This window comes from Panthera onca, chromosome E1, assembly GCF_046562875.1.
Source record: "Panthera onca isolate mPanOnc1 chromosome E1, mPanOnc1 haplotype 2, whole genome shotgun sequence".
NCBI lineage: Eukaryota > Metazoa > Chordata > Mammalia > Carnivora > Felidae > Panthera > Panthera onca.
Window position 1 is genome coordinate 34,740,881 of NC_138352.1, and position 121,896 is coordinate 34,862,776.

General features: G+C 53.1%; 1 protein-coding gene and 3 long non-coding RNA genes across 26 annotated transcripts; 1 reads left to right on the top strand and 3 right to left on the bottom strand.

Moving 5' to 3' along the window:
• Positions 1–15,398: 15,398 nt before the first annotated feature.
• On the bottom strand, positions 15,399–19,511 carry LOC145713119 (uncharacterized). Its single transcript, XR_014136058.1, has 3 exons — positions 19,391–19,511; positions 17,885–17,980; positions 15,399–15,682 (listed from the first exon to the last, which is right to left on the bottom strand). It is a non-coding gene; the product is annotated as an uncharacterized LOC145713119 (long non-coding RNA).
• MYO18A (myosin XVIIIA) lies at positions 18,593–121,467 on the top strand. 23 transcript variants are annotated; one of them, XM_081791201.1, is made up of 47 exons: positions 55,699–55,813; positions 61,638–61,794; positions 63,969–64,019; positions 66,430–67,098; positions 69,232–69,309; positions 70,695–70,730; positions 72,495–72,582; positions 72,786–72,892; positions 73,002–73,178; positions 73,533–73,746; positions 74,075–74,217; positions 74,829–74,929; positions 75,788–75,851; positions 76,076–76,220; positions 76,543–76,563; positions 78,422–78,598; positions 78,823–78,913; positions 79,212–79,404; positions 80,142–80,228; positions 82,189–82,330; positions 82,486–82,645; positions 83,641–83,827; positions 84,126–84,369; positions 88,894–89,003; positions 92,113–92,178; positions 95,147–95,275; positions 95,968–96,111; positions 96,496–96,585; positions 96,733–96,852; positions 97,055–97,166; positions 97,581–97,708; positions 97,990–98,144; positions 99,919–100,042; positions 100,129–100,329; positions 100,895–101,005; positions 101,729–101,833; positions 102,156–102,302; positions 102,679–102,792; positions 104,144–104,260; positions 104,432–104,515; positions 104,929–105,066; positions 107,943–108,128; positions 108,427–108,566; positions 109,393–109,437; positions 112,735–112,857; positions 114,227–115,479; positions 120,045–120,160. In XM_081791201.1, exons 2-46 carry the CDS (start codon positions 61,747–61,749, stop codon positions 115,473–115,475), a joined length of 7,161 nt encoding a protein of 2,386 aa, XP_081647327.1. In that variant the 5' UTR covers positions 55,699–55,813; positions 61,638–61,746; the 3' UTR covers positions 115,476–115,479; positions 120,045–120,160. The 23 variants fall into 23 exon arrangements, with proteins under 23 accessions (XP_060502814.3, XP_060502820.3, XP_060502832.2 ...); XM_081791202.1 differs by having other exon boundaries at positions 55,709–55,813; positions 61,653–61,794; XM_060646831.3 differs by lacking the exons at positions 55,699–55,813; positions 61,638–61,794; positions 63,969–64,019; positions 66,430–67,098 and adding exons at positions 18,593–18,708; positions 31,602–32,680.
• Positions 48,011–55,657, bottom strand: LOC132688084 (uncharacterized). Its single transcript, XR_013552049.2, has 3 exons — positions 55,608–55,657; positions 51,013–51,166; positions 48,011–48,363 (listed from the first exon to the last, which is right to left on the bottom strand). It is a non-coding gene; the product is annotated as an uncharacterized LOC132688084 (long non-coding RNA).
• Positions 61,048–62,992, bottom strand: LOC132688086 (uncharacterized). Its single transcript, XR_009614408.3, has 2 exons — positions 62,094–62,992; positions 61,048–61,397 (listed from the first exon to the last, which is right to left on the bottom strand). It is a non-coding gene; the product is annotated as an uncharacterized LOC132688086 (long non-coding RNA).
• Positions 121,468–121,896: the final 429 nt, after the last annotated feature.

Below are 121,896 nucleotides of genomic sequence, written 5' to 3' on the forward strand. Positions count from 1 at the left end.
TAGGAAATTGGGGGTGCAGCTGGGTGGCTCGGTTGAGCATCCAATTTCAGCTCAGGCCATGATCTCATGATTCAGGACTTTGAGCCCCAAGTTGGGCTCTGTGCTGACAGCTGGGAGCCTGGATCCTACTTCAGATGCTGTCTCCCTCTCTCTCTGCCCCACCCACCCCTGCCTCCCACTCTCACTCTCTCTCTCTCTCTCTCTCTCTCAAAAGTAAATAAATATTAAAAGAAAATAATTAGGAAATTGGGAGTTTTGTTTTGGATATAATCTATTTAATTATTTTAAAAAAAATTTTTTAAAGCGGGGGGGGGGGGGGGGGCGGGGGTGCCTGGGTGGCTCAGTTGGTTAAGTGTCAGATGTCGGCTCAGGTCATGATATCGCGGTCCGTGAGTTCAAGCCCCGCGTCGGGCTCTGTGCTGACAGCTCAGAGCCTGGAGCCTGTTTCGGATTCTGTGTCTCCCTCTCTCTCTGACCCTCCCCCGTTCATGCTCTCTCTCTCTGTCTCAAAAATAAATAAATGTTAAAAAAAAATTGGCAACAAATCAAGACACTTTAAAAAATACAGAGCTAGCCAAACAAAACACATTTAGGTGAAAATTCAGCCTATGGGCTTTCATTTGTGACCTGTACCTTCACAATGTGCCTCATGGGCTGTCCTTTTGGGAACCCCGTGAGCAGGGCCAGGAAGGGAGAGTGAGGTGAGTGAGGCACTAGCCCCAGGCACAAAATTTAAGAGATGATGAAACAGCCAGTAATCAAGCTAAAGAATATCTTAATGCAATGTTTTAAAAATTAAAACTAATGCCAAAAAAAGTCTATGTTGAACAAAATAACGTGTTCTGTAAAGGCAGGTAAGTAACAGTGTTGTGCCCGGCCACCTTGGAGCCTGAGACAAAAGAAAAAGTCCGTAATATTGATGTGGGACCGGAGGAACTTAAGGAAGCTTCTATTGGTTCCTCTCTCTGGCTCTGTGTTCTGGGGCTCTAGGGAGGGTGGGGATACTCTGGGATTTGGAGCTGAAAGTATTTCCAGGCCTTGGCTTTTCTTGCAGGTTTCTATGATCTGTGTGGCTTCAAGGAAGGCCCAGAGAAGTCTCCCTAACGGTCTACCTCAACCCCAGAAGATCTGAGCTCAATGGAGGAGCAGGACCTGATTGGCATAAGGCCTGTGGCTGCTGAAAACCTGAGGATGCACTACTCCTGCCCCTGCAAGGTCTTTGCTGCATGACCTTGGTGCCTGGCTGGAGCGCATCTCAATTTCCTATGATACAGGGGGTCTACGGTCTTCTCCCTGACTGCTAGCCAGTCACAGCACCTTGTTTATCCCTTTTGGAGTTTTTCCTTTTTGGATCCTAGAATCTCCATGTCAACTCCTTCATCCTCTGCCTCCAAGCAGGCAAATACTCTGCTTACCTTAGACCAGTGGTTCTCAACAGGGTGGGGGGGGGGCAGTTTTGTCCTCCAGAGGACATTTGGCAATGGAGACATCTTTTTAAATGTTTGTTTACTTACTATTTATTTATTTATTTATTTACTGGGAAGCGGGGCGGAGAGAGGGGGAAAGAATCCTAAGCAGGCTCCATTTAGGAGCTCTGTCGGTGCAGAGCCCGATGCGGGGCTCGATCCCACAACCTGTGAGATTGTGACCTGAGCCGAAATCAAGAGTCAGACACCCAATCAACTGAGCCACCAAGGCACCAACCCTCCCAAATTTTTTAAATGTTTGTTTATTTATTTTTTAGAGAGAGGGAGAGAGAGTGTGCGACAATGGAGACATTTTTGATTGTCATGACTAGGGCGGTTGGATGCCTATGGCATCTAGTGAATAGAGGCCAGAGAGGTTGCTAAACCTCCTACAATGCACAGCACGGTCCCCGATAATGTAGAATTATCCTGTCCAAAATGTCATTGCTGAGGTTGAGAAATCCTGGCCTGCACAGAGAGATCTCTGCTCCATTTTCAAGCTCTCCCGAGAGACTACATTTTCATCCATTGCCTAAAAGCCCTGGCAACCAGAAACATCTCACTTCATTCACCCGTATTGTTATTGGGAAACTATTTCCCCCCTCTAGCTTTTAAGGGAGATAGAAAATAAGTTTCTCAGTCCCCACACTCTTCTTGGGCTGGCTGGCATTCCCCACCCCCCCTCATTATTTCTATGTCTCATTGATTTCTTTCTCTTCCACCCTTCTCCCGCCAGGGATCAAACCAAAGGGATGGAGCTCAGTTCTCATCTCTTGGATTTGAAGATGGGAGGACAGATGGTTTCCTCTTGCTACCAAATCCTGACTATGCTGTCAACAGAAGACACTTTCCAGACACTTCTGTCTCCCAGGTGCCTCCTCCTGACTGAGGAGGCAGACATTTGCCAGTTGCATGGCAGCACCTACTTCCTGGAGGGAGTTTGAATAGCCTGACTGGGAGTTTCCAGTATCTTCTTCTATTTTTTTTTTTTTACATTTATTTATTTTTTAAACTTTTTTTTTTTAACGTTTATTTATTTTTGAGACAGAGAGAGACAGAGCATGAACAGGGGATGGTCAGAGAGAGAGACACACAGAATCCGAAACAGTCTCCAGGCTCTGAGCTGTCAGCACAGAGCCCGACGCGGGGCTCGAACTCACAGACCGCGAGATCATGACCTGAGCTGAAGTCGGCCGCTTAACCGACTGAGCCACCCAGGCGCCCCTATATTTATTTATTTTTGAGACACAGAGAGAGACACAGCATGAGCAGGGGAGGGGCAGAGAGAGAGGGAGACACAGAATCCGAAGTAGGCTCCAGGCTCTGAGCTGTCAGCACAGAGCCCGACTCGGGGCTCGAACCCATGAACCGTGAGATCATGACCTGAGCCAAACTCGGTCACTCAACTGACTGAGCCACCCAGGTGCCCTGTATCTTCTTCTATTTATACTGAGTACCTACCAGGTGACAGGTACTAAGTAAGGGTGTTTTAGCTCCCTTTGTTTATGTAATTTTTTTAAGTTTATTTATTTATTTTGAGAGAGAGAGAGAGTGAGCATGAGCAGGGGAAGGGCAGAGAGAGAGAGAGAGAGATAGAATCCCAAGCAGGCTCTGCATTGACAGCTTGGAGCCCGATGAGGGGCTTAAACTCACCAACTACTAAATCATGACCTGAGTTAAAACCAAGAGTCAGATGCTTAACCGACTGAGTCACCCAGGCGTCCAGAGATCTAAATATTTTTGTGGTAAAATATAACATACAGTTTACCATTTTAACCATTTTGAAGTTTACACTTCAGTGGCATTAAGTATATTCACAATGTTGTGCAACCAGCACGGCTGTCCGTTTCCAGAACATTTTCTTGATCCCACACAGTAACTCTGTACCCATTAAACAATAATTCCCCATTCATCCCCCACCCTCGGCCCTGGAATCCATTCTGATTTCTGCCTCTGGGAATTTTGGGCAAGCAGCTTTTTATTTTTATTTGTTTATATTGAAAATTTTTATTTATTTTGAGAGAGAGAGAGAGAGCATGAGTGGAGGGGCAGAGAGATAGAGAGAGACAGAAAATCCCAAGCAGACTCTGAGCTGTCAGCACAGATTCCGCTTTGGGGCTCATATTCACAACCCATGAATTCATGACCTGAGCTGAAAGCAAGAGTCAGACGCTTAACCGACTGAGCCAGCCAGGTGCCCCATGCAGCTTTTTGAATATATAATCTACCAAGCATCACTATGTCTCTGCAATTCCGTAATCTGCAATCTCTACTTCACAGATGGGAGGACTGCCCCCGAAGGTAAGTAAACTGCATCACACTCGCGTAATTAGCAAACGACAGAGACAGGATTTAAACCCAGACCTCGCTCTCATTCATCCAATAAACGTATATCAAGCACCTAATTCGTGTTGAGCATAGGAGCAGTGACAAATAAGATATTGTCCCTGCCACCAAATGATTCCCATCTAGTAATTGAGGTAAGTTTTTATGTAAATAAATGTGATTTTATGTAAATAAATGGAAATGACAGACATTATGTACAGCAGTCAATGCACTGAGTATGAGACCAGAGTGTAGTCAGTCCTTCCCGGGATAAGGTCAGGTAAATTTCTTAGTGAAGGTACTGCTTGAGCTGAATGTTGAAAGATAAGAATTAGCTGGAAGGGCAGTGGGGCTGGAGAGGCAGAAGGAACACGGTGAGTAATTGCTCAGAAGCATGAAGCTGCCTGGATGTGTTAGATTTCCAGGAATTCTGAGGGCTGAAGGGTAGGAAGGGCCCAGATGGGGTTGGAGGTGTAGACAAAGGCCTTATCAGGGAGGGTCTATGCCATCCCAGGGGGGGCGGGCTTTATCCTGAGGGCAATGGGTGGCTTGGAGGGTTTTAAGCAGGGAAATGAAATGACCATTTAGAAATGCAGCCATTGAGTGGGTAGACCAGAGGGCCAAAACTGGAGGCAGAGAGGATTCCCTAGGACTATAACAATTCTGGGGAGAGAAAAAGTCCAGATAAAGTCTGGACTAAGGCTATGCCATGGACTAATGAGAAGGCAATGGATGTGGGAGATATTAAGGAGGTAGCTTTTAGGGGATTCAGTCAGCAGTTAGAAGTGGATAGGAGGGGTGCCTGGGTGGCTCAGTTGGTTGAGAATTTGACTCCTGATTTCAGCTCAGGTCATGATCCCAGACTTGTGGGATTGAGCCCACCTCAGGCTCCACGCTCAGCGCAGGGCCTGCTTGAGATTCTCTCTCCCTTTCCCTCTGCCCCTCCCTAACTCGTGTCCTCTCTCTCTCTCTCAAGTTAAAAAAAAAAGAAAAGAAAAAAAATTAAGTGGATAGGAAGCAAAAGGGAGGAATTATGGGTAACAACCAGGATTCTGACTTGGGTAATGGTGCTATTCACCAAGACAGGAAGAAGAGTAGGTTTGGGAGAAAGATAAAGATACCTAACATTCCCGGCACCTGGCCGGCTCAGTCCATAGAGCATGAAGCTATTGATCTCAGAGTTGTGAGTTTGAGCCCCACGTTGGGTGTAGAGATTATTCAAAAATAAAATCTTAAACACACACACACACACACACACACACACACACACAATGTAATACTCATGAAACAATATGCACCAAACACTTCTCTTAGTCCTTTGCATGTATTAACTCAGATAACCCATACTACTCCATGAGGTAAATACTGTTACTGTCTCCATTATGCAAAAGAGGAAACAGAAGCAGAGAGACATTAAGCAACTTGCCCAAGATCACACAGTTCTGGGGACATCTAAATCCAAAACAGTGCTGTGGCCACAATACCACTCCTTCCCAAGGGAACAAGTTGAATCCAGACATGCTGAGTTGGAGATGCTTGTGGCTATTCTAAGAGACCACTTCCTCCAGGATCAGCAAGAGGTTGAACTTACCTCCAGGAGAGTTGAGGAACAGGCAAGTTGACCAGCCAGGGAGATAAGAATCAAGAGGGTCTGGTTCTTTGAAAGTTAAGGGGAGGCGGGGGCGGGGGGAGGGGGTGTTCCAGTGGCAGCTCCAGGAATCTGTTTAGGAGGAGATTAGGGAAGTCAATCAAGTCAGTGGCAAAGGCTGGGGTCCTGTCTTGACCCTGGGTTTACACCATAAGCATGCCACTGCTCTATTTAGGTTGTATATGTATTTGGGAGGCTGAAAGAGGGTGCTGACGGAGGTAGTGGGTGTAAATGCCCCCCAAACTATGCCTTGGAAATATTTGCAGTAATTCCTGAGATCAGAAGCAACAGAAATATAGGGGCGCTTGGGTGGTTCAGTATTTTAAGCGTCCAATTCTTGATTTCGGCTCAGGTCATGATCTCACAGTTCATGGGTTTGCGCCCTGCTTCGGGCTCTTCGGGGAGCCTGCTTGGGATTCTTGCTCTCTCCTCCTCTCTGTTCCTCCCCACTTGTGCTCTCTCTCTCTCAAAATAAAGAAATAAACTTTAAAAAGAAATTAAAAGAAAAAAAAGAAGTAACAGAAATGTAAACTGAGATGAGATATTTGCAACACGATGCCTTTAAGGAACATCCATTGGGCAAGGCCAGGGGCTGTAAGACCTCTCTCTTCCAAACCCTGGCATGGTGACCAAAAGTCATAGGTCACCCTGGAACCTGGAGAAAAAGCAACCTAAGCCAAGAATAGTCTGCTGTAGCACCTTGGGGGAAACATGCCTCGTGCTACGTAGGTCTGAAAAAAATGTCCTGGAAGGTTCAAAAGCCCATTTAGTTAGGAACCTTTCAGCGGAAGCCCGATTGCAGCGTAAGCGTGCAGATGGTCTTGGTTAATGTGGGGTTGCATCAGGGCTCCTTGTGAGAGTCGCTGCTTCCGTCCCTTCTTCCTCAGTGTCCTTTTCTCTGCCAGCTCGTCTTCTTGTCCTTGTCAGGCAGCGAGTGGCACGCCTGGGCGGCAGGCACAGATGGAACCGGAGCTCTCTGCTGTGATCCAGAAATAGTCATGCAAATGTCTGGCTGCTGGGGCTCTATGTCTTCACCCCTTTCCTTCCCTATTCCTAGCCCGACATCAATTAATTGTCTAAGGTGGCTCATTGGCCCCCTGGCCACAGGGACCCAGGCTGTGGCTCCTGGGGTGTTCTCACTTCCTAGAGGGACAGTTCTTGGTGGCAGAGAGGAATCTCCCCAAATGCCTTGGGGCTGCAGCCCAGACTCCAACGCTGAGGTCAGACAGGGTTATCTCCATCTTCGTTGTCACAATGTGCTGAGGACCTTTTGTGGGGCTGGCCCTCCTGGTGGGGCCATACCGTCTGTTTAGGTTTGATGTTCCTTAGTTTCACTGACATTCCTACCCCTGGCCCACTAGCACTGACCGCGGTGTTTCCAGGGCCAGGGAGAAGATGATGTACTTGAACTTCAAGTTCAGGGTGGGGGTGGGATACTTCCTCCTGAACCCGGTGGAGCTGCACCACTTGGGCTCCTTCCCCTGTTTGTGGCCCAGCAGCTGCCACTCCTGGGGGTGGCCTGCCTGTCCTCCCCTGCTCTACTCTGATGAGGACAGGACTGGGCTCCATGTTTCCTCCAGCTGGTCGGTGCCTGGACAGTTCAGGCCCCAGCACAGACCTCTGCCCAACAGTGAGTGACACCTGGCTCAAGGTAGCAGCAGAGACCTGAGATCTTACTGGGAAGGGCCACCTGGTGAAAAATCCTGCCATTGACGTACCTCTCCTGCTTGATCCTTGAGGGTGGGGAATGTGGAGGGAAGTGGGGAACTGTGCTTCCTCCTGAAGGCATTACCTCAATAGACACAGTATAATGAAGGGATCAGGAGCAAGGTGACTGGAGGCAGGCTGCCCAAGTTCGAATCCCAGCTCTGCCATTGCCGTGTAATTTTGGATGAGTTGCTTAACCCCTCTGTGCCTCAGTTCCTTTACCTGGAAAATGGGAATAATAATAGATCCTGCCTCGTAAGAACGCTGTGAGGATGAGATGAATTTATACATGTAAAGGGCTTAGTAGTAGTAGAGAGTCATAGGGAACATCGGCTGCCATGTTAACCTTAGCTGTCTAGGGCATTGCTTGCTGCCCGGTCCACCCAGAACTGGATGAATGGGCAACTCCTCCCTCACCTGCTCCTACAGCTGTTGGTAGCTGTGTCCCCACATGAGTCTTTTCTTCTGTGTCTCTCCTATACCTGTCCCCTCCTGCTGGTCCCGACAACATCCTTCTGGCACAGACTTGCATACTCATTGCCCTGCTACTGCTGAATGTGCCTGCGCTGCCCCCTCCCTCCATTGCAACCCGTACGTGATTACCACCTGAAGCTCCTGAGCTTGGCATCCAGCGCCTTCCATGAGCCAGCCCAGACCTCCCTTTCCAACCTTGTCATTCACCCTTTCCCAGGCCAGCCACATCAGGACCTGTGCCCCAGACCTGCACCAGATCCCTCCCACCCTCTGCCCCTCCTGGGCAGCTCCGACCTGGTAGGCTTCAGAGCCAGCTCAGCTATGTGACCTTGGGCAAGCTGCTTGGTGTTTTGAAGTTCAATTTCCTTCCGTATAAAAAAAAGGGACTAATAGGGGTGCCTGGGTGGCTCAGTTGGTTGAGCATCCGACTCTTGCTTTCGGCTCAGGTCATGATCCCAGGGCCGTGGGATGGAGCCCCGTGTTGGGCTCCTTGCTGAGCGTGGAACCTGCTTAACATTCTCTTTCTCTCTCTCTCTCTCTCAAAACAAAAGGGACTAATAATACCTACGTACTAGGTTGTTGTGAGGATTCAACGAGACAATATAAATAAAGTACTGGGCGCACAATGTCCCTCAACAAGCAGTGGATGCTGTGATTATCATAAATTCTACAATTATGGACTCAAACCCTACCTTCTTTCTATGAAGCCTTCCTCGACCCCGCCTCTGTTTTGTTTTGTTTTTTGCTCCTCTGAGCCTCCTCGAAGACTCCATCTGATACTTAGTCATGCACTGTTTTGTGACTTCCCTTTACTGCCGCCTGGAGCTGTTATTTAAATCCATCCTGCTGCAACTTTGCAAGTGTCTCCAGCTGGGCTTTGCACCTCCGTGGCAGACAGGATAGCAATGGGGTGCTTTGTATGGAATGGGGGCTCACTCATACACACTGATTTAATTTTGTTTTGATCTTTAGGACAGAATGAGGCGTGGGTCCAGACAGGGCGTGTCGGAAAACCAGGAGAGATGGGCCTTCCTCCACCTCCCTCCACAACTTGGGCCAATCTTAACAATCCTTCAATAGCTAAGTTCTTCCCAAGGTCTAATTAGAGTCCTGCTTGCTGTAGTGGAAGCTGTTTTCCTCAGGCCTCGGGCTATTGATGCCTAGGTCCTGAGAGGAGAGGTAGCCAATAGCCTTTTGGGTGATGCAGAGAAGCCTGGGTTCTATCCTATAGGCCAGGGCTCAGCAAACTATAGCCCTCGGGCCCCAATCTGGCTCACCACCTGTTTTTATAAATAAATTTGTATTGGAACACAGTCATACCTATTTGTCTTTATATCGTCTGTGGCTGCTTTTGTGCTATAGTCGTGGAGTTGAGCAGGTGAGGGTAAAGCCTAAAATATCCGCTATCAGGCCCTTCACAGAAAAAGTTTGCTGGTCCCTGTGCTAGGCCATCATTGGGAGCCTTTGAAGAATTCCAAGCCAGGGAGGGAGTGACAGGTTGGTATGTGTATTTTAGAAGGATCCTTCTGGCAGCAAGGCATATGGAAGACAGGTTGGAATGAGAAACCTGTTGCAATTGTCCAGACGACAGCTGACGAGGCCTGAACTAAGACGAAGGCAGTGGAGGTAAACAGTGCAGATTGGAAAGCTATTTGTGGAGTAGATCTGGATGCCTGAGTGGATGGGGGCAGAGGGAGGAGGAGGCAAGGAGAACGCACTGTTGGCTCCCCTACCAAGGATTAGGGTCATCAGCTGAACGGAGGAGTCATCGAGGAAGGTTGTACATCTGGCTCTGGACATGATTCATTTGGGATATTTGCACGAGATGGTGAAAGCTCCAGGCTAGCCTCTAGAGTGATGTCTGCCGTGGACATTTGAGACTTATCTGTTGTGTGGGAGTGTTTATTGTGGTAAAATATGAATAACATAACATTTACCGTTTTAACCATTATAAAAATTTTTTTCTTTAATGTTTATTTATTTTGGAGAGAGAGAGAGAGAGTCAGAGAGAGACAGAGCATGAGTGGGAGAGGGGCAGAGAGAGAGAGGGAGGCACAGAATCCGAAGCAGGTTTCAGGCTCTGAGCTGTCGGCACAGAGCCAGATGTGGGACTCGAACTCATGAGCGAGATCAAGACCTGAGCTGAAGTCGGACACTCAACCAACTGAGCTAACCAGGCACCCCCCATTTTAACCATTTTTAAGTGTACAATTCAGTGGCATTAAGTTCATTCACAATATTGTACAAATATCACCACTCTCCATTTCCAGAACTTTTTCATCATCCCCAACCAAAACACTGTACCCATTAAATAATTACTCGCCATTCCTTCCCTCCATCAGCCCCTGGTAACCTCTATTCTACTCTCTGTCTCTGTGAATTTGCATATTCTATATACCTCATATAAGTGGAATCATACATTATTTGTCCCCCGTGTCTGATTTCTTTCACTTAGCATAATGTCCTCAAAGTTCAATTACATATGGCTGAATAATATCCCACTGTATGTAAATGTCACATTTTGTTTATCCGTTCATCTATGGATGGGTGGGTTCTTTTTATATTCTTACACTTTTAGTAAAGACAATCATATTTCTGATGTCTTAAAGTGTCATTTTAGAGACAACGGGACACTATGTGCCTCCTGTGAAAAGAAGATTATACCATCTATGAAGTATTCTTGCCAAAAAAATTAAATTCAAATCTGTCCAAGCCTCTAGATGTACCTACCAATTTATAGGAAATACAGAGATCAGAGCATCATAGTAAACTATCCTATGGGGATTCAATCAGCAAAGTCCAGACTGTGAAAAATTTATAGGATAAATGACCTAGTTTCTTCAACAAATAAATTGCAGGAAGAAAAAAGAAAGAAAAAAGTTCAGATTAAAAGATACTTAAAAGTTTTCAGCTTACTGAAACATGTGGATCTTGATTCAAACAAACAAACAAGCAGTTTTTTAAAAAAGACATTAATGGAGACAATTAGAAATTTGAACACTGGGGCGCCTGGGTGGCGCAGTCGGTTGAGCGTCCGACTTCAGCCAGGTCACGATCTCGCGGTCTGTGAGTTCGAGCCCCGCGTCAGGCTCTGGGCTGATGGCTCGGAGCCTGGAGCCTGTTTCCGATTCTGTGTCTCCCTCTCTCTCTGCCCCTCCCCCGTTCATGCTCTGTCTCTCTCTGTCCCAAAAATAAATAAAAAACGTTGAAAAAAAAAAAAAATTAAAAATATAAAAAAAAAAAAAAAAAAAAAAAGAAATTTGAACACTGATTATTTGACAATACTAAGCAATTATTGTTCATTTATTTAAAAAAATTTGGGGGGGGCACCTGGGTGGCTCAGCCGGTTGAGCGTCCAGCTTCGGCTCAGGTCATAATCCCACAGTTCCTGAGTTCGAGCCCCACATCAGGCTCTGTGCTGACAGCTCAGAGCCTGGAGCCTGATTCAGATTCTTTGTCTCCCTCTCTCTCTGCTCCTCCCCTGCTTATGCTCTGTCTCTCTCTCTCTCTCCTTCAAAAATAAGTAAAAACATTAAAAAAAATTTAAAAAGGCGCCCCTTTTGGAGGGCATCCCTGGGTGGCTCAGTTGGTTGAGCGTCTGACGCTTGACTCTGGCTCAGGTCATGATCTCACGATTCATGGGTTTGAGCCCCACGTCAGGCTCTGTGCTGACAGCTCAGAGCCTGGAGCCTGCTTCGGATTCTGCGTCTCCCTCTCTCTCTGCCCCTTCCCTGCTCATGCTCTCTCTGTCGCTCTCTGTCTCGCTCTCTCTGTCGCTCTCTGTCTCTTTCTCTCAAAAATAAATAAACATTAAAAGATTAAAAAAATTAAAAAAATAATTTTTTTAACATTTATTTATTTCGAGAGTGTGCATGCACAAGTGGGGGAGGGGCAGAGAGAGGGAGACAGAGGTTCCTAAGTGGGCTCCATGCTGACAGGAGAAAGCCCGATGTGGGGCTCAAACTCACAAACTGCGAGATCATGACCTGAGCAGAAGTCAGTTTCTTAACCACTGAGCCACCCAGGCACCCTTTAGGTGATTATTGTTTAAAATCTTTAGGTGTGACAATGGTATTGTGGTTTTGTTTTTAAAATAATCCTTATCTTTTAGAGATTTATACTAAAATCTTTTCAGATGAAATGATATGATGTGTGGGAATTGCTTCAAAACTCTACTGGGTAGGGATGCCTGGGCTCAGGTTATGATCTCAAGGTTCCTGAGTTCAAGCCCCGCATAGGGCTGTCTGCTATAAGCACAGAGTCTGCTTCAGATCTTCTGTCCCCCCCCTCTGTCTGCCCCCTCCCCCTCAAAAATAAAATAAACATTAAAAAAAATCTCTACTGGGTAGGAGGGAGTATAGTTGAAACAAATTTTCCTTGAGTTGGAAGCTATTGAAGTTGTGCAATGGATACTTGGGGCGGGGGTGGGGGGGCGGGGATGGTGTGTGTTATATTATTGTTTAGTTTCGTATGTGTTTGAACTTTCCTCAAATAAAACATTTGCATGTCATATCAGAGATGTGCTCCTTTATTTTGGACTGAACTTCTGCAAGTACTGTCTTCTAAGAATTTAGATTTAAGGGGCGCCTGGGTGGCTCAGTTGTTATGCATCTGACTTTGGCTCAGGTCATGAGCTCACAGTTGGTGAGTTCAAGCCCCCTTCCGGTGAGCCCCACTTCAGGTTGAACCTGGCTTCAGGTGAGCCCCGCTTCCCTCTCTCTCCCTCTCTTTCTGTGCCCCTCTCTCAAAAAAAAAAAAAAAAAAAAAAAAGAAGGAAAAAGAATTTAGACTTAAGTTTCCTGGAGAGCATTCTCCACCCACACTCCAAGCCTCGAAGCAAAGAAATAAAGGATCTTAAGCTAATAAATGCGTTTTGAGGGAAAATATTCAAGGTGTGCCTTTGTCATCTGAATAGCACTTGTTATCAGGCAGATTTGTAATTCTGTGGGCTTTTTAAAAAAGCTGGCTTGCTTATCTGCGACCCTTTTTGGACGACCATGGTATGGTAGTTTGCCACCATAACAGTCTCATCTCACATGTCATTTGCCATTTCTCGTAAGCCTCACAATAACTCTGTGACCTACATACTATTATTAGCCCCCATTTTACAGATAAGGAACTAAAGGTTCAGAGAGATTAATAAGGGCTAACATCTGTTAACCACTTACTATGTATCAAGTACTGGGTTAATTGCTTTAAATGAGTTTGCTTGTTCTATCCTCTCATACCCTTGTGAGGCAGGCATTGTTATTATCCCCTTTTTATAGAGGAGGAAATTGAGGCGTAAGGAGGCTAAGGAATTTGCTAGCAGCTGCTAGGCCAAGTGTCCTCTCCGGCTGTGTGGCTCCAAAGCCCATGCGCTTTCCACTGCACCCGGGACACAGCCCAACAGAGTGTGATCAGAGCAAGCATTCCAGGCTCTGCTATGTATTAGTCACGTGGCCTTGGGCAGATTATTTCACCTTCCTAAGCCTGGTTTCTAATCTGTAAAATGGGGGTAATAACAGCACTGACTGCATAGTAAGGGCTCTGCTGACGTAAGCGACTGTTATCACCAGGTTTCTCTCTGAGGGGGATCCTTGATTAAAGTCAGATTGCTTTAGAAGCTCAGGAATCTTCTGGGGGGAAAAAAAACTGGCCTTTCCACGGTCATCTGGGCTATTTTATGTGGACACCCCTCTGACATTTTTCTACAAGGGGGAGAGAGGTGCTTTACTTTCACACAGAGCCCTGGCAGGGATTACTTCTTTGGGAAGTAAAAGACTAAAAACCATGAGACCATGAGCCCACCAGTCATTGTGGATGTTATCTTGGTGTTTCAAACCTACCCGGTCTCTGAAACTGCTTCCTGGGTCAGGCTAGAGGAGCTCTTAAGAATACCCAGTGCTAGGGGGTGCTTGGGTGGCTCGGTCAGTTGGGCGTCAGCCTTTGGCTCAGGTCACGATCTCACAGTTTGTGAGTTCAAGCCCTGCATCAGGCTCTGTGCTGACAGCCTGGAGCCTGCTTTGGATTCTGTGTCTCCCTCCCTCTGCCACTCCCCTGCTTGTGCTCTGTCCCTCAAAAATAAATAAACATTAAAAAAAAAAGAATACTCTATACTACCCCAACAGTGCCTAGATGTGGACACACATAAACAAAACATTTTTTTTTAAGTTTGTTTATTTATGGGGTGGGAGGGGCAGAGAGGGAGAGAGAATCCCAAGCAGGCTTTGCACTGACAGTGCAGGGTTTGAACTCACGAACCTCGAGATCATGACCTGAGAAATCAAGAGTCAATCGCTCAACCAACTGAACCACCCAGGTGCCCCCAAAAGATACATGTTAATATGCCTATTCATTCACTGTCATGTTGTAGGGGGAAGAACATGGGCTTTGGAGGCTTGGGGACCTCAGCTTGAATCCTGACTCTGTCACTTGCAGGCTGTGTACAAGTCACAAATCTGCCTGTGCTTCAGTTTCCATAGCTATGAGTTAGGACAGACGTGAATAGTAAAGCTAATAGTTATAGAATGCTTACTATGTGCTGGACACTCTTCTTTTTATATATTAGCTCATTTCATTATTTCAAACTTAAGAAATTTCATTTTTATTTTTATTTGAGAGAGAGAGAGAGAGCAGGGTGGGTAGAGGGGCAGAGAGAGAGACAGAGAGAGAGAGAGAGAGACAGAATTCTAAGCAGGCTCCACACCTAGCACGGAGCCCAGTGTGGGGCTCTATTCCATGATCCTGGGATTATGACCTGAGCCAAGATCAAGAGTTGGATGTTCAACTGATTGAGATACCCAGGCTCCCCCAAGAAACTTTATTTTTAAAAGTAATTTTAGGTTTATAGCAAAATGGGGCTGAAAGTGCAGAGTTCCCGTATACCCTCTGCCCCAACACAGGCACAGCCCCCCCCCCCCCCCCCCCGCGTGCCATCAACATCCTGCACCACGGTGGTACATTTGTTATAGCTGATGAACTGATATTGGCACACCATCATCACCCGAAGTCTATAGCTTACATTACGGTTCACTCTTGGTGTTGTACATTCCACAGGTTTGGACAAATGTGTAATGACATGTATCCATATCATATCGTTTCACTGCCTGAAAAATCCTCTGTGCTCTGCCTATTCATCTCTCCCTTCCTCCAGCCCCTGACAACCACTGATCTTATTATTGTCTCCATAGTTTTGCCTTTTCCAGAATGTCATAGAGTTGAAATCATACAGTATGTAGCCTTTTCAGATTGGTTTCTTTCACATAGTTATTTAAGGTTCCTCCTTGCCTTTTCATGGCTTGGTAGCTCATTTCTTGTTAGTGCTGAATGATATTCCACTGTCTGGATCTACCACAGTTTATCCATTCAGGTACTGAAGGATGTCTGGGTTGCTTATATACTGGCAATTATATTAAAGCTGTTCTAAACATCTGTGTGCAGGTTTTTGTGTGGATAGAAGTTTTCAGTTCCCATGTGGGCAAATAACAAACAGTGAAATCTCTGGATCATATGGTAAGAGTATATTTAATTTTGTAGGAAACTGCGAAACTGTCTTCCACAGTGATTGTACCATTTTGCACTCCTACCAGTAATGAATGAGAGTTCCTGTTGCTCCACATGCCTGTGAGCATTTCGTGTTGTCATTGTTCTAGATTTGGGCCATTCTAATAGGTGTGCAGTGATATCTCACTGTTGTTTTAATCTGCATTTCCCTATGACATATGACGTAGAGTATCTTTTCAAATGCTTATTTGCCATCTATATGTCTCCTTTGGTGAAGTGTCTGTTCGAGTCTTTGGACCATTTTTAAATAGGACTGGTTGCTTTCTTATTGTTGAGATTTAAAAGTTCTTCATATATTTCTGACAACCGTCCTTTATCAGATGTGTCTTTTGCAAATTTTCTCTCCCAGTCTGTGGCTTGTGACCTCTTAGTATTGTCTTTTGCAGAACAGATGTTTTTAATTTTTAAGAAGTCCAGCTTATCAATTTTTTCTTTCATGAATCATGCCTTTGATGTTGTATGTAAACAATCATCACCATGACATTGGTTGTAGCAACAATTTTTCTAGATCTGTTTCCTGAGGCAAGGGAAACAAAAGCAAAAATAAACTATTGGAACTACATCAAAGTAAAAGTTTTACACAGCAAAGCAAACAATCATTGAAACTAAAAGACAACCTAGTAAATGGGAGAATATATTTGCAAATGACATATCCAATAAAGGGTTAGTATCCAAAATACATAAAGAACTTATACAATTCAACACGAAAAACCCCCAAATAATCTAATTCAAACATGAGCAGAAGACAGGAACAGACATTTCTTCAAAGAAGACATCCAGATGGACAACAGACACATGAAAAGATGCTCAACATCACTCATCATCAGGGAAACGCAAATTAAAACCACAATGAGATACCACCTCATACATGTCAGAATGGCTAAAATAGAAAACACAAGTGTTGGCAAGGATGTGGAGAAAAAGGAATCTTCATGCACTGTTGGTGGGAAAGCAGACTGGTACAGTCACTCCAGAAAAACAGTATGGTGGTTCCTCAAAAAATTAAAGATAGAACTACCATATGATCCAGTAATTCCACAATTGAGTATTTATCCAAAGAATAGGAAAACATTCATTTGAAAAGATGTATGGTCCCCTATGTTTATTGCAGCATTATTGACAATAGCCAAATTATGGAAGCAGTCCCAGTATCCATCAATAGATGAAATGGATAAAGAAGAGGTGGGTACATATGTAAAATGGAATATTACTCAGCCTTAAAAAATTAAATGTTGCCATTTGCAACAACGCGGGTGGATCTAGAGGGCATAATACTAAGTGAAATAAGTCAGAGAAAGACAAATACCATATGATGTCACTGATAGGTGGAATTTAAGAAACAAAACAAACAAAGAAAAAGAAGAGAAACAAAAAACCAGACTCTTCACTACAGAGAACAAACTGACGGTTACGAGAGGGGGGGAGGGCGGTGAGGGAAGTATGTGATGGGGATTAAAAGTACACTTCTCATGAAGAGAACTGAGTAATGTACAGAATTGTTGAATCACTGTATTATATACCCAAAAGTAATATAACAGTGTATGTTAACTATGCTGGGATTAAAATTTTTTAAAAATCATTACCATACCCAAGGTCATATAGGTTTCCATCTATGTTATCGTCTATCTGTTTTATAGTTCTGTGTTTTACATCTAGGCCTATGATCCATTTCAATTTTCATAAAAGATGAGAAGTCTTTGTCTAGATTCGTTTTCTTGCCTATGGATATGCAGTTGTTCCAGCATCATTTGTTGAAAAGACAAAACTCATTTTTTGTTTTTTGTTTTTAAAGATTTTATTTGTAAGCAATCTCTGCATCCAACATGGGACTCGAACTCACAATCTCAAGATCAAAAGTTGCACACTCCACCAGCGGACCCAGACAGCCACCCCAAGACTAAACTCATTTGATTTTCAGTATAAACTTTGAGGCAGGCACTGTTATTTATCCCCATTTTTCAGATAAGCAAACTGAGGCATAGAGTGGTTTTGTAAATCGCCCAGGGTAACACAGCTAGGACTTGACAGGGATTTGAATTCAGGTAATCTGACTCCAGAGTCCATGCACTCAGTCGTTATCTATAATAATAGTCTCTTGTCATAGGTTTGTTGTGAGGAATGGAGAGTGTGTGTATCACATAGTAGGTGCTCAGGAAGAGGTAATGATAGTATTGTCCAACCCAGCCTCCAAGGTTTCACTCAATGTCATGTCCTCATCCTAGGGATGTCACTGTCTCATCCTAGGGATGACAGTGTGGTGTACCCTCCTGCAGTCACAGCTCACTTCTGTGTGAGTTCTCTGGAAAGAGGTTCTATGTCTGATTTCTCAGTGTCCCCCGGAGTGCCTGGGGCTGCACCTGGCGCTCAGCAGCCTCTCAATAAAAATTTGTTTAATCGAGTTTGGGTGGCACACTATTCCTCTATCCAAAATGTACATCCTGGGTGTGGTCCATTCCTCAGGATCTCCCAGCTCTTACTCACCTCTTTGCTCCTGAGCCCCCTTGCTCTAACCTTCCCTGATCTGTCAGCTTCCGCCCCCTCTGTCTGCAGAAATTCTTGGTTGGGCTAACTGTGGAGGCAGCTGCTCTTGTCTGCTACACCCTTCTTCCCGCACCATGCAGTCAGTTTCTTCCACATTCTGGGGTATCCCACTCCAGTATGCACACTGCCTGTAGAAGCATCCACCTCTCCATCTCCAAACTCAAGATATAGCACCTACCTTGGAAGACTGGTCTCTAAACACCTCTGACCTCTCCCAGGACACCTATAATCCTTTCCTGGGTAAACATCTCACTGGATGAGGACATGACAGGACCTGTAAACCAAGAAGCTTCTGAAAGGTGTTAATCTTATTAGCATCGTTGGACTCCTTTGGGGACTGAGTGATCACCGCTGAGGGCTGCGTCTCCTGGGCCCCGGTACACCCCTCAGGCAGCTGCACTTGAGACAGGGCTCTCTCAGACCAAGCTACCACCCTGGGGAGTACATTCCGTGAGTGCCACCCTGGACATGCGGGCAGTGTCTGCTTCGGCCTAAGCCATCTGGCACCATCGAGCAGCGCCCTATGTCTGCCCCTGCAGAGCCACCCTGGGAAGATGTGACCAGCAAGACTCGAATGCGTCCTCCGCACAGCACTGCCCTGGGCAGCACCCTCTCGGACACAGTCAGCGCGCGGAGTCCAGTGCCGGCCTTGGAAGGAACCTGTTCTATACATGCGGGCACGGTGCCTGCCCTGGGCGTGCCCAGCTGCCTCCGGCGCCCAGCGCAGACGGGAGCTCCAGGCCTCTCGGACGCGGGCAGAAGGCTCCCAGAGCAGCGCCCCGTGCCCGCATGGCCCGTTCTGGAGGCGCGCCCAGGCGCTGCCAGGAAGGCCGGGCGTTTATCCCCGGAGCCGCCAGCAGGGAGCTCCCTTTCGGCTCTGCTCGCGCGGCCGCGGGGGGCGGCGCTGCGCTGCGCCGCGCTGCGCTCCAGCCCGGACCGGGCCGGGGCCGCTGGATGCCGCGTCTCCGCTTCTGCTGCCTGCCGGGCGGGCTCCGGCGGCCGGTGAGCGCGGGGCGGCGGGGGCGGCCGCTCGGGGGCTGCCCGGGCCGGGTGGGGCGGCGGGGCGGGCTCGGGCCGGGAAGGCGGGCGGGCGGCGGGGCCCGCCGGCTCCTCCTCCCCCACTGTCCCCTGGAAGCGGCGGCCCGGACTCCCGGCTCCGGTCCCCGGGCGCGCCGCGGAGCTGGGCGCCCGGGAATGGGGGCCGACAAGGAGGGGCGGGGAGGGGAGCTCCGGCCCCTTGTGCCAGCTCGGGAGCGCGCGGAGGCAGGGCAGGGTGGCCCTCGGTTTAGGGGGATTGAGGGCTGAGGGGAGCCCAGGTGGCCCCGGGCTGCGGGGTGGAGGCTGCAGCCTCCGGGATAGGGGGCTTCTCGGGGCCAGGCCCAGGCCCCCCCCCCTCCCCCCCAGGCCGACCGACCGACCGACCGAGCGAGGCTCCGAGGAAGGCAGCGGGGAAGGCGAGCACCTCCACCGAACCCTTTATCCCTCCCAGCGGCCTTCACCCTTTCACTGCCAGGCCGACAGCGGGCTCCTCTCAAAGGAGCAGCTGCTAGACAGCTGGCAAAACAATGGAGACCCCGCTTCCCCAGGCCCCCTCCCCTTGGGACAGAAGACGGGGGTGAGTGAATGGTAGGCTTTGGAGATTAGGGAGTGCTGTCTGTCCCCTGTGACTGGCTGCTCACCTCACCTTTCCCTGCAAAGGGGTGGGGTGTGTGTGGGAAGGTCGGACAGCCTGCCCCAGGCCTCTGGGAGAGACTGCCCTGACGCCCCGCCCTGCTAACCTGTCATGCCAGTTGTCTCGCCAATGGGGAGGCGAGGTGGTAAGGTTAGCTGCTCCACACCCCTGTGGTGGGGGTGGTGGGGGGTGGGGGTGCGGCTTGGTACCAAGCATGGTGAGGAGTGGGTCATGTTCCTGGCTGAGATAAGGCCTGCAGGGACATAGCACACATTGGGGCTTTGTTGGGGGCAGGGAGGGGGGATGGGGATGTCACCCTGTTGCAAGGCACATGTGCCCTGCTGATTAGTTGGAAAGGCTCCAGCCAGAATGAACGGGGTGGGGGGGGGGCATGGGGGGGGGGGGAGGCAGACGGTGTATTTTTTAAGGGTACTGCTTTGGCCTACTCAGCCAACCGGGCATGTATTTGGCAATGTCCTCTTGGTTTGTGTTTGTGCAGAGAGGTTGGGGACAATGCTTCTTGGGAGGAGCTCTCCTGCCTGGAGCCTTCCTGCCCTCTGACAGACTCCCAAAATTATGGAATTGGGTTCCCTCCCCCCCTTCACCTGGCCAGTGATTCAGGCTGGTTTGTGTGGGCTCATTTGTCTTTTGGAGTACCTGGCATGTCTGTTGCTGAGGAGGCCTTGTAATTCCCCATAAGGAGAGTGAACTGCCCGAAGTGTGTATGCACTGGGTCCATGCTGGAAGGGAGGGAAGGTCAACCAGACAGTTAAGAGCAAGATCACCTTTCCATGTTCTTACCAGTTCTGGAGCCCTTTCTTGGGCAGGTCGGTTTCCTGTTGGCATGGCAATGGGCCAGGCCTTGTCTAACTTTCCCCACCCTTTTGGTTCAGAGGCTACTTTCTATTTGGGGATATTGAAAGTTGCTCTCCTGAGGTCTCTGGCTTCCTGACAGACCTCACTGGCTCTTTGTCAATGGCCTGCCACCTCCTCAGCTTCCCCTCTGTCCTTTTGTGATGAGGGCTTTCCAGGAAACATCCTCCTGGTTGCTGGACATGACTAATTATAGATAGCCTCGGGTGGAGGTGTGCTTGTTCCTTTGGGGTTGGGGACATTGGAGTTGGGGCCTCATATTCCAGGAAGACCATGGGGGAAGCTATTGTGTTGGAGGGTTAGGGAAATGAGAAGGATCACAGGTGGGGGTGGAGGGGGGAGTGTGGGAGGGATAGAATGAGTGCTGGTGGTCACTTCCTTTGGAAGCTTTGAACTTTGAACACTTGACCTGGTGCCTGGCAGCTCTGAGTATCTAGTTTGTTTACTCTCTGCGGGCCTGGCTCAGGTGCCAGGGTGTGTGCCTAAGGGCTTCCTCCGGTGCCCCTGGCTCTCCTCAGAAGCCCTCACGTGGATTGTGCCCCTCCTGCCTCCTGCCTGGTGCCTCCACCTCATTCCCTGGGAGTCTGGGTAGCCAGCCTGTTGCCTGGAGCCCCCCTCACCGGCCTAGCTTGAGGCTGCTCATTAAAGGGTGCGTGTGTCTTCAGAAATCGGGCCTGAAATGTGCGGGGTCCCCCAGAGGCAGGTACCTGAAGCTGGACTGGGTGGGGCAGCACTGGGGCTAGTGTGAAAGGGAGAATCCACCCTACTCGGGTGGAGCAGGGAGTTAGTTGCTGGAACTCAGGAAGCCCTGATCCGGACTTGGTGTGTCACAGGTCTCCAGAGCAGCACGGCTGCTCTTGCTCCTTCTAAACCAGACGTCTGTCCCCAGCCAGACCCCCCTCACCTGAAGTGGACGCCACAGACGGGAACTAGATCATCCATGTGAGCCGGGTCCTGTTGGTGGCTCTGGGCCCCCAGCCTTGTCCCAGGCCTCTCCCTGGTGTGGTGGGGAAAGGGGAGGGGCTCTGACCTGGTGTAGTTTAAAGTTTCAAGGGTATGGGAGGGCCCAGCCCACCCTGTGCTATGATTAACAGGTTCCCCCAGGACTCGGGCTGGGGGCTTGAAGTTCTACTTTGGGTCAGGCCCTGGGTACTTTAAGATCTGCTCACTGCACCCCATCCCCACCCCCCCCATCAGCATTTTCTGAGGTAGCCTGAATTAGAGAGTGTTGTTGGGAGCCGGATTGGGAGGGGTGGGGAGCAGAACTGGAAAGCCTCCACTCCTCTCCCCACCTCACTGTCCTTGAGGTGGGAGTGGTGCGGCTTGTCAATTATCCATATTCCCTTGATGTTTCAAAGAGCCTATAGTCAGGCAGCAGTTTAAACTGAGGGCTGAGGGTTTTACAAGGCCCTTGGCCCTTTCTCTCTGCCAGGTACTTTACCATCGCTTACAGGGGATTATTTTTATTATCCTCTGATATTCAGAGATGTTGGATGATGGGCTCAAGGTCACACAGCAGTTCAGAGGCAGAGCAGGATTTAGAACCTGCAATTTGTAGTTGAGCAGAATACCTCTCCCGGCAAAGGCGAGGGCTCCTGGCCAAGTCTGAACTCTCAGGCCCATGGAGATTTTACAGTTGAAATAGCTGAGGCCTAGAGAGGGACGGGACTTGCTGAAGGTCACACAGAAATGGGGGGGGGGGGGGGGCGGTGGTTAGCGGAGTCTAGCGCCCAGCGGACTGCGGCAAACCCCTCCTGGGGCTGAGGAGGTGCACCTGGAAGAGCAGCTGGGGACCTGGCCGCGCTCCTGGCACCTCTCCCGCGTCGTTCCTCCCGGGGCCTGCGGGATCGCTGCGTTCCAGGGGAGACGGTATCTCGGCGGGAGGCGCCGCGGGGCTGCGGCTGCACCGGCCGGCTGCCTGGAAGTGCTGAGCGCCGCGGGTTCCAAGGGAGCCGGAGCCGGCGGGCGGTTGGGCCGGCCGGCCGGCTGATGTCACGTGAGAAGCGTGCAGTCGGAGCGAGCACACCTGGAGCTAGATAAGCTCCGTGTGACCTGGTCTTGAGTCACGGGGCGCTGCGGAGCTCTAAGCAGGACCGGCTGGGAGAGAGGCTCGGGCAGTGGCGGTGGCGGCGAAGGCGACAGGCGTCCCTCTGCGCCGCTCGGCTGGGGCCCCGGCCGGGACGGGACCGGCCAGGTGCTGCTGTTCGAGTCCTGCCTGGTCGCTTTTGCAAACCTTGGTATGGACTGGCGCCGAGAAAGGCCTCTGGGCTGTAGGAAACGGCCGCTTAGGGAGGTCAGAGGCCAAGGGAGAGAGGCCGGCTCTCTTGGGAAAGTATTTCCTTTGTATTTATTTATGAGTGTGGTCTGGGAGTGGGGTGGGGAGGACTGACCCTTTTAAGTGTCCACCCACAGCAGCCAAGTCTGGGCGCCTTGTCTTGGGATTCTAACGTTATAGTTTCCATTTCCTGGGGCTTCTATTTTGCCAGCTGCAGGGTGACCCATTTAAATATGTCCCCACTTAAAGCCACAAGACACTAGTGAGATCTATTTTAACCAAGTCCCCCAAGTCACTGAAACTTTCCTAAGGCATGAGATGGCAAGCCTTGAACTTACAGTTGCAAACTTGGTTTACAGCCTAAATGCTAAGTGGATTGTCAAACCTTCCTTTTTTTTTTTCTTTCTAATCTTTTAAAATCACAAAAGTAACATATGCTGGGAAAGGCTATTAGCTAAAAAGCTAAAGTGTTACTACCCCTGTTTGCCTCTACTGCATGGAGAAAACCACAGACAAAATCTTGTAATGGATCTTTTCAGGCATTTTTTTTAAAGCTTGTTATATATATCTTATATATAACATATTTATCACATATGCACATATTATTTATATTTATATGCAATATCATGTTTCATAAATATAATTTTACATAAATATTAAAAAATTTTTTCTGTAGGAAATAAAGAGCATATAGAAAAGTAGAAGAAATATTATGCATAATCCCACTATCCAAAGCCCCTAGGCCTAGGGGCGCCTGAGTGGCTCAGTTGGTTAAGCGACCGCCTTCGGCTCAGGTCATGCTTTCATGGTTCATGAGTTCAAGCCCCCCGTCAGGCTCTGTGCTGACAGCTCAGAGCCTGGAGCCTGCTTTGGACTCTGTGTCTCCCTCTCTCTCTGCCTCTGTCTCTCTCTCTCAAAAAAGAAACATTGAAAAAAAAAATAATGAAATAAAGCCCCTAGGCCTAGATACACACACACACATACACCCCTACCAGCTAAATATTCTCATTGTAAAAAATTAAAACAATATAGATGAAACACAAAGCCATTGACTCTTCTAAAATCTGTCTCTTTCCCAGAGCATACATTTTTCTATGCATTTGCAAATATTGCACATACATAATCTCCATGAATATATATGCACACATATACATAGTTTTTAAAATTTTAGTAAAAACTATATGGCAACTTGAGTTTTTCGCTTAATGTAGAATAGAATCTTTCTAGGTTAGTATATACAAATCTTCATTCTTTAAAAAAAAATTTTTTTAATGTTTATTTTTTATTTTTGAGAGAGAGAGAGCCCAAGTAGGGGAGAGGCCGAGAGAGAAAGGGAGACAGCATCTGAAGCAGGCTCCAGGCTGTCAGCACAGATCCCTATGCGAGGCTCGAACCCATGAACCATGAGATCATGACTTGAGCTGAAGTCGGATGTTTAATCGACTGAATTACCTAGGCGCCCCTTCATTCTTTTTAACTGTCCAGTTCTATAATCTTGCTATTTCCCTAGTGATACGATCTTTGTATTGACAGAATTTTGAATTACAAACAATGGTGCAAAGATCAGCCATGTTTATTGTGTGGACATATCTGTAGATGTCCTATATGTAGAATTGCCCAGTCTAGGAATATGTACATTTAAATATTTTCATAGATACCACCAACTTGCCCTTATACCAATTTATACTCCCAACAACACATAGCAGATACCCTGCTTCCTATCTTCTATTAGATTGATGTTATTAATGATGGTAGTTTTTACTAACCTGATAAGTGGACAATAGCATGTCTCTGTTTCATTTCATGTGTCTGTGATATGACTGAGGCTGAATACCTGTTTGTGTTTGTTGGCCTTTCATATTTCTGCATCTATGAATTGCTTGCGTTTTGTCTTTGGCAGTAGCTACATGGGGCCTCTGGACTCGAGCCAGTGTGATCCAGCCTGGCCGTGTGCTCATTGGATTGCCTTCACTTCTTTGGGCTTTACTTTCCACATACAAAGATTCTGTCCAGGGGCGCGTGAGTGGCCCAGTTGGTTAAGCGTCGGACTTTGGCTTAGGTCATAATCTCCTGGTTTGTAAGGTCAAGTCCTACACTGGGCTCTGCACTGATAGCATGGAGCCTGCTTGGGATTCTCTCTCTCCCTCTCTCCCTGCCCTTACCCTGCTCATGCATGCATCCTTTCTCTTTCAAAATAAATAAATAAACTTTAAAAACTTAAAAAAAAAAAAAAAGGTTCTGTCTGGCACTAAGATTTTATGTTTAGACTTATTTTAGTCACACTTGGGCTGATAGTCATTTCTGTACTTTATTATTCTGTCTACTGTCCCATTTAGATGATAAGAATGTGCCTTGCTATGATTGGGTACCATTCTTGAGGGCTTACCCTGGGCTAGGTGTTATATGGAGGGCTTATATACCAATTTCATTTAGTCCCCAGGCCTTATGTGGTAGGTACTATTATTTAACAATTTTTTTAATGTTTATTTATTTTTGAGAGAGAGAGCGTGCGAGCGCAAGCAGGGGAGGGGGAGAGAGAGAGGGAAACACAGAATCCAAAACAGGCTCCAGGCTCTGAGCGGTCAGCACAGAGCCCAACATGGGGCTCGAGCCCACCAACCGTGAGATCATGACCTGAGCCGAAGTTGGATGCTCAACCAACTGGAGCCACCCAGGCACCCCTGTTATTGTACTCTTATTATCTCCATTTACAAATGGGAAAACAGAGGCACAGAGGCACTAAGTGACTTTCCCAGGATTGCATAGCTATTACCTCAGAATTGGTCCCACGTTTGCTGCCTGACATCTGAAGCCTAAGCTCTTTCTTAGTTTCATTTCTCTTGCATTTAGTAGGTACTTGATAGATATGGATTGTCCCCAACATTTTATCACAATTTAGAAAAGTTAAAGAATTTTACTGTGAATACCCCTCCCACTTCCTAGATTCTACAATTTACACTTTACTGTCCTCACTTTATCACATATTTATCCCTTGATCCATCCATCAAACCATCTTACATCTTGGATACATCTCAAAAAAAATTCCAGACATCAGTATACCTTGCCCCAAATACTTTAGTGTATGTATCATTAACTAGACTTCAGTATATGTTTCCAGTTCTTTTTTTGAGTGCCTGTTTCACATAATGAAATGCACAAACCTCGTGTGCACTGTTTGATAACTGCTGACACATGTATACATCTGTCAGCCCAAATCCCTATCAAGGTAATGTAACATGAACATCACTCCAGAAAGTTCCCTCATGCCCTTTCTCAGGCAATGGCCACCCCTACCCGCCTCCCCACCTTCCAGAGGTAATCACGGTTCTGATTTTTTTTCACCACAGGTTAGTTCTGTCTATACATATCTTCCTTGGCTGACAGTGGGTTTACCTCCTGATAAACCCATTGTAAATTGAAAATATCATAACTCAAAAATGCATTTAATACGCCTAACTTGCCAAACGTCATAGGTTAGCCTAGCCTACCTTAATTGTGCTCAGAACATTAATATTAGCCTACAGTGGGGCAAAATCATCTAGCACAAAGCCTATTTTATAATAAAGTGTTGAATATTTCATGTAAATGATTGCACACTGTACTGAAAGTGAAAAACAAGATGGTTGGGGCGGCTGGGTGGCTCAGTTAAGTGTCCAACTCCTGATTTTGGCTCAGGTCATGATCTCACGGTTTGTGGGTTCGAGCCCCATATCCGGCTCTGTGCTGACAGTGCAGAGCCTGCTGGGGATTCTCCCGCTCTCTCTGTCCCTCCCCTGCTTGCACGCTCACTATTTCTCTCTCAAAATAAATAAACTTAAAAAAAAAAACAAAACCCACAATGATTGCATGGGTACAGAATGGCTATAAGCACATCGGCTGTTTACCCTTGTGATTGTGTGGCCGACCAGGACCACTGCCTAGCATCACAAGAAAGCATCCTACTGCATATTGCTAGGTCAGGAGAAGACCCAAATCCAAAATTCGAAGTATAATTTTTACTGAATGCCTATCACTTTCATATGTGCATATTGTAAAGTTGAAAAATTGTAAATCGAACCATTGTGAGTCAGGGACCATCTCTATGTACTGTATGAGCCTCACCAGTATGTACTCTTATGTCAAAGCCTTCTTTTACTGTCACTTGACATAGTATTTTTGGGATTCATCCCTGTTGTATCAGTAGTTGCTTTCTCTTTTTATTGCTGAGTAGTATTCCATTGTGTGAATATGTAAACTGTTTCCCCTGTTGATGAACTGCAAGATGCATATTTGAGTTGAAGGGTCCTTGCCCTTAAAATGCTTTCTGTCTTAAAGTGATAAGGCAGCCGAGTTGAGTCAGTCGATTGTACTTTGCTTTGATCGGGTTAGTAGTAGGGTCAAGATGATATGGGCACATACCCTAATTTTTATATATACCTTTCCTCCACTTAAAATTAGGAAAGGCCTCCTGGAGTAGGATGAGGGGAGAAAGACAGAGAAGGAGGTCAGCAAACTCTAAGGTTACCTTCACTGGAGAGGGTAAGAGACCAAGGGGAGGCGGGTAGAAACTGCAGCCCAGAGTGAAGAGTGGGAAGATCCTGATGTCATTGCTGCTGGAGACTTTGAACCTGAGGGTGGAAGATGGTGAAAAGTGCAAGGTCCACAGGAAGGTGACAGAGCCCAGGTCTCTGGAGACGTGAGCTCTGAGGAGCATAGGAGCGGCTGCACTGTAGGTTTGACCCGGACAGGGAGGTTGCAGGTAGCCCCAGACAGGCTTGGAGGGATGACAGTGGGGAAGGGGTACCTTGTGAGCTGTGTGCCTAACAGTGGCAGGACAGGGATGATGAGGGAAGGGCTGAAGTGGACTCAGTCTCCAAAGGCTCCAGGGTTGGGATGAGAGGAGTAACTTTGGCAGAAGGTTAATGAACAAACTGTGTCCACAAGAGACTTAGATATTTGGAATTTTTGAGCGACAAGAGACCAAATCATCCAGTCCAACCTTGAGCAAAGTGACAGGCTCAAGGTCCCCTAGCGATTTGTTGGCGGATCCAGGCCTAGATACCAGGTCTGCTAACGTTCCTGGCCAGCGCTGTCTCCTGTGCTACTGCTGTGACGGTGTGTGTGGTTCCTGCCTGTCACAATCGCAGCGAGGAGCAGGCTTTTGCCAAGACACGGATTTACATTAAATTACTTCTCAGGGACCTTTCCAGCCCGAAGGTTCTAGAATTCTGGGACCTGTTTTCTGTTGGTACTACACAGGTGTCTGGCTCCCAGCAAAGAGCCAGGGTTGGGGAAGGATAGCAGAGTAAGAACTGAAGACCAAAAGGAGTGTCTTGAGGGGAGAGCATTGTAGGCATTGGGTTCTGCGTGGTTGGGCTGAGGCTGAGGCCAAGATACTCATTTGTGTCCTTCCAGTCCCCAGGGTGGGTTTCTTTCTTCATTTCCCACACAGGTACCCCTGGAGCCGCCTTTTTCTTCTTCTTCTTCTTCTTCTTCTTCTTCTTCTTCTTCTTCTTCTTCTTCTTTTAAGGTTTATTTTTGACAGAGACAGAGTGCGAGCAGAGGAGGGGCAGAGAGAGAGAGAGAGAGAGACGCACACAGAATCTGAAGCAGGCTCCAGGCTCCAAGCTGTCAGCACAGAGCCAGACGTGGGGCTCGAACTCATAAACTGTGAGATCATAACCTGAGCCGAAGTCAGACGCTCAACCGACTGAGCCACCCAGGCGCTCCTGGAGCCATTTTCTAAATCATCCTTTTACTTTATTTTATTTTATTTTATTTTATTTTATTTTATTTTATTTTATTTTATTTTATTTATGTTTATTTATTTCTGAGGCAGAGAGAGACAGAGCATGAGTGGGGGAGGGTCAGAGAGAGAGGGAGACACAATCAGAAGCAGGCTCCAGGCTCCGAGCTGTCAGCACAGAGTCCGACGCGGGCTCGAACTCACAAACCGTGAGATCATGACCTGACCCGAAGTTGGTCGCTCAACCGACTGAGCCACCCAGGCGCCCCTAAATCATCCTTTTAAAGGGTGCCTGGGTGGCTCAGTCGGTTAAGCATCTAACTTAGGTCATGATCTAAGGCTCAGGTAATGATCTCACGGTTCGTGAGTTCAAGCCCCACATCGGGCTCTGTGCTGACAGCTCAGAGCCTGGAGCCTGCTTCGGATTCTGTGTCTCCCTCTCTCTCTGTTCCTCCCCTGCTCACACTCTGCCTCTCTCCTTCTCAAAAATAAATAAACATTAAGAATTTTTTTAAATTTTTTAATTTTTATTAAAAAAATTTTTTTTTAATGTTTTTATTTATTTTTGAAGGAGAGAGAGAGGGAGACACAGAATTTGAAGCAGGCCCCAGGCTCTGAGCTGTCAGCACAGAGCCCGACGCGGGGCTCAAACTCACGAACCGTGAGACCATGACCTGAGCCGAAGTCGGATGCTTAACCGACTGAGCCACACAGGCGCCCCCACCCCCCCCCCAATTTTTTTTTTAATCAGCCTTTTAAGACAGTGCAGGAAGTGATGGGTGAAGGGTAAGGTGGGCAGTGACCAGCCGAAGATCCCACGTCTTGGTATATGGTATGTCTGTGCCACACTCCATCAGTGTTGAGGAGGAGAGAGAGAGACTCCCCGTGTCAAAATAGAGCCCATAAGAGAGGATGCCTGCTGTCAGGTACTCCCCCATCCCAGATCAGTCCAGACTCCGCAGGACAAGTTTGCCCCTGGCTTTGCACTTCTTGGGCCCTAGATTTCCTGTCTTCCTATTTCCAGGTACTGTGCATGGAGCATTTCGAACCAAAAGGTTCAGAAGGAGCTTTGTCTTACTAGGTAGAAACAGGTCAGAGGGGGAAACGGTGCCTGTTAGATCCACAGGGAGCTAGTAACTGGGCCAGATTCCCCATCACTTTGGATATGCTCTACAATTAAAGATTTCTGTAGAATTGTGCTGCCCAGTTCAATAGCCACTAGCTGTTGAATACTTGAAATGTAGTTAGTCTGAAGTGAGATGTGCTTTAAGTATGACATTCACACTGGATTTTGAAGACTTAATATGGAAAAAAGAATGTAAAATATCTCAATATTTTTCTTTTTAAATTTTTAAAAAATGTTTATTTTTTAGAGAGAGAGAGAGAGAGACAGAGCATGAACATGGGAGGGACAGAGAGAGGGAGACACAGAATCTGAAGCAGACACAGAATCTGAGCTGTCAGCACAGAGCCCGATGTAGGGCACAAACTCATGAACCGTGAAATCATGACCTGAGCCGAAGTTGGACACCTAACTGACTGAACCACCCAGGCGCCCCTCAATATTTTTCAGAAAGATCACATGTTGAGACGACAGTGTTTTGAATATAGCTACATTAAAGTATATCATTAAAGTTAATTTCACCTGTTTCTTTTTACCTTTTTTAATGTGGCTGCTAGACAATTTTATTTTATTTATTTATTTATTTATTTTGAGAGAGGGAGATGGAGAGGGAGAGGGAGAGGGAGAGAGAGAGAGAGAGAGAGAGAGAGAGAGAGAGAGAATCCCAAACAGGCTCCACACTGTCAGTGCAGAGCCCAATGAGGGGCCCATGAGATCATAACCTGAACTGAAACCAAGTGTTGGACACTTCACTGACTGAGCCACCCAGGCACCCGAGACCATTTTAAATTACATATATGACTTGAATTATATTTCTGTGAAGAGTACTGCTCTAGGAAGAATACGCTGATCTCGCAGGAACCTATGGGTCAGGGTGCTGGACGTTGGAGGAAGCAATTAGCCAGTGCACCAGGACCCTTGGGAGTTCCTGGCCTGAAGTCATCCTTGGCATTGTACCTGGGCTAGGGATCCCTCACCAAGGGATGGGGGAGCCTGGAGGGCCTTGCTTGATTGTGGCAGTGGGGTACACGGACAGGACGGGCCTCCCCAGGTCTTGCAGAAGGTCCCTGCTGGAAGGAGTGAGCTTGTCAGTCCCGTGTCTAGAACTCAGAGGGGGAGGCCTTCACGGAGAGAGAAAAAAATTGCATTTAATTTCTAATTAGGCGGTATGGCCTATTTCTCCTTCTTGTTCGCTGCTGGTTAGAACTTGTCCCCTGGCTTGCAACTCCACCCCCACCAGGTTTTGCTCAGTCCTGTCCCCAGTCGGGTGGGCATAGGGGCAGAAGGCTGGCATCGTAGGCACAGGTGCCCTGGAGCTGGCATTCTCTCTCAGGCTGCCACGACTTTCTTCCCCAGGCTATATTTAGTTGTTGGTCTGGGGAAAAGGATATGAGTTTTTCAGGATCCTGTTTATCCAGCAGACCCACCCCCACCTCTCAGCTGTCTGTCCTCGGCTCAGTGTGGAACTTCCCCTACCCTCCCTACTTCACTTTGGGCGCCAAGGACCTAGAGAGAAAACAATATTTGCCATGGGATCCCACCACTGCCACTCACTGGCTGTGTGACAACTAACAACATACTTAATTTTCTGAGCCCTGTTTTCTCATTTGTAAAGTAGAGATAATGATCCCTCCCGTGCAGGGATGCTGTGAGGTTCGAGTGAGGTAATGCGTATAAAGTGCCCAGCAAGTGGTAGCCATCAAATCGGGGTGGGTTCTTTGAGGTCTTCTGTCAGGCGGTGGCTAAGGCTGCTTCCGTGGGGATCACAGGCTTAGCAAAGAGCCAAATAGCATGTGATGTCTGCTGCTTTACTGGGCTATTGGCTCTGGGGAGGTGATGGCCTTTGTGTTTGATTCTTCAGTCGGGTACCAGGTTAGCTTGATGGCGCCCTCTTGCCAGGAGGTCACATCTCCCAGACGCCACCTCTGTGCACACCTATCAGGGATTAAAGGCAATGACAGACTTTGGAGTCTGGGCTTTTACAACCCTATCTGAACCTCAAGTTTCCTTATTTGTGAAATGGGGGTAATCACAGACCTTCCTGGAGCAGTGTTATGACGACTGGCTTAACAGAGACGGTATTGTATAAAACAGAGCACCTGGCGCTTAGGGAGCTAGCTCTCAGCGACCACGAGCTGTGCTCATTAGTTGGCCTGGTCTGCACTGGAGACACAGGAAGAGGCTCCTCTCGAATAACCTCTTTCTCTCTCTCTGTTTCTGTTTGCAGCAGCGAGGCGGGGTACCAGGGCCCTGTGCTAAGCACCCGTAATCCCCCAGGGGTGCCACCCCCAAAAGCTGTACCCCACCATGTTTAACCTAATGAAGAAAGACAAGGACAAAGATGGCGGGCGGAAGGAGAAGAAGGAGAAGAAGGAGAAGAAGGAGCGGATGTCGGCGGCAGAGCTGCGGAGCCTGGAGGAGATGAGCCTGCGTCGTGGCTTCTTCAATCTGAACCGTTCCTCCAAGCGTGAGTCCAAGACCCGCCTGGAAATCTCCAACCCCATCCCCATCAAGGTGGCCAGTGGCTCCGACCTGCACCTGACCGACATTGACTCTGACAGCAACAGGGGCAGCGTCATCCTGGACTCGGGCCACCTAAGCACCGCCAGCTCCAGCGATGACCTCAAGGGTGAGGAAGGCAGCTTCCGCGGCTCTGTGCTGCAGCGGGCGGCCAAGTTTGGCTCCCTGGCCAAGCAGAACTCACAGATGATTGTCAAACGCTTCTCCTTCTCCCAGCGGAGTCGGGATGAGAGTGCCTCAGAAACCTCCACCCCTTCCGAGCACTCTGCGGCCCCGTCCCCGCAGGTGGAGGCGAGGACTCTAGAGGGACAGCTGGTGCAGCATCCCAGCGCAGGCATCCCTCGGCCAGGGCCCCGGTCCCGAGTGCCTGAGCTGGTGACTAAAAGGTTCCCGGCTGACCTGCGCTTGCCCCCCGTGGTGCACCTGCCACCGCCTGCCCTCCGGGAGCTGGAGCTGCAGCGACGGCCCACTGGAGACTTCGGCTTCTCCCTGCGCCGCACAACCATGCTGGATCGGGGCCCCGAGGGCCAGGTCTACCGGAGGGTGGTTCATTTTGCTGAGCCCGGTGCGGGCACCAAGGACCTGGCCCTGGGGTTGGTGCCGGGTGATCGTCTGGTGGAGATTAATGGGCACAACGTGGAGAGCAAGTCCAGGGACGAGATCGTGGAGATGATCCGGCAGTCCGGGGACAGTGTGCGGCTCAAGGTGCAACCCATTCCGGAGCTCAGTGAGCTGAGCCGGAGCTGGCTGCGGAGTGGCGAGGGACCCCGCAGGGAGCCAGCCGATGTGAGTGTCCCCGTGGGCAGCTGCGGGGGAGCAGGGATTTGGAAGTGTGCTTGGGCGGATGACTGGGGTACTCGGGAGTTGAAGTCACGCCACTCCTTGGCCCGAGGGACAACTTACCTGGCCCGCAGGGAGGAGCGACCTTAGCAGGGGCTGGTGCACAGTGATACAAACTTCTTGATGCGAGGGTTCGGGGTTTGGGCACCATGTTTCCTGAGCCCTAAATTGGGGTGTGGAGGGTAACACGTGCCACTTCAGATGAGAAACAGTCCGGACTACTTGTCCAGCCCGGTATCTGGAGTAAAACATAGGATTTCCGTGTTATTTAGATACTAGACTTGAAAGAAAAAGACGGATTATTTCAAATCAGGGCTGTCGTGGAACTTCTGGGATGTGCAGCTGTTTTGCTAGCTCTTGGGTAAGATGATTTCAGACCTCCTCTTGCCCTTGAGTGAGGAGTTGAACAGGAGGTAATGTTGCAGCGATAAGCAGGGGCCAGATCATGGAGGACCTTGCAAGTCATGATAGGAATTTAGATTTTATCCCAGTGAAATGGGACCATTGTAGGGTTTGAAGCGGGGTTGGGGGGAGTGAATGGACCTGGATTTATAAAGATCACCTGGGCTCCAAGAGTCTTTACTACCTCTCCTGGAAGAAGAAAACACCCTGGAGATGCAACAGGTATCAAGCCTGCAGAAATAGTATGACCTGACTGTCCGTGAGACCCCACTCAAAACAGCAGTGGAAGGGGTGACATAGGAGTAGAAGAGATTTAGATTATATGTATGAACGGGTCTCCAGGGGGACAGCGATCTCTAAGCCCAGGGGTCTTTTGACTCCACCTATAGCGTGGCTACCTATCAGTTTGGAATGTTCCACTTAGAGACAGCACATGAGGACAAGCTGGCCTCTGGCCATCCCTGCCTCCCAGCTGTCAGGTTTTCGGACTGCCCAGCTCTGGCGCCTGCAGCCTGACCAGTACACAGGCTGGCCGGGACCTCTTTCGGCACTAAGTGACCAACCAGATGTGTCCAAGTCGGAAGTGGGAGGAAATGCAAAGGAAGCAGGCAGAGTCCTGGTCCTAGCTTTCTCTCAGGGAGGGGAAGTGGATGCTCAGATGGCCTGGGGGGCCTGGGAGCTGCAGGGTCAGAGTCTGGCAGGAAGCCCTGGAACTGGGTTCCGGACCTTCCTTTACTCAGGGCCTGGTGGAGGTCAGGCAGTTTTGCTAGTCAGGAAGGGGTAGTGCATGGGAGGGAGGCTGTTGTGGGATCCGCGGAAGGACCTGGCCTTGTTTATTCCGGAAACTCACAGCGAGCACCTACTGTGTGTTAGCCACCAGACTAGACTGAGCTCAGGGAACCACAGTGTAAAGGGAGTGGTCTTTATCTTAGAACCAAAGCCCATACTATGTTGCCATGCCTGTCTACTTTCTCCCAGGCTAACATTGCTTTTAACAGATGGAATTTTCTTCTTAAAGAACGAGTCCCCTAGGGGACTGTTGCCAGCTCCCTGCTGAACCACAGCACAGGCCTTTGTGGGGCCCTGGGCCTGGCATCCCAGATGCTGTTTAGTCTTCTCTTTATAGCCTAGGGATCCTCTTGGCATCTCGTATTTCTAGGCTACTCTCCCTTCCCAGCTAGCTGCTGCTCCCCCCATTCCTGGGGAAGTGGATGGTTTAGCTTTGGAGACCCTGGTACATTCCACACTACCGCTGGTATCCCCGAGACCCTGGCTTGCTCTGGCCCCCGTGGGGCAAGGGCAGAAGTGCCCAGAGGACTTCCACAGAGCATGCTACCCTCACGAGTCTCCCAAGAGCCATCTGAGAGAACAGCGAGAAGCCTAGAGCTGAGGAAGCTCCCCTGCCCCCAGCTTCCCCTGCCTGGCAGGTGGCAGGGACTCCTGCCCCAGCAGAGAGGAGCAGAGTGAGCCCAGCATCCTGGCTTCCTGGGACAGGCCTGGAGTGGGTCTGTAGTGGCTGCAGTTATCATCCTCCATCTCCTCGTCTTCCTCCCACTCCCACTCCGGCTCCGGCTCCTTTCCTTGGCAGCAGTTCTAAGCTCACTTCCATGCCAAGAAGAGTCTTCCCATTTCCTCTGGGCTCCCAGGCGGGGCACCCTGACAACTCTGGCCCCACGAGGACACAGCTCCTGGCGGCCACCCTGCCCGTCAGGTCATCCATCAACTGTGTCCACACCGCCTGTCCCCAGGGAACTCTGAGGGAGCTGGCCGGCCATCTGTTCTCTTTCTGCTACACAGATGGAGACCAGGCCTCATGGCTCCTCTCCGTGGCCTGTTCAGAAGGCCCCAGGGAGAGACAGCCCCTCGGGTTTCCTTCTCACATGATGTGTGTCCGGAGTGCTTGGCTCACACCTCCATGTGTCCCTGTAGCTGCTAGCAAGGTTCCACTGGGAGTAGGGGTGAGCCACTGTACTGGGATAGACATGGGGCCTGATGGAAATCACTCAGCAGGCCTGGGAGGAGCAGTTCTTTTCCGCCCTCCATTCTTCCACTCACCTATTAAATAAACATTTGTTGAGCACCAACTGTGGGCCAGATCCTGGGATCCAGTGGTGACAGCACATAGTCCCAGCCCTAAGGAACTCATAGTCTGGTGGGAGAGATGGTCAAGTAACAGATGACAATGCCATTTGAGAGGCCCCCCATCAGGGGCCAGTACGGGGCCCTAGGGAGCCCTGCACAGAAGAGGGACTTTAAGTACAGTCTTGGGAGTGATCACCGGGAAAGCTGACATCCAGGTGGGAGATGGATGCCGGAGAGGCAGGTGGAAGTGGAAGGCCGTAAGAGACACGTGCCAAGACCTTGAGGCTGGAGAGAGAATGACGCATTTGGGGGATAAGGCTGGGGGGACATTGCATGGGGGAATGAGTATTGAGAGAAGTGGCAGAGGAGGCAAGCAGGGGACAGGTCACGAAGGCCCTTGTGAGCCAGCCTAAGGAATGTGAACTTCAACCAGAGGACAAGAAGCAGCTCACTCAGGGAGTGATAGGAACAGATCTTAGAAAATCTCTCTGGCCGCTCATGAAGAATGCTTCTGGGTGTAGCAAGGGCAGCCATGGGGAAAACAGCAAAGGCCCTGTCGTCATCTTAGTAGAATGAATGGAGGCCTGAGCTTGGGGAGAAGCAGGGGCGATGGAGAGAGAGATCAGACGTGAGCAACTGAGGGACTGTGTAGTCTTGGTGACCGACCAGTGTGGGGGATGGAGGAGAAGAGGGGTCGAGTGGGATGCATCTTTGGAGGAAGATGCTAAGTTCTTTCCTTGGCTTCTCAGGGAAAGTGTTTTGGGCCATCTGGTTTGGGATCAGTTACTCTTAAATTGTCTAAAGGCGAAGCGTTCCCTGAGTCTGGTGTTGGTACAAATGAGGATCTTAAAATCCCAGTTGGATCAACATTCCTTTCTCCTCTTCCATGAATCTGAGTGGGAAAGTCAAGGGCCCACTGAGAAGGAAGAGAGCCTGGGAGAGAGGAGAGCCAGCCCCTTCTGTTTGTATCCTTGTGGGCCCATCGCAGGGAGCAGGAGTGTAGGATGTTTCTGCTAAGCTCAGAAAAGCCCAGCTGGCTGAACCCTGGCTAATGTGGTTGCCCCCCCCCTCCCCCCACCACCAAGGGGCTAGCCTGCAGGGGACCCCTACCCAGAAAGCACTACTTCCCTGAGCTTCGAAGATGTGGTGGGAGGGGAGAGGTGTGGATGTAAAAGAAGGCTCCCACCCCTTCCCAGTCAGGTCTACCTCCCTGGGCTCTATGTAGCTCTCAGGCATTTACCGGAGATCTGTGATTCAGTTTCTGGTCGCTTTGGACGGTGGGGTTTGTACTCAAAGACTATAGGGCTGTGAGGTTCCTTAAAAAGGTTGTCATGTCTGTGTAAACCACCTGCTTACGTAGAGTTGTGTAAACCACATTTGTGGACTTCAGCAGATAGTGAACGCTTAGGAAGATTGGTACCTTTCCCTCTGTCCAAGCTCCAAAGCCATCCAGGGAAGGTAATTTTGCAGTTTCCTTAATTAACCCATCCTAGTGCTTTCCCATCTGTGCTCCTGGTAAGGTTTTCTTTCCAACGGGAACTCATGACGCTTTTGTCCAGACTCTGTCCCTGTGGCCCTGTCCTCAAAGACAACCAGCTGCAGGAAGCGCTGGGATGCTGGGTGCTCAGGCCTGCACATGGGACATCGGTGGCCTGGCAGGAGACTGGCTGGTTGGGGTTGCCCACATCTGGGAGAAGGGCAGGGGCCCCTTTGCCAGGAAGCCCTAGACCCCTGGGCAAAAGCTATATGACCCTCACCAACCTTGTCTCCAGGACCCTGGTTGGGTGGTGGCAGCGGGGGTGGGGGGTGGGGGGCGGTACCCGCAGGAGTGGGGATTGCAGGATTTCAAGGAGAGACTGAAAAGTCTGCTGTTCCAGGTCTGCCAGGCCAGCTTCTGAGCAATGGGCTTTCCCAGAGGCTTCTGGTGGTGGAGGTGCTGGGTGCTGCCCGGGCTCAGTGTTCTAGAATTGCTCTCTCCCTAATGTTACTCCAAATGATCCCCAGAGATGTTTTTGTTTTTTGCTGGTTCGTTTTAAACAGAAAACTCTTATTTCATTTGGTGCCAAAGCTTCAGGTACTTCTGACATCGGAGTCTCACCATGTGAGAGCTCTGGCTGGAGGCCTCAGAGTAGAACTCAGACTGAGTTCTTTTGACAATGAGGTGGCCAGTGGGAAGGTGTCCAGGGCATGTGAACTCATGAGTGAAAGGTCTTTAGGAGCATTTGGGGGGTTACCTATCCTGGATTAGTGGGGCGCATGGGACCAGCAGCACCGGGTGGTGGACTAGGTCATTTCCATTCCGCTAGGTCTCCCTTCTCTGTCCTCAGAGGCACGTTCTGCCCTCTTCTCCGTGAGCTGCTAGACAGACTGCAGCCCCAGAGTGCCCTGGCCACCCAGCCTGTGGGTGGTGGGCACAGTGCCCAGGCCACATTGAACTGGGTGTGGGCACATGTCATGGTCATCTGTTGTTTTCGCAGGCACCGCTTGGAGCCCTGGGGGGGGGGGTGGGGCAGGGGGGGCAGGGCCTTGACTTGAGGTGGTCTGCACCAGTCCCTTCTGGCCCTGGCCAGAGCCCCTGTGCCCGCCCCCCCCCCCCCACTGGTACCCCTGGCCACCCTGTCCGCAGCTCCCTTCTCATCTCTTATTTACATTGAAATGGTTCTGGAAAATACCAGATACGCAAACACCCAGACTAGGGGTGGGTGAGGAGTGGGGTGAAGAGGGGTGTGTGGCGGGTGGGAACACAAGTATTTTAAAAATGCTGCAGATCTCTACAGCGTTTCCCAGAAACCACAAGCACGCGGTCCGCCTGCCAGCAGCGCTCCCGCCACCCCGCCACGCTCAGCCGCTGGGTTCTCCTCACTGTGGCCCGAGGTGGAGAGCAGCGTCGGTGGGGGTGGGGGCCGGGGACCCAGCCAGGGAGGGGGCTGCCTGGCGCCTCCATTGTCAGTCTGGGGCAGTGGGTACGCTGCGCCAGGCGGCCAGCAGCGCTGGGGGCGCCCGCCGTGCCAGGCAGGCGCTGCGAAGGCGTGGAATCTTCCTGGCTGCCCCCCTCCCACTGTGCACTTTGGGGTGGGGGGGGGTCGGTGGGTAGCCAAGCCCAGAGTCCCCTCGTGGTGTTTGGCAGCAGCTTCTGTTCTGTTAAATACAGGGGACAGTGTCAGCAAAGCTTTTTTTTTTTTTTCAGTTGTTGGCTCCCGTTTGGTTGGGAAACTGTTTCCTCAGACCTGGGTCACCACTCTGGCTGCCTTCGTCTCCCGCCATCGGTTTCTCAGAATCGGGAAGTGACATGCTTCCCTGGCACTCGCAGCCCGGCCGCTTTGCAGTCTCTGGCATAGGGAGGAGTGTAGGGTGTTTGTCCTGCGTCCTGGGTGGCTCCCAGGACGGCGCCCAGGGAGCGCATGCATGCTCCCTGAGTGGCATCTAGTTGATCTGGTAAAGGTTCTGCTGAGCAGAAATGCCTTGAGGGGAGAGCATGAGAGAGAATAGCCAGGATGAGGGTCGTGGCTGGCGTTAGGACTGTTCTAGCTGCTTTACATATATTAACTCATTTAACGTTCCCAACACCCCTTTGAGATAGATGTTATGATAATCTTTATTTCATACATGAGGATACCCGATTACGCAGAGGTTAAGGATAAGTACATTGCCTAAGGTTCCAAGGCTGTTGACTTGTGAGGAGTTGAACTTAGGGCATCAGCTCCTTGCACCTCACTGGTGTGCTGTCCGGGGCAGAGGAACGCAGCATCTGGATATAAATCCATTGCCCGGCCCAGGCCTGCGTCCTTCTGATTCCTGCGGCCCCTGTAGACGTCTCCTCCAGAAGGGAAGGGGAAGTGAAGAGCGACTGGCCATTCTTGCTCTCGCTCTGTGGATGGTGAGCTGCAGGAGGGGGTGACTGTCCCTCTGTCTCTGCAGAGGATTAGCCTGAGGAAGAGAGCCCGAGTGGCAGCAGGTGGGATTTAATCTGGTGGGAGCTGGGAGAGGTACTAGAAAGCGCGGCTGCATCTGTCCCAGCAGTATTTGGCTGTGGTCCCTTGGAGGAGGGGCAGGGGCACCCTTTGCCCCTTACGCATCTCCCCTGTTAGACCCTGGGGGATAGGGATGGTGCCCCTCGCCTGTTTGGCCCTTACTGATGCTAGTACTGACCTCTGCGATACTCGGGATGGCAGGGTCCCCAGAGTGTCACCTCTGACCAAGAACAGGTCCTCTTCTGTCGCATACGGGCTGCACGCTGTTGTTTCCTGGTGTGCACTGTGGGGGGGTGGGGGGAGGCGAGGAGCATGGCCTGGCAGAAGGCCTAGCGGGTAGTGGGTGTGCAGCTTGGCTTCTTCCATTGAGTCCTGCTGTTCCTTATGTCGATAAGACTTTTCCTTGCCCACCCTCACGCCCTCATACACATCGGCCCCAGTTTGAATGTCGCTTCCTTAGGGGAGCCTTCCTTGACCTTCTCAGATGTCACGTCCGCACCCTGGCACCACCGCATCCTTCTCCTTCATAACATTCACCAAGATTGCGATTAATGGGTTATCTTATGTCTCCAGTGCTGGAGACCTTCAGTGATATTTGTTGGATATTTGCTGAAGGAAAGAAGATGGTTGTCTGGCCAGGAAGTGGTTTCCCATTCTCTCTGCATTTACCGCAGTTTTGGTTTCTAGAACCCTTCCCCCAACTAGCGTTGGTGTTGCGTCTGCAGTACGTCACCATGTTCTACCCGCTACCTTTACTCCCGACTCAGTTTCTTGTGGGCGTCTCAGCATCTCCCGCAGGAATGGAGGAGAGATGGGCTCTGGGCGGCCAGGAGCAGGAGCCTAGGGAAGGGGCTCTGGGAGGAGGGTCACGGGACGGCCTGTCTCCTGGCCCCGCACTGGTATCTTTGGGAAGGCACCAGGCTTGGGTGAGAAGCAGATTTGGGGGCGTACGGAGTCACTCAGTGCCCAGCCCAGGGGACCTTGGAGAAATGTGCTTGTCTTACTGGCTGCAGGTCTCTGAGGAGGTAGGATGTGGCCCAGCAGGTATCAAGGCTTCCTCTTTCCTACTGCTGCTTGCCCTGCGCTGCCTGCGTGCTGGAATGTCAGCAGGCTGGGAATTTTCACAGCAAGGATTTTTCCCAGTCAGAGCAACAGATTCCAGCTGGAGCCTGGGGACAGCTCCGCATGGGCAGGGGCTGCCACAGAGGGCCAGGGTGCGTGCTGGGGCACCCCAACGGCTCCCCTGTTGGGGCCTGGGCCTCATTCCCATCCTCCATGGGAAATGCAAACATCTGTCTCTCCTATGGGTCCGGCGGAACCTGGGCTTCTGGAGCTGTGGAGCTCAGGAGAAGCAGTGGGAGGCCTTGGGGACCAGAAACTCCCCCTCAGTGAGGAGAGAACGTGGCTGGCCATATCCCACAAGCCTCACTTCCTCCAGCCGGTGAGTCAGGAAGGGGAGCCGCCTTGGATTCCATCTTCAGGTGGGGCCGTGGGCTGCCAAACCCAGGTTCTCTGGCCTGTGGGGACCTACCAGCCTTGGTAGGAGGTAACACTGCTGGCTTTGTCACCCTCATCTGTCCCCCTTTCTCTGGGCCCCATAATGCCTCCAGGACCTGGTTCCCTCTCTTAGCGACCCTTCCGGCCTCTGTGCCCCTTGCCCTCTGATCTCAGTTCTACCGGCCCCTCCCTTCCACTCCCATTTCTGCAAGGAGCTGACTCACTTCCTCTCTCCCTCCCCAGCTACTCTCACCGCCAGGCCCTATGGCGCGCAGGGTACCCACAGGGAGGGGAGATTTCTCACAGGGCACCTCCCGGGCTCTTTTTCCTGGCAGTAAGACTGAGGCCGCCCCTGGCTCTGGGCAGAAGAGGGCTGGGGGGGTGAGGGTACATGGCTCTGGGCTGTAGGAAGGCCAGATGCAAATGGCCTTGGAGCCTTGACACAATCACGGTGGGATGGCAGGAAGCCTTGAAGGGCACCTGCTCCGTGTCACCCTGTGGGCTTGGTTCTGTAGAAGAAAAAGCCTGAAGATGTCATCCCTGTGATCAGGAAGCCTGTGCTTTCTCTAGAACAGAAGACATCTGCAAAAAGATAGATCTCAGCCCGGGGTGGCATGGGCTAGTGGCCAAGCAGTGAGAGCACTGTCAGGCAGGATGATACGGTCATGACTCTCTGTGACACCCAGTTTCATGGCCAGCCCCATCGCATCATGGGGAAGGTATCTGGAGATTCCAGGGCCAGGGTGAGGAGAAGAATCTGATACTGTCTCCCTGCTGGTTCTCCCTGCCGGTTCTCCCTGCCGGGAGCCTGCCTCCCGCCTCTCCTGGCCCCTGCCTTCTCGAAGATATGTGGACCGGCCTGGTTGTGGGATTGATTGCAGAAGCCGGCAGCAGAACAGCAGAAGGTTTCCTGCCTGAGTGGCTGGCATCTCCTAGCTTGGCCTCCTTGGAGCTATCCAGGCTGTGGAAGCCGGTGCGCCTGGCACTGCGGGCACTGGGGACGCAGCCTGTGCTGGGCCTGGCACAGCCTCGGATCCTCCCCTGCGGGTGGCCTAGATTACCTAAAGAACACAAGCACAGGGTAAGGTCGAGTCCCTAATCACTTGGCCATGCATCAAGTTCAATAGAGGCCAAAGGGAAACTGGGCCTCCCTCCTGAGAAGCCTGTGGCCCTGTCATGGGCTGTCTTCCTAGAATCAAGTGACCGGCAACATTCCTGTTCCCCTTAGCACTTGGCTTTGCCTGGCAAAGAAGCCCGCAATGATCCTGATTCTGGCCTCAGGATTTCTGGACAATGACAGGTGTTTCATATTTAGATGAGGTTGAGGGTGACAGGCTGGAATGAGGCCTAGGTGTGGCGAAGGTGAAGGGCACCAGCCTGACCACCCCACCCCAAATAGTCTCACCCTTGCTGGTGGGAGGTGAACCGCCCCACACAGGCACGCGGATGCCTGTCTGTTGCTCCTCTTCCAGCCCTTCTTTATTGTTCCTCGCCACCACCCATCGCTACTTGGCCTTGACCTGTGGAGCAGAACCAGGCTTTGTGACAGAACACCTCGTTGGGAAATGGCTTGGGATACACACGCACGCACGCACACACACTCGCTCACACACACTGTAAAGTTCAGTCCAGGTATCTTTTTCTTTCAGACTCTTCCAAAGCATTTCTACCGTCAGCCTCCAGGCCTTGTAACCTGCCTTCACCTTCTCTGTCCAGACCAGAGGACTTGGTCTCTGGGGCAGGGGAAGGCAGAGTTTTCTGGCTTCTGTCAGGGCCCTGGGTTCCCCTCCCAGCCCTTGTGTCTTTCTTAGCACGCTGGTTTTCAGGTCTCTCCTCTGTGCCTCTGAAAGAGGAACCCGTTCTATCAAGCGTCCCCTGTTCTCCCTCCCTACTCATTCTCTTCAAAATCCAAAAACTGCGTATCTTGTTGTTGCTATAGAAACAGATGCTTGGCAAATAGGAAGTTGGATTGAAGGGCTGGTTTTGGTTGCAGGGACTGTTTTCAGCAAATTTGGGGAGGGGAAAGAAGAGGCGGGAGGCATAGGCAGAAGGGCCCACAAATCAGAAGTTGCAGATGATTATGTATGTATTGTTAATACGTTGGTGTGTATTGGGTACAACATGGACTCTGGAGCTGGACTCCTGGGTTCGAATCCTGACTCTGCTACTTACTAGCCGTGTGATCTTCGGCAAATGATTTAATTTCTCTGTGCCTCACTTTCCTTATCTGTAAAATAAGAATGGTAATAGCAATTTCCTGGTAAGATTGCTTTGAGGAGTAAATGAATCAATACATGCAAATCACTTAGAATAGCGTTGTCATCATCATTAATCTGTCTCTAAAGTGCTGGGAGGTACTTGGTGCCTGGGAGTTTGATGGGCCATCTGCCCACAGGAATGCCACATGCCTGTTAATGACTCAGCCCTGCTGGGGAAGGGGGGGCAGGGAGCTTTACTCTTGTCCCCAGAATGGCGCTTTTACCCTCCAGGTGAAGATAGGGAAATAGGGCCCAGATTTGTCCACAGGTTTACTCAGGGCCACGAGGCAGCCACAGAGCATGTCCTGGGGCTTTCCCCTGGGCTTCCAAACTAGTCTGTAGTTTGATGCATCTTTAAAATTGTGCCACTTTCCCTTTCTCCATGACTGCCTCCAGTCAAATTCTTGGCGGACGCCAACAACTTTGGAATACCAGGCTTCTTCCTACCGATTTGTTTTCCAGTTGAACCACCAGACTCTACTTTTTTGTGGTCTCTCTACACCTCATTTTGCTTCTTCACGCCTGCCTTGCTTCTGGATCAGAGCTAAGCAAGAACTGAGGACAGAATGGAGGCACGGAAAAGAGAGGCAGTCCCAACCTACCAGTTCCTGGGTCTGTTCTCTGCTCCTCATCACACATATGAGCCTGCCCAGACACTCGCACTTGGACTTTCTAACTACTGTGGCAAAACCTTTCATATGAAGTGCCTGTGATAGAATGTGATTGCTGTCAGATCCGTGTCCTGTTCCCTTGTTCCTGTTGGAGCCACTCTAGCCTGGCAAGCGAGCCCTGAGCTCCTTTCTCTACCATGTCCTCCTCCCCCGCTTCCTCATTCGGTTCTTTCAGCGAGTGACGCAGGGAGGTGCCCGGTTACGTTCCCTGTTGCCCCATGGGCAGAACTCCCGGCATGCTGCTCAGGACAAGGTTTTATTGGCCTCATTTGCCCTTGAAAGTTCAGGGTCTTGCTGGGACATCTCTCTCTGGAGCACTAACATCAGATGAGTCCGGCAGCGGGTCGTGTGGGGAAGCCCTCAGGCCACTACATTCCAGATGTCTTACCCATGCATGGTCCAGAGACTCTGCAGAAACAAGGAACGATTGTGCGGCACTAAGGGGCTTTCTCCCAGGCCTGGGATGCCTTGGAGTGGGGGCTGGCTTCCATTCAGCTTTGCCTTTTCAGCCCCTCTGCATCTGGCTTCTGCTCCCTGGCTGGTTGTTAAGTTGTGGCTAAATTGTCTCCCCCTCCCCCATTTCTTCTGAGGCCTAGGGGTCAAGGCAAGGCACATGGGGACAGGAGTCTAAGCAGATTCTGGGGCAGGGGCGGGAGAGAACAGCAGGTGGTCGGGGGCAACACCTGAAGGAGTCTTTGGCAAGGAAGACCAGGACATGCTGAAAGGGGATTCTCTAGATCGGACCTGTCCAATAGGACACTCTGCCAGCATGGAAATGTTCAATAGTCTGTGCTTTCCAACTTGGTAGACATTATCCATATGTGGCTCTTGAGCGCTTGAAATGTGGCTGGCATGACTGAGAAACTGAATCTTAAAAAAAAATTTTTTTTTGGTTTTCATTTAATCAAAAGTATTCCCATTGTTTCTTTCTTTTTTTTTTTTTTTTACTTAAAAAAAATTCTTTTTGATGTTTATTTACTTTTGAGAGAGAGACACACAGAGCATGAGCAGGGGAGGGGCAGAGAGAGAGGGAGACACAGAATTGGAAGCAGGTTCCAAGCCGTCAGCACAGAGCCCGACGCGGGGCTCCAGCTCACAAGCCGTGAGATCACGACCTGAACCGAAGTCGGGCGCTTAACCGACTGAGCCACTGAGGCGTCCCTCCTGTTGTTTCGATTTAACTTAAATGTAGGTAGCCACACGTGGCTCGTGCCTACCACACCAAGCAGTGCAGCTCCAGATAGCTCTCAGAAAAAAATGGTGGCGGGCTCTTGAAGGCTTCTCTCGTCTTGCAGTTCCCCTGATGAGGCCGGGGGATGCTGGCCTTTTCCCTTCCTCTCACGAAGGAAGGCTTGTCCACTCTGGCAATTTCTACACTTCACCAACTCTGGAATCCTGATGCCCTCGGGCCAACAGGTCCGTGGCTGTTGCACGGGCTTCCGTTGCTTCCGTGGGGAAGCAACTGGGGCAGTGCTTCCCCACCTTGCCAAGCATGTTTTCTGCCCAGCTTTGTAACACACAGGTGCTCACATGCCCCAGTGGATTTGGCCAAGGCTGTTACTGTGGAGGTGGTGGGTTGGTAGGAAAAGCAGAAGCTTTTGCTTCTTTCTTCCTACTTCTATGGAGAGTGAGTTCGAACTTTATTTCTACTTTAAAGGACTCTAGAAACAGGCCCAATTAGGGCCTCCAGAGGTGAACACACAGATCCTCAAACACGTATTGAGTGTCTAGTGTTTGGAGGACTGGATGCTTCTTGAAAGCAGTCGCCCTGACTTTGAGAATAAGCACCATAGGTTTCCAACTCTCACACCCAGGAAGATCTTACCGATGTTTTATTTAAATCCGTGCGGCTGACCCTTAAGCTGGCTTTCCTTTTTTTCTTCTGTGGAAATAGAGAAGACTTGTCAGTTATGTGAAAAAGAGAACAATAGTTCATTATGCTTATTCTCTCATGTCTGCCAGAGGGGGTGGGGACGGGTATATTGTGTGTGTGGTACATTTGGTAGACTCAGAAGTTAACCAAGTCTGGGTGGGATTTGGGCAGGGTATGGAGGATTTCGTCAAGGGTGGCCCTTGGCCTTGTGGGAGCTTGGCAAAGCAGAGGCAGTTTGGAAATCCCCAGGGGCCAAGAGGAAATCCCCCGCAGCCCAGAGTGCTCCCGGAGCAGCAGACCTACTGGAGTGGTCCCTGCAGGCAGCCAGGATCTGACTCTGAGGGGACAGACTCCTAGTCTTAGCAGAGAGGACAAGCCCAGACGTCACCACTTGGGCTCTGTGCCCTTGAGATGGTGTGGTGTCACCAGGCTCTGAGCAAACCTTTGGGTGTGCTAAGGCAGGGCCTAGGGGACTGCCAAGCCCGAAGCGCAGGTGGTAGTGAGGGTAGTGATCTGGGGCTGCCCCCACCTCCCCGGAATTTCCTAGACTGCTAGCCTCAGACCACTCCCCCGCACACATGTTTAAAGCTTCCCTGGAAGTCTTGTGTTTATTCATGTATTCATCCATTCATCCATTTTATTTCAGCAATAAGCATTTATTGAGTGCCTACTATTTGCAGGGCTGTTTTGGGTTTTGGGAATGGAGCGACGATAAAACAAAGGCGGCGCTGAGCTCATCACTGCCCCTTCTTGCCTTATCCCTCCAGGATAAAGCGAGAGGCCATCTTGCCGCGGCAGCCCCCTCTGTCTTGAGCTCCCGGGGGACGCCTCTTGGGGGCGTGGCCTGGACGCCAGCCTTGCGGCGGTGAAATCCCGCGGCTTCGGCAGCAAGGGCTGGCGAGAAGGGGGAGGCCGCCCTCTGCCGGTCTCTGGAGGCGCTGCAGGGCGGGTGCGTCCCGGGGCTCTGGATGCATGTGCGCATGTGCACTGGTATGGGGCCTGGCCCCTCCCCCGGCTCCGCCCCTGCGTCTGCCGGCGGCTGGGCTGGGCTGGGCCGGGAAGCGCGGGCCCAGTGTGGCGGGGACCTGGGGCTCCCACCAGCCACGACCACCTGGAGGGCAGCAGTGTCTGGGCCCAGCCCTGCACCTTTCCCCACTTCAGGTTACACTTCTCAGTGCTCCTTGCCGTCCCTGTGGCCATCCCTGTTCTTAAAGGGGTTCTGTCCTCTTCCACTTTGGGATCCACTCATCATTGACGTCTAGTAAAATTTCAAAAAAAATTCGTACTTCAGAGACTACCAGGCACTGCCTACTAACACTGTTATTTCATAAAAGAGAAGCCATTTGTTACACACACACACACACACACACACACACACACACTTTAAAAATAAAAGATCATCCTTTCCAGGAGAGAGAAGGCACTGGTGCTGAGGAACTCTGAAACTGCTCTCTGGGGTGTCCCTGGAGTGATGGAGAGCCCTCCTCCCCCAAGAGGCTGGTCCCCTCCAGCTCTAAGGGCTGAGTGCTTGAAACGTGCATGCCCCCTTACTGAGGGGCTAAATAAGTTCTATTAATGACATTTTATACCTTGCAAATTAGTAATAATACAAGCTTGGAGATAACTATCTACTTGATAACTATCTACTTGGAGATAGGGTTTATAGACTTTTCTTTTAAAGGAGTTTTTTTTTAATTTATTTTCTTTAACATTTATTTATTATTGAGAGACAGAGACAGAGCATGACCATGGGAGGGGCAGAGAGAGGGGAAGACACAGAATCCGAAGCAGGCTCCAGGCTCTGAGCTGTCAGCACAGAGCGCCGTGCGGGGCTCAAACTCACAAACCGCAAGACCATGACCTGAGCGGAAGTCAGACGCCTTACCGACTGAGCCACCCAGGCACCCCAGGAGTTTTGGTTTAAAGAACTAGAGAGGCAAATAGGGTCAGATGAGTATTATTTTAGGGTGTTAAATAGAACCTCAGGCCCAGTGTTTTTCAAGCTATCTCCCTCTAAATCAGCCTCCATCGGACATTACTGTTTTTGGACAGTGGCTTCACGCTGTTCTTTTGAAATCTTGACAGCTTGAAACCTTGGAGGCTTTAGATCTTCTTCCCAACCCCTCCTGTCAACTTCATGCCCATTTCCCATCCTCCCCTGTAGCCACCAAGTCTCTGTCTCGAATCACCCTCTCTTCCCCATCCACTGCCAGAACAGGGCAACCCTCTGCCCATCTTTCTTCTGGCCCTCACCTTGACTTCCAATGGTCTTTCAGCTTTCAGCCTCTTTTGCTTCCCAGCATCCTTCTGTTAGATCAGCATTCATAAAACACAGTTTGATCATGCCCCTTCTCTCTCCAGAAACCTGCTGTGACTCCTACTGTTTTCCAGGCAGGAGACAGAGTGCAAGGAGCTGGCTCTGGAGTCGGAATGGCTCACCCCGGCCTTGCCAATCACTATCTGTGTGGTTTTGGGCAAGTTATTTAACCGCTGTAAGCCTTACTTTCCCAGCCTGCAGTTCCTCTTTTGCAGCCCTCACCTCCCAGAGTTTTGTGAAGAAAACGAGTAACACTGTCCCTGACTCATGGCTAGTGCTCAGTATGTGTCTGCTTTGTCCTTATGCCGCTTACCTTACTTTTTTCCTCAGGTACAGCCCTTTGAGTTGCAAGTGACAGAGCCCAGCTGACCTGGTTTAAAATGAAGAAATGCATGGGCTCAAACATCTGAAATATGCAGGGGGTAGAACTGGCTATAGGCTCAGTCTTACCTAGAGACTTAAACAGGACCCAGGCCTTTTCTGTCTCTCAGTTCATCTTCCATACTGGCTCCATCCTCAGACAAGTGGTGACAAAATGGCACAGCACCAGGTTCAGGTCTTGTGGGAAAAGAAGTGTGTGACTCAGTAATCCCAAACTTTCGTGATATGTCCTTGATACTGATTGGGTTCACATGCCTTCCACAAACCAATCCCTATAGTCTGGGGAAATGATACACTCATCGGCCAGACTCAAGTCATATGCTAGGGTAGGTCCCCAAGGGAAAATTAGGGTGCTGTATTCAGAGGTTGGAGGAGTGGACAGTGGGCAGCTGAAAGAATGCCTGTCTACTGTGGCAGATGGGGCTTCTTGATCTGGCCTCACCTACCTTTCCAGCTTTGTCTCTCATCGTTTACCTATGTGTGTCCTACACTTCATCCAAACTTACTGTCTGTTTTCCCAACTCCTTGCCTTCTCTTATTCTACTCCTTTACCCTGAAATTCTCTTCCTCCCTCACCTCCACATTACAGATTTTCTTCTATCTTTCACGGCCCAGCCCCAAGCTGCCCCTAAGCTGTCTGCCTAACTCCCCAACAGGAAAAGGTCTCTGCCTCTGAATTTTCCTAGAACATTATCCACGGTCCTGTTGGAGCGTTGAGCAGATTCTAGATTGAATTATAATTGTTTGGGTACATTTGTTATCTCTTCTTCTGGTCTGTATGTTTGTTGAGGTCAGGAACTATGTCTGCTTTCTCTTGTTGCAATCACTCGCTCAGTTATGTACCAAGCACTAGGTAGGTGCAAGGGACCTAACAATGAACAACACACATATCACCTCTGCCTTAGGAAGCTCACAGTCTAGCTGTGAAGAGACAGAAAAAGAAGCAGGCATCGTGCTTCCCCACAGTGTTCACCTTGAGGTATTACAAGTAATTGCTAGTTGAAAGCCTGAATGGCTTCCTTTGCTCCTCAGAGCCTCCTGGGTAGCCTGGTCCCCCCACCCCTGCTCCCGCTGCTCTGCGTCTGGCCCAGCACCAGTAACAGAGCCAAGGACCTTTCACTCACCCCCCCACGGAAAGCAGAGTCCTTGAAGTTGTTACTCTATCTGGATATCCCTTTTTTCCCTATTGTGTTCTACCAGGTGTATTTCACCAGCACCTTTCACGTCAGTGAGTTAAATCCAGTGGATACTTATCGAACACCTACTGTGTGCCTAGTGCCGGCGGGAGATCTAAAAAGAAGGAGGAAATGGTCCCTGCTGTCCAGGGAGAGAAAACTGAACCATAACCACAGATAGATTACCATTCAAAATATTAGTTTACACTGTGTAGTTGTGGCATATACACATTAAACTTTAGTAAATTCCAGGGGTGCCTGGGTGGCTCAGTCGGTTAAGCATCCAACTTCAGCTCAGGTCATGATCTCACAGTTGGTGAGTTCGAGCCCTGCATCAGGCTCTGCATTGACAGCTCAGCTCTGTGCTGACTGTAATCTAAAATGGAAACATGTATTTTGTGTATTTCTTTTTGTCATAGGCTGTGCATGTATCTGTTTTCCTGCAGATACATGGAATATACAAAACATTGTGTACTATACTTTGAGAACAATTAAAGGGATTTTCAAGATTACTTTTGACTATATTCTATGTTTGCCTTACAGGCTGGCTTTAGAATCTAACCCCTGTAGTATCTATGTAGGTTCCATTGTATCTCGCAGAGCACCATATTGAGTAGATTGAAGAACCACCCTATGTACATGGTGATATTTAGGTGTAGACAGTACTGTGGTTTTGAAAATAATTTAATCACTGCCTGCAATTTGCCAGGCACAATGCCAGGTGATTTATATGTACTTTTTTTTTTTTTAACGTTTGTTTATTTTTGAGGAGGGGGAGGGGCAGAGAGAGAGGGGGATGGAGGAGCCGAAGCAGGCCGTGCGCTGTCAGCAGAGAGCCTGATGCAGGGCTTGAACTGATGAATGATGAGATCATGACCTGAGCTGAAGTCAGATGCTTAACCAACTGAGCCACCCAGGCACCCCTACTATTTTTTTTAACTTTTTTTTTAATGTTTATTTATTTTTTGAGAGACAGAGCATGAGTGGGGAAGGAGCAGACAGAGAGGGAGACACAGAATCTGAAGCAGGCTCCAGGCTCCTAGCTGTCAGCACAGAGCCCGATGCAGGGCTCGAACACATCAACCATGAGATCATGACCTGAGCTGAAGTCAGACACTTAACTGACTGAGCCACCCAGGTGCCCCTATTTTTTTTTTTTTTTTTAATTCTCAGAACAACCCCATAAGGGAGGTATACTATTCTAAGGCAAAAAAGTGGAAACTCTAAGAAGCTGAGTTTCACTTTCCCTTAGGTCAGACAGTGAGAAAGAGGCCGAGCTGGGATTCAGCACACCTAGGTGTGCCTGGCTGGAAGTGTGTGCTCTTTGCACATTGTCACCATGCAGGCCCTGGGGTCTGGGGAGGGCTTTGTGAAGGAGGTGAGACTCAAGATGGACCTTGACAGATGGGAGGGTTCGGCAAGGTAGAAAGGCATTTACAAGTAAATGCTCTGGTGGTGATGAAGGCAGGGGACCCTGGGAAGATCTGCCTAAGAGAGTGAGAGCAAGGAGTGCTGGGGAGAGGGAGAAAGGGGAAGGAGGCAGGCCAAGGGGTCTGGGGTGGGCTGGCTGGCTGTGGGAGTGACTGTGTGGCCCCCTGGAGTCATAGGGTAGGCTTATGCAGAGTGGGCCAGGCCGGGAGGCAGCACTGACCTTTGGGCATCAGAGAGACTGGTTGTGGCTGTGTGTGAAGCTGAATGGGTTGCCAGGGCCTCAGGTTTCCCTCTGAAGAGGTCTGCCCTTGTCCCTGCTCCGAGATGATCTCCATCAGTAACACGAGTCAGCTCACAGACAGAACTGACAGCATCTCGTCATCCGAGCAGAAAAGAGGAGTGATCAACACGTGGTTTCTAACAATTCAGAACAAGACTCTGAGGGTAAAGTGACACCTCAGTCTCCCAGAAGTCATCTTCCAGAGTGCTGCTGAATGGAAGGTGGGCCTAGAAGACCCTCTAGAATGCGTGGGAAAACTCAGACCTTCCCTCACAGGAGAGTGGTCTCTGGTATTCCGTTTGCTCTGCTCTGGGCTCTTTCATATCAGGCATGGTTGTCTAGTTTTCTAGATTATCTAGTTTTGGCAGAAACTGTTTGTTAGAAGGAAGTGAGACTGTTGGGGACAGGCATGCTGACAGGCAGAGTGACAGCTGATGGCCTGACAGGGTAAGGGACAAAAGAACTAAAAAGCAAGCATATGGACACAAAGGGCATCTGGCCTTCCTAACATGGGTGCGGAGCGAGGCCGCAGGCTGACTGCTGTACCCAGGACAGGGTTGGTGCCCTTTGTGAGTGGCCAGGGACATTGGTAGGACAGGGGCCCAGCCGGGAAGTCAGGAGTCATCACAGTGGGGATGATGTGCCCTTCCGTACAAGATGGAAACGGATTGGATTCGAGAGAGGGAGCTCAGAGTTTGAGATGTTTGAGATGGGTTCAGAGTGTTATTCTTAAGAATCTATAAAATGTGTATTTGTATGATTACAGATAGCAGTAGAATTTAGGAAACTACTCAAAATAGAAAGCATTTTGTGCCTTAAAGGGAATAGTCATCAGTTACCTGGAAATTTTGCTTGGGATGCTTTTCTTTTCTCCCCGCTAGTGATCACAGATAGAGAACAATAGTTAAAACTATTGCAAACTTTTTTTTTTTCAATAAGTTTATTTAAAACTTATGTGTTAGGGGGCGCCTGGGTGGCTCAGTCAGTTGGGCGTCCGACTTCGGCTCAGGTCATGATCTCACGGTCCGTGAGTTCGAGCCCCGCGTCGGGCTCTGGGCTGACAGCTCGGAGCCTGGAGCCTGCTTCAGATTCTGTGTCTCCCTCTCTCTGACCCTCTCCCGTTCATGCTCTGTCTCTCTCTGTCTTTAATAAACATTAAAAAAAAAATTTTTAAACTTATGTGTTAGACACTGTTCCTAGAGCTTTGCAAGCAGTAACTCACTTAATGCCTACAATAACCCTGTGTGGTGGGTACAATTATTTTCCCTCCTTGTACAGGTGAAGAAATCAAAGCACAGGGTTAAATTGTATAGCTCACCAGATGGACAAGCCAAGATTGAACCAGGCAGGCTGGCTCTGGAAGTCTCACTATTGACCATGGTACACCATGAAGAATTCCTTTATTTTTATTATTATTATTTTATTTTATTTCATTTTTTATTTTAATTTTATTTTTTATTTTTGAAATTTATATCCAAATTAGTTAGCATATAGTGCAACAATGATTTCAGGAGTAGATTCCTTAGTGCCCCTGACCCATTTAGCCCATCCCCCCTCCCACAATCCCTCCAGTAACCCTCAGTTTGTTCTCCATATTTATGAGTCTCTTCTGTTTTGTCCCCCTCCCTGTTTTTATATTATTTTTGTGTCCCTTTCCTTATGTTCATCTGTTTTGTCTCTTAAAGTCCTCATATGAGTGAAGTCATGTGATTGTTGTCTTTCTCTGACTGGCTGATTTCACTGAGCATAATACCCTCCAGTTCCATCCACGTAGTTGCAAATGGCAAGATTTCATTCTTCTTGATTGCCGAGTAATACTCCATTGTATATATATATACACCACATCTTCTTCATCCATTCATCCATCGAGGGACATTTGGGCTCTTTCCATACTTTGGCTATTGTTGATGGTGCTGCTATAAACATGGGGGTGCCTGTGTCCTTCGAAACAGCACACCTGTATCCTGTGGATAAATGCCTAGTAGTGCAATTGCTGGGTCGTAGGGTAGTTCTATTTTTAGTTTTTTGAGGCACCTCCATACTGTTTTCCAGAGTGGCTGCACCAGCTTGCATTCCCATATTATTATTTTTTTTAATATTTATTTTTGAGAGAGACTGTGAGCAGGGGAGGGGCAGAGAAAGAGGGAGACACAGAATCCAAAGTAGGCTCCGTGCTGTCAGCATAGAGCCCGACGCAGGGCTCAAACCCATGAACCGTGAGATCATGACCTGAACTGAAGTCGGACGCTTACCTGAGTGAGCCACCCAGGCGCCCCATGAATAATTCCTTTAAAACAGTGCTTCTCAGAATCACCTGGAGGGCTGGTTAAAACACAAGTGCTGGGCCACATATCCAGAGTTTTTGATTCAGTAGGTCTTGAGCGGGGCCCAAAAATTTACATATCTAACAAGTTCCTAGGTGATGCTGATGCCGCTGGTCTGGGGACCACACTTTGAGAAAAAACCCCTTCTTTATTTTTATATTTTTATTTACTTTTGAGAGAAAGGGAGACAGAGTGTGAGCAGGGGAGGGGCAGAGAGAGAGGGAGAAACAGAATCCAGAGAAGGCTCCAGGCTCAGAGCCCGACACAGGGCTTGAACCCATGAACCATGAGATCATGACCTGAGCCAAATGAAGTCGGATGCTTAACCAACTGAGGCACCCCGAGAGACAAACCCTTTCACTTACTGAGACTTCCCCAGTCTCCAACTGACTATGTAAAAGAGTCACTGTGGGCAGAACCTTTGTTTTGCAGGTGAGGGCCTTAGAAGTCACTTGGCTGTGGCCACACAGCTAAGTTGTTCATTCATTCATCCATTTATGCCCTCGGTGATTTTTTTACATGTTTATTTTATTTTTGAGGGCAAGCACAAGCAGGGGAGGGGTGGAGAGAGAGGGGGACCGAGGATCTGAAGCGGGTTCTGTGCTGACAGCAGCAAGCCTGACGTGGGGCTCGAACTCACAAACTGAGAGATGGCCTGAGCTGCAGTTGGATGCTCAAGCCCCCGAGCCACCCAGGCACTCCCACGCACTCAGTGATTGAACGACAGGGAACCTCTGCATCAGGCCTTATGCTGCTTTCAGATTGAGCAGTTCTCAGCCTCAGCTGCATGTAAGAATCACTTGGGGGAACTTTTAAAAATCCTAGTGTCCAGGCCTCCCTCCCGGGCCGATTAAATCAGAAACTAGGAGGAAAGGGTGGGATTCAGGCATCGATATTCTCAGAGTCCCACGGGGGATTTCAGTCTGCAGCCCCACTTGGCACCAATATGTCAAGAAAGCCTAGGGGATGTGAAGATCTCTAACACAGCACATGCCCCAATAGGGCCAGATGATCTCCCTGGGAAGACACAGCAAGCAGTCCCTAGAAAGCAGAGGCACCAGCCCCACGCCCTCATGGCCGTGGGTGACTCCGCTTGTACAGTGTGTGACAGGGAGGAGGCAGAGCAGGCTTTTGTCCTCCCGGCTGGTGCTCACCAACCTTTGCACAGAGAAAGCCATGCTGTTTACAGGACCCACTGGGCACACGAGACTGGCCGGGGTGGCAGGCCTGGGGTCTCCAGCCACTCTGGTTGGACACTGGTTAGGTGACGGCTCTGTTCCAGACCTTCCCAGCACCCCCACCCCACCCCACCCTTTTTTTTTTTTTTCCTGGAGACAAGCTTCCTTTTTTCTGCAGAGCTGACAGCTTCAAAAGGCCTGTCGTTGGCTCCTTCCGAACGGCCCCCAGCTCCCATTTCAGCCTCTTGGAAGTTCCCAGCCCTGGTCTGGGCATCCTGTGGCACTAACCAAAGACCAGGGCCAGAGTCCCTCTTCATGAGGAGCCCTGGCTTTTCACCGGCAGCCCTTGCTCATTGGCCAGACACCCACGATTTCCTCTGCCTGCAGGGCTAAGGCCCACCCACCACACCCTCCTCCGTGCCTGCGCAGTCTCTGGCTGTGTGGGGTGAGGGATGTGCACACAGAGAGTACAGTTGATTCCTGCACTCAGTCCCCAGTGTATTTACAGCCAGGCAGCGACAGTGAGCCTCAGACTGATCGCGTGGGTCTCTACTCCTGTGGGACTTTACAGGATGGCTGCGTGGCTGCTGTTTGGGCACAGTGTGCAGCAGGCCCTGTGTGTTGGATTGGATATGACGTTAGTGGTTTTCTTGGCCTCTGCTGCAGTAATTAGATGGCTGGGGTGAGCCTATGATTTGTGTGTTCTCAAGAACACTGTGCTGTGATTGAGTGTTCATGCATGATGGTGTGTGTGTGTGTGTGTGTGTGTGTGTGTGTGTGTGTACGCAAATGTGCTTGTCTCATTCCTGGCCTGTGGGGCCGGGGGCTGCAGGTCTCAAATTCCTCTGCTATTTTTAGGGGCCATATCAGCTCAGCTGTCCGGGAGCCCGGGTGTGTGTCAGTAGGAAAGTCCCACCCTCCCTGTCGCTTGCCCCTAACCCTCCAACACTGCCTGCCCCCTACCTGTGCCCTCACTCTAATCGCCTCCTCTGCCCCTTCCCCACACTGTATCACCCTCTCCATCCCAGCATACCTGGTACCTGCAGTCCTGGTGGCCACTCAGTCCTTCCAACCGACGACAACCAACCGGCCAGGGTTGGGCAGCTCCGGACGGGAGGGGCCTGGAGAGAGGGAGGGGAACAGGGGCGGGGCTGCAGCCAGTGCTATTTTGAGAAGCTAACGGAGCAGCATCAGAGAGGAGACTCCTAGCTCCGGGTTGCTCCAGGCCAGGCCATGCGGGTGAGTGTCCCTCTGACCCCCCAACCCCGGAAACGTCCTAGGCTTCTCATGCTTGTTCCTCATTTATGAAAGGAGGAGCCTTTTTGTTATTTCCCCAGATGTGGCTGAAGGAGGTGGGGCGGGGGGGGGGGGGGGGCTGCTGCCTTGGGGCTCCTCTCCCAGCTTCTTGGTGGGGAGGGAATTATCCAGCCCAGGCAGCCTCACAACACCTCAGAGGCAAGGCCCTCCTGGGTCTGACTCATGACTTTAGGAGTTTTGGAGGGGGCACCATTTTCTAAACCTCAGTGTCCTGGGACTGCATCAGCTTGTCCACAGGCTGTGACACGCCTTCCCCACAAACCATTAGTGCTGGAGGCCTTCGTTCCTTGGAACGCTATTTTCTTCCGAGGTCTGGAACCCCAGTACCTTCTTAGACACTGGGAAGTCTTGTTCCCTGCTTTGTGTTGCCAGCTTAGCCTTCCACCCTTCTTCCTCCTGGTAGACAAGAGAAAGGCGCTGGAGAGGGGTGGTTCTTGGAGTTGTCCGGACGGCCACCAGTGGACTCAGCGTGGCCTTCTGCATTTCTGTGGATCGGACACTCGGAAGGGGCGCAGATGGCATCTCGGGGATGCCCTGACTGTCTGTAGGTCTCTTTCAAGCAGAGATTACTCCAGAAGAGTAAGTTCCTTAAAAAAGCCAGTGAGGCAGACATAGCTGCCTCCCAGTCGTTCCGTTCCCCCAGCGCCACCCCTCCCGGCCACCAAGGGTCAGGTTTTTAGTCGTGTCAGCAGTTGGCAGTGTGTGGGCTGGCCCAGTGCGGTGGTGTGCCCAGAGCCTGAGATGTGCCCATGGGCATTCGTATCTCCCTGTGCCCAAGGACTGCCTCGCCCCAGCCACACAACTGGTACCAGTGCTGAGGTGTGTGTGGGTAGCTGGGGTGGGGCCACAGAGACTCCTCACCCTGAGAGGTGGGTGCTTCCTGCCCTAGCTTCCTCCCCACACCACCCCAGCCTGGGTCCCCAGGCCACCAGCACCATGTTGAAGATTTGGGGCCATGTGTGACGATGGTGAGACAGACGGCAAAAGGCTCCGCAGAGGGGCAGCGAGTGTCCCCAGGGAAGGGAGGCCTCCAGCAGGTCCGGCCGTTGGAGGAGGAAACCCAGGCCCTTCTGCAACTGCAGTGGCAGCAGGAAGCCATTCCAGTGCACCTGCTTCCTCCGGGCTGGCCGGTAGTGACTGCAGGCGCTCGGCTGCTTTCTGTTCCGCCCTGGGGTGGGGGAGGGCTCTCACTGGAGGCTGGACCAAAGGGGCCAGGGTGTCCCTGCCAAGCTCTTCTCCCCCTCCTCCTTTGGCTGGCAGCATGGCCTTCAGGCCACTCCCCAGAGGGGCCTCGCTCCTCTCAAGCAGCTCTGTGCAAAGCTTGTTTGGGTCACAGTGGAAGGGCAGGTCATCTCTGGAAACCCCTGCTTTCTACCCCAGCTGTTATTCTGGCAGATGATGTCACGGAAGCTCAACGATGCAGGTGAATCAAGGGAGGTGGGGGCAGGGCTTGCTTCCATCCCTTAAAGTGAGCCTGGGAGGTTCTTGCTGGAGGACGGACCTGGGTGTGAGTTCTGATTTGCGACTCGCTGCCATGAGGCCTTGGCCGTGTCATTTCTGAGCTTCCTTTTGCTCATCTGTAAAGTAAGAATCATACTACTGTCTACTTCAGAGGAATACTGTAGGGGTTAAATGAGATAGTGCACGAAAAGGATTCAGCACGGTACCTGGCACTTAGTACATGCTCAGTAAAGGTTAACTGTTATTACTCTTACTACTGTTCTTTCTTCCCCATGCCCTCATCCTCCCTCTCGTTCTTAGATAAGTAGGTGCTAGGGTGGGATTGGTAGCGAGAGGGTCTCCGGAGAGCTACTCTTTGCTCCTCAGAGTGGGAAAGGAGACAGAGGAGGATGCCATGCCTCTTTCTTCTCCAAATGTGCAAGTTCCCTAGGTCACAGACAGCAGGATCTCCTCTTTCTCTTCCCACTGCCCTTGGGGGCTCCCAGTGTGGGGATATCTGCATGGACACTTGACCTCGATGCGTTTTCTCAGGCTGGGTATTACATGCCCATGGGGAGCCTGGGCGGAGGTGGAAAGATTCTCCTGGGGGCATTTGTGCCCCCATTCCTCCCTGTGAGGGGCACAGAGGATGGTAAGTTAAGGGCTGATGGCCTTCGCAGGTCCATGCAGAGGGTAAAATGCAGCCTGGTCCAGCCCCCTGGGTGTTGGAAGCCTTCCCAGGCTGAGCATAGATGGGTCCCTCAGCACATCTCTTGGATTTCTCCTCTTTGACAACAAATGCTTTCAGCTATTATCTCCTCTGCTTTTTCTTTTTTATTGACTATTTAGCCATCTTTACAATAGAAATAAACAGTAAGTAACAAATACATAACAGAATAAATACCAAATGTCTCCATTGTGTCTAATTTACAAGATTGTGATGATGCCTGTTTGCATACTATTTAGGTTCTAGTTGCTTTGATTGATATTATTTTAGGTGGAGTTTTCCCTATGGTCACATTGATCATGTATTTGTTAGTTTAAGTGGCAACATAATGGCGCATTGTACCTAAGTATCGTAGTTTAGCCAACCCTTCCCTAACTCTGGGCATTTGAGTTATTGCCAACTGGGGGCTGGTATACAGAGTGCTTCTTTAAAAGTCTCTGCATGGGTTTGTGGGTGTTTTTTCTTTCTCTTCCTTTCTTTAAATCGACTTATTGCTTATACCTTCCTTAGATGGGGTGGCTAGGGCCAGAGGATGATGCATTTTATGGCTGTTGTTGCTTGCCAAAGAGCTACTAAGCAATTTCAGAGTGCCCCTGCCCTCCCCTTCCACCCCACGGCATTGAGTGTATACGATCTATTAATTGTTGCTCAGTTTAGAGATTTTGCCTCTCTTGTTTTGCCCTCGTCCCTGGGAATCAGGATTGGCAAGTGTTATTCTCCATAGTTTACAGTTGAGGGAAGAAACCAGATGGGAATAAGAAGTTGGCCAAAGATCCCCCGTTGCAGGACTGCCGTGCAGCCAACATTTATTTATTAAGCACCCACAGTATGATGGGTAGAATAGAGTTTGCGTCCGCGAAGAAACCACAGTCCAGGGAACGTTGTAGGCGCACAACCTGCTTGCGAATCCCAGGGCCGCCACTTACTGACTTTGGGGCCCTCAGCCAGGTACTTACCCTCTCTATTTCCTTATCTAAAAAGTGGGCTGTTGAGAGGATTAAATAAGGAGACAGTATGAAGCAACTGCCACTGTGCCTGGCTCCTAGCAAGTATTCCGTGAGCATTGGTTTCTCTTCCCTTCCCTCAACGGAAGAAGCCAGAAGTGCCAGAGAGAGTAGTCGGGGAGGTGGTCAGAGCCTCAGAGGGGCAGGATCGTGGCTGGGGTCTCCCTTTGCAAGTCTAGAAACTCTGTTTGGGCACCTGGAACGCTAGTGCCCTCCCTGTCCATCCATGCTTTAGCTTGATCCAGACCTCCTGAACACTGACACCGACACAGTACATACACCAGGATGACTCAGCCCCTCGGATCCTGCCTAAGCCAGGGCCAAAGGTAGGCCTCTCAGGGAGCAGCATGGGCCTTGCACTCAGAGCACCTTGGGTTCAAATCTCAGCTCCACCACTGAATGGCTTTGTGACTTAATCTCATTCTGAGTCTTCTTCCTCATTAGTAAAATGAGACTGATGTCATGAGGCTGTTGTAAGACTTATATTTAAAAATACATTTGGGTTCCTGGGTGCCTCAGTCGGTTAAGCGTCTGACTCGGTTTCGGCTTGGGTCACGATCTCATGGTTCGCAGGTTTAAGCCTTGTATCGGGCTCTAGGGACCTGCTTGGTGTTCTCTCTCTTTCCCTCTTTCTCTGCTCTTCCCACGTGCTCTCTCCCTCTCTCTCTCTCTCTCTCTCAAAATAAAATAAATAAACTTTAAAATAAATAAATAAGAGTAAAAATATGTGTTAAAGGGGCACCTGGGTGGCTCAGTCGGTTGAGCGTCCAACTTTTGGCTCAGGGCATGATCTCATGGTTTGTGGATTCAAGCCCAGTGTTGGCCTCTCTGCTGATAGGCAGAGCCTGCTTAGAATCCTGTGTCTTTCTTTCTCTGCCCCTTCCGCACTTGTGCTCTCTCTCAAAAATAAATAAACATTTTTTTTTTTAATGTGTTAAATACTTTTACAGGGCCTATCTCATTAGGGTAGGTGTTCCATATTCAATAATTAATGATGTCAGAAATGGCTGCAGTTGGGGCACCTGGGTGTCTCCGTTGATTAAGCGTCTGACTTTGGCTCGAGTCATGATCTCGTCGTGGTTTGTGAGTTCAAGCCCTGCGTCCAGCCCTGTGCTGACAGCTCAGACTCTGGAGCCTACTTTGGATTCTGTGTCTCCCTCTCTCCTGCCCCTCCCCTGCTTGCACTCTGTCTCTCTCTCAAAAGTAAACATTAAAAAAAAAAATTTAAAAAACAAAACAAAAGAAATGGCTGAAGTCCCACGAGGGAGCAGGTCAGGGTTTGTTCCCAGATCTGGCAGTGACTGTGATGGAGACATTGCCTCCGTCTTTGGGGTTGAGTTCCTCATCTGTTACGTATTGGCTAAAGACAGGTTTTTTGGATTCTAAGCAAATCTTAAAATCCAGTGATAAGGAAGAAAGGAGAAATATTCAGGCAGTTCCTTACAAAAGCCACAGAGAGAATTTCCTCTGCGGAGAACCCCATCTTTGTGCCTAGAGTGATATTTCTAAGGAAGAGCTGATAGAGAGGAACAGGCCCGGGCGTGAATGGACTGGTGTCCTCACAGCCTGGGATGAGTGGACTTCCCTCTGCACACATAGAAAAACTTGAGCAGGAGAGCAAAGAACAAATGAATTAAATAATTAAACTTCACATCTAGCATATGAACTGGATAGTAAAAGAGACAAGTCGACAAAGCAAGTTAAAAATAATTAATTGTGGGGCGCCTGGGTGGCTCAGTTGGCTGGGCATCCGACTCCTAATCTTGGCTCAGGTCATGATCTCACAGTTTGTGGGATCGAGCCTTGCTTCTGGCTCTGTGCTCACAGTGAGGAGCCTGCTTGGGATTCTCTCTCTCCCTCTCTCTCTGCCCCTCCCTGCTCACATTCTCCCTCTCCCTGTCTCTCTGTCTCTGTCTCTCTCGAAATAAATAAACTTAAAATAAAAATAATAAAGAAAATAAAAACAATTAACTGAAAACAAAAAATTCTCCAATTTTTCACTGTTAATTCATGATAAGCAGTAATAAGAACAAACGAGTTCTTGAACCCCACTGAACTGAATGGATTCTTTGAACGAAGCCTCTCTCTGGGCTGAGGCAGATTCTGCCTGTTGATTTTCAAGAGGACCAGTCCTAATTTCTCACCCATAGGTGAAGTGGCTTTACAATTCTCCAGGTCCCCTTCCTCCAGGCTGGTGATGGCGTGTTGCAGGTAGAAAGCCAAAGTTGCTGCAGTCCTGGGGAAGCTTTGTTAATGCCCTCACAGGCCCGTAACGTCGGTTCACTGAGTTAAGGGCTTGAGTGCCTCTCTTTACCCAGACTCCTAGGGTGCAGACCTGGAAAGGACATCAGCCATTGTCTAGACTGGTCCATACCCTAATTCTATAGAGAAGCCCAGAGAGGTGAGGTGGCTTATTCAAGGACACACAGCTCCCGAGGGCAGGAAGTTCTAAGTTCTGTACCCCACCTTGCCAGCTCTTTCCCCCAGTGCTTTATCCCTCACTCCTCCTCTGACCTTTTGAGCTCTGTAATCTTTCCCCTTTCGTTTCCTCCCCTCTGTCCCCTGTTGCCCACAGTGTTTGTCCTGGCAGGTGGTGGCCTTTAGGAAGACTCCGATTTCCTGAGAGACCCTGCCCACCCTGCCTGTGTCTTCTCTGACCCAGGGGGCAGGCTACCTTCAGCACCATGGCCTTTTCATCAAGGTTCGCCTTCTGGGAGCAAAAGGAAAGTTGGGTCTCAAAATCCTTATGCTTTTCCTATGTGCTTGGCATGGTGTGTGCAGGCAGGAGTCTGGCTTGTGGGCAAGGGAGCTTGGGGAACTAGAGACAGACTGGGGCATGAGCGTGTATTTGGGGACTGGGGAGAATCGCTCTGCTCTGGATGGGCTTCTGTGCTGAGTCATGCTCCTTCTCTGAGCTCCACCTCTGGTAAGCTGAGCTGCCTTTTGTCCCACTGGTGCCCCTCCAAGTTAACCACCCCACACCCTTCCCATCTGCCCCCCTCCCCCCCCTCCACGGGCTGCTCTGACTCACCGCTGGGAACGTGGGCCGCTGTGGGGGGCCGCGGGGGATGGCGTTGGTTCTGAGGCTTCTGGAACTGGGTCCCCCCTGGTCTGGGGACTGTGGTGGGTAGAAGGAAAGGAGCCAAGGGTTGGGAGCCAGGCCAGTTGGCTGCCTGGGTTCCAGAGGGTGATTCAGGCTGCCGACCTGGGCGTGCCTTTGTGCTGTGCACAGTCCCCAGCTGGGCAATGACCTGTAACAGACAGAGCCCTTGGTTGGGGGGGCAGTGGGGGAGGCCGTGAGTCAGCCTCAGGCTAAATCCAGAGCTGAGCTCAGAGCTGGGCCTAGTGTCCCAGACCTTTCGGGGGGCAGCCAGTGTTTCCCCCAGTGCCTCACCACTTGGGCGGGACACTTGGGGTCCTAAGCTCGCATCACTGGAGGGAGGACAGAATTGGAGCCGGTGGCGGACACGGAGTGGACTCGGAATCTGGGCCATCCCTGAGCCCAAGCTAATAGCACCGCGTGCAGTAATGAGCTTGTCTGTGTGGTTTGTGAACACTTGCTGCGCCCCTAACCTGTGTGCCCAGGAGCTAATGCATGGTGTGACCTTGGGGGTGTGGGGTGGTGTGAGGGATAGGCACCGGGGGTGGGGGCAGCAGGTGCAGACCCAGTCTCTCCCACTCCTCCTCATCCTCTCTCCACCAGCCCCTCCCTTCCCTTTATCTGCTCCAGTCCCAATTTCTAAAGTAGTAGAGTGCACTCTGATGAATAATTGCCATTTCCCCCCTGTCCGTAACAGTGTGAGCTAACTTTGAAGCTTCAGCCCATTGAAAATAGCTCGGTAGACAAGTTGCAGCTTTAAAACTTCAGCGGCCATCATGCTGGTCAGTGCCCCTAGGCACTGCTAATTAGAGCTCAAAAGTAGCCAAAGACTCCCCCTCCCCCCAGGGGGATAATTAACATGATTCTGGAAACATTCCTAAAGATCTTTTCCATCAGGAATTGAGGACTCCTTCCAATGCTTTTACCCCACTGTGCCCGGAAGGAAAGGCATGTTGAAGACGGGTAGAGCTGCTCACAGACCTGCCTTTTTCCCATAGTCCTAAGTGACTGGGGAAAGAAGAGAAACGAAGTCCAGGAGGCATTGTCTGAGCTTTTCCCAACTCTGCTCCTGCCCTCTAGCTTCTGGGCTGAGCCCAACCTCCTGGCCAGAACAGCCAGAGCTCAGGCATCTCTCCTAAATTCTGCCCCCAACCTTGGGGTTCCCTCCCTCAGCTGCACGGTTAGCAGTTTTGTGGGTCTGAGGTTGGCAAAATATCTGGCCTCCCTGCCTCTGCCCCATTTCCTGTCCCCAGTCCAAGCTCAGCTGTGTGGCTGGGAAGGCATTCAGGCTCTGGGCCAGGGGCGATCACAGGGACCTAAAAGCAAGTTGGAGCCAGCCTGGTAAGGGCCGCCCATTCTACCTCCATTGGCCCAGTAGGGCTCCCACCCTGGGGTTATTCCCTCCTTAGTCACTAGGTCAGGAGCCTCTTATTCAGACTACTTCTCGTCTGAGCTGAGAATGACTCTTGCAGTTGAGCATGGGTTGAGTTAGCTGGACCTTTCTGTCCACCCTGTAACCAAGCCCATGATGGCACTCTTCAGACCGCCCAAGTGGGCCACGTGACTGGTGGCCAACGGCAAGGGTACTTGATCCCGCTATTCATTCTTGAAGCTGTCACTGGACAGTTTTGACCGCAGCACAGGGTATCCATTGCTCATGTCCCTCACCCCAGTACTCCCAAATGCGCAGGAACTCTGCCCGCTCGGGAGGGAGGGCCCCTCGGATGTTTTCCTCCTGTGCTTTTAATGCTCTTTCCCGCCCTGACCTGCCAGTGACTTCTTTGTCTGCTCCCTCAGGTTAAAGAGGAGGACAAAACTCTGCCGAAGCCTGGCCCCCCTGGCAAGGAGGAAGGGGCTGTAAGTGTTTCTCTGAGCCCCCGGTGCGTGTGCCCGGGTGGGTGTGCCTGCCTGCCTTCGCCTAGTCCGTGAGGCGGTTCCGCGGACCAGGCAGGCATGGCAGGTGCCCCTTCGTCTCTGGGTGGCCAGAGGGAATGCCACTAAAGGGGCAGAAAGCGCAGCATGTGTGATGCCAACCTCTGGGGTGCGCGAAGGAGATGGGAACACCGAGGCGCTTTGGACACCTCCCCCGGCCCCTCTCTTGAGTTCCTACCTTTAGCTCTGGTTTTCTGGACCCTCTGGGGCTGGAGAGTCCTAGGCGGGCAAACTCTTAGGCCGGGGAGCACCAGAGGAGAGCTCAGCTGTTGGGACTCTTCGTCCTGCTCTGGTGACACAAGACCGGCACAGGGAGGGATTTCACCACAGCTGTTTTGTCTCTTCCCAAGACCCCGTCAGCTGCTTGGTGCGGGTGACCTGGAGGCAGGCTCCGGCTGGTTGGTGTCCCCAGCTTCTCCCCCAGGTCACTCTGCCTCGAGATAGAGACCCTGAATAAAGCTGGACTCTTTTCAAGCAAGAAAAGAGAGACAGTTCCAGAATAGCCAGGTCTAGAGACGTGTAGTTAGGAGAGGGCCGCTGTCGGCACAGGGGGCAGGAGTGCGGGGGGCCCTGGGGCAGAGCTGGGTCACAAAGCGGATCCGGGCTTCATTACCCCAGATGGTGCCTGTCCCAGTTCCCCCACTTCCTTGGATGGAGGTTTGATTAGCCAGACTCTGTGGCTTCCACCTGATGTGTAATTAATCCTGCCAGGTTAGCCAGTGATTTCAAAGGGGTGTGCTTGAGATATGCTGGGGAGGGGCCCGGGAGTATCCAGATACTCCAGAAAATTACACGTGAAGTGCTTAGAAGACTTCCCGGCACATAATAAACACTGTGTGTTAGCATCACCATTGTCACCATCTTCAGTCGGGGGGCTGGGAGGAGAGCCAGAAGAGGGCGGAGAAGGGAGCAGGAGCCGGCAGCCGGGGCTGCTAGCCAGCTCCGCAGTGCCCTGGCATGCCATGGAGCACTCTTGGTCCAAGAGGTTGAGGGAGAGGCACCTTCAAGCCCTCCTCTCCCCACCCCGGCCTCAGGGCCTCCCTGTAGCTGAGGCCCGGACTGAGGTTGCTTGGGTCAGCCCTGTTCAGGACGTGCCAGAGGTCTGCCCACTCTGAGTATCTTCCTGCATCCAAGCAGCTATGGCAGCCAGACTTGTAGAGCCCAGGGCCCAGGTATACCCTGGAACCAAGGTCATTGTTTTGCGGAACAGGGACTCAAACATAGCCCATTAGTGGCAGGGCATTGCCGGATCAGCAAGGAGCCCCCAGGTTGACCTTGCTCCCCCAGGCAACGTGGCTGGCTTTGCAGGAAACTCTGCCCTACTATTAGGCAGCCTGGCTTTCCTAGTGGCTGTCCCTTGGGACCGCAGACAGTTCCCACCAGTGTTGGGGGGAGGGTAGGCGCATTAGGCAAAGTGTGCCAACACGCTCCAGGCGGGTGCCAGAGGCTGGGAGGCTGGCTGAGCCAGGGCCCCAGCTCCAGGGCAGAGTGGATCTGTGGTCACTTGAGTGCTTTCCCCTTTGTGGGCCCCAGCTCTCTCCTCTTCATCCTATTACTCTGCGCACACACACCCTGGGAGCCAGGACGCCTCCAGCCCTTGGGAAGGTGGCAGGAGGAAAGCTGTAGAGACTTGACAGAGCAGCCTGAGGTAGAAGCTTCCCCCCTGGCCGGCACTGGGTTTCTGCAGCCCTGAGAGTGGGGTGAGGGGTAGACAATGGCCACAAATCAGGGGAGCAGGAGGGAGGAAGCTTGGCATGTCCAGGGGCCAGGAGTTGCTCCCCAACCACTGTTTCTGCTGGGATTGGTAGGTTCTGGGTCTGATGGCCCAGAAAGCACAGTGATAGAAGGACCGGACACCACAAAGGCAGAAAGCCCCAGAGGGAGGCCCAGGATTGATGGCAGGAATTGGTGGTTTGACCTCTCCATGCTCCATCTCTGCTGTTGTTTGGGCCGCGAGGGAGTGGGCTCACCTGGACTGGGGCTTGGTTGCTGCCCTGACATCGGCCAGTAACTCTGAGACATTTCATGGGCCTCCGGGCACTGTATGCTGGCATCTCACAGCTCTGTGCTAAGGCTACGGATAGACAGCAGGTGACTGCAGTACCTGCTTGTGCTTTGTGGGAGAGAGAAGCCAAACTTTGAGATGCAATTGTCCTATCTAGAAGATGGAATGAAGGCTTCCTGGTGTAGCCTCTTGGAGCTATGTGTTGTTTACATGGACGAATGGAAGGTCTGTTCCATCCAGGGCTAGGCGTGAGGTCTCACTTCCTCTGCATGGGGTGGGCAGGGACACAAGGGCCGATGCTAATGTCTACCTGTGTTTGTGTGACTGCAGCTAGAGGGCAGCTCAAAGGACAGCAGTGGTCCATCTAGGAGTCCTCAGCCTCCTACCAGCCCTGTACCGTCAGAGACTTCCCAGAGAGCCAAGAGCCCTGCACCCACACTCGCCATGAATGGCCTGGGGGCTGCCTCAGCAGAAGGCCCAAGTGAGGAGGCCCAGGGCCTGTCCCGGAAGAGAGTGGCAAACGCAGTTAGGAAGGTGGTGAGCAAGGTGCTGCCTGGTGAGGAGCCTGGGAGTGCCAAGGAGCCTTCAAGCAGAGGGATCAGGTCCCCTGAGCACCCAGCTCGAGGCAAGAGGGGAGAAAAGGCCCCTGGTCCCAAGCCACCACCTCCTCCACCTCCCCCTCCTCCACCTAAGCCTGAAGCAAAGAAGGAGGCAGCCAAGGATGAGCTCTCTGTGGGTCTACGGAGCCTGATGTCTCGGGGCAGGGCCAAGGACCACAAGCCCCGTGGCAGGCAGTCTCCTGGGAAGGGGGAGAAGCCCTCCAGCCAGGAGCCAGGCTCCTCAGGGAAACCAGGCTCCCCGGCCAAGCCTGGAATCCCGGAGAAGCAGTGCTCCCCTGCCCCACCGGAAGAGCTGGCGGACCCGGGCTCCGCTGGCCCGAAGTCGAACCTGACTGGATTGCCGCAGTCCAAGTCACCAGCCCCTGACGTGCAGCAGGAGGTACCCGAGTGTATCACTAACCTCCCACGCCCTCACCACCCTCGTTGGAAGGCCAGGCACCCTCGCAGCCAGCTTCCCCGAGCCTCCTCAACCCGCCCGCATGACTGAGAAGCTGGGCCTGGCCTTGTGCCCGTGGTGGGGCTGCATGGCTTTTCCTTCACTGAACACCAGAGTCCGTGGCGGCCCCTGCTCTGGGATGGGCCCTGCTAACCAGCATGCTGCCGTTCCTTCACATTCCTGTGTGGGATTGGGGCCTGGTCCCAGGCTGCGTGGTGTTGGCCGAAGGCTCCAGATTCCCAAGCAAGGGTCGAAGTCTTAGCAGATCAGTGCTAGGGGAGAAGGAGACTTTCTGAAGTCAGGTGACCCGTGTTCACATCCCCGGCTACTCACCCTCTGTGGGATCTCAGCATGGTCCCATCGCTGACCCTTCCTTCATCTGCCAAGTGGGGATGGGACAGGTCTGATTCCCCCTCTGAAGCCCTTGGGGCCAGAAGTATTTTGCAAGTTCATAATTTCTGTATTTTAGAATGTCATACATAACGAGCAGTAACCTCTAACCAAAGGTAAATATTTTCATAGCAAAATCTATGTTCACACTGCAGGGGGATAGAATACAAAGAGTTTTGGCGATCAAAATAGTTAAGTGAAAAATCGTTTGGGGCAGAGGGGGTGGAGGGGGCTTTTGGATTTTGGAGTTGCAAACAAGGGATAATCCCAGCTTTGAAGGGTTCTGTGAAGATTAGGAATGGTACAGTGCTCCTCCGAGCCTAGTCCCTGGTGTGGTGGGTGCTTCATAAATGGCAGCATGGATAGCGATGCTGATAACAGGAGTTTTAATGCCATCATTGCCATCACTTCCTTCTTCAGGCCTGGCTGGCAGTCCTCTCTGACAGCAGGATTCCTGAGGGAGCCCTAGGCCTGGGTGGCAAAGGGGCACCATAGGCCCCCTTTGGATCTGCGGACCCATCTGTCCCCAGAGTACCCTCTGAGTGGGATAGGAAGCTGAGAGGCAGAGGGGAGGACCTTGGAAGGTGATGCCTACATGACTGGTCCTCTGGCCAGGGACAGTTCCCTTCAAACTTCCCCATTTTGTGGACCCTTCTGAGGCCTCATGAGGTGTAGGAGGGAGGAGTCAAGTTTCACCACTGCTTCTCCCACCTGTTGCAAGCTCTTCTGGCTAGAAAGGGGGGGGGGGGAGGGGGAAATGGGAGTAGAGCAGCCTAGAGGCCCTCCCTGCCCATGACCTCCTGGGACTCCCAAGGTCCCAGAACCTGCCGGGTTCCCCGCTCCATTCCTCCTGGGTTTGGCAGAACTTCGAGAACAGGAGGCTGCAGCCGTCCCAGCCCTGCCGGCCTGCTCTGAAGCAGGGAAATCAGTCCTGGCACACGGGAGTTGGCAGGGGTGTTTGGGCCTCCCGGGAAGGCTGTGAGGTGTACTGTCAGCCCCTGAGTAGAACCTATAAGTAGCCAGAGAGAGTCATGTGCCTGTTCCCTGGCTTGGCTGCCTTCCCTCCGGCTCCCCGTCGCTCTCACTAGGGTGGAGTTGAGGGGCTGAGATGTGCCCTGAGCTGAAGTTCAGCCACCTGTCACCTGGGCCTGGGGCAGGGGCCAGAGGGTGTGTGGGAGAACAGGGTCATCCTAGTGCTGAAGTAGTTAGGATTGTGAGAAGAAATAACCCCAGAATTTCCTCCCCCCCCCCCCATTGGATGATTTAAAAACTCAAGTTGGGGGCTGCCTGGGTGGCTCAATCAATTAAGCGTCCGATTCTTCATTTCAGCTCAGGTCATGATCTCCAGTTCGTGAGTGTGAGCCCCACGTTGGGCTCCAAGCTGAGAGTACTGAGCCTGCTTGGGGTCCTGTATCCCTCTCTCTCTGCCCCTACCCCGCTTGCGTGCTTTCTCTCTCTCTCTCTCTCTCTCTCTCTCTCTCTCTCTCTCCCTTCTCCACCCTCCCTCTCTCTCCCTCTCTCAAAATAAATAAACTTAAAAAAGACAGCTCAAGTTGGTGCCTGGCTTGCCTCCCTGACCCTACTCCACCTCCCCACTGGGTCCCAGTGGCTTCCTAGGCTAGAAGCTTGGCATGCCGTGCCCCCCACTCCTCCCCAGGCCAGGACTAACAGTGGTTTAACCTCTAGGCAGGAGCTGCCGCTGAGGTCCAGCTGACCCCCGCAGAGGAGGCCCACCAGCGCCTTGAGAGGATCTTCACAACTCCTGTAATGCCACCTCACGTGTATGGTTCCCAGGCCAGGGGGGACGGGGGGAGCACCTGAATATGGAAGGATGGCTCCATGGCAGTCTGGGGGCCCTCACGTGGGCTTCTCACCTGAAGAAATGAGAGAAGGGCTCTGCAGAGGGTCTGAGCACAGTGAGGCCTGTTCCTCTAGGGGACCCAAGGCCCTGTGCCGGTGGGAGGGGGCCCTTCGTGGCTGTGGATCCAGCCCCCATCTCTGGCCCCATTCTCTTGTCCTGGAGGACATGTCTTGGTACCAGGGCCTGGTGGACGGTGAGGCAGGGAGCTGACTCTCCCCTTTTTTGATGCATTGGCTTTTCAGATGCGGGTGGGGCCAGTTAACTCCTTGTTTATTCCTTATAGGCAAGGTCCAAGGTCTAGCTGGGTCCCCTTCCTCTTCAGAAAGGTCTTTCAGTAACTAGACAGAGGGGCACCTGGGTGGCTCAGTTGGTTAAGCATCCGACTTCAGCTCGGGTCATGATCTCACAGTTCACGAGTTCAAGCCCCATGTCGGGCTCTGGACTGACAGCTCAGAGCCTGGAGCCTGCTTCAGATTCTGTGTCTCCCTCTCTCTGCCCCTCCCCCGCTCAACTCCATCTCTCTCTCTCAAAAATAAATAAATAAAAATTTTAAAAAAAGTAATCAGACAGAAAAAGAGAGGCAAAGTCTGGCCAAAGGGTCTACTGACAGTCCCTTGGTTCTTGGGCAGGTTGCAGATGGAGTGCTGCCTCTGCTTGTGGTGTGCCCTTCTAGGAGTGGTGCAGGGGTGCAGTGGGGGGTTGAGGAAAGGGTCCCAGACTTGGGGCTGCTAGTGGTCTTGTTCCATGAGACTTGCCCTATGGTCTTGTTCTGTGCAGGAGTGACAGCTCTGATGTGTTTGGAGGCCAGATAGAGGGGAGCTAGGCTGGCCAGTGCCCTGGAGAAAAGGCCAGAGCCACCCAAGGGGCCCGGGCCCTGGGTGTGGTGAGGTGGCCTGGCAAGCACACAGAAGAGGAGCCTAATTCAGAATGCACTGGATGTCCCACCCGGGACAGACTATGGCCGGAGGCAGAGTGGCATGTTCATGCCCAGGCCACAGTGAATGACTTAACAGAGCAGCTACTCTGAGAAGTCCATTGATAGCAAGTGTCTCTTCACCATGCCGGGCCCCGCCTTCCTGGTCTGGCTTCTCCTTGACTGGACACAGTTGACCTGCCCAGGCCAGCTTCCCATCCTGGCGCTAAGTTCCTCCAGCCTCCACCCTGCACCTTGGGCAGCTGGAAAGTGCCCGCCCACTTGGCCCAGAGTGCTTGCCGAAGGGTTCATGCCAGTGGTCTACTCATCTTCACCCCTCTTTTTCTCTCTCTCTTCTTTGCTTGCTGCTGGCAGCTGGACCCTGAGGCCGCCTCTCCTGCCCACAGCCAGGTAGGGTGCTCCTGCCCCCTTCAGGAGCCCTCCGCTTCCTCCAGTGACCGCCTTCCACCCCTGGCCTGTACCTGGGCTGGCGTCTGTGCTCGGGCCTCATGCTGGAGTGTAAGGCCTCTTTTCCCTTCCGGCTCCCACCCTGTATCTGGGGGGGATCCTTGGGGGAGGCGGTGCCAGAAGTTTAAAATGGGGCTGTTCTGTGTCAGGCCCTTGGGAGGTGTCCAGTCTGAGTGCCACCACTTGAGTTTGGACCTGTGGCATCTGGATTTTAACCACTGGAACCCAAGGGCCTGGCAAGAGTTTTGGTTTCTAGGTGTTTTAATTCCTCTTACTCTGGGTAGAGAAAGCTGAAAGGCTGAGCCCCTCCCACCTCCCACCTGCCTTCCCAAGCCAGAAGATGTGGCATTCTTTGGCTCCACCTGCTGGCCAATTTGGGAACCTACCCTTGAATTAGCTCTAAAGGATTCGTTCTAGGCCAGGACCCTGTGATGTCCCCTTCTTCATCAGGTTCCAAGCATCTGACCCGTAGAATGTGTCCAGTCGAGATGAACGTTTAACATGTATCATGTGATTTGGAAAAAAAGAAAACATTGATTTTTTTTTATAAACTTACATTTCTTCAAATATAAAAAACTAGCCTTTTTTTTTTTTTTTTTTTCATGTCTTCATTTAACAATTTAAAATGTTGCCAGCCCCATAGTGGTTCTCCTGTTTGAAGGGTGATTTCCCTGGTCATGATTCCCAGAGCCTAGGGGCCATGCGTACCCTTCTCTCTCCAACGGGGAAGGGCAGTCAGCGAGGAAGAGGGAGTTATCTGAACCCAGAATCCAACCTGGGAGTAGAACCCAGATCTCTTTTTCGTTCAGCTCCAAGAAATGTGACAAAGAAAATATTTATTATGTTTTCTTATCCTTTCCAATCCCTCACACAGGGGGTCAGTATCACAGAGCAGTGTCTGTACCTCGGCCTCAAGTCTTGTGAGGGTGGGGGACTCTCAGAGACTGATGGTGGCTCACAGCTGTTCCAGTGCCCAGCCATGCGGCATACAAGTCTTTTCCTGTGTTTGGCAAAACACTGCTGCACTTCCGTGCCCCCCTCATATGTCTGGCCATGCTATTTTATGGCCTTGGCCTTCTGAGGAGGCATGGAGGAGGAGTGGAAAGGCTGGCGTGTACATCTGGGCACTGCTCCTTGCCCAGCAGGGCATCCTCTGGAGGGAAGACCAGGCCGAGACTAGGATTTAGGACCCATATATCACTTTGCAGTAAAAAGTCCGCAGTAGACACTTCTCGGGTCTTGAGGAAGCGCCCTTTCCCACCTCGAGACAGAGGCTGAGCATGAGAGGTCACAGTAGCAGTGGGCATTGGCTCAGGGAGAGGGGTGTGGGCTCAGCACACCAACCCTACAGGGGAGGTGGGGAAGAGGGTGGCTGAAGGCAGAACGTGCTGGTTTGCTTTCCTATAGTCTACTCTCCTCAGGGCTCGGGTTCTGAGTGTCCCCATCCTTCTAGACCCTCAAGGCTGGCATGGTCCCTAACTCTGTGTCCTTGTCCTCGGGGCTCCTCAGGCCCATCCCCATCCCCTGGCTTCCCCACCTTCTTCCTCTGACACTTCCAATGTCCCCTGTTCTGTGTCTGCCACCCAACTGTCCCCCTTACCAGGTGGCTCATCTGGAAGCACTTCCCCTCACGTGTCTCTTCTCTTCTGTCCCGACTGTTTTCCAGAGCAAGGTCTGACTATTTATTACCCCCCCTTCCTCTGATAGGTGAAGACAGAAGAGCAGATTGCAGCTGAGGAGTCCTGGTATGAGACAGAGAAGGTGTGGCTGGTCCATAAGGATGGCTTCTCTCTGGGTGAGTCTGGGGAGGCCCAGGGTGCAGATGCCTGGGCCTCTCAGGTTTCCAGGCTGGGTGTGCCTTCTGGGTCTGGTGAGGCCTGGGTGGTGAGTGAGGAGAGGCTAGTGATATAGTAGGGAAGAGACAGGACCACAAAGGGCCTGAAGAGGGTGGCAGAGGCTTCCCGGGCCTGTGTCTGACTGTCTGTCCCCGCTCTGTAGGCAGTCAGCTCAAATCTGAGGAGCTCAGCTTGCCAGAAGGCAAGGTGCGTGTGAAGCTAGACCATGATGGCGCCATCTTGGATGTGGACGAGGATGATGTGGAGAAGGTTTGCAGGTGGAGGGCACAGGAGGTGGGCTGGGCAGGGCAGGCCTGTCCACTGGCAGTGCCGACAGATTCTGCTTCTTCAGTGCCTGCCTGCCTGTCCTATCACACAGGCTAATGCTCCCTCCTGCGACCGTCTAGAAGATTTGGCCTCGCTGGTGTACCTCAATGAGTCCAGCGTCCTCCACACACTGCGCCAGCGCTATGGTGCTAGCCTGCTGCATACGTACGCTGGCCCCAGCCTGCTCGTCCTCAGCCCCCGTGGGGCCCCTGCCGTGTACTCTGAGAAGGTGCGGCACCCACTAGGCGACCATGCTGCCCCATGGACCCACCCACACACTACCTACCCCACCTTCCCTGGCTTTGCTCCTTCCCTTTGGCATCCCACTGGGCTCTTGTCCACTCTCACAGTTGAACTTGGAGCCGTTTCAAGGGGTGGGGACATGAAGCCCTCCCCGTAACCTCTAACAGAGGCCGGGACTGTGCTAGTATCTGCATTTCTATGCAAGGCCTTAGCCTGGGAATCCCTCGACAACCCCCCCAACAGTGAAAGGCCCAGAAAGATGTGGACCTTGGGGGTGAGGACTGTCCAAGTGTGACCAGCTAAGAGCCTGCCCCTTCCCACCCTCCCCCTCCCACCCAAGGTGATGCACATGTTCAAGGGGTGTCGGCGGGAGGACATGGCACCCCACATCTATGCCGTGGCCCAGACCGCATACAGGGCAATGCTGATGAGCCGCCAGGACCAGTCTATCATCCTCCTGGGCAGCAGCGGCAGTGGCAAGACCACCAGCTGCCAGCATCTGGTGCAGTACCTGGCCACCATCGCAGGCACCAGTGGGAACAAGGTGTTTTCTGGTGAGACAGGCCACCTGGAAAAACTGAGAGGGGCTGGGGATGGAAGCGCCTCGTAGGTGTCAGCTTTTTTCTCCCTGGCTTCTCTGTGCCCTCAGACCCCCTCTGTCCCTGGGCAGTCTGGCCTGAGTAACTCTGAGCCTTTGTGCGCTGGGGGAATAGGCCCTGGGCAGGAGGCTTTCCTGATGGCCCCTGGGCCTCTGGAGGCTTTCCTGATGGCCCCTGGGCCTCTGGAGGCTTTCCTGATGGCCCCTGGGCCTCTGGAGGCTTTCCTGATGGCCCCTGGGCCTCTGGAGGCTTTCCTGATGGCTCCTGGGCCTCTGTTCTACAGCAGAGAAGTGGCAGGCTCTGTACAGCCTCTTGGAAGCCTTTGGGAACAGCCCCACCATCATGAACGGCAATGCCACTCGCTTCTCCCAGATCCTCTCCCTGGACTTTGACCAAGCTGGCCAGGTGGCCTCAGCCTCCATCCAGGTGAGAGGACATTCAGGGTAGTTAAGAGACTGGCTGCCTGGTTTCAGGCTCCCTCCTGTGCCTTATTTTCCCGGGATTCTACCCAGGATCCCCTCCAGCAGGGATGGTGTGCTCCACCCCGAGCTGTCACCATTCTGCCCCCGCCATGTCTTCTGCCCCCCCATGCTTCTTGCCCCAGGTGGGTCCTGGCTCAGCTTCCTGCCCAACCCTGGGGTTGGCTGTACCCTACTTCTGGGGCCCTGGCCCTGTGTTCAGGGGTTTCTCTCAGGCTAATTTCACCCAAGTAAGACTTGCTTGTCAATAAAGTAAGTTCTGGCCGAAGCTGGTCCCCTTCCATGCTAAATGAAATATTTTTCCACAAAGTGCCCAGCTCCCTGAGAAGACTGTGCCTGGGGGCTGGGCAAGGCACCAAGGCCCCTCTGTGAGCTGGGCCTATCTCCTTCCCCCTGGCTTTGGTTTGTGCCCCAGGGTTGACCCTGTAGTGATCTGGCCTCTGGTTGAGAGTAAGCTGCACCTGCCTGCTCCCATGGGCCTTGTTCTTTCCAATGTGGGGTGGAGAAGGTTGACCTGGCACCACCCTCCTTGCCCATACCCTCTATGCTGTGCCATAGACGATGCTTCTGGAGAAGCTGCGTGTGGCCCGACGCCCAGCCGGTGAGGCCACCTTCAACGTCTTCTACTACCTGCTGGCCTGTGGGGATGGCACCCTCAGGTGAGATGGGACAAAGGAAATCGGGGAGGGTGCTCTGGGTTCTAGCTCACTGATGGCTCCCGGACCTTGTCACTTGACTGCATCCGATACCGTTTGTTTATCGTATGCTTGCTACATGTTAGGCTCTGAGGTAACTGGGGGTGGTGAGATGAATGAGCCATGGGCTGTACCCCACAGGAACTCCTGGGTCCCAGGCACAAAGTCCTGGCTATGTGTGAGGGGCATAATTGATGCTCCCGTGTTCCCAGGGTCGAGCTATGACCTCTGCTACTCCAGGTCTGCAGAGGAAAGCACCTCAAGATGCAGGTGGTCAGAGACTTGCCTATAAGTCACACAGCTAATGTGGGGCTGAGCTGTTATTTGAGTTCATACTGGAGCCGAAAACCCGGGCCTTTTTCTGTGACCTCCAAACTGGGCCTCCTGCCCCCCATGTTGGCTCATCTACCAGGCTTTTCCCTTTAGACCTTCAGACTTGCTGTCTTTGTTCTTTGAAAAAAAGGATTAATGATAAGGCTGAGCAAGCAACCCCAGGACATTATCCTCCTTAACTCTTCTTGTAGCTGAGAGCCTGGTCTCTGTCCTGGCTGGACTCGCGCTTCAGGCAGATTCCTGGCTCTCTTTCAGGGGTCTGTCTGGACACTCTCCCCAGAGCATCTCTGACGACCTGTCCTAGGGAGGTTGGTGCTCTGACCAGGCCTTCAGGCCAATTAGGGAAGGTGGCGGCAGCTGGCCTGACAATAGGGCATGACGGGCAGACAGGACTGAGAGTCTGGAAGCTGAATCTGTCTCCACCCTGGTAGGGAGATGGCCTTGGCATGGGGACCAAGCACTGTGCTGATGCCTCATTTGTACCCCTAGGACAGAGCTCCACTTGAACCACTTGGCAGAGAACAATGTGTTTGGGATTGTGCCACTGGCCAAGGTGAGGGGCCTGTGGGGACTAGGTTGGCAGTCCTGGGTCTTGGGAACAGGGGAGTACGGGAAGTGGCCTGGAGAACCCCACGGGAATAGCAGGAGCCCAGCCCCAGCTGGGCAGCTCTCCCCAGCCCTGCCCTCCCCGAGGGTCCCGAAGCATGGGGGTATGCCGGGAGGGACAGCGCCCCCACCCCCGAGGTGCAGTGCCAGCGTCCCCTCCTGTCCCTGCAGCCTGAGGAGAAGCAGAAGGCGGCTCAGCAGTTCAGTAAGCTACAGACCGCCATGAAGGTGCTGGGCATCTCCCCAGATGAACAGAAAGCCTGCTGGCTCATCCTGGCTGCCATCTACCACCTGGGGGCTGCAGGCGCCACCAAAGGTAACCCGCAACGGGTCCCAACAGCCTGGCTTGTTGCCCGGGAGAGCTTGTGGAGGCCCTGCCACTCGCGGTTTGTCCTCACCCAGCACAGATGTGTCTGTTATCACCCTCTGTTGCGTGTGCCTCTTCCCAGTCTCCCACGTCAGAACAGGAGGCTCTGATGCCCAGAGAAGGACCTCTGCCCCTGGACTTGGATGGCAGTAATGCGGAGCACTGTGAAGGGGGGGGGGGGGCAGGATTCGGAGGCTGAGGGGAAAGAGAAGGGCCCTAAGTCCGAGCAGTCCCCTTGGAATAACTCTGCTTCTTGTTCCCTTCCTGACAGAGGCCCCCGAGGAGCAAGCCGGTAACTGACCTTGGCCCCTCCCTGGGGTGTAGGGGCCACCTTGTCCCATCTTGGTGCTTGCCCTGGGCTCTGTCTGGGGGCTGGGCTTGTTCTGTCACAATGGAGGGGACTGGCCTGGGAGAAGCCCCAGGTTGAGGGGGGAGAAGGTGCCTGCCGGCTGTGAGGCTTCTCGGAGTCCCAGGCATAGCTGCTTCTACTTGTGTTGCCTCAAGATCCTGGGGCCTCTCAGGATGCCCTCCTTGGGGCTTGGATGGGGTAGGGTGGGCCTGCTTCTTGGGGCTTTCCCAGGCCAGTTTTCTCTGAGTCTTCCCTTTTCTTCACTGGTTTGGTAGAAGGCATCTCTTCCTCTTGCATATCCAGGTGGGGGCCACTAGGGGGCGGCAGGCACCGTGGTAACGAATGGGCTGTTGCTTCCGCACTTGAACTTGGGGCTTGTGAATGGCTAGAGCTTGGTCTGGCTTGGAAGAACTCTGCTGCCTTCTTCTGAGATTACCTTGACGGCTGGGCACTCTGAGCACCTCTTTGCCCCTTTCTCCCCTTTCTCCGAGGGATGCTGCCTCTGAACAGCCTCTCAGGCTTTGGCTTCGTGTTCCTCTGGGATGTGAAGAGCCCCAGGCTGCTCAGCAGGAGCGAGAAAGCACTGGTGGGTGGGTGGGTGCATGGAGGAACAGGCGTTCAGGTGTTAGGTTCCTTATGATCCCAGCAGGTGGCAACCCTGCCAAAGAGGAAGCGGGCTCTGAGTTAAAGAAGTTGTCTCCAGACTGCGTAGGCGGGCAGGCGGGTAGGCGTGTGGCTGTGTCTTGAGGAAGTTCTTTTGCTCTGAGGCGGTGACAAGCCCAGGTTTCCCATAACCCTGTACTGCACGCGGAGAGCTCCGGGTGTGTGTCAGCAGGGTCTGTTACCTCCTCAGAGCTTCCGGTATTTCCCAGAGGGTGTGTGTGTGCGTGTGTGTGTGTGTGTGTGTGTGTGTGTGTGTGTGTGGTGTCTTTGTAGGTCTCTATGTGACAGTGTGATTGCATCCATGAACACACTCCTTTGAGATGGTGTGTGTGCACATGTGTGTATTTTTGTGTCTCGGAGTCTGAATGTGGTTATGTTCTCTTGCCTGCTCATCCTCACAACCCCCCACCCCCCATGGTCCCTTCCCATGGGCCTGGCGGGCTCAGCTGATGACTGTTTGCTAACACGCTGTTTTTCTTTGCATGCTGCATGCTGGTCCTTTGCCTTACAGAAGCTGCTGAAGGTAAAACCTTGTTTCTTGTTAGCTTTCCCTAATTGCTGTGATTAGACACATGTTGGCTGAGGCGCGACTGTCTGCGTGGGCTGTTCCCTTTCCCTGGCAGCTCTTTCCACTTCCCCACTGGTGGGCCATGGGTGGGTGTTTGTGGTCTCCCCCAGCAGATGCCTGGAAGTAAGGGAGAGGGTATTCTTGGAAGGGGGAGGCACTGGTACTCCCCCATGATGTGTCCCCCACAGGCACAGGTGGTTCTGGTGCTCATTAGAGATGGGCTGGCTCCTCCTCGGACCGCCCCACCCCAAGTTGGTACCCCTGAGGCCAAGTCCTCTAAAAGCGATGGTCAAAGCTGCCTGGGCGCCCTCTGGCGGCGGCAGCATGGAGTTACCTCCTCTTTTAGGACCTGTTCATTCTCACTAGGGCAGGGGACACAGGAAGTGCTTGCGGGCAGCTGCTGGCTGTTCCTGTTTTGCCTAAAGCCCTTCTGGTGTCATCAGGGCTGGTTTTTCCTCCAGAAGATGTTCACTCCCCAGTTGTTGGCCATGGGAGCCAAAGGGCCCAATGGTCATCAAGTGGACTAAGGAGAAAGACCCAAGATGCCAGATCCTTTTTTCCACCCCACAGCTGGACGCAAGCAGTTTGCCCGCCACGAGTGGGCCCAGAAGGCCGCATACCTGTTGGGCTGCAGCTTGGAGGAGCTCTCCTCAGCCATCTTCAAGCACCAGCACAAGGGTGGAACCCTACAACGTTCCACCTCCTTCCGCCAGGGCCCTGAGGAGAGCAGCCTGGGAGATAGCACAGGTACCATGGGACCCTTGGCTGGTAGATGTGATTGGGAGGCCTCATCCGGGGCTCATTGCAGTCTTCTCTGGCGTGGGGAGACTGCTGGGGTGAATAGGTGCTTCCATCAGAGGAAGAGGCCCAGCCCCAGGGCCCCATGCTGACTTGAGCCGGGGTGGGTAGAGAGCATACCCCGTGGGGATTCCCAGGGGGCAGGAGGTAGAGATGATGCTCTTGCCCCACAGGCCCCAAACTGAGTGCACTGGAGTGCTTAGAGGGCATGGCGTCTGGCCTCTACAGTGAGCTCTTCACCCTTCTCGTCTCCCTGGTGAACAGGTGAGTGCCAGGCAGGGCCCAGGAGCTGACCAGCTTCCTGCCGTGACAAAGGCGGGAGTTGACTGATACCTCTGTGCTGGTGTGATTGCTGAGGTGGAGCCATTCTCCGCCAGCAGAGGGCTCATTGTCCTCGCGGGCGACAAAAGGCACATCCTCCCCACCAGGGTCGTGGGCACCTGGGCAGGGTGGAGATCTGGCTTGGGGCAGAACATGGCTGCCTGGGCGCCATAGGCAGACCAGTGGAGCGTGTTCAGTGGTACTGCCCTGGCCAGCTCTGACCCAGGCTCTCCCTGTGAAGGGCTCTCAAGTCCAGCCAGCACTCACTCTGCTCCATGATGATTGTGGACACTCCGGGCTTCCAGAACCCTGAGCAGGGTGGATCGGCCCGTGGAGCCTCCTTTGAGGAGCTATGCCACAACTACGCCCAGGACCGGCTGCAGAGACTCTTCCACGAACGCACCTTTGTGCAGGAGTTAGAAAGATACAAGGAGGTAGCACTTGACCTTGCCTCTGCCTGCCCCCGCCCCACCCCCACCCCGGCCCCCAACTTCACTTCCCTGGCGCCCGCAGGGAGGGCATCTGTGGAGAGAGAAGGCACCACCTTCCCCACCGGTGGCTCCCTTCCTCGCTTTTGCTCTGTCATTTCTGTCTCTCTGTGTTCTCTGGAGTGGTAGTCTTGTCCTGCCCCAGACTGCATTCTTACCCTGTGGAGAGTTTGCTCTCCAAGAAGCTGCACCCGCATTCGGGGTCCCTGAGAGCCCCTCTTTGCCCACCCTCAAGGCACCCACCTAGGCCCCGTGAATTCCTGCCTCCACGTGTGTCAGGCCTGGCCTTCCCTGTCTGTCTCCTGATCTGTTAAGATGGTGATTAGCTAGGGCCCCTTCACGAAAGGGTGTCCCGCATGGAACAAGATCTAGAAATCCCACCTCATGTGGAGGTGAGATGAATGAACTGGGGAGCATATTTATCTTGGATGAGAGAAGATATACGAGGCAAATGACAGCTGTCTTCAAGTGTTTCGAGGGTGATTGTGTGAAATCGAGAGTAGGGGTATTCTGCATAGTCTAATCAACTGGTGCGAATAACAGGAATATGCGACTTTACCTCAGTATTGAAGAAGGTTAAAAGAATTTTAGCTGTCCCAATCCCAGCGCCCCCGCCTGGCCATCACACAGGGCTGCACCCCTCAAAGGGCCTGTGCTCACGACCTCTCTCCCTTTCTTCCTAGGAGAACATTGAGCTGGTATTTGACGACTTGGAGCCAGCCACGGATGATTCTGTGGCAGCTGTGGACCAAGCCTCCCATCAGTCCCTGGTAGGAACTCCAGCAAGGGCCTGGGCTGGCCTTTTCTCCCCTTGTCTGTTCCTCAACCTCAGTCAGGCCCTTGCTGTTGTAACCTGCTGCTCGGCTGGTCTGGTCAGGAAGTGGCACTCCCTTCTGCCCTTGTGCAGTGACAGCCTTAGCCCCAGGTGTCTGAGCCACAAGGGAAGATGTGACCTCCTCTCTTACCACCTCGGGCTCAGGCCCTGTCCTGTGACTGGCTGAGCCAGGAACTCTGGTGTCTCCTCCTCGATGGTGAGGGTTTGACTGGACCCAGAGGACATAGTCATCCCTCCCACTGTCCCCAAGAGACTGGTGCAGCCAAGCAGAACGGGCGAGGAGTCTGTGCAAGCAAGGAATCTGTGCCTGGCTATATATGTGAGCCCTCACCCCTCAACCTTAGGGGCAGGCTTTGTCACACTTTGGACTAGTATCTTGGGTACTTTGCTGCCTGGGAGACCGGCCGGCCTGATGAACACTTGGCATTTGCTGATTATCTTCAGTTAGGGACGTTTCATAGGGACTTTTCTCGAGAATTGGCATTTTTGCTAGGCTCCCCTCCTCTGCTTTGAGCCCTGCCTCCCTCTCCCTCTTCCTTGTGGGAAGGCCCTGCCATGCTACAAGGACGTGGGGCCCCAGGGAGATCGAGTGTCCCCTGGGACAAGTCCTTAAACTGCCTAAGTTCCGTGTCACCCCAGGGAAGCTGGCTTTGCTTTTCCTGGCACCTGGGTTCTTGTGCCGGCCTCCGTGAGAGCCTTTGCCATTCCCAGGAGGTGTGGGGAAGTCAGTCCGTGTGGCTTAGCAGTGGCAGTGGCTCAGACAGTGTGTTCCCTTCTTTGCTGTCCCTATCTGATGGGCCTTAGCACCTCTGGAACAGGGACCCCTCGGTGCTGAGCCTGTTGCGCACTGTCCTTCATTGCCCAGTCCTGCCATGCAGCTCCAGCCAGTCTGGGACCTTAGCTGCCCTTCAGTGCTTGGCCACATTCTGCTTCCTCCTGAGCATCACACAGGCTCCCTTGGGCAGCCATGGGGTGGGGGTGGGGAGGAGATGCAGGCAGCTGGGTTCAAAGAAAGGGAAAATGGCACTTTTCTTACTTCTCTTGTCCCCCAGTCCCTAAAGGCCAGGCAAGCATGGGGTGTGGGGGCGGTTCTGTCTTCTTGCTCAAGGAAGACTTGGAAATGCTGTAGAAAAGACACCGTCAGACCAGGTGTGGCCGCAGACCTGGTTTGTGTGGCCTGCGTAGGGTGTTAGAAACCAGAATTCAGTATTTCCACCTTCTCTTGAAAAGCTGGAAGGTTTATCTGCACTAGGCCAGTGTTCCTCCAGGACAGAAGTTGGCTACAGCTGATTGGGAAATAGCCATTTCCCTCAGATGGGGACACCTGCTAGGCAGTCACCCAACTCCGCCCATTTTGGCTGTTATATCTGTTAAGTCGCCTGTCTTACAATTTGGACGCTTGAGTTTATGACCCTGCAGGAATCCCCCCTGCAGTGCTCTGAGCCCTTTCTGCATCCCGCCCCCCCCCCCCCCCCCCCCCCCGCTGCCAGGGCGCCCAGGGTTAACCCCAGCCATCACTGACTGACTGCTTCCTTCGGGCCATGCCCTCTGCCCAGGGACCTTCCAGACTTCATCTCGTTTAGTCTGCCCGGGAGGTGATGCCCAGGGAGTGAGGGCCACACAGCCTCACTTCCAGCAGGGTGAGGATGGTTAACAAGAAGCCTTCAGCCTTTGGTGACTTCGGACACGACTCCTAGGAACTGTGTTTTGCTGTGGGCTTCTCTCTCTAGTCTCTCTCAGGCTCCCTCTTTCTCCTTGCTGCGCAGCTGCTCCACAAGGTGTCAGCCGTGAGTGGCAGGAGCTGCAATGCGTGTGCGTATGGGTGGCGTGTCGATAGTGTGTGGTCGGGCCAGGGGCTCCGTGTGACACGGGGGCATTTCTTCACTTCTCCGTAGGTCCGCTCACTGGCACGCACCGACGAGGCAAGGGGCCTGCTATGGCTATTGGAAGAGGAGGTGCTGGTGCCAGGGGCCACTGAGGATGCCCTCCTGGAGCGCCTTTTCTCCTACTATGGCCCCCAGGAGGGTGACAAGAAAGGTAGGTGGTACCCCTAGAGGGCTCTTCTGCTACCCCTCGGAAGGACCCACTATTATACGGGTCTAGACGGTACTGTCTGGAAGGGCTCACCGGGTCCCTGGGCTTTTTTGGGGCCTGTGCCCTGTTGATCTGAACCTTACTTCTCCCACCCTCAGGCCAGAGCCCCCTCCTGCGCAGCAGCAAACCACACCATTTTCTCCTGGGCCACAGTCATGGCACCAACTGGGTCGAGTATAATGTAGCTGGCTGGCTGAGCTACACCAAACAGAACCCGGCCACCCAGAACGCCCCCCGGCTCCTGCAGGACTCCCAGAAGTAAGGACACCACTCGCTCTTCCACGTCTCGTCCCCAGGGCTGGTTTTGGCCTCCCTGGTCTAAGAGGCCCCCTCACCAGCAGGGTTGATTGCCTCTACTTCCTGAGAGGTGACAGCCAAGGTCAATTGGTCTTGAGGGCCTGGGAGTGGCCTCCTGGATAGAGGTGGGATGGATGTGGTTGGAGGGACCTATAGTTTGAAATCTGAATAGCATCTCCACGTTCTTCATAGAAGACAGGAGTAGTAAACACACACACACACACACACACACACACACACACACATACACAAAACAAACAAACAAAAACTTTAAAATGGAGTGCCTGGCTTGGTCACAAAAGCATGTAACTCTTGATCTCAGGGTTGTGACTTCAAGCCCCACACTGGGTGTAGAGATTACTTAAAATACCATAAGAATTAAAAATTTTAAAAGAAGGCAGAAATAGCCTTAGAAACCCCTCAGTCATACAAGGCCTGTCATTCATTTGTGTATTTAGCAGATAACTATTGAGCACCTGCTCCTTGACTGAGACTCTTCCGGGTGCCTGGCAGATAGCAATGAATAAAACAAAACTCCCTGCCCAGTTGGGGGGTGGGGGGGGACAGGGGGGGAGAGCTCAGATAACAACCAGTAAATGTCATATGCAGATTCTATGGTATGGCAGAGGATGCTGGGCTCTAATCTCTCCTGCCACACTGGACCTCTGCCCTCCCTGGTGATGGACAAGAACAGATCACTCTGCTCTGTTCAATGACTGCCTACCCCTAGGCTTCTGTCCCCCTCCACCCAGTGGTTTTCTCTTCTTCCTGTTCGAAGATTTGTCTACAGTTTCTCTCTAGGGTGCGGGACATGCAGCCCCAGGCCAGATAACCCAGGCCACTGGCCACGATGATATGGGGCTTTTGGGGGTGTCCTAGGAACTGGGAGAAGGAATGGCCTCCACTACGCTCTCAGTGAGACTTCTTTCCCTCCTTCGCCCTTCCACCTCCGGCAGGAAAATCATCAGCAACCTGTTTCTGGGCCGGGCGGGCAGCGCCACGGTGCTGTCGGGCTCCATCGCAGGCTTAGAGGGCGGCTCGCAGCTGGCGCTGCGCCGGGCCACCAGCATGCGGAAGACCTTCACCACAGGCATGGCGGCTGTCAAGAAGAAGTCTCTGTGCATCCAGATTAAGCTGCAGGTGGTGAGTGTGCCCACCCAGGCTCTGGGGCCCTCTCGGGGCTTTTCTGGCCATTCTAGGCACACTCAACTTACCTGGTGCCCACTCAGCGTCCCACTCTGACTTGACTGCGCTCTTTTTTAGTCCTCTTTTCGGTACGGCTGCCTGAGTGGCCACTCAGGCCGAGTGAGGGCATGTCTTGGCCATTGGTGGGACACCTGCCATCCCGTGGGGAGCGGAGATGCTGATGCCAGTCCCAGCTCTCCTGACCCCCGGCCGGGCCATCAGAATCCACTGAGGCCTGCCTCTTTCCCTTTGGCAGGACGCCCTCATAGACACCATCAAGAAATCAAAGCTGCATTTCGTGCACTGCTTCCTGCCTGTAGCAGAGGGCTGGGCTGGGGAGCCCCGTTCTGCGTCTTCCCGCCGGGTCAGCAGCAGCAGCGAGCTGGACCTGCCCTCGGGGGACCACTGCGAGGCTGGGCTCCTGCAGCTGGACGTGCCCCTGCTCCGTGCCCAGCTCCGCGGCTCCCGCCTGCTTGACGCCATGCGCATGTACCGCCAAGGTGGGCCTCCCTCCCTCTCAGCTACTGCTTCTCTTTTCTAGAACTGGCTCCTGCCCCTCCCCACCTCCCAGATGGGGCCCATGGGGCTAGAGGGGTGCTGCTTCCCCGTCTGGGCCCTAGATCTCTTTCCTCCTCTGGTGCCTACTCAGTGGGGGTCTCTCCAGCCCAGTCTGTTCCTTTCTCTTTTTCCTTCCACCTGGCTGACCCCCTTCTTCCTCCTCTCCCTTCTCTATTCCAATCCTCCTCACCCCCACCCCCCGTTCCCCACGTGCCCTATTCACACAGCTCCTTCTTTCCCCCTTCCCTGCTCTGCCCACAGCAACAGACCCACTCAAGCTGTCTGCTCAGTGGTGCTAACTACCTCCTAGAGCAGGCCGGTGGCTGGGCTGCACCCCTGATGAGAAATGAGGTGCTAAATTTTTCTGAAGTATGTACAATTCCCAAGAAAGGTCAGACAGACCCTTTTTATGGACCCATCTGGAGGAGGTGATGGAAAGGGTGAGAGTAATTAGCACAGTTGACCCTTGACTAACTGGTTTTGAACAGTGCAGGTCACTTATATGCGGACTTTTTGTAGTATGGTACTATGCCTGTCTTTTTGCTCCCTTGTGACTTCCTTAATGACATTTGCTCTCTTCTAGCTTTCTTTATTGTAAGAATACGGTATATACTACACATAACACACGACAATGTGTTAATCGACTATTTCTGTTATTGGTAGGGCTTCCAGTCAACAGTAGATTATTAGTAGCTAAGTTCTGGGGTGGTAGTGGGGGGGTGGGGAGAGTTAAAAGTCATACTTGGATTTTTGACTGCACAGGGGTCAGCACCCTTAACTCTCATGTTGTTCGAGGATCACCTCTAGTTCACATCTTTAGAGTATTTACGGTACACCAGGCACTATTCTGAACTCGTCATAGACATTAACTCATTAATTTTCCCAACAATCTCATAAGCCATAGGTGCTATTACCATCCCCAGATGAGGAGACTGAGGCTTAGAGATGTTAAGTAGCTTGCCTGGGGTCACACAGCTCTTGAGTGGTACAGCGAGATTTGACCCAGGTGGACCAGCTTCCAAGTCCATGCCTCTTGAGTAGGGCTTCATTAGCCTGAGAAGTTAAGGGTTGCCAGATTTCTGCCCTTTTTCCTTTTGATAGAACTGGCAGGGTCCCACCGCCCATAGCCAGATCCCCTTGAGGCATCCCCATGGACTCCATCACTTTTCCTTAGCAGCCAAAGCCAAAATACGGGCTCCCTTCCCTGCTCTAAATAAATCATTGATCTGTCCCCACGTCTTGATATGGAGTTGGTGTTTATTATTTCAAAACCAGATTGTTACCGCTCTGAACCAAAATCAATGTGCTTTACTCAAACAAGCAGATCGATGAGGCCAGCAGCGGCAGGCCCCCCTCCCCTCGCCCAGTCCCCAGCCACCATCGATAGCGCTGATGATTAATTAAGATGCCAGGCGTCCGGACCTGCTATCCTGGCCCATCAATTTAATTGCAATTCAGATACAATCAATAGCTCACTTTGTCTTGGCCCCTCAGCGGCCCCCGCCTCCTGTTTCAATTATCGGGCACACGCATCAGCCTCATCTCCCAGTTGGAGGGTTTCCCAGAGCTGGCTAGGCCGGTGGAGTGGAGCGAGCCCCCGACTAGCTGTCAAGAGCCCGGCTTTGGAGTCCAGTTCTGCCTCTAGCTGCAGCGTCTGTGACCTTGAGCAAGCCGTTCGGTCCACCTCCTCGGCCTCAGCTTCCATGCCTGGAAGATGAGTTGTATCTGCTCTAAGACCCCTTTTCAGTTTAAATTCTGTGAATCTGTAAGAGTGGCTCTCGTGGCCCTCTGCTACAGGCTCTGGTTCCCTCAAGTGGCTCAGGGTAACTTCCTCCTGGCCACCATCCCGACCTTGCTCCAGGCTAGAAGCCATCTGACCCTTGCCCTCACCTCAAGCCTTAGGGAGGTCTCTGCTAGAGGTAACACTCTTCAGGGAAAGAGAATCTATAAGTCTTGGTCACTCAGCCTAAGGCTCAAGGTCAGGATAGGAGCACTAAGGGTGCCCTTTCTGTGTCTTGCTTCAGTGGACTGAGGAAAGGAAGGTAGCATTTTATTGAACACCCATTATGTGAGCCACACTGTGGTTTCTACATATTTTGTCATTCAAGCCCCATGACTACCATGCAAGATAAGTGGTAGGTCCACCATTTAAAGATCAGGAGACTGAGAGTCAGAAATGTTGAGTTGGGAATTCAAGCTGGTGCAGCCACTCTGCAAAACAGTATGGAGGTGCCTCAAAAAACTAAAAATAATTTTACGACCCAGCAATTGCACTACTAGGCATTTATCCAAGGGATATGGGTGTGCTGTTTCGAAGGGACACATGCCCCCCCCCATGTTTATAGCAGCACTATCAACAATAGCCAAAGTATGGAAAGAGCCCAAATGTCCATCAGTGGATGAATGGATAAAGATGTGGTATATATATACAATGGAGTATTACTCAGCAATCAAAAAGAATGAAATCTTGCCATTTGCAACTACGTAGATGGAACTGGAGGGCATTATGCTAAGTGAAATTAGTCAGAGAAAGACAAAAATCATATGAGGACTTTAAGAGACAAAACAGATGAACATAAGGGAAGGGAAACAAAAATAATATAAAAACAGGGAGGGGGACAAAACATAAGAGACTCATAAATATGGAGAAAAAACAGAGGGTTACTGGAGGGGTTGTGGGAGGGGGGATGGGCTAAATGGGTCAGGGGCACTAAGGAATCTACTCCTGAAATCATTGTTGCACTATATGCTAACTAATTTGGGTGTAAATTTAAAAAAATAAAATAAAATAAATGCTATTTACAAGTATCCTCTAATCGGTGAATGGATAAAGAAGATGTAGTATATATATATATATATATATATATACAATGGAATATTATTCAGCCATAAAAAGAATGAAATCTTGCCATTTGCAATGACATGGATGTCATTAGAGAGAGTATAGTAGAGTATACTAGAGTATACTAGAGAGAGTCAACTAGAGAGTATAACGCTAAGCAAAATAAGTCTGTGAGAAAAAGACAAATACCATAAGTTTTCACTCATATGTGGAATTTAAGAAACAAAACAAACGAGCAACGGGGGAAAAGAGAGAGAGAGAGAGAGAGAGAGAGAGAGAGAGAAATCAAGAAACAGACTCTTAACTAGAGAGAACAAACTGATAATTGACCAGAGGAGAGAGGGCTAGGGAGGGTGGATGAAACAGGTGATGAGCACTGGGTGATGTATGGAGTTGTTGAATCACTATATTGTATACCTGAAACTAATATAATACTAGATGCTAGCTAACTGGAATTAAAATAAGAACCTAAAATGGAAAAAAGTACACCAGTCTAAAATTAAAATTTTGTTTTTCTCTCTGTTAAAAAGAAGACTTTCTTAGATTATTGATCTGCTCTTGATAAGAAACCACAACATTTTTTTTTTCTTTATCTACCCAGAAAAACAAGGTTTCTATATTTGTTTTTATCAGGGCTCTAATTACCTAAGAAACCTAAAACTTGTCTATATTAAAGGAGCTGAGTTTTGCTAAAAATTATATAACCTTCTATAGAATCTCTTAGTGCCATTTTGGTTAAAACTTAAAACTTAAGTTGTATAATGATCCGTAATCCTATTTAAGCATGTGCTTTCAAACTTTTTGATATTTTTTTTAAATTTTTTTTTATGTTTATTTATTTCCGAGACAGAGACAGAGCATGAGTGGGGAAGGGGCAGAGAGAGAGGGAGACACAGAATCAGAAGCGGGCTCCAGGCTCTGAACTGTTAGCACAGAGCCTAATGTGGGGCTCGAACTCACAAACTGTGAGATCATGACCTGAGCCGAAGTCGGTCACTCAACCGACTGAGCCACCCAGGTGCCCCCAAACTTTTTGATATTTTTAACAAACTTCCCAAAACTTTACATTCTAAATAAAGTTTTTTGTGACTAAAAAAAAGAAAGAAAGAAATGTTGAGTGGGTCACCCAAGATCACATGATGCTAAGAGCCAGGGTCAGGATTCCAACCCCAAGCCTGTGCACTTTTCCTCTCAGCTACTCTCTGTTGCCCTATTTTCTGTTTCCTTATTAAGCCCTGAAGACATTGTTCTCTCTGGGTTCGAACAGAGTCACAGACTCGGAGCCTAGAAAGCATCTTAGAGGTCATCCCGGCTTTCTTCTCCAGGTGGTCCGCCATCCTCCGTTTGCACACCTCACTGACAAGGAGCTTGCTTCCTTCTAAGGGAAACTGTTCCCTTTGTAACCTTGAAATCCCGCTGGAGGGCAGCCTCCTGTCCCTTGCACCTGCCTCTTCCCTCTCCACCCCTCTTTCCTGGGCCTGCCTCAGCCACGGCCTCTCCTCCCCCTTGAGTTTCTTCCCCTTCCAGTGACGTCCCTGCCTGCTACCTGGGTGCCAGTGGCCATCGGGCGTGCCGGGAGCAGACGGGGTGCTGAAGGACCGACTCTGGACCGCCCTCTCTTTAGGTTACCCTGACCACATGGTATTTTCCGAGTTCCGCCGCCGCTTTGACGTCCTGGCACCACACCTGACCAAGAAACATGGGCGCAACTACATCGTGGTGGATGAAAGGCGGGTAGGTCTGGACCCCAGATTCCTCTTCAGACCCCACTCCAAGCGGCTACCTTTCCTCCCCTAGAGAGACCCAGGCTGGCCCTTGCTCAGGCTCCTGGTTTTGGCCGACCGGGGCCGGGACAGGGGCACATGGCAGCCAAGCTGTGGCGGTGGGGAGAGGGCAGCTTGGGGAGTCAGAGAAGAGCACCCCCTCTGGAGGCCAGCGCTCTGGCGAGCTGGTCGTCTAAGAGCCTCCCAGGTGGCAGATTGGAACTAATGTTTTGGGTGTACCATTGGTAGCACCTGGGCCCTTCAGCCTCAACTCCCACATCACAGACTGGTTCCCACAGCAGGAAGCTGTCCAGAGGTGAGGCAAGCAACCCTCTTAGGGAGAAGATTGGTGTGGTTAAGGCCTCCTGGGCCAGGGTAAGCCGGAGGCTCCTGGGCCCCTTGTCAGCACAGGGTGGTGAACTCATGGCTGCAGAAAGGGAGGCCTCCCTGCCATTCTGGGCTATCTCTCAGGCTATCACTCCCCAGAGGAGCCCTGCAGACAGCCAGAGGGATCCTTGAGCAGAGGACCCCTCTTTCACTGTGCTCTGGCCTCAGGCTCCCAGCCTGACTCTGAAGGCATCTCAGACCTTACCTTGGCTTCCCTAAGACGGAGAATGGGGCTGAATGAGGCAGAAAGCCCCCATCCCCTTGCCCCCTGAGTCACAGACCCATATTCACGGAGGCCTCTAAAACTTCTTTCCATCCAGGACTTGCCAGTGTCCTAGGCAAGCTTGCTGTGGATGTAGATGACCCAGCCCCCCTCTGTCTGACCCCTGACCTTTATTCCAGCCTCCCACTCCTGGCTACACCCAGCACCTTGTCATCCCTGGAAACACTTCACTTCAGAAATCTTAAATTCTAACGTGGCCTTCTCTGATCACAGCCCTCTACCTGTGCACCTCACTTCTCTCCTCTCAGGACACTTGCTCTTTGACCCTGTTGAGACCTCTCGCTTCTGGACCCCACTCCATTCCCTTCTAACTTTCCTTCCTTTTCCACTCAGCCTCAATGCCGTGGTCCAGACCTCCCATCACTTGGTCTTCGTCACCTTCAGCTCTCCTGAGCCTCCCATGGCACCCGCCCCCCGCCCATGCCCCCCCCCCCAAACAACACACACACACACACACACACACACACACTAGGGCCAGCCTCCAGGCATCTGTGCTCCTCCATTTGGGACTTCCAAGAGCTGTGGGAGAAAATTATACAATTGGGTAGACTTGAAGTCCTACAGGTTCCTGGCCTCCAGCCTCAACGGGGCCCTTGACATGGCCCAGCAAGTTTTTCATATGCCCCATCCTTCCCTGGCCCCTATTCTAAGCTCCTTCCCTGCTGTTCCATTCTCCATCTTTCTCCTCAAATTTCCCCCTACCACACCTTCCCACATCATCCGCCCAGCAATTGACCTTGCCTCTAAATGCTAATAAAATTGAGGTTCCAACTTCCTCCTCTGCCTTCTGTACACTTCTCTTCAGATGCCTCCCTCCTCAGCCCTCCTGTCCGGGTGGGAGAGGTAGCCCTCCCCTCATCCAGTCCCTTCCTTCTGTGCTTTGGAATCCATTCCTGGTGGCTCCCTGGAGGCCTGCTCCATCAGTGGTAATTGTTCTCTCTCTCTCCTGTTCCTTCAGCCTCTCCTTTTTCTGTCCACAGAGAAACATGCTGCAGACACTGTGCTCAGAAAAGAGGCTCCCGTCAACCCTCTCTCACCCCAGACTATTGTCTGTCACTGACCTGCCCCCGTCCCACCGCCATCCATCCCTCCACCCTCAGCTGCCTAGATCCTGGCCCTGACACCCTGGGACTGGTCTCCTATTGCCCCGTGGCCTCCATGTTGCCAGCGCTAATGGGCACTTTTCTGTGCTTCTTGGCCCATGTGACTCTCTTGACAACTCTGTTCTTTTGGAAACATTCTCTGCTCTGTTTCTTTGCTGCCACTCCTGGCTTTGCTCTGGTCTCTCTATTCTTTCTTTCTTTGTCCCTCTGAGCTTCCTTTCTTCTACCTCCCCCTTCCTTTAAGACGCTCTCCCTGGATGTCCATGTTTTCTATTCTACAGCCTCTTCCTGGGCAACCTCATTCACACCCATCACTTCAACTACTGTCTACGTATTGACGACTATCAAATCAATACCTGTAGCCCAGGCCTCTCTCCTGAACTTCAGACATGCATTTCTATCTAGCCGTTTTCTGGACTTCTCTACCTGACCTTATAACACCTCAAACTCAGAGCGTTCAGACCAAACTGATTCGATTCCATCGCCCCCCAAACCTACTCTTGCCCTTCCGTTTCCTACCTTGGAGAATGGCACCATTAACTGTTTAGCTACAGAAGTCAGAAACCTCAGTCGTCTACCCTGCCCTCTCACATGTGGCAAGGCTCTGCCTCCTTGACATCATCTGCATTTCCGCCTCATTCTCTTCCCTGTGTGTCAGGCTCTAGCCTCCCCTCTTATGAATTACTGCAGTAACTGCCTAAGGGATCTCCGTCCATTCTCCCACCGTGTGCCAGTGGGATCACTGAAAAATGCAAATCTGATCATGTCCCTCCTTGAGAGAGCCCTCCATGGGTTCTCAAAGCACACAGGCGCCTCACCCTTTGGCTACTGCCCCCCTGTCTAGTTGCACCTTAGCTGCCCTATCCCCTTCACTCCTGCTGTACTCAACTGTCTGGTTTCCTTGGTGCATTGTTGTAGTCTCCAGGCCTTTGCTCATGCCCGTCCCTCTGCCCGAAATGCCTCGTCTCCTACTTTGGCTAATTCTTACTTGTAGCTAAAGACTCAACACAAGCAACACCTCCTCCAGGATGCCTTCCATGGTTCCCTTGTCTGACCTAGTGCCTCTCCTCAGTGTACTTCACTAATTCACTTGTTTCACCCCCCAACAAGACTTGTTCCTCTCGTAGTCATCTTTACGTCCCCAGAATCCAACACAGTGCCTGACACTGCAGATGCCCACTGAGGGTGCTTGTTGAATAAGTAACAGACTGTCTCAGTGGAGGATGGGAAAGGCTCGTGACTGGGCAGAGTCCTGCGTGGAGACAGGGGTGGTCCCTGGCCTCCCTGACAGGGGCATGTCTCTGCAGGCAGTGGAGGAGCTGCTGGAGTCCCTCGACCTGGAGAAGAGCAGCTGCTGCATGGGCCTGAGCCGGGTGAGTCGTCCCTACAGGAAGGCAGCTGGGCCGTCCCTCTCCGGTCACCCTTGTCCAGACAGCTGGCCCTTCCCTTCTGCCGCAAACTTGACTTTCCCTCCCTCTGAATAACTGGCTTGTTCAGTGCCATGAACACCCCTGTGATGTCAGGAGGGAGTGAGTGGGTTGGAAGGTGGCCCTGAACTTGGCCTGAGTCCTGGTGTGGGGAGTGGGGGAGACAGAAGGGAGGAAAGCCGGACAAAGCAGGAGGGCAGGAGTTGTCCAGGGGACCCTTTGGTGAGTCATCCAGGGCCGCCAGGGTCCCAGAAGAGCAAGCAGGACACAGTGAGGCTGGGCCGGCACCACCTGCCCACAAGCCCGATTCCTCATCTGAATGGAACGTGGCATATAAAAGGCAGGCACGCCCGGTCTGGGTGCCGGTCTGCCGAACTGCTGTCAGGCGAGCGTCCCTCCCGCAGACAGGAGCCCTGCGCGCCCCTCTGTCCTGAGACTTGACAGGTGGCATCCACGTATGTGCCCCGAGGGCTGTGGTGGGAGGGAGAGCATTTGGGAGCCACAAAGAGGGTTCTGAACCTGTCCACCTGTCAGCAGGGAAGGAGGGAACTCCGGGTCCCAGGGCTTCGTGGGGAGCGTGAAGTGGAAGGAGATGCTCGCAGAAAAGGCTCGGTGTTGCTTGTCCGCTCTGTTGTCTCTGTTCTGTATTCTGAGTCACAGTCTCACCCTTCCCTTTCCCGTCCCCTGGCTGTATCTGTGTCTCTGCTGGTTTTCCCTTTTCCTTGGGGCCCTGGCAGTTCCTGCTGGTCTCTTCCTTGGCTTCTGGCTCATCATTTTGTTTCTTTCTTTGTTCTCTGGGTCTTCTGTGGTCCCACTCTTTTTGTGTCATTTTTCTGGTTTAGGTCTCACTGTGTCTGACTCGACCTCTGCCATCCCCAACCATCTGTGAGCCCAGGGGCTGCCAGCTGAGTTTCCTCCCTGGGAAGCCTGCAGTCCAAGGTTTCACTTCAGCCTCTTGGTCTCTTGGGCAGGCTCCTACCCCTCTGGCAGGCAGGACTGCTGCTGGCTGGCATTGGGGTGGCACTTCCTCCAAGGCACGTCTCGGGCAGGAGTGGGCCTGTGCAGGCTGGTCCTCTTCTCGGCTGCCATCTCAGACCCTCTGCTGCATCCCAGGTGCCTGGCCGAGACGGGCCAGCCCCAGGGCACACTCGTGCTCAGAGAGGAATTAGGGGCAAAGCTGGATGTTTGCTCACATCTGATTTGGGGGAGAAATTTCAGGGCTTCTAGGCTGTGGTTGGGCTGGCTGGTGAGCAAAGATTCCATGTGTTGGTCGCATTGCGGCTGAGGAGGCGGTCTCAGTCTGAGCCCACAGGACCCTGAGGGTTCAGGCAGGGTGTTTGGGGATCTGAGAGTCTCTTGAAATTTGCAAAATTTGTGTGGATGGGTATGTGGGGGAGGAGAGGGCTCCGAGCTTTCACCTAATACTCAAAAGGACTCTTAACCCCACCAATGTACAGCTGCTCAGGAGAGGTCTAAGGTTCCCTGCCCCAGTGCCTAGACCACCATTTCTCTTCTCATTGTGAGACACTGAGAATGGGGGCCGCTCTCCATCCCGTAACCCGCCACCTCCCTTCTTCGGCCCTAGTCGGACACCCACGTGCGCTGGCCACTAGCCCATGTGTCCACCTCTGGGGGGGCTTGGATATTCCCCACCCCCTGGTAGAGTCTCAGGCTCACACATTGTGGGAAATGAAGGCTCAGGTAGGGCTTGAGGCCCATAGGAGATCCCAGGCACTCAGCCCCAGCATGGGATTTGGGGAAACGTTGCAGAGGACCAAGCTGGCTTTCTCCTAGGCCAGCCCCAGGGGACTAAGTTTCTGTGGAGTCGCCAGAGGCAAAGCTTTCTCGGCAGAAAGTGTAGGCCCTCTCCCCACTTCTTCACTGAAGGAGGAGTCTGGGGATATTGGTTCTGAGTGTTTCCTGTGGAGTTCACATCTTCTCTTGGCCCCCAGAAAGGGAATTTTCTGTGTTCTGGGCAAGGTGGAGGTGGGCATATTCCCGGATATCCGTTTGCCCTCTGTGAGGATCCTAGAGTCTTTTTTCACCTATATATTTCCCCCTCTTCTTCTCTTAGCAGGGGAAATTTTACCCAGCCCCAGCTCAGAGCACCAAAGAGTGAGAGGAAATGCTGGATGTAGGGGCGCCCAGCTGGTTCCTCTCATGTCTGCTCTCCAGCCCCCAAACCTGTACAACAGGTCCCTTGATGGGGCCAACCCCCGCCCACCCCACTGGCTTCTTCATGAGATGAAACCTGGGGGTGTGTGTGTGTGTGTGTGTGTGTGTGTGTGTGTGTGTGTGGAGGTGGGATGTTGGCACATGAAAGAGGAGACTGTCTAAAATGAAACTGAGTGGGGAGGGTGCAGGGAGGGTACCCCCTGCCCCTTGCCGCACCCTTTCTCTGCCCACGGCTGCTGGACCTTTCTCTTCTCACACACATTCCCCACCATCCACTTCACCTGATCCGAGGTGGCTGGAGCCTGCGGTGGGCCCTGCGGTGGGCTGTGGGCCCAGGGGGCAAGGACGGTGTTGCTGGCAGTCCTGGGGGAAGAAGCCACCGTAGATGTTGCTGAGGGGTGTCCTGTCCCCATTTGACAGTGGCCGCTTCATTTCCTTCTTGTCCCAGATTCCTTCCCTTTGACTTCCCTCTCCTTTTATCTCTCTTTGAAGTTAGATTTCCCACCCTACTCCTCTCCTTCCAAAACACCGCCCCAGCCCCCAGCCTGGGCCTCCTCCCTCAGCCATCCTGGGGCCTCTCCTTTCTCCTTCCCTCCTCTCTTGTTCCCTTGGATTTTCAGGTTCTTCCCAGGCCAAGGGCCCCCTCCCAGGCCTGCCCGTCTCCTATGCCAGCTGCCTGTTCCCCTGCTGGGTTGCCCGCAGCCCATCACCCGCCTTCATCCAGCCTGCTTCTCCACAGGTGTTCTTCAGGGCTGGCACGTTGGCTCGGCTGGAGGAGCAGCGGGACGAGCAGACCAGCAGGAACCTAACCCTGTTCCAGGCGGCCTGCAGGGGCTACCTGGCCCGCCAGCACTTCAAGAAGAAAAAGGTCCCACTCCCCAGCCTAGGTGGCAGAGCTGAGTACCTGGGGTGGGGGCGGGGGTTCAAGGGGACATGCCGGCGCAGGAGGCTGGTCTTGGGGCCATGAGTTATTGTTAGCTGGGGGAGAAGAGGCACGGGCCTCCCAGGGCTAGCATGCCCTGGGCCGGGGCGGGGAATGGGCAGCTCCTGGGTGCCAGAGAGTGTGCTGGTATGCCCAGCTCTGGGGCTGTGTGGCCTGGTCCTAGGGCAGGGGTGGGGGGCAGGGCTTAGGGGAAGGTGGGCTCTGGATCATAGGCTGCTCCATGAAGATTAAGGAGCTGTGTCAGCGACTCCTTTTCTTATTAGCAAGTCCATAAAACAGCCAGCACCGCCGCCTCTTGTGTTTCAGCAAGATTAGGTTTTATAGCACATCTAGGCCAGGGTGCTGGAAATAATCAGGCAGCAAATAAAGCAGATGAAATTATTCCTAATGACGGCAGAGCGGTTAGTGCCCAGTGCGGTGCTCCCAGCGCCGGGCTCTCTGCCGCCCACTCTCTGAGGGATGGGGAGAGGCTGAGAGCCAGGGGTGGTGGAGGGAGTGTTTGAATGGGGCGGGGGCGGGGGGGTTCAACCTGGCCGCTGTGCTGCTGGCGGTGGTGGGGATCCTGGTTGCGCTTGGGACTGAGGTCCCTGTTGTGCACCACCCCCGCTCCAACTCAGATCCAGGACCTGGCCATCCGCTGTGTGCAGAAGAACATCAAGAAGAACAAAGGGGTGAAGGACTGGCCCTGGTGGAAACTCTTTACCACCGTGCGGCCCCTCATCGAGGTGCAGCTGTCCGAGGAGCAGATCCGGAACAAAGACGTACGTAACAGCCCGGGAAGGGCCAAGCCAATGGGAGAGGACAGGTTCATCCGTGTGGTCAAAAGCCTTGCCGGCTTGTCTTGGGCTCCCAAGTCCTCTTTATTTAGTCCAGAGAGCTGGTGTCCTTGAACTATGCCCATCAAACGGAAGGCATCCCTCTGGGGTGCTGGCTAAGCCGCTGGGTAGCCTCTCGGCATAAAATCGCAGGCATCCTTAGCATCTGGGGAAGGGTCCAGGGATAGGAGCCCCTGGGAGGCAGTGGCTTCCTATTCCCCGTGTCCTGGCCCGAGCTTCACCAGCTCCCTTCACCCCAGGGGTGCTGATTCCAGGCCCCAGCCTCCCGCAGTGCCTCTGGCTCACTTTGCCCTCTTTACTGCACCCTAGGAGGAGATCCAGCAACTGCGGAACAAGCTTGAGAAGGTGGAGAAGGAGCGGAACGAGCTTCGGCTCAACAGCGACCGGCTGGAAACCCGGGTGAGTGACTCCCAACACCAGGCCGACTGGCCACCTGTGCAGGGTGCCAGGCCTAGGAAGCGCCCCCCCTCCCCCGCCCCGCCCAGGGGTTCCAGCTGAGTGAGGCAGGCATTTCAACTGGTGGCCACTCCCTCCCCCCAACCCCAGATCTCGGAGCTGACATCGGAGCTGACTGATGAACGCAACACAGGAGAGTCCGCCTCCCAGCTGCTGGACGCAGAGGCCGCCGAGAGGCTCCGAGCCGAGAAGGAGATGAAGGAGCTACAGGTGAGGGCAGGGCCGGGGTGAAGACAGTCGTGCCAGTGACTACCACGCCCTGGTATCCATCCGCTCCCCCCACTGGGGACAGGTGGCCCGGCACCCCTGTCCACCCTGGGTGAGCACGTGACCGTGGTCTGCGTGGCTCAGGGCCCTGGCTGGTACCGAGTGAGGGAGTGGGACGGCAGCCTCATACGCCTCCCCTCTACAGACCCAGTATGATGCGCTGAAGAAGAAAATGGAAGTGATGGAAATGGAGGTGATGGAGGCCCGTCTCATCCGGGCAGCTGAGATCAACGGGGAGGTGGACGATGATGACGCAGGTGGGTGTGAGCCCAGAGGAGCTCGGCAGTGGCCTGAGTGGCAAGCTTGATACCCACCCCTGGGCAGCCGCGCCCCTGGCCTGGGCCCATCCGCCATCCGTAGAGCTGGTGCAAGGCTCCAGTGAAAGAAATAGATGAGAAGGTAGAGGTGCTGGTGAACATAGGGGATCATCATGGAGGGTTATACAGCCGTGATCATGACAGTGTCTGAGGGCCATGGTCCGAGGGTCCCCGGGGAGAGGACAGCACACATAGCCACACACCCTCTCTAGTCTTTTCCTGGCTTGTGAGGAAGCTGTCACTCCAGAGACCTTTCTGAGTCCCTCTGGCCAATTCCACCTGCTTCGTGGCCTCTGCCCCTTCTCAGGGACTCTCAGCAGCTTGGTCCTCCCTTGTCTGCCCCCGACCCTGCAGGTGGTGAGTGGCGCCTGAAGTACGAGCGAGCCATGCGGGAGGTGGACTTCACCAAGAAGCGGCTCCAGCAGGAGTTTGAGGACAAGCTGGAGGTGGAGCAGCAGAACAAGAGACAGCTGGAGAGGCGGGTGAGGCTGGCGGAAGGAGGGCGGCCTGTGCCTGGGAGGGCCTTGGGGCCACGCGGAGCCGGCGAGCCCCCAGGGTCCACCTGTTAGCCTCTCGGTGCTGGGGACACCCAAGGGCAAACAATTGTTAGAGAGTGTCTTTGGTTCCCTGGATGTCCCAGACTTCAACCCACATCCCTGGGTCCCTCCCTCCCTCCCTCCCCCGCCTCCTCCTCCTCCCCTTCTCCGCCCATACTTCCGGGCCCCTCGCTGGCTGCTGACCCTGTGCCCCACCTTGGCCCTAGCTCGGAGACCTGCAGGCCGACAGTGACGAGAGCCAGCGGGCTCTGCAGCAGCTCAAGAAGAAGTGCCAGCGGCTAACAGCTGAGCTGCAGGACACCAAGCTGCACCTGGAGGGCCAGCAGGTCCGCAACCACGAGCTGGAGAAGAAGCAGAGGAGGTGGGTGGGTCCCCCGCCCTGGGCACAGAAGACTTCCTAGAGCAACCCCAACAGGGCTCCCTGCCTCCCCCTCCAGGGAGGAGACAAGGAATGAGGGCCTGAATTGGGTCAGGGACCATGCCTGCATGGTCCCTTGTCCTGGAATGTGTCTCACCCCTGACCTCTGAGGAGCACTCAGGCTGCATCCCCACTGGAGGCCCGCTCGGGCCTTCGCTCTTGGACGTGCTCCCCGCAGTGTGTGCCCATCACCCTGCCTGGACCCAGTAGGACGAGCTCACCCAGGACCCGTGCAGAACGCACCCGCGGCCCTGCCCCTTGCCCCCACCCCGCTCCCCATCTCCCGCTTGCCTCAGCCACACAGACACCCTCTCCTGGCTAATGTTGTTAAACCACCGTGCTACTTCCATCTCATTATGGTAATGACACAAAGGAGGGGGGCAGCCCTCACAGGATAAAATCCAATCTAAATTAATTTCCCTGGCTGGGGATGGGAATGGGACGCCTTTATTAGCAACACCAGGGAACCCACACACCCTGGGAGCAGCAGGGTGCCCCAGGGAGCAGGAACAGCGCCTAGTTCCCCTCTGCAGGGGAGGGCCTCTCAGCAGAGGCCCCGGGTGCCTTGGTGAAGGAACAGCATCACACCCACGACCCTGGGGGTGAGCAGGGCAGAGGCGAGTCCTTCCAGTGACCCCGGGGTTACCCTTGGCCTCCTGGGCGTTTTGCTGTCCTCCCAGCTGGGCGCTGCTTGCAGAGAGTGAGGAGAGACAGATCTTACTCCTCCCTCCCAGCACCGCGCCTCTCTGCTTCCCTAGTTCTCTTCTGTACCCCACCCTCCCTTTCCCATAGAGGCGGGCGCCCTTAGCGGGACGCGTCTCCCCAGCACCCCGATGGCAGTGCCAGCCCGGCCTAGTTACTGTCTCCTGCTGCACTCCCTGCTGGGCAACTTATTAGGTTTCATTTCAGCTGCCCGGAGTTTCCTTACCTTTTTTTTTTTTTTTTTTTTCAATGTGGGGTTGGGTTGGGGGGAGCCATTCAGTTTTCAACAGGAACCTCATTAGCTATTCAGGGAAGGTGTCAAGAGGAATTTCAGCAATTTGCTCCTTATTTAGAGTCACTGGGTGGGAAATAGGAGGCCAGGAGGTAGAGGAGCAAGGAAAGAGGCCTCGACCCTGGCCTGTGTGCCCATCGAAGCGCACTGCCAGCTGGGCACAGTGGGACTGCTGGCTTCCAGCCCGGCGTGGGCTGTCCTGGTGGTGACACGAGTTCTGCTGGGCCTGGCCAGAGGCTGGCACCCAGGGGTGGGGGCCAGAGCCAGCTGCTCATCTAGAGTGGCCAAGATGAACTGTGGAAAGTGAGTGAGATGAGGCAGGACGTCCATTTCTACCTATTTCAGTGCCCACCCGGCCCCTCGTTCTTGGATCTGTTGAAATGGAAAAGGTCAAGACAGCGACTAGGCAGAGTCTATCCACCTCTTCCCTGGAAGCTGTCTGTGGGTCCCTCCTAGGCCCCCCTGGTACAGGGGCTCCTTAGACCGGCACAGTGAAATGCCCCCATCCCAGACCAGGCTGCTCAGCAGGGCGAGGTGGCCTGACCTGTATCCTGGATGTTGCCTCACCCCTGCCCTATCCCCCTGCTTTCGGGCCGTGCGAGGCCGCCTCCGCTTGCATCCTGTCCTATGGTGGCCCTGATTCCTGGTGGCTTCTGGGTGCTGGAGATCCGGACTCTTCCCTGCGCTGGGGGAGCCACCTTGGCCATGCATGTTCCCTCACAGGTTTGACAGCGAGCTGTCGCAGGCGCACGAGGAGGCCCAGCGGGAGAAGCTGCAGCGGGAGAAGCTGCAGCGAGAGAAGGATGCTCTCCTTGCCGAAGCTTTCAGCCTGAAGCAGCAACTGGAGGTGCGTGGGCCACCCGCATCCGTGCCCCATCCCCATCACAGACGCGGGCTGGGCCCCGGCCGGCCTCATCTTCTCTTTTGCTCCAGGAAAAAGACATGGACATTGCGGGGTTCACCCAGAAGGTCGTCTCACTGGAGGCTGAGCTCCAGGACATTTCTTCCCAAGAGTCTAAGGATGAGGCCTCTCTGGCCAAGGTCAAGAAACAGCTCCGGGACCTGGAGGCCAAAGTCAAGGATCAGGAAGAGGAGCTGGATGAGCAGGCGGGGACCATCCAGATGTTGGAGCAGGTGCTACAGGGTTTGGCCGAGGGATGCACCAGCATCCCCCCCTCCCCCACCCCCACCCCCCGCCACTAACCCAGGGAATAGCCGGAGGAGGACAGGTTCCCATGTGCAGTCATTCATTCGTTCCCTTACTCACAAAATGTGGGGTACGCACCTGATCGGTGCCAGCCACAGTGTGAAAGTAATTAAGCTTTCACGTAGCTCTCCGCAAGAACAAATCTTGATTGAGCTCTAGCGTTCAGGGGTTCAGGATGCACAGCAGCCAGGAGGCCCTGAGCCCACCCAGCCCACCCCCCAGCCACCGTGTCAGTCCAGGGAGCTAGAGCCCGAAGGCCAAATGGAAGACCTACAGAATTGTCCCCACCTCTGGCAGCCTCCCCTGGGCCTGGGACAAACATCTAGTGAGGGAGTTCGGCTTCTGTGGAGAAGCTGGCTGCCACAGGAGCAAGGCAGGAGCACAGGGGTATTTCTGGCAGAGACCATCCCCACTCCTGAGCCCAGGGAGCACTGCCCGTCAGGGTGTAGCACTGGGGTCAGGAACCTGGTCCCTATTCCCAACCACCTCCAGGCCAAGCTACGTCTAGAGATGGAAATGGAGCGAATGAGACAGACCCATTCCAAGGAGGTGGAAAGTCGGGATGAGGAGGTGGAGGAGGCCCGGCAGTCATGTCAGAAGAAGGTAAGGTAATGGGCACCTACCCTGTCCCGTACAAACCCTGGTTCCCCCATCACTGCTTTAAAGGAAGGGGTTTAAAGTCAGTTGAGCGTACAACTCTTGATTTTGGCTCAGGTCATGATCTCACAGTTCATGGGATCGAGCCCCAAATTGGGCTTTCCACTGACAGTGCAGAGGCTGCTAGGGATTCTCTCTCTCTCTCTCTGCTCCTCCCCCACTCATTTGCGCCTGTGCGCACTCTCTCTCTCTCTCAGTAAATAAATAAACGTTAAAAAAAATAAAGTAAGGGGTTTTCTGTTTTCCTACCTTAGCCACACTGTCATCCATTGCCATTCTGGACCCGGAACCTCTGCTGGAGACCCTGGCATTGGCTGGGATGTGTGCTCTCGGGGTCGATAGAGAAGCTCAGTCCTTTGAGGCACGAATGCTCCCTGCTTTCTGTGCCAAGCGACAGCTCACTCTGTACCCCTCTGCAGTCAGCTAGCCTGACCCAGCAGGGCCTGCCCACTCCAGAACGAAGCCTCCCACTCAGAACGAAGTCCCTCCTCTCCCTCCCAGGCTGCTTTGAAACCCTAGGAACCCCAGACTTGGGGTCTGGCCCCTTGGGGTCCTCCATGCTCAGCCCGCCCCACAGTTTTCCCAGGGTAGGGGGATCCAGAAGGGAAGGGGACTGGCTGGAAGCAGATGCTGAAGGGACCGGTGGGCCTCTGTCCCCGGGCCCTGCAGTTGAAGCAAATGGAAGTGCAGCTTGAGGAGGAGTATGAGGACAAGCAGAAGGTGCTTCGAGAGAAGCGGGAACTGGAGAGCAAGCTCGCCACGCTCAGCGACCAGGTAAGTGTGGCCTGCTGGCGGGGCCCGGCCAACAGCCTGTACCGTCCGGCCTTAAGGAGGCCATCTCAGGGATACAAAGCTGGGAATGGGGAGGGGGACTGGGCTCCGTAAAGCCCACCGTCATCGTGTGTATAACTGGGGTCATTACCACACACAGCACCCCCAGGCTTTTCTCACTGGCCGGCACGACCCTGGCACTTCCTCTGTTGTTACTTGTTAAGGGGACTCTCAGAATGAGGGCAAGAGTGAACCAGGGGCTTAGGGAAGATAGGAGGAGGCTCTGTGGTGGAACCCAGAGCCCCAGCTTCTGGTGTCCACCCAGGTGAACCAGCGGGACCTGGAGTCAGAGAAGCGGCTCCGGAAAGACTTGAAGCGCACCAAGGCCCTGCTGGCAGATGCCCAGATCATGCTGGACCACCTGAAGAACAACGCACCCAGCAAGAGGGAGATCGCCCAGCTGAAGAACCAGGTATCTTTACAGAGAGGAAGTCGGCAGCTCCAGGGGACTGGTTCTTTCTCCTGCTCCTGCCCCTCAGGGATTCTTGAGTCCTTGAGAAGGAAGGTAACAGGGAAGGGGGAGAAGCCACTTGTAGCAGCCAGACTCCTAGGATCTGTGCCTGCCATACAGCGTGACTGCCAAGCCCCAGGATGGCATGGATGGGTCCCCGTACCCACCCTCCCTGCCACAGCAGATGCCTGTGCGTGCACCCCAACACGCCACAGCCCCGGGGTCAAGCGAACAGAGCGCCTGGGCTCCTTCTCCCCTGTGAGCACCCTGTACAGCCCTCCTGCTCCCAGGGAATGGCTGACGTCTCTCCCTGGGGCGGGGGTGGCTCTGTGTCCAGCTGGAGGAGTCAGAGTTCACCTGTGCAGCGGCCGTGAAAGCGCGGAAAGCAATGGAGGTGGAGATCGAAGACCTGCACCTGCAGATTGATGACATCGCCAAAGCCAAGACCGCGGTGAGGGACTGGGGTGTGCGGGCCAGGCTCGGGGGGGGGGGCGGCTGAAGCAAAATAGAGCTGTACCTGTGGCTCCCTTCCCCCCCAGACGGGGGCCCTGCCCCAGCCCACTCCCTTCACTCCAGGACCTCCTGCAGGGAGAGGGGGCCTCCCCTCCTTCGCCCCTCCCCACTCAGAGCAGAGGCCGGGAGGGGGGCGAGGTGGAAGAGGGAGCCAGCAAGGGCCCATCTCCCTGTTTAACCACCTGCCTGTGGGAGCTTGGCCGCAGGCCCCGACACCATAAATAAAGGCAGCTAATGTGGCTGAGGGATGTAAACAGGTGCCTAGAGATTAGCGGAAGCACCGATAAGAGGATGGGATGGCTCTGTTTCCCTCCTCTTCCCCTGGCCAGCCCACTGACAAGCCCAAGCGGCAGCTAATTAGAGCTTTTATTTAATGCTTCCCTTTTAATTCCCTACCTCTCCCACGGCCCATCCATCGGCCGGGAATTCATTACGGGGATGCGGCCACCAGTACCTCCTTGGGCAGGGAAGGGGGCAGCGGGGAGGCTAGGCTGGGCTCTGGGCTCCGCGGCCCCCCAGCTGGTCACCCATCTGCTGAGAGATGCCAATCTCCCGGGCTTGATTTATCCCCGTGACATTTGTGCTCCTCAGCAGTTTTCAGGTGAGTAATTCAAATTCTTTAATTGTGTTAAAAAAGGCTGTTATAAAATTACCATTTTATTTAAATCCGAGTTAATAAATTTCTTGGCGGAGGCTTCCCCAGCTCCCCACAGCCTGGTAACAAGACGGATGGGGCAGAGAAGGAGCCAACGCAGTCATTTTGGTTTGGAATTACAGGCTAATAGATTCATTCATTTCCTGAAGCTGCTGTTGGCCGTCTCCTCCCCTCCCCCCAGGAGTGGACTGGCTGTGGGGGCTGGATGGCCTGGGAGCAGGCCATGGGGGGCGGGGGGTGGGGGGGGATAATGAGAATCCGAGCTAGCAGAGCTTCCCAGAGTCCAGGGGTCCTTGCCTGAGGCCTGAACGGGGCAGAGTACCTTCAGGTTAGGGCCTAGATTGCTGGTGCCAGGATGATGGGTCATTTGTTCTGGGCAGACCTTTTCTGCCTTCTCATTAGCCTTCAAAGAGCTGCCAGAAAGCAGCTGTCATTTAGCCCAGGGTCTGCCCACGCTGCGAAGACAGCCTTTGTCTCAGCTGCCCGAGCGCCACGGGTCTGGACCAGTGCGTGGACCCGGCCCTGACATCACCCCCTTCCCTTTGGAGGTGGCATGGGGAGGTTCGGATTTGCCACCTGGTGCCGTCGGGCACTCGAGGCCCCATGCCCTCTGATCGGTCTTGCCTCCGTCCAGCTGGAGGAGCAGCTGAGCCGCCTTCAGCGTGAGAAGAATGAGATCCAGAGCCGGCTGGAAGAGGACCAGGAGGACATGAATGAGCTGATGAAGAAGCACAAGGCAGCCGTGGCTCAGGTGCCCCACCACACCCCGCACCACAGACGCTGGCCCTCTGGTCCTCTTCCTAAGCCCCCGCCCCCCATGCCACTTCTCTTGGGAGTCGCGGGCCTGCACTCTATGTGCGGTGTGGTGGGCTGGGGTTTGTGTTCATGGGGGATCCTGCTTCAGCACTCACTCCTTTCCCAGGCCTCGCGGGACTTGGCACAGATGAATGACCTCCAGGCTCAGCTAGAAGAAGCCAATAAAGAGAAGCAGGAGCTGCAGGAGAAGGTGGGGACTTTCTCCCTTGGTAGAGGGTGTGGGGTCCCTGTATGTGGGGGCGGACCCCCAAGCCCGTTGGAAAGCAAGCGCTCCTCTCAGTTATTAGTACTCCACGCCGCCGCAACAATGCACGCGAAGGGCTAGGCTTGGAGCCATATCACCACGGTAGACATTTTGGCTTCAGCTGCCTCATTTCACATTTCTATTCCCTCTCTGGTCCTCGGCTTTCTCCTTTCCCTCCAAAGGGCAAAATCTGTGCCAGCATCGGGCCAGGTGGGGAATGCCTCTGGCTCGGGGCCCTGTCCTCCCACCTCCCCAGTGCATCCCTCCCTCCCTCGGCCCTCTGGTCACCATGGTGATCTTGCCCAGGCTCTGCCCCTCCCTTCTGGGCTCAGCTCTTCTCTTCCTGCCCCCACCCCCAGCTACAAGCCCTCCAGAGCCAAGTGGAGTTCCTGGAGCAGTCCATGGTGGACAAGTCCCTGGTGAGCAGGCAGGAAGCTAAGATCCGGGAGCTGGAGACCCGCCTGGAGTTCGAAAGGACCCAAGTGAAGCGTCTGGAGGTGGGTGCACACTTGTCCTGGTCCATAGCCAGAGCAGGGCAGAGCTGCCCCGGCAGCTGGAGCCACGCATGCTCAGCTGCGCCGGGCAGGCCACGGACGCTCCTCAAGAGGCCCCTGCCAAGCTGCCAGGCCAGCTGACGGGGCGGGTGCCTTCCCCCCGCCCGCCCCTCCTGCTCTCTGGGCACCGTGGAGCCAGCCTGCTTTACATTCTGTTTCCGTGCTTGCTTTCTGCCAAGGGACCAGAGCAGCTTAGCTTTTTGTCTTCATATTTTCCTCCACCATGAGCTCCCCCCGCCAGTCCCCTCACTCGCTCTCGCTCTGCTCTCCTCTCCGGCAGGGTCATAAATATGCAGCGGATGGCGCCACTTCTGTGAGGGCTGAAGTCTGTTCTCTCATCTCACCGCGCTCGCTCTCTCTCTCCCTTCCCTTTTTTATTGCCTTTTTTCCTCACTTCTTCCCACCCTTCTTGTCTCTGCTTTTTCTCCTCTCTCTTTGCTTCTCTCCACGTCTGCCCCCTTCTTTTGCGCTTCTCCTCCCCACCCTCTCCCCACTTCTTCCTCTCTGCCCATCCCATGCCTCCTCTCCCTCTGCTCTTCATCCTTTCCTTCAACCCTCCTCCTGTTCCTGTTCACCCCTCTCCTGCTCTGTCTTGTTATGCCTTCCACCCGTGGCCTCCACACTCCACATCCAGTCCTCTCTGCTCCAGGCTCCGGAAGCCGGCGCGCCCAGCCCCACCCTCCCCGGTAGAGCAGGTGGGAAGAGAGAGGCAGGCAGAATTGTCTCTGGGTGAACACTCCCCTCGCCCTATTTTTAAGTTCTCCTCCTCCCGCTTGAGCTTGTAGACTTGTAGAAGCACCTCCAGGTCTCCATGAGAACTGTGCTCATGGGCGTGCGTGCCAAGGAGCGTCCCTGCCACCTCCCCGGCAGCCCCTCAGCCCGTGAAGCAGGCACCAGGGAAGGGATGGAAACAGGTGACTCTGGAGCTGGCAGTGTGCATTGAGAGGGCATTAGTACCCTTGACCCGGGAAGGAAGTATGGCCGAAGCTCCCAAGATGAGGTCACAGTCCTCAGGAGAGCTAGGGAGAGTTAGGGGGGACCCAGTGATGTTCCTCGGCTACACACCACAGCCTCAGCACAGCTGGTAATATCTTGACCCCCATCTTGCATACAGGAAGGGTTAAATAGGTTGCCTAAGGTCACAAAGCTATCAAGGGGCAGGAGAAGCCATTGATCCGGTGGCTCTGGGGCAGATCTGTATACTTGTCTCCTTTCCTTGTCAACCTCAGTCCCTTTCCTCGGCTCTCTCTGTTTCCCTTCTGCTCAGAAGAGCAGTCTTGTAGTTTAGACGCACAGAATGTTAAACACAAATGGCCCTTAGAAATCATATAGTCCAGGGGCACCTGGATGGCTCAGTCAGTTAAGCGTCCAGCTTCAGCTCAGGTCATGATCTCATAGTTCTTGGGTTCGAGCCCCGCGTCGGGCTCTGTGCTGACAGCTCAGAGCCTGGAGCCTGCTTCGGATTCTGTGTCTCCCTCTCTTCTGCCCCTCCCCCACTCATGCTTGCCCGTGCGCGCGCGCTCTCTCTCTCTCTCTCTCTCTCAAAAACAAATAAAAATCAGAAATCATATAGTCTAGTGCTGTTATTTTAGAGACACAGAGGCTGGGGGGCCTGAGGTGGAGACCCCATGGCCAGTCTGCAGTAGAACCAGAAGCAGGTCCTTCCCTCATGCTCTGCCGCCACCTCCAGGTCATTTCTTGCGCAACGTCCTATGGCCCGGGAGGGAACGATGTATTCAGTTTCTGGAGGAAGAGAGATTCATCAGGCTTAGAGGGATGGCTTTGTGCTTAGAATCTGATGACTGTTTAGTCTCCTAATCCAGGAACTCTCATAAACCATTCACCTCCAAGCACAGGATCTAGCTTTTGGAGCTGCTGGGTTCAGAGTCCCTGAGGGAAGTCCTGCTGACTGTGGAGGCCCCACCCATGGTATCAATGTGGACAGACCCAGGCTGTAGCCAGAGGGTTCCTCCGACCTTGGTCGTGATGATGATGATGATGATGATGATGATGATGATGGCACCTTTCATCATCCCAAGTGCCTTCACATACTTTACCTTATTTAATCTTTAAAAGACCCTGGGGGTGGGGAGGGGCATGACTTGATGGCTCAGTCAGTTAAGCATCTGACTTTGGCTCAGGTCATGATCTTGCGGTTCGTGAGTTTGAGTCCTGCATCGGGCTCTGTGCTGACAATTCAGAGCCTAGAGCTGTTTCGGATTCTGTGTCTCCCTCTCTCTCTGCCCCTCCCTCGCTCACGCTCTGTCTCTCTCTTTCTGTCTCTCTCTCTCTCTCAAAAATAAACAAACATCAAAAAAATTTTTTTTTTAAAAAGACACCAGAGGACTGCGGTAGGTGTTATTCTCCCATATTACAGAAGATAAAGGAAGGGGGCACCTGGGTGGCTCAGTCTGTTAAGCATCTGACTCTCAGCTCAGGTCATGATCTCACAATTCATGGGTTTCAGCTCCGTCTTGGGCTGAGCTGACAGTCTGGAGCCTGCTTGGGATTCTGTCTCTCCTTCTCTCTGCCCCTTTCCTGCTTACTCTGTCTCTTTCTCTCTCTCGCTCTCGTTCTCGCTCTCTCTCTCAAATCAATTAATTAATTTATTTATTTATTTATTTTAAAAAAGATAAAGGAAGGCTCTTCAGAGAGCTTTAATTCTTGCCCACCTAGCAGACCTAGCAGCGAGTGGTGCCAGAGTGGTGCCAGCGAGTGCCAGAGCTGGACCCCAGGCCTCCTAACTCTGGAGTCTCGTCAGAGCCACACTCTCGTCTCTGACTAGCTGGTGGGCTTCTCTTCCCTACCTCCCCCTCCAGAGCCTGGCCAGCCGGCTCAAGGAGAACATGGAGAAGCTGACTGAGGAGCGGGATCAGCGCACAGCAGCTGAGAACCGGGAGAAGGAGCAGAACAAGAGGCTACAGCGGCAGCTCCGCGACACCAAGGAGGAGATGGGCGAGCTCGCCAGGAAGGAGGCCGAGGCGAGCCGCAAGAAGCATGAACTGGTAACGTGCCAAAACCCGCAGGGCCCCGAGCAGGCAGCTGTCTGGGTGCACGCCTCCCCTGGGCTGGGGTGGGGGATGGGCCACAAAGAAACGAGAGTTTAGATCTCTGGAAGGAAGAGGAACACGTCCCGAGGCCAGGCCAGAGGGCCGGGGGCAGTGCCCGAGTCTCCATCTGGCACTCCATGGCGCCTCCATGGTGCTCCTTCCCGGCCTGGAGAGACTTGCAGCGGGCTTTCTCTAGAGCAGCCAGATAGAGACTGGCCCTCCGGTGAACTCAACTGCCCCCTCTCCCTCCTAGGAGATGGATCTGGAGAGCCTGGAAGCCGCTAACCAGAGCCTGCAGGCCGATCTCAAGCTGGCATTCAAGCGCATTGGGGACCTGCAGGCCGCCATCGAGGACGAGATGGAGAGCGATGGGAATGAGGACCTCATCACCAGGTGAGGGGGCCTCTGTGGCAGCGGCGGCCGCACCGAGGCCCTCTGACCACCTGTGGAGCAGGCCACGAGGTAGAACAGCTTCAGTCTCTGTCTCCCTGCCACTGAGCCACCAGCCCACCTTTCCCTCATCGCCAGACCCCAGCATGGACCCTGTCCTGTAATGACCAAGGGCAGGACTGGTGCTGCCCGGGTGAGATGCCCTCCCTCCCCCTCCCTGTCCTCCCTCCTCAGGCCTCCCGGGAACCTGGCTCTCCAGCTCTGCCTGTTCACAATGAGTTATTCCCCCGTTTAGCTGCATTTCCGATGGCGCCTGCCCTACTCTGGGGAAAGCAGAGATTTAAGGCCCATGGTACCTTGTTACCATGCCAGAGATTTTCTCTCATAAAACCCACCCAGGGAATGGTTTCGGAGAGAGAGATTTATAGTCCTAGGCTCAGGAAGAAGTCACAAGGCAGGTAGACCAGCAGTTCTGGAGGGTGAGGGTCAGGCCCTGGAGAAACTCCGAAGGCTGCCTTGGGCGGACCCCCACCCCCAGACCTGCCCCCTTCCTGCTTGAGCGCTGATGCCCCATCCTGCAAGTGGGTCCTGGCCCACATAAGAAGCCTGCTCCTTGGGGGCAGAGAAAAAGTGTCCCGGGGCGGCCCAGACCTCCCTCTGAGGATACACTGTCACTCACCCCACCCCCCCCCAGCTGGTCTCAGCCAGCCAGAGCCATGTCTTGCTCAGGATGTCCACCTTGGCCGAGAGGTCCACCCTTGCTTTGCCCACTGGTTTTTCAATCTTCTTCTTCTGTCCCCCTAGCCCACCATTTTCTTTCTGTTTCCAGTTTGCAGGACATGGTGACAAAGTATCAGAAAAGAAAGAATAAACCGTGAGGACTGGGGCGCAGGCGCTCTCTGCCTCTCCTTCTGTGGTGTCTAACTGCCCCTAACACTGGCTTTCACCCAGGGTCCCCACTGCATGCCGCACGTGGACACGGCCTCTTGCACACTCTCCAAGCTGGTCTCACGCTAACACCACTGACTCTGCCCTGAGGGGAGGCAAGGCCAGGGCAGTGAGGCGCTACCCCAGGAAGGTGCAGGCTGGCGCTCATGCCCATGGTGTGCAGGACGGGGGCTCCATCAGAAAAGAGAGCTCAGCCTCATTCGGTGGTACCCACAATCTGCCTTCCTGAGCTCCAGCCCTCTCCTTCCTCAGAAACCAAGCCTCCCAGCCTATTTCTCTGGGGAAAAGTCTGTTCGGGCTGGATTTTTCCATACCCTGGGGCTCCTTTGGAGCCCAAGCTACCCAAAAGAAGCGGGTATGTTTCATTTTGAAAGGTCCACCACCTTCTGGTGGCAGACAAAGGTACAAGGTGAGGAGCATCTAGCAGTTACTTGTTTGGGGAAGGCATCCAGGCAGCTAATCACAGCCCGGGAGCAGTGGCAGGGGGGAGGGAACTGGCAAGAGAAGGGAACGCAGCCAGATGTGTTTACTTTACTCCCTGCGGGCGCCTTGGGCACAGGGAGGCCCCAGGCATTTGTGCTGGTGCCTGTCTGTCAGGTGGCAGGGAGCCCAGCATATCCGCCCTCTCTCGATTCTTTCTTTCTGGGTGGGAGCTGGACGGTGGGTGTGAGATGTGCAGGCCTTCAGGCGGATCGGAGTGATCCTCCGTCAAGTTCGTCAGGGCTGTTTGTTTGGAGGTTGTTTTTTTAGCGTGGCATTGGATTTCCTCCCCCTACTCCCTCTGGCTTGGCAGGCCTCCTCCCCTGGCCAGGATGGGCTGGCGGCCGCGCAAAGGACTCCGTGAGAGCTAATGATAAATGTAATAGTGTGTAACAGTGATAGAGGGCCGCTGGAGCCCGGTTGTCACACACAATTAATATCCCTCGCCATTCTGTCTCCGTTTGTTTGTTCCCCCGCGATTCGGCTCCCAGTTAACTAATAGCACATGAGCCTGGACATAAATTGTATTTGACTCGAGGTTTAATTCCGACCATTTAAAATTTCAACTGCCCCCTGAGCCTGCCTGCCCCTGGAGTTTGTTTACGGGCCTGATTATTTAAGAAAAAGAACCTAAACATCATCTATGTGCTCGAAACTAAAGGGAAGGTGAGGGCAGCCAGGCCAGCTTCTCAACCCGTTTGCTGCTCTGAATGTAAGGAGGGAAATTCGTATTCTGGGTCCACGACTATCTGTCCCCTGTGTGTTCTAGCCCTGCCATCCTTGGACTGTAGGAGCTTCGAGGGCTGATAAAATGCGCATTTAAGATCATATTCTAAACCATTTCCAGGCATGGGCACGTGCGTGCATGCATGAGTACACACACACACACACACACACACACACACACACACACACACACCAGTGTGCACTCACGCAGGCGCACTGGGATGTGCAGTCCTAGCCACAATCCTGCTGATGGCAGAGGTGGTGTGGCTTCGTCCTCAGCAGCTCTGGGCCCCAGCTCCAAGTTATCGAGCAAGCCAGTGAGTGAGTGTGCTAAGGCGGGCAGAAAAATAATGTTTCGATTTACTTAGAGATACAGTTGTTATTGCCATAACCTTAATGAAAGCAGTAAACAGTGCAGTATTAGGGGAGATTTATACAGAAACACTTTTAACATGTAGACATAGATTTTGCGATGCATACAGCACCTCCTTTCTAAAGGCAATCAATATGGTTATGAACGGTGGTGATAAATTACAGGCTCTGAAGCTAGAGAAGGAGGTTTTTTGCACGGGTGTATAAATCAGGTGGTATTGGCGTTCCATGGGGCCCATGCACCATAGTAAATCTGCCAGGCTCGGACAGGCACAGGGCTTGCATTAGTGGTTTCGGGGCTGTCTGCTAAACTCCTGTTTACCCAGGGCATCAACCAGCCTCGTCTTCGTTATAATTCTGTATTTGATGGAAGCCCATAAAATATGCCTCTTTGTTCCCCTCCCAACGGGTCATGCTCTCTCACAGTCCCCAGAACAGAGTCTGGTGGTTTCTGGTTTCTGGCGTGCATGCGTGTCTGTGTGTGTGTGTGTGTGCGCGCACGTGTGTGTGTGTGTGTGTATGCCCTCACACACACACACACACACACACACACACACACACACACACACGCCTGTGTGGCTATTTATTCAAGAACATAATTCAGGAATGGGCCTGCTCCTGTTGACACAGATGAAAGGAAATCTATATCGAGGAGAAATCCCAGCATATCCATAGCAGGGGAATGTGGTGAGCAGACATTTTGCAGAATTCTAGAAGCATTCTCACTCAGAAGCTGTCTCTAAGCCCCACTGCTTTGTGAAGGAGTCACCATGACTCCAGCCTCAGACTCTGACTCCTTTGGGCTTTTCTGCAAGTAGAGAGGGCTCAGGCCAGCTTGGCCAGAAAGCAGAACTGGGGAGCAAGGACTGGGGAGGAGGGGGAGAGGAGACTCAGAGAGACAGAGCCAATGTCTGGGACTCTCTGGGCTCAAGTGGATCTCCAGGGTGCAGTTTGAATCCCGAAACTGTGCTAGCACCTCAGGAAATGCTGACACCCCCTCCTCATTTTTCTTTGTTTCTTAAGGGCCGGAGAAGTCACAGGGCGGGTCTGGGATCTGGCCTGTGGTGCTCGGTTAGCTTAGCGCTGCCATCAGCCGAGGGGCCTCCCGTTCAAGCTAACCTGAAGCCAGAAAGATTCCCTGGTCTTTTCTGACCCACAGCCAGCGGTCAGGCTCTCACAGTGAAGACATGGAAAATGGCAGTAGCCACGGCCCCGTTTCTGGGAGTGTGCACACAAGAAACAGAATAGGCTTCTGGGAGTGGCCGTAGAGCCTACGAATCCTCTCTTTTTAACCAAGAGCCATTTAGCTGTAACTGATACATGGATGGTTTCCCTGTCATCCCCGTTGGACTTATTTGGCTGAACAGCGGGCTGTCACAGAAAGTAGAATGGGAGGTGCCTCCATGCCCCTCAGGGTCTTCCTGGTGGCTGTCCTACAGTGTGGCCTGCTGAGTGGGGCCGGGTCCTTGTGAATGGTATGCCCCATCTGACCTCTCTTGTTCCCCTCCTGACTCACCGATGTGCATGTCACCCGCATCCCACCCCTGCCCGAGAAAAACCTGCCGCCCCATCAGTGCTCCCTCCTGGGCAGCGGGTGATCACTCCCTCCCCGGCCTTGCCTACCTTTCTGCTCCTCATCCCACAGCGAGGGGGACTCAGATGTGGACTCTGAGCTGGAGGACCGGGTCGACGGGGTCAAGTCATGGTTGTCGAAAAACAAGGGGCCTTCCAAGGCAGCGTCCGACGATGGCAGCTTGAAGAGTTCCAGGTGAGCGTGCGGCCTTGAGCTGGGAGGAAAAGCCACCTCATGGCCCAGGGATAGCTGAGCAGTGCCTGGATCCCAAAGAGGCCGGGTCTCATGCCACCGGCGTCTCTTGCCTGGCATGCCTCAGAGGGGCCCAGGCATGCCCCCAGCGTGTGCGATGCGCCAGGAGGCTCAGTGTCAGGTCAGGGTTGGTGGCACCCTTGTTTTTCCCAAACGATGTTTTCCTACCAGACTCGGGGCTTCGGTTTGCCGTAGGTTTAACTTCATCCCCACTTACTCATTTGACAAATGTCGGTTGAACTACCCAAAAGTTTGGGCCCTGGAACCAAGACTGGAAGGTGGCATAAGGAGACTCCGGATCCCACAACCCCAGACAGGGCTGGCTGGGCCCCTGAAGCCGGCAGAAAAAGACACTGGCTCCCCTGACTCCCCTGTCACAGCTCCATTTCTGTCTTTTTCTGCCCATTCTCTCCTTCTTCTGATCTTTTCACCATTGCCCCTCACCACCACCCCCATGCTTCCTGCTCACACCCATCCACTGGGGGAACTCGTTCCCTATTGTCCAGCCAAGTCACAGTCTTCTGATCACACAGAGAGCTACCCCTGGAATCCGGGGCTCCGCGTTCCTTGTCCCTCACTTCCCAGCCAGCATGGCAGCAGGGAGGGAGATCCTCTGTCCTCTGCTCCAACGCCTCCTCAAGCTGTTTCCCTGCTGGCTCCCCCGCCTCCCACTTTCTCCCCAACTCTGAACCATCCTGATCCCCACCAGGGCACACCCTTCTCCACCCCCTCCCAGAGTAGCGGGCAGGCTGCTTTGTAAAGTAATCCCTCGCCTTCTCCAACTCCCCTGAGGCCCCTTCCCAAGTCCAGCCCCTCACCACAAGCACCCAGCGGCCCCCTCTAATTGGTTTAATTTATTCAGCCAAACAACATTTTGTTATTGCAGATAATGCCGCCTTCCCCGCCCCACTGCCGTTCACCACGGTGTGGCACAAGGCTCCAGGTAGTTGACAATGAAATAAATTGAACTAAACGTTTTAGAGGGGGAAAAGTGATGAAATAGAACAATGGTCTAATTTACATGACATTCTCCATGAAGCTATTTTCACTGACGCAAATTATTTTGCTTCATTTCCTCCGATGCTCTCACTGCCACTTTGCCAGGGTGCTGCCGCTCACTCCTTTTGCCTCCTGTCTCCTCCCTCCCTCTGTATCTTTATTCTCTGGGTTTAATGCCGGCTCCTCTCTTTCTCTCTCTCTCTCTCTCTTTCCCTCCCTCCCTCTTCCCTCCCTTCCCCTCCCCCCCATTCTCTCTGGGCTGCCTCTAATCCACTACTGGTTCTCTCTTCCTGACCTCATCTCCCTCCCCTAGAACGGCCCTCAACACCTCTGGGAAGGAGGGCAAGGGGGTGGAGGAGAGGCCAGCCTCCGTGCTGAGCTCTCTGAGCTACCGGAAACGGCTCACCCTGAAGGACTCCATCGGGGGCACTGGGGACGAGGACTCGCTCTTCACCACCCTGAGCGAGCGGGCAGCCTCCCCAGAGAGGCCCCCCCGGAAGACCCGCACAGGCCCCAGGGAAGAGCAAGATGAATGCGGCTCCACCTTCTCCAAGACCTGGAGTCGCGTTGGCCGGGGGCTGGAGAAGCGGTGGGGCTCAGACTTCGACCGGGCCTCGACCGTCTCTGCCCCCACCAGCCGGGCCTCCTCAGCCACACGGCGCGGCTCCGGTGAGGACGGGGCCCGCTCCTCCATGAGCTTCTCGCTCTCAGGCTCCCCCAGTTCCCGGCGCAGCACCTCCCGGCTCGATACCCTGTCCAGGACCCTCAGTCCTTCCTTGAGCCGGGCCTCGGGCCTGGGCCGGGACAGCCCTGATTCCCGCCTGTCCTTGGGCCAGAGCTGCCTGGATGCGTGGGATGACGGAGCCAGTGTGGCCTTGAGCGAGGCCCACTCCCAGTACAGCCACCCGTCGCTGGCCCGCAGCCTGTCGGTGCCACCGCGGCCACACGCCTCGCCCTCTGCCACGGATGAGCCTCTCGGCTCCAGCATCCGCCCCGTCAGCCGTCACTCCTACCTGGACCCAGACCTGGAGGCCGCCATCAACGAGGTCTTGAGCTACAAACCCGTCCCGTTCCAGAGGAGCAGCCTGGAGCCCGACTCCGAGGAGGACGACCGGAAGAGCATCCAAAGTGCCCGCAGCGCCCAACTGGACCTCCCGGCGCGGGCCACCAGCATCCGCCGCTCGGCCTCTGCCGCTGACGTCTCCCGCTCCCGCAGCGGCCGGAAGAGCCGGAGCAGGAGAAGGAGCAGCTCCAGCTCTAGCTCCAGCTCCAGCTCCGAGGATTCCTCGGAGCACAAGCGGCGGAAGAAGGGGCGCTCTCGGAAGAGCAAGAAGAAGTCCAAATCGAGTAGAAAGAGAGCGGAGACAGAGTCGGAGTCCTCATCGACATCCAGTGGCTCTACTGTGTCAGGCCACAGCCGCTCGAGCGTGAAGAAGGGCCCGGCTGCAGAAGGTGAGGAGGCCAGGCAGGCGCACCGGCCGTCTCGGAAGGAGGAGAAGAAACGCAAGAAGGAGGTGGACAGCCTGATGATGCGGTACCTGTACCGGCCCGAGAGCGACTAGTGCAGTAGGTGGCGCCCGGCGTGGGGTGCAGCATGGAGTGTGCCGCTCGGTGTGAACTAACGTGCCCGACCCCATCCGCCACCACCCAGGCCTCTCCTGCGTGCCTCTGCGGCGGGCCTGGCCTCAGAGGGTTTTCTGGCTGCCTTGGAGAGTGGGGCCAGCGAGCTGGTTAGTCCTTCTCTGCCCCGAGCCCAGTCAGCTGACCTTGCTGAGGATGATCCGGCACAGCTCCCACTTACTAAGTCCTCACCGCGGGTGCCGGGGGACCTCCTAGACATTTGCCACATTTTGTTCACTTCATCCTCACACTAACTCCGTAACAAAGGCTTGATTAGCCCCATTCTATAGAAGAGGAAGCTGAGGCTCAGGGAAGTTAAGTCACTGGCCAGGGTCACACAGTTGGGAAGTGATGTGCTGGGATCTGAATGGAGTCTATTAGGCTTGCTCTCCACCACTCCTCCTCCGTAGGGCCCAAGGCAGAGCACACAGGTGACATGTTTACTGTGTGTGCCTCGGGCTTTTGTCTACGCCCCCAATGGGCTGGGCTTGGGAAAGGGCTCTAGCCGACCCCTGAGGGTGAGCTGGTGTGTCAGTGGCCCAGCTGGTGTGTCAGTGGCCTCCGTCTCTTACGGGACCTTTGGCTCGGCTCTCGACACTGCCCTGCAACGCCACCTTCCTCCCTGCTACGCGCGTCAGGCCTCAGACAGCAAGACTCACGGGGCTGCACCACACCCTCCCTCAAACCCCAGTTCCCTGACTCCCTCCCCAGCCCTCCCACCTGAAGCCCACACATGGGCGTCGCCTCAGCTCAGCTCATCTTAAAAAGTTATAATGAATAGAAATTAGCAGCTGCTGAGTGACAGCCCCCTCCTGGCTCTCCTGCCTCCCCCAGCCTTCTCTCTGTGGGAAGGGAGATCTAGCAGTTAGGCCCTTTATGCCCACACCCCCACCTCAGAAGAAGGCAGAAACTGACTCACTGGAATCCCATTGTTCCCGGTTTCCCTGGTGGGTGGTGACATTTGGATCACCCTGGTTATGTGAAGCTGTTTTGGGCCTGGCACCCTCCCAGGGCAAGCTTGCTGCTTCCCAGGAGGTGTGACCCCAGAGCGCAGCCCCCTGGGGCAGGGGCCTTGCTTCCCCGATGCATGAACTAACACACACCTGTCGCATGTTTGTGGGCCTCTTGTGCCGTGGGGTGGCTGAGCACGTACATTGACTTGGCCGGGTTATACCCAAAGGGACCAGTTATGTTTTAAGGAAAGGAGCAAATAGAAGTGAAAGTTACCTGCAGCTATTTGGAGATGGGTGATGGGATGGAATTAGGGGGATGGTGGAGGAGGGTGGAATTTAAGCCCAGCCCAGGCTCATGGACAGACATCTTGGATTCCTCTGGCCCCAGCTGCTCTGAAACCAAGCCCTTGGGCTCAGCACTGCTCCGTCGCTTCCCCCCCTGTGGCAGTGGTTGCGGGATGCTCTGGAGGAGCAGAAAGCATCTCCGTTGCTCGAGGGAGCTGTTGTCAGCTCCACAGTGAGCAAAGGCTGGAGTCGCAATATTGTATCTACCAGCTCAGCCTTCCCCTCCGCAGCCCTGCTGAGTGCCCTGCTCCCCGAATGCAGGAAGTCAGTTGATGGGCCATGGGGTGGTTTGGAAAAGAGAGAAGGCCAGACCCTTCTGAGCACTGCACCCCTGCTTGAAGAGGGAGACGTGGGCCTCACCAGGCCCCGGCAACTGGTGTATTTCGGACCCGATGCCCTCAGCCCATCATCACCCTTGACCCCAGGACCAGCAAGAACAAAACCACATAAAGCCTGTTTCTTCCCCCAGCCACCAGCACAGTTCCTCTTGTCTGCCAGCAAGACAGGAGTGATCCTGAAACCCTATACAACACCACCGGGGAGGATTGGATTCACTGCGGGGAGAGTGGGCGCCGAGCCAAAAGCTTGCCAGTCAATACAGAGCTGGCAGGAGAAGGACCAGGGAAGGGAGGACCTAGTCAAACTCAGCATGAACCGACTTTGGGTAGAATGGGGGCAGGGGCAGAGTGATGGCTTAGCTTCCCATCTGGTGATGGGGACCGGTGAGAATTCAGAACACGAACGCATCCATAGCAGAGGCAAGGGGAGGGGCCTGCCACCCCGGGCTCACCCAGCAGGAATTAGTTTATACACCAAATTGTTTGTGACAGCGCTGCGCAGGAGACACTGGCTTGTGGGGAGGAAAGCTTTTGGAACAATTTGGTTAAAATGTTCAAATTGCCAGCCCGGACTCTTGCCCTGGGGAGGGGGCTAGCTGCCTGCTGTTGGCTCTACAGCTATGGCGATAGAAGACACAAAGGAGACTGGCTGAAGAACACCCAGCCAGGGGCAAGGGTATCTTATGGCTCCGTGGAACTGACCCCCGCTACCTGTGCCATTTACCCAGCACCTGGATGGAGCAGTGTTGGAACCTGGCGGGCACAAGGACACAGGGATGGGGGACGCGGCCCTACTCTAAGGAGAGACGTGGGGGGAATCGAAAGGAATTCGGGCCGGCCCCTACCCGACAGCGCCCCATTGGCATCTGGGTCCCAGTCCTGGCATCTGCCTTGCCCCCCAACTGCCCCCAAAATAATCACACTGCCTTTTCACAAAATCAGTCCTTCCCGTGCCCAAGAGCAGACCTTAGCACTGGGTGCCCAGAAATTCTATCTCAAACATGAAAATAAAACCAGGCTCCCACTAATTTAGAATTCAAACAACCCAAAAGCTAAAATAACCCCAATTTTTTCTATGGTGCACAGTCATCATTGAGCTTTATGATTTCGTCCCTGAGACACCCTAGAGTCCTTAAGTGCCTTTGGCCCATCAAAGTAAGACTCATTTATGTTCAGTCTAGTTTGTATTAAATGTGTTTTGTGCTATTCTGATTCCTTTAAAAATGGTAATTCATTCATGAGAAATATGATAACTATTAACCAGACTGCCCCATTCCTGAACCATTTTGCATAATTGAACATGTAGTCTATCAGGCTCTTCCTTCTCCCCAGGGAGCGGGGGGCGGGGAGAGAGAGAGAGACAGACAGAGAGAGAAACCTATCTTTACACACCCCCCTGGCCTTTCACCATGGGCCTGTGGGGAGCATTCAGGTTTGGTCTTGTTTCCTCTTCGGGTCACCCAATCCAGTGGCCGGGTGGAGTCAGCAAAAGCTTTGAGGTCTAAGAGTCCAAGTTCAAATGTACATAGTGGCTATATGACCTTGAGCAAGATGCTTCTTTGAACCAGCTTCCTGGTGACCTTTCATAGGGCTCTTGTGAAGAATAAGATGCATATCCAGACTGCCTAGGACGATGTCTCACATGCTGGAAGTACTCAATAGCCAAACCCTTTCTTCACAACACAGATGGAAAAGTGAAGGATTTGATTCTTTCTCTCAGAAGCCTGCTTCCTCCTCTTCGGGTTTGGGGTAGAACTTCAAAGGGGCTATAAACAAGGTTCCCCGCCTCAGATTCTTAAAGCAGAATGTGGGCAGAGGGGTCACCGAATTCCTGTTTATGCCAGTGGAAGCTCTCTAGGATCCGGAAGCAGAGCTGTGTCCCTGGGAGCACTGGACGGGGACTCTCTGAGTGCTGGACACTGGTAGGGGTGGAGCTTCTCTGTGCTGCATTTTGTTCAAGAGTGTTGAAATTATGGTGCACTTGAACCGGCAGAGGCAGCAGCAGTGGGAGGGGCAGGCGAAGGTGGCTCTCAGGCTTTGGGAAAGAAAGAAAAAAAAAAGAAGGTGACTGGAGCAGAAGGTTCCATCCTTGCTGAATGCCATGAGCCTGCTCCATCCAGGGGATGATGTTTCTTCACATCCTGGTGGGAGGAAGCTGGAGATTCCCAGTGACCTGATGAAAACTCTAGAGGGCTGGGTTATGATACCAAGAAAGGGATAACTATGCCACCCTGAAATGGACGTCTTGCCAGTTCCTACATCCTGAGTCTCCTATCCTTGTGGTGAATAGATGATGCCACGGTCAAGGGCAGAAATTCTCACAGGCCTTAGGAAAGCCTAAGGGGAAAGTATTAAGGTCTGGTAGTATTCCTTGAGGAAGGCTCCTCCTTCTTAGATGGAATCGTGTTAGGAATGAGGTTCCCTTAGGTTGTAGCCATATAATCACCAGACTGCCATTCTCCAAGTCAGCCTGGTCCATGGACCACCTCCATCAGAATCTTCTGGGGAGGAGTTGAAAATGGGGAATTCCTCAGTTCCACCCAAAAGCTAGCAAATCAAAATTTCTCCAGGGAAGGATGCAGGAGTCTTTATAACACACTCGGGTTTGAGACCCACTGCTCTACAGTGTTGCTTTCCTGAGAATTTCAAAAGGTTTCAGAATCAAAAAAATGTGCTCCTTTCTCTTACTACTCTGAGTGTCTTCTGGGGAAGATGGAATTGCTTCTCAAGCAAGATAGGATTGAATTTACTTCTCAATTTGTGGCTTTTAGGGACTGCTATGACAGGGCTTTGGGAGCCTCCCCAGACCCAAAGGCTTTGGTGCCGCGAGTTAAGAGCATTGTTCGTCTGTGACCTTGTTCCTCTCTCCCTGCAGCCCCACCAGTTACTGGAAGTCCCTTGCCCCTGACCGGTCAGATGATGAACACGACCCTCTGGACAGCACCTCCAGGCCAAGATATTCCCATAACTATCTGAGTGACAGCGACACAGAGGCCAAGCCGACAGAGACCAACGCATAGCCCAGGGGAGTGGTCTGAACCTCTGGCACCCAAAGGCTACTGCCACAGCGCCTCTCCCAGGAAATGATGGGGCACAGGTCTCCCCCACCTGACTGCTGATCTGCATGGGAAACACCCGACCCAAGGGGGTTGGGGGGCTTTCCAAATTGTGGGTGTCTGACATCTCCACATGGAAGAGGTGGGGGGAAGAGGAGTTTCTGAAAAGAGAACTTAATGCTCCTTCTGCCTCCAAATGCCACACTTTTGGTTTCGACCTTGGGCCGCACTGTGGGCAGTGGCAGGTGGCTTGGCACTGCATGGAGCCAGCAAGCTGACCTCCATCTCAGCCCCCTGCTCAGGGACGGTGGACAGATTGCCTGCTGGGACACTCTAGGTTGCTGGGTCCATGGGGAGGAATTGGGGGCAGGAACAGCAATTCCTTCCCCGCCCCCAGGCTTGGGGTGAGGGCTTTCTCTTCTCAGTGCCTGCTGTCTTTTTACTTTTAATTTAAATACCCACCCTCTCCATCACAGCTGCATCCCTGAGAGTGGGAGGGGGCTGTGGTGGCAGCTGGGGTTTCCAGGAATGACTGACTAGGGGAATCTCATCTCCCGCTTCGCTCCTCAGAGAGCAGTCCTTTCTCTGTGCAGCTGGAGAGACCGGTGAGCGGAGCTGGGTCCAGATTCTTGTCAGCATGGGGAGCGGCTCTCAGGTGCTTCTGGGTTTGGGTTGAGCAAGCCTACGCAGACAGGGGTGCATATGTACCATCTGGCACTTTCAGCCCCCACCCCCTTCGTCTCATCAGTGTGTTAAGTGCAATGACCTATTTAAGACTAAACCCATTCCACCTATGCCGATAAGTTCGGGGCTTATCCAAGCACTGCCTCCTTGACCCTGTGTCCAAGTTGCCTGGACTGTAGGCCCAACTTGAGAGGGAAGGCCTTGGGTTGGGAGCTTGTGATCAGAAAAACTCAAGATGGGGGTTTGGGTCAGTACTGATGTGCATTAGACACGAGTCCTCACCCTGTGTCCTGAGCCTGAGTCATTTTTCTTCTTCCAATTGCCCTGCCCCCACATACTTCCCCGAGACAAGACAACACGTGGCCGGACAGTCCCAGCCCCACCCTAAAGGTCATCCCACCAATAATACCAGACTTGGGGACCCAAGGGCAGTGCCTGGTGCAGCTCCCATCTGCTGTCCCCCTCACCTTCTCTCCCGCAATTGGTTTGTACTCACTGGGCTGTGCTCTCTCTTCCCTGTTTACCTGATGTATGGAAATAAACGTCCTTCTCCTCCTGGCTCTGCCTGTTACTTCAGGCTCAGGTAAAGTCCGAGATGGTCAATGGGGAGCAGAGGCAGGGTTCTGGTAAGGACCTAGGGAAGCAGCCGGGTCTCTGGCCTACTCCCACGCCAGATCAGTGCCACAAAGAAAGTTCTGGCAGGTCACCTGGGGGCAGGCAAAGGTAGAATGAGAAGATTGGTCAAGGGAGACAAACCCCACCTTTTATTTTAAGAGCTTGTGGATTGCAATCAGGCAGAGCCATTCATGCCTCATCCTACACTGGCCTCCACTCAGAAATGTTGAGGTCCTCTGATTACTAAATCTCACCAATTACAGGGATCCTAGCTTCTCTCTCTCTCTCTTTTTTTCAAGTCCTTCTAGAAAAAAACTTTAAGTTTAATTTTAGTCATTCCAAATATGACTTTTTGATCAAAACTTGCCAGAA

Bases quoted from the DNA above. Each gene is read 5' to 3' on its own strand.
- MYO18A (XM_060646831.3), top strand. From the start codon at position 31,682: ATGTTTAACCTAATGAAGAAAGACAAGGACAAAGATGGCGGGCGGAAG. The intron at 76,221-76,542 runs GTAACCCGCAAC...CCTTCCTGACAG, and splicing joins GGCTGCAGGCGCCACCAAAG to AGGCCCCCGAGGAGCAAGCC. The intron at 98,145-99,918 runs GTGGGTGGGTCC...GTTCCCTCACAG, and splicing joins CTGGAGAAGAAGCAGAGGAG to GTTTGACAGCGAGCTGTCGC.